General features: G+C 50.1%; 6 protein-coding genes across 13 annotated transcripts; 3 read left to right on the top strand and 3 right to left on the bottom strand.

The window, feature by feature from the left end:
• Window positions 1-5,354: 5,354 nt before the first annotated feature.
• Mrps10 (mitochondrial ribosomal protein S10) lies at window positions 5,355-15,817 on the top strand. Of its 2 annotated transcripts, none has more exons than XM_057794283.1 (7): window positions 5,355-5,416; window positions 8,414-8,478; window positions 8,559-8,628; window positions 11,712-11,848; window positions 12,738-12,846; window positions 14,828-14,917; window positions 15,471-15,817. In XM_057794283.1, the coding sequence occupies exons 1-7, from the start codon at window positions 5,369-5,371 to the stop codon at window positions 15,552-15,554; spliced, it is 603 nt and encodes a 200-aa protein (XP_057650266.1). In that variant the 5' UTR covers window positions 5,355-5,368; the 3' UTR covers window positions 15,555-15,817. The 2 variants fall into 2 exon arrangements, with proteins under 2 accessions (XP_057650266.1, XP_057650265.1); XM_057794282.1 differs by having other exon boundaries at window positions 8,556-8,628.
• A 6,505-nt stretch (window positions 15,818-22,322) lies between these two features.
• On the top strand, window positions 22,323-30,196 carry Guca1b (guanylate cyclase activator 1B). The gene is made up of 4 exons (XM_057752076.1): window positions 22,323-22,529; window positions 27,247-27,396; window positions 28,975-29,095; window positions 30,069-30,196. The coding sequence occupies exons 1-4, from the start codon at window positions 22,323-22,325 to the stop codon at window positions 30,194-30,196; spliced, it is 606 nt and encodes a 201-aa protein (XP_057608059.1).
• Window positions 30,197-32,788: 2,592 nt separating this feature from the next.
• On the bottom strand, window positions 32,789-42,507 carry Guca1a (guanylate cyclase activator 1A). The gene is made up of 4 exons (XM_057752028.1): window positions 42,307-42,507; window positions 34,074-34,223; window positions 33,221-33,314; window positions 32,789-32,952 (listed from the first exon to the last, which is right to left on the bottom strand). The coding sequence occupies exons 1-4, from the start codon at window positions 42,505-42,507 to the stop codon at window positions 32,789-32,791; spliced, it is 609 nt and encodes a 202-aa protein (XP_057608011.1).
• A 9,472-nt stretch (window positions 42,508-51,979) lies between these two features.
• On the bottom strand, window positions 51,980-117,555 carry Cimip3 (ciliary microtubule inner protein 3). Its single transcript, XM_057794517.1, has 4 exons — window positions 117,522-117,555; window positions 74,385-74,572; window positions 72,481-72,568; window positions 51,980-52,312 (listed from the first exon to the last, which is right to left on the bottom strand). The coding sequence occupies exons 1-4, from the start codon at window positions 117,552-117,554 to the stop codon at window positions 51,980-51,982; spliced, it is 642 nt and encodes a 213-aa protein (XP_057650500.1). The 5' UTR covers window position 117,555.
• On the top strand, window positions 74,328-105,211 carry C19H6orf132 (chromosome 19 C6orf132 homolog). The gene is made up of 5 exons (XM_057794508.1): window positions 74,328-74,727; window positions 84,725-84,831; window positions 99,501-99,576; window positions 101,007-104,094; window positions 104,533-105,211. The coding sequence occupies exons 1-5, from the start codon at window positions 74,583-74,585 to the stop codon at window positions 104,636-104,638; spliced, it is 3,522 nt and encodes a 1,173-aa protein (XP_057650491.1). The 5' UTR covers window positions 74,328-74,582; the 3' UTR covers window positions 104,639-105,211.
• On the bottom strand, window positions 117,523-139,964 carry Taf8 (TATA-box binding protein associated factor 8). 7 transcript variants are annotated; one of them, XM_057794509.1, is made up of 9 exons: window positions 139,921-139,964; window positions 138,570-138,726; window positions 137,237-137,335; window positions 136,870-136,932; window positions 135,064-135,188; window positions 130,283-130,430; window positions 129,454-129,596; window positions 125,818-125,957; window positions 117,564-117,648 (listed from the first exon to the last, which is right to left on the bottom strand). In XM_057794509.1, exons 1-9 carry the CDS (start codon window positions 139,957-139,959, stop codon window positions 117,564-117,566), a joined length of 999 nt encoding a protein of 332 aa, XP_057650492.1. In that variant the 5' UTR covers window positions 139,960-139,964. The 7 variants fall into 7 exon arrangements, with proteins under 7 accessions (XP_057650499.1, XP_057650492.1, XP_057650493.1 ...); XM_057794510.1 differs by having other exon boundaries at window positions 125,818-125,915; XM_057794511.1 differs by having other exon boundaries at window positions 125,818-125,912.
• Between the last annotated feature and the right edge of the window lie 334 nt (window positions 139,965-140,298).

Here is a 140,298-nt window from a genome sequence, read left to right as displayed (position 1 = left end):
GGGAATGTGGGCATAGTTTTCTAGGCTACTTCCTGCTGATTGGAGGCACTGATAATCTTATAGGGACCGAAGGAAAATTATGGATTACAGAGTATTCTGTGAGGCTGGATCATCTCAGTCAGCAGTCTTGAAGCTGTTGTGGATGTAGAACTCAGAGGAAACTGCCACAAATGTACTCTGAAATATTGGGTCATCTGTTTCCATTGGAGATTTTTTCAGGGGGCCTTCCTTGATTAAACCTTATTTTTCTTAACCAAGATTGAACCCACAGCCTCTTCCTCTGGAAAGAAAATAAAACCTCTTCTCCAAAGTAACATATCTTTTGACTTAAATTTTGAAGTCAAGGCATTTTCAAAATATATAGGTTGGATTAATCCAGCAGCATTAATAAACAAATGTCTTTTAGCAGCTGTTGCTCCTTCCTCAGCAGCCAAACAATTCAAAGACAACACAATAACATACAGTATCCAGATTCTGTGCGTATTTTCCATCTTTACATGGAAGCTAAGCTGGGGCAGATGGGAGCTGGAAGCGTTAGTTTTCTCCCAAAACCAGGTAGTTAGGTTTGAGTTCCTGTTCCTAGAGCTGGAATTCCAATCCCAGCCCTAGCCTGGGCTGGTAGCTAAAAAGCCTCAGGCAAATATGTCTTTTTCATAAATTCATGCCACAAAAGGTTGGATGTCAAATGAAGCATGATTTATAAAAAACTCAGGGTCAGTAACTGGGGTTCAAACTGAAGATCTGAAAAGCAAAACAGCCAGCCACTGGCTCTTACCTTGACCTCAGTCTGAAATGGCGATCCTGTCTCTCAGAATTTCAGAATGAGACTGTGTTGACAGATGTTTCCTCCATTTTATAATCCTCTCTAGGGCTGGGATTAAAGGCATGCACCACCCAGTTTCTATGGCAACCAGTGTGGCTACTTGGATTAATGGTGCATGTCATTATGGCTATTGGGATTAAAGGTATGTGTTACCATCACCTGGTCTGTAAGGCTGACCAGTGGGACTGTTTTACTCTCAGATCTTCAGGTAGTCTTTATTTATTAAAATGCATTTGAAATGCCACTCTATTCTAGATACTTGTATAATATATGAATGCTAAGATGGCCGTGCCAATTCCTTCACTCACAAGAACTGAATTCTGAACAAAAGCAGATGAGGGGCTGGTCCACTTAGCCATTGGAAGAGCGAAGTTTAGACATTATTAACACCAGGAACTGCCCACATACACCTCCGGAGTAATTTCTAGCCAGCACTCTGCAGTCGCCTGTAAGAAAGAGCACCCATTCTTTTCAGAATGAAAGCTGAATTCTGAATTCTACAAGGTCCATCTTCCCCAGGCACAGACAGTCAGCTGAGACATACATTCTAGGAAACCAAAAGGGTTTATAACCAAATATAAAGACATTTTAAGAAAATGAACAACAAATCCATAAGGGAAGCAGACATGATCTGTGGATCACAGATATTTCTACATAAAAGAACTGTAAAAGAATGTTCTGGGAAAATAAAATTAATAATTCTAAACAACAGCAACAAAAGTCATAGAAGGGTAGATTGCTTCTTTTATACAAGAGAGGCAAAGATGGGTATGGATATGCTTGCCTGTGATCCCAGTGCCTGAAAGATGGAAGTACTAGGGTCAGGAGTTCAAGACCAACGTTGGTTACATAGCAAGTTCTAAGCCAACCCGGGCTACACAAGCCTCTATCTAGAAAGAGATGGTAAGATGACTCAGCAGACAGAAAGAGGCTGGGCCTAGTGACCTGAACTGGTTCCCTGAATCCCACAGAGTGGGAGGAGAGAACTTTTCAGAGTTTAACTTCTGAGAGTTATACTCTAACCTCCAATACACACACATAGTGTATACATACATACATACATACATACATACATACATACATGCATGCATGCATGCATGCATAAAGGAAGAGAACGAATCGTTTGAAGAGAACTTTCTTCAAAAACAGAACAATTGGTACAGTCAAAGTATGATTTAACTAGATTTGCTTGTGCCCTTGCAGGAACTCTCTAGAACTGCTCCTTTCGGCTGGGTCAGATGTTTAAAAGTTGCAGCTGTAGGGAAGGAGCTGTGATAACTGCCTGGCTTCAGAATGCTGCTGGTGCCCACGCAGCATGCTCCAAGGGTCCTGTTTATACCCGAAAGTTCTAGGCTCTCCTGTTGCCTGTGGCTTAAGGAAACCAATGAGCAGAGACAAGAATTGAATCTTTCAAACTGCACTTCGTTCAGAAAGCTGTCGAGCGGAAGAGACTGTGGACTAACAGCCTAAAAACTGACCTTAAGTCTCATCTCTTACCAGCAGATCATACAGGGGGACACAGGCAGTCTGTCATTCAGAGGTCAGTCTGTCCCCTCTGGGTTTCTGAAATTTGAGGTGTCCACGCCTGTCGTTATCATTCTGTGTGCTCCTCTCTCATTCCATGGATCTTTGGTCACAAACACTGCTTGAAACCCTGAATGTAAAGGCCACCAAGATGACCCAACAGGTAAAGGTCTTGCTGCCAAGCCTGGAGACCTGAGTTCAACTCCACAGGACTCACATGGTGGAAGGAGAAAATCACTTTCCAAAAGTTTTCTGTTCTCTAACTTACACAAACACACACAAAAATTAATAAATGACATGTTGGGGGGCCATGAATCTACTTAGTGTCTGTCAGTATCAACCCTCTTCAGGGACATCTGGGCAGGGAGAAAGAGTTAGCTCAGAAGAAGCAAATCATGATCCGCGTGTGTGTTAATAGTGTGTGTGGCCAGGCAGTGGTGGCGCACGCCTTTAATCCCAGCACTTGGGAGGCAGAGGCAGGCGGATCTCTGTGAGTTCGAGACCAGCCTGGTCTACAAGAGCTAGTTCCAGGACAGGCTCCAAAACCACAGAGAAACCCTGTCTCGAAAAACCAAAAAAAAAAAAAATAGTGTGTGTGTGCTAACTTCCTTTTGCAACATGCAATACAAGTGTGTGCCTTACACAGAATGTGAAAGTGACTGACCCTATCATGCCAGCTCTACTGCTGGCAAAGCCTGGCTTGTTCCTTTATAGTGTGTGCTGGATAGTTTTGTATCACCTAGACACAAGCTAAAGTCATCTGAGAAGAGGGACCCTCAATTAAGAAAATGTCTCCCTAATTTTGGGCTGTAGGCAATTTCTTAATCAGTGACTTATGTGAGAGGACCCAGCTCATTGTGGGTGGGACTACCTTGGGCTGGTGGTCCTGGGTGCTATAAGAAAGCAGGCTGAACAAGCCAAGAGGAGCAGGCCAGTAAGCAACACCCCTTCATGGTTGTACTGCTGCATCAGCTCCGACCTCCACGATCCCGGCCAGCTTAAGTTCCTGGCCTGACCTCCTTTGATGATGGACTGTGATATGGAAGGGTAAGTCAAATAAACCCTTTCATACTCACTCACCTTTCTTTGGTCATGGTGTTTTGTCACAGCAACAGAAACCCTAATTTAGACATGGTGACTCCCACCTTGTTCCGGCTAATTATGCAACATTCACACTTGCCCTGGAGGCATCACACTGAAATGTAGTTTATGACACATGCATGACTTAGGGAAGGACACTAAGGGGAACACAGTCAACCCCACATCTGAGCATAGATGCGGACAAATCTGGTGAGCCAAAGACAGCTTGCAATGGCCACATGCAAAGGACTGAGCTGAATCTCAGCTGAGAGAACCTAGCAAGAGAAAGGCTGGGTAGGGTCTTCTGGGAACTGCAGGACACCCAGTCCTAAGGAGAGAAAGGCTGGGTCCTCTGAGAAGAGGAGGACACCCAGTCCTAAGGCTGAGTAGAACACACCTCTCTGGTTCCAATTAGCAGATCATGACACCAAGTCAATAAACACAACTCCCTTTTCTTTGTGAAGTGGGGGTGTAGGGAATGGTGGGTACCTTTAGTCCTCCCCTCCATCATAGACAGAACCAGCTCACCACACAGGGTAGAGCAGGCCTTGAGCTAGGACTGTGAAGGTGGGGATGGGTCAGCTTATCATCTGACCTTGACCAATCAACTCATCTCTGAGCCTCAGTTTCCCCACCTAAACATTAAGCTACAATTATTTTCGTGGGGATGAGATTAGGTAGCCTAGGTCAAAGTCATTTCCAAGCTGCTGTGTCAACCATCATTCAGGGTGCAGCTCAGTCACCTAGCTGAGAGCACCCAGAAGGACAAGAGACCCACTGGAGAGCCCTCAGGAAGTTAGGTCCACAGGGAGAGGAAGGCTGGGACACTGTCAGAACAGACCACGGGCTGACAGGGACCACCCTGAAAGTCACAATTTCCAGAGAGTCAAATTCTGAGGAGGCCTCTGTGTTGCCTACCCAGGGAGCATAGCCAAGTCCAGCCAGGTGCTAATGAAGATTCTGTTTTCATACAGAGGCACAGGAATGCCTCCACACAGAGGCCAGCCTGGGGAGACGAAAGTGGGTCATACTCTTTGATCTTTCATTGGCTTGTGCCATCTGGACCAAGTCATTCTACTTAGTTCTCTGGTCTGCCAAGTAAGGCAACCAATACCTACTTGTGGGAGACACAACTTTACATTTGCACGGATCTTTATTGAGATGCTATGTGTCCTTCTCTTTAAGTCAATCCTTACTCATCTCACCAACCACCTCTTAAGACCCAGGGCATAGAAGGGATCTTAAGTGACAAATGATGGTGTTTATTATGTGGCAGGTGTTGTACGAAATACTATACCAGTATCTTATTTAATTCTCTACTACAAGTATAATTTATCTTCTCATCTCTACTTGGCAAATGAGAAAATGGGTTCAGAGCAGGGAAGAAATTTGATCAGGTCACACAGCTAAATAGAAACCAAAGCGGCTAACTGTAGAGCTTTTTGATCTGTTGAACTGCAGGTGAAGGCATTTTGAAAAACAAAGCTTAGAAATTTCCATTTACAATCAAAGCATTCCAGTTGGTGTGAAGAAACTTTAAGAATAAAATGGCCTTTGCAATAAGGTAAAGTGTTAGAATTTGGACTCAGTACTAGCAGTAAACTTCTTTCCAAGCTGGTGTTTCGTTGTGTTTGTCTCTAACCAAACTGAACGGCCCAAGACAAACAGGATTTTAGGATAAGGAAAATTTAGATAGAACTTGGTAACTAGATTGGGGCTGAAGCCAGTTTATTCAAACCACAAAAGCGACGCACCCATCCAAAAAAGTAAATAAATAATAAAGTCGAAATTAAAAAAAAAAAAAAAGTCAAATAGCCACATCTCTATGACTGTTTCAGTGCCGGAACACGAGGATACACTCTCTGTCTCTCTTCATTGAACTCTATGGTCCGAGGACAACGTTGTGACCCCGGAAGCGGTCCTGGGAGGTCAGGGCCCAAGATGGCGGCGCGCGCGGCGTGCGTGGCTATGTGCAGGCGCCTGCAGCAGGTAAAGGGTGGGCGGGGGACAATGGCGGGCCCAAGGCGCAGTCGCTGGGTCTCGCCGCCACCCGCTGCCCGGCCGGCTCGGAGTCTCCTCCGGAGCTGTTACCCTGGGTGGTTGTTCTCGGGATGCAACAAATTGCTGAGACGGAAGGAGAACTGTAGGTCGCTAGAGCGGGAACGCTGAGAAGCCCTCCTTCCGTGTCAGGAAGGGAAATGGAAACACCCTGAGCCCCGAGGAGACAGAACCAGCCTGGGATGAGGGAGCTGAGCGGGGGCCGGGGCGCAGCGGCCGCGGCATCGAGCCGTGTCCTCCCGCCGGGGGCTGGGGGGGGGATGGACGCGAGGGGCCCCGAGGGCGGGCTGTGGTCGGAGCGCCCTCAAGAGGCTCTGTGAAGAAGGAAATCCTGCCAGAGGCAGGCTACGTGCTGAGACCCTGTGGCAAAATAATCAAAAACAAACGAACAAAAAAACCTTAGCTAGGGTTTCTCGGGAACTTTGGCCTCGCAGCCTTTGTGAGTCTCCCCAGTGGCCCATTCAGTAGTTTCAGAAATTAAGCTGAGAACTGGACTTGGAAAACAAGAGGAAGATTGCCACCAGCCTGGCCTGCGTAATGGGACTTTGTCTCCAAAAATAAAGAAACAAGGCCAGCACTTGGAAGGCAGAGGCAGGCAGAACTCTCTGAGGTCAAGGCCAGCCTGTTCTACAGTTCGAGTTCCAGGACAGCCAGGGCTACACAGAGAAAGCCTGTTTCGAACACCCCCTCCCCAAAATAAACAAACAAATGAAAAAGGGTGAGACTGAGATGGCTCAGTTGCTGGAGCGCTGGACTAAAATGCCTACAGGTGGCACATAAACCGGAAGTGGTGGCCCACGCCTGCACTACCAGCAATCGAAAGGTTGAGGTTGATCAGAAGTTCACAATCATCTCAGCTGCATACAGAGTTAAAAACTAGACTGGGCTTCATGAGCTTGTGTCTCAAAAAAAGAAAAAAAAAATCTATGATAGAAATTGAACCCAGGGCCTTGTCCACGCCACACAAAGGTTCTGCCACTGAACTGCATTCTTAGCCTTCAGGGACACTCAGGTTCTCTGCAAGAACTGCGGAGCCATCTCTCCAGCCTTGGAGTTGCCACAGGGTAAATAGTTAGCACTCTAGAAAGACGGTTTCCCAAAGCAGATTTAAGGAAGAGTAATATTTTAGTATCTGACCTCAGAAGAGGCAGCTTTATCCTCAGTCTTTAATATAGAGCACAACTCGTGCAGCCATGAGAGATGAAAGTAGAAAAGCCCCGAGTCGGGTTAGTGCTATGAGGACAGCTTGGGTTTCAGGCCTCCTGCCAGCAAAGGATTCATACGAGGTCCCAGCCACACTTTCATAACCACCAGTCTTGGGAAAAGTCTGTGGGGCTGGAGAGGTGGGCCAGTGGCTACGAGTGCTCACTGCACGGCTGTGAGAGCTGGGCTTCAGCCCCAGGAGGTCCCAGGAGGGCCCCTGAAGCTTTCTGGCCTCCAGACAAGCCAAGAAAACTCAAGTTTGGTCCTGGGAGAGAGAAATAGGGGGAGACGGATAGAGGCTGATGCCCAACAGCTTCCTCCAGCCCCCACACACTGCACCTGCATACACATGTGCATGCATGCAGACACACAGACAGATGTAAACAGCCTTTCCAGAAAAATAGGATGCTGGAGACTGAACTCTTTGCACTGATAAGAAAAGCTCTTTCCGGCCAGATCTGCACACACCATGCCCTCAGAGATTACAGCTAGGTGCAAAGCTCATAACCAGTACTTGGAGGTGAAAGCAGATGTATTGAGCCTTTAAAATCTACCCAGTTAGAGGCCAGGTTGTGCTGCGTGCAACCCTGTCTCAGAAACAAACAAGTAATTCAGAGGAAGAATGCGACTGGGAGGTTTTAGGATCTCCGATGCAGGAGCTTACCGTATGAGCGTAGTGAGGAACGGCACGCTCGCTCCTGCCTTGTGCCTGGTTCTCTTCCTGGCTTCTCGGGCAAGGAGGTGGGAAGCTGTGTCTCACAGCGTAAGTCAAGACACGAAAGCGCGGGCTGCTTTTGGTTCTGGTTTGTTTGTTTTGAGATAGGGTCTCTCTTTGTAGTCCTGGCTATCCTGGAACTTGCTGTGTAGACCAGGCTAGCCCACACTCACAGATCTGCCTGCTTTTGCCTCCCAAGTGCTGTGACTAAAGGAGTTCGTTCATTCCCCACTACGCCAAGTGCAGGCTGTTTTAAATGCACCCTTAGTTGGTTGATTAAGGTTTGCTGTGCTTCCTGTTGTCTTCATCTTTGTTGTATTTTTGAAGGTTTTGTTTTGCTGCTCTCTAGGGTTGCACTGTTCAGTCTTGAGAGTTTAAAGGATTACCTAGCGGATGAGAAACAGTGCAGTTTGCCTCCTAAAACAGCCCACCAGGGGGCGCTCACTGAAAAGGTTTGGGCAGTGCTGAGTAAGGGTCACTTGGCCTGTTGTAATGATGGGTATAGGCGTGGTGTGTGCTGTGTTTCTCTACAGGCAAGGCGCTTTAGTCAAGCGAAGATTATTCTAGCTGTTAACAGATTAAATTATACAGACATGTTGTTTTAAAGAGATTTTTGTTGTTCTCTTTATTTCTGAGACAGTTGCTCTGTAGATCAGGCTGTCCTTGAACTCGTGGATCTTCCTGCACCACCTCCAGTCAAAGACACACACCACCATGCCTAGCTAAGTTGTGTTTTTTTTTTTTTAATTCATTTGTCTGTGTGTTTAGTTATGTGTGCACCGCATGCTTGTGGTTGCCCATGGAGGCCAATGGGCACCAGATGCCCTGGAACTGAACCAGGGTCCTAAGAGCAATAAGAACATTGCTTTTGAAGAAATCTAATTTGGCCGTTTTCATGCCCAGTCTCTTCCTCTGAAAAATCGAGATCCTACCTTCTGACCCAGAGTGGAAACCACCAGTTCTCTGGGAACTGACTTTGTTTCTGACACCTGCCCCTCCGTTCTTCTTAGGAACTTGGAAATTTGTCTGTGAATGGTCCCAAGAGCAGCACAGCCCAAGCTGGTGGCCTCCTGCTGTAAGTATGCCACCAAGTGTGCTTAATTGTACTACAAGATGGGCTCCGTGCTAATTGAGCCTCTCTTCCCCACACAGCAGCACCAGTATGAAGTGGGCACCATGGTCAAACCTGCACATGGATGTTCCAAAGGATTTGACCAAACCTACGGTAAGTACCCCATTAGGCAGGGTGTGGCAGCACAGGCCTCTGGCCCTGGCACTCAGGAACTAGAGGTAAGCTATCCTCAGTCACACAGCATGGTCAAGGTCTAGCTGGGCTACATGCACACATCTTAGAAACCAGCAACAGCAAAGGAATTGCATTAACAATTTCATTTTTTTCCTGCTTATTTCATTCCGGCCTATTCCCAAACACCTGCACTTCTTTATCCTAGAATACTGGCAAATGCGCACTGCGGACTGTCTGATGTCCTTGGGAGCGCCTGTGCTATTTTTCATGCTATCAAAGTAAGTCCGAAAGGGATGTATTTATCCCAGAGCACGCTCTTGCTCTTAGCTCAGCATAATTCAGGAGTGCGATAATTTTGACTATTGAGCCTGGCGTGCACAGTGCTCTGTTGACATTGGCACAGCTATGTGACCTTATAGGGTTTAAGACTAGACGCTGTCTAGCCCAGGCTAACCTTGAACTCCTAATCCTCCTGCCTGCTGTTAAGTGACCAGTTACAGCTGTGGCGCTACTCCTAACTCTTTACCTAGGATTTTTCTTTTTTTGTCTTTGTTATTTTTTTCAAGGCAAGGTTTTTCTGTGTAGCCCTGGCTGTCCTGGAACTCACTGTAGAGACCAGCCTGGCCTTGAACTCAGAGAGCTCCAGCCTGCCTCTGCCTCCCGAGTGCTGGAATTAAAGGTGTGCACCACCACAGCCCAGCTGGATTTTTTTCTAAAGTTCTAAAAATTCCAGTCCTTGCATTTCTACCTCCAAAAAAACAGTCTCTCTTTAGTTTGGTGTGCATCCATATGTGTATTTCACTTAGGCACATAGAGTCATGCCATCCATAGTGTGCAATTGCTCCTTTTTCTTTATTCACTTCATAAATAGTAGAAATATTGGGTCTGGAGAGACAACTCAGCAGTGAAGAGCGCCGACTGCTCTTCCAGAGGCCCGGGATTCAATCCCCAGCACCCACATGGTGGTGTAGGCAGAAGTTTCTATCCCGCCTGCCAATTCCCAAATACCCAACATGGAGACTCAATATTAGTTACAAATGTTTGGCTCATTATTTCTGTTCATCTATATGCTACCCTGAGTTCATGGCTTTTGCCTCTATCCCATTTTGTTTGACTCATTTTCCATCTAGCTGGCGACTCCTCTGGCTCTGCCCTTCTCAACATCCTTCCTTTGGTCGTCCCATCTGTTCTTCCTGCCTGGCTATCAGCCAGTCAGATTTTTACTAAACCAATTTGAGTGACAAATCTTTACAGTGTACAAAAGGATTATTCCACAGTATGGCAGCTCACAACTGTCTGTAACTCCAGTTCCAGGGGATCTGGCATCCTCACACAGACATATATGCAAGCAAAACCCCAATATACATAAAAAAGGAAATAAATCTTTGAAAGAAAGTGTTCTAAATGCTGACCTCCAGCTCAGGTGCTACAGGCCATGCCTGTATGTACGAGGTGGCAGAGGACTGGAGCACTGTTCACCATGCAGCATGAGAACCCAAGTTCAGATCCCCGGCATACACTTAGAAAGCTGGGGGCGCAGCACATGCTGGGATCCCAGTGCTGAGGGAACTAGACAAGGAGTCCCCTGGGGCTGGCTGGCCTGCTAGTCTAGCCCAGTCAGAGCTCCAGGGTCAGTGAGAGGCCCTGTTTCAGAATACATGGTCCAGCCAATGAGATGACTCAGTGAGTAAGGTAATTACCACCAAGCCTGACTTCCGTGTGTCTGCCATGGCATACCACAGACAAGTCAGTGCACTTAGAACATTTTCTTATATTACATTAAAGACCGGGAAGGTGGCCCAGTGGGTAGGGGCACTTGCCATCAGCCTGACCGAGTCCATTTCCCAGAACCAACATAGTAGGAGCAGAAACGTGATCTTTAGACAACCTCCACATGCATGCCGTGGTGCTGGAGTGTGCGCACAGATCACACACACAAACATACTCTCTTTACTACTTGTCCTGACCGCTTGAGGACCTCTGAGAAATCAGACCTCGTAATGTTAGATGTCTCAACTGTTCCCAGCTAAATCGACAGTGACCTCAGAAACATCTCCAGAGGTCTTTTGAGATTTGTTGCAAATTCACAATGGCTTTAAAAGCCGGTTCTTGCCTAGAACTCTCCACTGCCACAAAAATTTAAATAATACATAAACCCTACAGGAATCAAACACCGCCTCTTAGGACTGTAGACCCTCCTCTACATCCCCAATTTTTGTTAAGGTTAGTTAATTCTGTTTTTCCAGCCATCTTCTTTGGAATAACTGAGAATAGATGTCTGCCTTCCTGTTTATTAAGTAGCTCTCTTTTCGGGGTGAAGTAACTTAACCCTGACTCACTGGGTTAGTAACACCATTTACCAGTTTAGTGACTGAAGGAAATGAAGATAATTCACCTCTTGGAAGAAGTCAGAAATGTCAAGCCCATTATTTCTAAGGTCTTTAGGTATTAGTGGGAAGGTCCAGCCAGTGTCATAACATTTTAATTAGTCATGAGTAATTTCTGTGTGAAGGCAGGCCAGCTGCACATAAATAACCCTAATGAAAAAGGATGACTAGAACCAGCTGTATAGCAGCCACAGAGTTTAGCAGTTGTGGAGCAGTGTGTAAGGATTTGCAAGCACTTTAATGTGTGCCTTTGTAGCCCTTCCCTGCAGAAATGCCTGAGCTCTAGCACAGGTGTGAATGCCCTACTTTAAACACGAGGACTCGGAGCACAGGTGTCAGTGCCCCACCTTACACACGAGGACTTGGACGAGCTGGGAAATCAAAACTCTCTCACTGTCCTGCTGCCAGTGGACAACTCTCCAGTCCTGCTCGCAGACCCTGAGTCCTTTCTCACAAGAAATCCGGGGCTCTCTTCAGTGGATTTTGACAGATTTGGAAGGTCATTTTGCAGATCTGTGTGACATTGGAAATAGCTAAACTAGTAGTTTTAAAACATTACTTGTCGTTTTTCTCATTTATTAGCAACCTCTGAAGTCGTTCAACCAATATTACGTTAAATTTGCTGTTAATGAATATCACAAGAACCAAAACCAGAACCTCTCCTTTTTATTTTAGATAACCGTTTCTGATGAGCCAGACACATTGTACAAACGCCTGTCCATTTTAGTGAAAGCCCATGACAAGGCTGTGTTAGACAGTTACGAGTATTTTGCCGTGCTCGCTGCTAAGGAACTCGGCATTTCCATTAACGTGTGAGTATGAGCTTTCCCAACCTGACTTGTCTGCTGTTGTGTGATTAGCCAGGGACCTAACCGTGATCCCAGTAGGTCTGAGCTTGTAAAATAGGATCAGTTTGTGGGTGAAGTTGAAGCCTCTCCTGTGTCACCCTGAGAAGCAGTGTCGCTTTGTTTCTGCTGGAATTGTTAAGTACTAGAATGAGTGAGCGGGAGAATTAAAGAAACAGTTTCTAGAAATTGCACTGATGTGAGCAAACCCAGGAAGTCTTCTGTGTGGGATCTTGAGGAGAGGGAGGCTCTGAGGCAGTGAGGCTTAGACTCTTTGGCTGACCCTCCTTTATGTGCAGCCACCCTGAGCAACACCACTTCCCTGGGAGCGCCAAGGAAGGTGAGCGTCAGAGGCCTCAAGTCTCTGCAGGGCAAATTGGAACTGCCTCTTGGTACCTGCTCCTTCTGGTGTTGAACATGGCTCATCTGAGGCTTTGCCAGCCTATCCTTGTAGCAAAAGCAGAACAGTAAATTGTTTCCCAGAGCAGAGTGTTGTGTGATCGTCTGTGTGTCATAAATGATCCTAACACAGCAGACATCACAGTTGTGTCCAGCACCTGTTGCCACTCTTCAAACCTGGCATGCTTGGTACATGAGGGAGGGACTTAGGAGCCACCGGATGGCATGGGGAGTGCGTATGTGCTCATTCTTGCGTGGCACTGCTTGATTGGGGTGGGGACGGTTCCTCCTGTTATCTGCAGTATTTGTTCTGGCCTGAGATGTGTGAAAACAGCTGTTACAGATGAGGCTTGACAGGTGAAGTCAGTAAGTGGCAGTTAGTGCCTGTAACCGCGCGAGTCTGAGCTGCGGGCTGAGAATGTGCTTTGATAGCAGTGACTCATGAGCTTCGTTTCAGACATGAGCCACCGAGGAAGATAGAGCGGCTCACTCTCCTCAAGTCAGTGCACATCTTCAAGAAGCACAGAGTCCAGTATGAGATGCGGACGCTCTACAGATGCTTAGAGGTGGGTTTCCTTCAGCCACACTCGAAACTTTTTGTTAGCTTCCTTTCAGCCATGAAAGCTGTCCTAAGAGAGAAACAGACTTCAGGCCATTCTTTAGAGTGGTGTGGACTTCGAAAAGAAGAGCAGGGCTGGTGACGGCTCAGCATGTAACGACAATAAAACAGCACTGAAATAATTTTGCTTACATTTCAAAAGTTACTGTCTTACACAGTTCACCCAAACAAACACAGTGGCTCACACCTATAATCCCAGCACTTAGGAGGTGGAGGCAGGAGGATCAGGAATTCAGGGTCATCCTTGGGTGTGCAGTGCATTCAGTAGTAGTCCGGGCTACAGGAGACCATTTCAAACAGCAAAAGCATAATAGAAGTAGATGCTATACAGCCCTAGCCAGCTGTGGTAGAGTGCACCTGCAGTCCAGCACGCTTGGAGGCTACACTGCTGCATATAGTGACCCTGTCTCAAAAAGCAAAACAAAGAACTGGAGAGATGGCTCAGTGGTTAGAGGACCTGAGTCCAATTCCCAGCATCCACACTGTGGCTCTCAACCATCATCTGTAACTCCAGTGTCCTCTCTGGCTTCCGAGAACACCAGCAGGTTTGCATGGTACACAGACATACATGCAGGCAAAATATCCATATGTATACCATATTTTATTTATTTATTTATGAATTTATTTATTTATTTATGAATTTATTTGGTTTTTCAAGACAGGGTTTCTCTGTAGCTTTGGAGTCTGTCCTGGAACTAGCTCTTGTAGACCAGGCTGGCCTCGAACTCACAGAGATCCACCTGCCTCTGCCTCCCGAGTGCTGGGATTAAAGGTGTACGCCACCACCGCCTGGCTACATACCACATTTTAAAGGAGAGCAGACAGTAGCTCTTCCCACAGGCTGACTGGGTCTCTCTGGCTATGATCCTCAACAGGGGCTTTTCGAACATCGGCTGTTCTTTGTTCGTGCATCTACAGGTCAGCGTTGTCACCTTTCACGTGTACACTCGAGTCAGACTGACAGCGCTGAACTTCAGGTCTTGGCGCCTGACTCGTCCTTTATAAAATGGGAATAATAATGGGGCCTGTTTGATAAGATTGGTGGGACATGCAATGAGGCTTTTGTAGCTCGCTTGGAGTATTTCCCTCGTGGTAGCTGGCAGCAGCCCCTCAGACAAGCATGCGTGTGGAGAACTGTGCAGACGTAGGACACGGGGCTGAACCTGACGCCTTCATCAAGTGCAGTCAATGGAACTCTACTTTTTTTTTTTTTTTTTTTAACATTTATGTTTTTGTTCTGGATGGTGGTGGTACACGCCTTTAATTGCAGCACTGGTGAGGCAAGGCATGTGGATCTCTGAGTTCAAGGCCAGTCTGGTCTGTGAGTTCCAGGACAGCCAAGTCTACACAGAGAAACCCTGTCTTGAAAAATAAAAAACAACAAAAACATTTATTTTTGGGGATAGGGGCAAATGTTACTACCCATGTGTGGTGGTCAGAGGACAGCTTGTGGCCAGTTCTCTCCTTTGACCACGTGAGTGCCAGGGATATACTCAGGTTATCAGGTGTAGAGGGCAGTGCTGGTACCCACTGAGCCATCTTGTTGGCCCCTACATGGTTTTCAAAAGGCTTCTTTAGCTTTATTACTGCTTTGTGTGTGAGTGTCTGCCTGTGTCTGTGTGTCGTGTGTGCCTACAGCCGGCAGAGGCGGAGCTGGAGCCCCTGGGGCTGGAGTTACAGATGGTTGTGAAGGCTGTGAGTCCTGCAAGAGCAGCCAGGGCTCGTAACCACTGAGCCAGCCCTCCAGCCCTCCAGCCCTCCAGCCCTCCAGCCCTCCAGCCCTCCGATAGTCTAAAACTGACATTCGTGTGAGGTTTAGAACAGGCTTCATCCCTGAAGGGAACATTGGTGGGAGGGGCAATGGGACAAGACCCACAAAGATCTGTGATCTGGCATTGTAGCAGGACATCTTCATTTTTCCATTTTAGTTAAAACACTTGACCGGATGCACAGCCAATGTCTACTTGGAGTATATCCAGCGAAATTTACCCGAAGGGGTTGCCATGGAAGTAACAAAGGTAAGGCTTAAATTCCTTCCTCAAGAGGGCAGGCTGGGTTGCTTTGCTGTCTAGCCTTTTCTTAGCTGTGGGGGTGAGGGCCTGTGGCACACTGGGCACAGCGTTAGGCCCACCCCACCACTACCCAAGTCCTCAATGAGCCACCTTGGAAGTCTCCCTAATAGTTGCTTAGACTTGGGGACCACAGGACAGCCCCCCTCGGAGGTCACTTAGGATCAGACAGCTCCTGCACACACCTTATGCTCCCTTCTCTCCTTGAAGGCAGGGAGATCAGCAAGAAGCAAGGAAACGTGACAGGTCAGGAGAGCGGGTCCATCTCACACTCCGCACTGCATCCAGTTTGACTTGTTTCTGGGTTTTTTTGTTGTTGTTGTTTTTTTTTTTTTGATTTTTCGAGACAGGGTTTCTCCGTAGCTTTTTTTGGTTCCTGTCCTGGAACTAGCTCTTGTAGACCAGGCTGGCCTCGAACTCACAGAGATCCACTTGCCTCTGCCTCCCGAGTGCTGGGATTAAAGGCGTGCGCCACCACCGCCCGGCTTGTTTCTGGTTTTAGACACAGATACAGGAGCTGCCAGAACACATCAAGGAGCCAATGTGGGAAACACTCACCGAGGAGAAAGAAGAAAGGACGTCATAGCCTCGGAGATGCCACTGCCTGGATCTGAACTGAGAAGGCCTGCTGTGGCTTACAGGGAGACTGCTCCAGCTGAGGGCAAGCCAAGCCCGCCTGACCTTGCTGATGAGTCCTTACGCCCTGAGCAGCTGCATGGAGCCCGCGTGGCAGCTTGGTCTCAGAAGAACCACTGTAGCTGTCCTTTTCTCCCTGCCATTGCTTGTGTTCTGATTTGAACAAACGTTAGCAGACCTCTCTATAACCTAAAATAAAAAATGTAAATTTAAACACCAGCGTAGCTGCCACTGACTAATTGTGCTGATTTTATTTTGTTTTTATTTATTCATTTATTTGTTTTTATTTCTCAAACTCAACAGAGATCCTCCTGCCTCTGCCTCCTAAACGCTGGGATTAGAGGCGTGCGCCACCATGCCTGGTGAGTTTGTCCTGATTTTAAGTGTTTACTTGTTCATTCTACAGAAAATGAGTGATACATTTTCACAGTTTTATTTTGAAGTTCCCAAAACGACCTATGGTTAATTGACAGCTGAGGGGTTAGCAGTTTTCCTCTGTGGTCCAGCATGCGCTGCCCGGAGGTAACTGTCAGTCAGTGACCTGACGACACACGGGAGTCTTGTGACCCAGGGACGTCAGAGCCGCTGCATGCGGCCACTGTGGAGTTTGTGTTTTCCCCTGCGGTTCGTCCACCCAGCTCCCCTGCAGCTTTGCCCTGAGGACTGGAGGATACCAAGGACTAAGTCCAACCAGGGGCTTGCAAGTACTGCTGGGCACAAGTAAGCATTCTTCGGTTTCTTGCAGATCCGCATTCTTGTTTGGTAGGCGTCCCTGCCTCATTTGAAGATACCTACTTATTTGTGAGATTCAGTTGCTTGTAAAGCCCAGAGTGAGGCAAGACTACACTGGGCTGAAACGTGCTTTTTGGCTTGGTAAAAAGAGTGGTTGGGATGGCAGCCCCAAGAGAACACTTTCAAAGCACAAGGAGGCCCGTGTCTTGTGTGATTTCCCTCACTCCTCTGTTCCCTTACACTGAATCTCCTGACCTAATATCAGGTGTCAGTGCTCTGAATGCATACTGCTCATGTGCTAGACTCCATCACTGCCATCACCACTGAAAGAATTACAGCCTGTGCTCTGCGACCTTCTGCTCGCTCAAGGGTCGGCTGTCGCTCACACGGTAAGCCTGGAGTGTTCTTATCCCAGGATAAGCCTCGGTATGGTAGCTGCTCAGGCAGGCGCTCTGATGGTCTGGGAGAGCAGCGGGCTGCACACTTTAAGAGAGGAAGTAAAAAGAAATCCAGATCCACATGTAAGATTCTGGGGCTTTCGAGGACTGCTCCTGAGGAGCCACCATGGGCAGACCTTCATCTCAAGCTGTTTTCAGATGATACACAAACCAAGTTTAGTCAGACACAGTCAGACCTTGAACTGGCAAGATGTGAACTGGGTAAGACCGCTTCAGAGCCACTCCTGGAACCCACGCAGGAGAGAGCTGCCCGGAAGTTGTTCTCTGACCTGTGCATATGCAAACACACTAAGTAAAAAAGAAACCTTAAAATCTCACTCTGAAGATAGAGCTGACAGCAATCCCCCAGAACCCACATCAAAAACTGGGCACTGTGGTGCAGTCCTGTAATCGCAGCACGGAGGAAAAGGAACAGGAGGGTCTCTAGGACTTGCTGTAAGCCAGTCTAGCCGAACTGGCAAATTCCAGGCTGTGAGAGTCTGTCTCGAAAACTAAGGTAGAGAGGCCGGAGAGATGGCCCAGTGGTTAAGTGCTTACCATGTAAACATGAGAACACACATAAGCCAGGCTGGCATGGTGACCTACCTGCAGTTCAGCTTCAGAAGGGCACCAGATCCCCCTACAAGCTGCCTGACGAGAAAAGCCGAGTCAGCCCTGAGAGACCATCCCCAGTGGCAGACCAACTGAGGATGATTTCCCATGTAAGCCTCTGGCCTCCACATACATGCACACACACTCATGCACATGTTCTCACATACATATAAACGTGCACATGAAATGGGAGAAACATGGAGAGCAACTGAGGAAGAGAAGAAAGGAAAGAGGCTATGGGCATAGACATGTATGTGAGCAGTAAAGGCACTTGCCACTTCGCCTGACAACTGGAGTTCGGCTCCTGGAACTGGCATGGTGAAAGGAGAGAACCAACTCCAGAAAGTTGTTCTCTGACCTCCACACGTGCAGTTGTACACACACACACACACACACACACACACTAAACAGCTCCAGCCGCATAGCACGACCTTGTCTTAAAAATAAAGTCAGAAAACCCTACCCTGCTGGGCCCGAAGATGGTCCAGTAGCTGAAGATGCTTGCAGCCAAGCGCAGTAGCCTGCACTTGATCCCTGTGCCCCCATGGCAAAAAGAAAGAATCAGCTCCCCAGATTCCTTCTACCCTCCACACAGATGCAAAGACATGCATGTTAATGCACATTTCACTTGTAAAGCCTAATTTTCTTTTTGACAATGAAGAACTCAAATGTCTGCTGATTCCAGCATAGTCAAAGCCCATTTCCAGTTCCCTTCCACAGTTCCTTTTCCGCACTGAGAGGCTGACTGGGGGGTGGGGCTAAGGAATAAAGTAAACAAAAGGAGCAGATACACCATGGTTCTGTAGGCCCACTACTGGCACAGGCCAAGAGTGGGGACAGCACAGTATTTGGGCCTCAGCAAGGTGGGCTCTGCTGTGTGGGAAGGACAGCAGCAGCATGGAAACTGATAGCAGGGCTCCTGTCGGGCGTGGGGCTGGGGCAGGGTGGAGGGTGTCGGTGGACTCTGTCTCTGACTGCCTGCAGTCCCCAGGGTTCCCTGCAAATGCCCTGCCCCCAGCTTAACCCTGCCCTCTTAAATCCTTACTATTGTTACTCCCTTCAAAGCTACCCTTCCCTGCTACGGATTCTTAATCCTCCTTAAAGTGATATATTTGTACCTCAATAGGTCAGCGGTATTTATAGGGCAGGTCATGGGCAGTTGGCCCACGTGAAAACCCAACCAATTTGAGGTCCCTCAGCCAGAGACTACATCAAGTCGTGTTTCATGCGTAGAACTTATTTTTCTTCTCCCTTCCCACTAGATACTGGGATTGAACCCAGGACGTCATACATGCTAAGCAAGAGCTTACTGCTTTTACTACTCTCTCTCTCTCTCTCTCTCTCTCTCTCTCTCTCTCTTTCTATTTTTCTCTTTCTCTCTCTCTCTCTCTCTCTCTCTCTCTCTCTCTCTCTCTCTCTCTCTCTCTCACACACACACACACACACACACACACGGTGTCTCACTAAGGCCTTGAGCGTATACTTTTCTGTGCCCGCATCCTAAGTGGCTGGGATTATAGGTCTCTGTGCCAACAGGCCCACATACAATTTGTTTCTCCTTGTAATTAATTTTTGAAGGTTTATCTTTTATGTGTATAAGTGTTTGCCTATACACACACACTCACACATACACAGGCATGCAAGGAGGCCAGATCCTGGAGCTGGAATCATAGGTGGACATGAGTCACCATGTGGGTGCCCAGAAACTAAAGCAGGGTCTAAGCCATCTCTCCAACCCCTGTTGATTTCTTTTTCCTTTGAGACAAAGCCTTCCTATGTAGCCCAGGCTGGCCTGGAACTCCCAGCCCTCCTGCCTAAGCCTCCAAAGGGCTGGACTCACAGCTGAGCCCACCCACTGCCATCTCCCAGAGCAGTGCTGCCTAAAGAATGCGTCACACCCGCGGATCCCTTGCTCTAATCCCCCAACAATTTCCCGCCCACACCAGGGCACTTGGCGCACTCCAGCGCTGTCCTCTTCCTCAGTTTCCTCCACAGACACCAAACGCAGGCGGGAGCTAGGCTCTCTGAGGATGAGTGAGGGCATAAGGGCAGGGTGACTACAGACAGACACCTTGAGGGAGTGTGACTTCATCAGGAAATGCATAGGGTGACAGGATGCAGGCAGCATCGGGACCTGCCCCTCTTCTCCAGCAGGTCTCAGCCTTCTAGGCGCAGGCCAGAGCTTAGTACCTAGGGAGTGACAGCTTCAGTGGGGTACTGACTGGGCAGGATGAGAGTCACATGGGGAGGTCAAAGTTCGGGGGTGGGGGGGCTGCGGGAGTGCTGAGCTGTGTCAGGAAAGGGCTGGGTCATCCAGCTGGTGAGTTACTGGGGGGACAAATGAGCTGGAAGAACTGAGAACCAGCAAGGGAGCTGAGCTGAGCTTCAAAGACAGCAGAGAAACTCGTGGGAGCCAGGCCCAGAGCTTTTAGACTCCAATGTGTTTGGGAGCCCTGCAGGGCTTTCTGGAACAGTGCTGTGCCCCACCCCAAGGTCCCTGAGTCAGCTCGCTAGGAGTGGACACCTGGGAAACTCTGTGCACAGCAAATTCCCAGAGGCTGCCGCTTTTGGCCCACAGGTAAATGAGGAGGTGATTTTTACAATTAAGGGGTGGAGGGCAGGAAGATGGCTCAGTAGGCGAGAGGGCTAGCTGCTGGTGCTCCGAGTGCAGTCCCCGGAACCCACAGCAAAAGCTGCACTCACACTGCGAGATGGGAGGTGAAGACGGGGATCATTTGGAAATTCACGGGAGACGGAAGCAGAGCAAGAGAGACCCTGACTCATCAAGGTAGAAGGAGAGAACAGACTCCCGGAAATGCCTTCTGACCTCACTCACAGTGTGGCACACGTGTGCCTGTCCTCACACAGACGCAAGATAAGTTAATTAGCTAAATAAACAATAACAAAACACAACTAAGGGGGCCAAGGACCTGTGAGCTAGTGTGGGTGGATGGTCAGTCCTCACTTGGCTGTTGAAATCATGGACATGCTGCCTGGGGACAAGCAGTGACATTACTTACTGTTCAGGGACAGTAACAAGGAGTAAAACTAAAGCAGAGCGGGCCAGACATTTAAAATACTGATTTTTATTTATACTCGTCCGCGTGTGCACCATGTGAGTGCAGGTGCCTGCAGAGGCCAGAAGAGGGCATCGGATCTCTAGAACAGGCAGCTGTGGAGGATCAGTGTGGGTAGTGGGAGCCAAACCCAGTCTATCTGGGAGAGCAGAAAGGACTCGCACCGCTACCCATCCTTTCCAGCCCTGGGACAGACAGTCTGAGAGAGAAAAGGGGCCATTGAAGGCAGCAGTGGGGTCTGAGGAGAAAGCTAGCCTTAGACCCACAGGAATGTGGGATGTGGGAGAAAGTGTCACTAGTCCGAGAAAGGACAACATGGAAGTAGTTCCCACACAGGGACTGAACGGTGAGATTTGAAGAAACTGGGGTGTCAGGTGACAAAGATCGCTGAGAGATGAGGTCAGGCCTGCGCACATCCTCAGCAACTCCAAAATAAGCCCATGGAAGGTGGGATTACAATGCTTCTCCCAGCCATCATCCAAGCCCTGCTTTAAAGATAGCTTGTGGTGGGCTGGAGGGAGGGCTCAGTGTTTGCAGAGGACCTGAGTTCAGACGCTGGGTGGCTCACAACTGCCGGAACTCCAGCTCCAGGGGATTTGACGGCCTGCACCCACACAAGCACAGCCCCCATCTCTCTCTCTCTCTCTCTCTCTCTCTCTCTCTCTCTCTCTCTCTCTCTCTCTCACACACACACACACACACACACACACACACAATTTTAAAATAAAAAAATAAATCTTTTTAAAAATAAAGAAGCACACGGGTTAGCGAGACGGCTCAGCAATCAAAACACTTGCTGCTCTTGCAGAGGACCCAGATTCGGTTCCCAGCATCCAACATGGTGGCTCACACTGAACGTAACTCCAGATCTAAGGGAACCGACACCTTCTTCTGGTCTCTATGAAACATGGCTTGCCTGTGAAACACATACATGCATGTATACAAACGAACACTTTGTTCACATAAAATAAAGATGAAATCTAGCCAAGAGTGGCTGTCTATACCTTTAATCCCAGCACTGGAGGCAGAGGCAGGCGGGTCACTGTGAGCTCAAGGACATCCTGGTTCACACAGTGAGTTCCAGGACAGCCAGAGCTGCTGTGTGAGAACCTGTCTCAAAAAATAAATAAAAACAGAATCTAAAAGATAGCTTGCTGCGGAGGGGGGGGGGGGCATCTGTCTTCCTGTGTCAATAGGGCAGCCCAGAGTGGCTTTGAACTCAAGATCCCCTTGCCGCTCCTTGCCGGGATTATAGTCGTGCACAATGAATATGTAATTGATTCTGTGTGTAGTGAATATATATAGTTGGTCGACACAATGAATATGTAACCGCTTCCAAAGCAGGTTCATGTGGTCTCTAATACAAACTACTTCAACATAAGATGCTTGAAGACACAGACTCCCAGGTCCTGCCTGTTGTTAGTGCTTGGAAGAGGATGGGGGGGGGGGTCGCTTCAGGGCTTGAGTGCTGGCTGGGGAGAAGCATTTGTCCTTTAAGCTGGAAAATGAAAAACCCAAGATTCAGGCGTGGTCTGTGAGAGAGCCACAGACATTAATGGGACCAAGAAAACCCCAGGGTTCTTATAGACTGCTGTCTCTCACTGGACCTGTGGAGGGGCAAGGCACAGGAGGCTTAGCCACATGGAGGTCAGGCACTCCGGGAATCTTCTAATGGTCTTACACAGCTAAGCGGACCTGGGCTGCGCCCCTTCTGGAGGTCCCTTCACTACCAATCAGCTTCAGTTTCCCCGAGACATGAAAGGGCTGGGCTAACCAACGCAACGGAGGCAGAGGGCCGGAGCCTGAGGTCAGCCGAGGCCTTGGAGGAGGCACCGGGCCTTTTGAGTTCGCAAAGCCGAAATGGGTCAGCAGTTCAGCTGGGAGCAGGCGGAGGCTGATGGGGAGATGGACGTGGCGGAGCTGCAGGAGTGGTACAAGAAGTTTGTGGTCGAGTGTCCCAGTGGTACACTCTTCATGCACGAGTTCAAGCGCTTCTTCAAGGTCACGGGCAATGAGGAGGCCAGCCAGTATGTGGAGGGCATGTTCCGAGCCTTCGACAAGAATGGGGTAAGGAGCCCTGCAGGGGGACCTGTGACCTTCCCACCCTCGAGCCCCTCACACTCTCCCGCTTTCCTGTCCATGCCCCTTGCCTTTCTGCCTCACCATTTCCCCAGATCCTCTCTCTCTCCCAGTGACCAGAGGCAAAGGTCACTGGCACATAGCCTGGGCCTTCTCTGTGCATTTTGGGCAGAAGAACTACAACAGAACACGGTTTTTCAAACCCCATAGGGCCCCTGTTGCTCTGAACACAAGGGACTGAGATGTCCCAAGGCCATCCTAGCAAAGATGAGTGCACCCCTTGCTAGAGTCCTCCAGACGGAGGCTGCCCAGTTCTTCCCTGTTGTGATGCTGGAAGGGAGCTTCACACTGACTGGGAGGTGGGTGAATGGTTGCAAAAGCCCCTTCTAACTGTGTGTGCCTGTGTGTATGTGTGTGCCTGTGTGCACATGTGTGCCTGTGTGCACATGTGTGTGCCTGTGTGTACGTGTGTGCCTGTGTGCACATATGTGTGCATTGTGTGCCTTGTGCACATGTGTGCCTGTGTGCACGTGTGTGCCTGTGTGTACATGTGTGTGCCTGTGTGCACGTGTGTGTGCATGTGTGCATTGTGTGCCTGTGTGTATGTGTGTGCCTGTGTGCACGTGTGTGCGCACATGTGCATGTGTGTGTGCCTGTGTGCACGTGTGCCTGTGTGCACGTGTGTGTGCACGTGTGTGCCTGTGTGTACATGTGCCTGTGTGTGCACGTGTATGTGCCTGTGTGTACATGTGTGTGTGCCTGTGTGCACGTGTGTGTGCATGTGGTTTGCGCGCGCACATCCATGAGGCCAGAAGGGAGCGTCAGATACCTTAGAGCTAGAGCCGCCAGTGTTTGTGAGCTGCCCAATGAGAATACTGGTATCCAAAAACACCATTCCTCTGGTAGACCAGTAAGTGCTCTTAACTGCTGAGCCTTCTCTCCCCTTTTCAACACTTTAATTCATGGGGGATTACATGAATCAAATCCCAGGGTTTCCTTAAGCCCTTCAATGGCACCAGCAGCTAAAAGGCACTAAATTATATAATGCAACATGGTAATCAGACTTTAAAATTTTTTTTAAGATTTATTTATTTATTATATATACAATAGTCTGCCCGCATGTATCCCTGCTGGCCAGAAGAGGGCACCAGATCTCATTACAGATGGTTATGAGCCACCATGTGGTTGCTGGGAATTGAACTCAGAACCTCTGGGAGAGCAGCCAGTGTTCTTATCCTCTGAGCTATCTCGCCAGCGCCCCAGGCTTTAAAATTTATGTGTGTGTGTGTGTGTGTGTGTGTGCGTGCATGTTCATGTGTACATTTGGAGGCCAGAGATGGATCTCAGGTGCCATTCCCTAGGAAGCATCCATCTTGTTTTTGTGAAACCATCTCTCATTGGCCTGGAGCTTACCAACTAGAATAAACTGGTTATTCAGGAAGCCCATAAATCCTCCTGAACTCACTCTTTCAGCACAGGGACACAGCAAGTAGACGCCAATGTACTCTGGGTTTTAAATTGTGTGTGGGTTTGTACACATAAGTGCAGTTCCCATAGTGACCAGAAGAGGGCAGAAGATCCCCTAGAACTAGAGTTCAAAGTGGTGGGGCTGAGAGCAGAACTCTGGTCCTCAGCAAGGCAAGTACCTGCCTTTGACTGCTGAGCCACCTCTCCAGTCCCCATGCCCGGCCTTCTGTGTAAGCGCTAGGGAAGGAACTTGGGGCTTCCTGCTGGCACAGCCTACGCTTTATGGACTGAACCATCTCCCAGGTCCAATCTTAATTTAATTCAATGCTATGTCCTTCTAGAAGCCCAGACCCATGTTCTTAGTGTCTCTTTATCCTCCCAAGTGTCTTTCTCTTTCTTAGCCCTAGTACATAAAATCTGCATTAAATTCTCTTAGACTCTAGCACTAGAGTCTAAGACACGGCTCAGTGTTGCTGCTCTTTTTTTTAAAAAAAAATATTTATTTATTATGTATACAATATTCTGTCTGTGTGTATGCCTACAAGCCAGAAGGGGGCACCAGACCCCATTACAGATGGTTGTGAGCCACCATGTGGTTGCCGGGAATTGAACTCAGGACCTTTGAAATAAGCAGGCAATCCTCTTAACCACTGAGCCATCTCTCCAGCCGTGGACTGGCTGCTCTTGCAGAGAACTCAGGTTCAATTCCCAGCACCCACATGGCTGCTCACACCTGTCTGTAACTCCAGTTCCAGGGGGTCCAGAGTCCACTTCTGGCCTCCACAGATATCAGGCACACATGCGATACACATGTGTACAGGTAAAACACTTATAAACATAAAAAGAAAATAAAGGAGGGCTGGAGAGATTGCTCGGGTTAGGAGCACTGGCTGTTTTTCTAGAGGACCCAGGTTCAATTCCCAGCACCCACATGACAGCTCACAACTGTCTGTAACTCAGCAGGTGATATCTATGAGTTTGAGACCAACCTGGCCTACAAGGTGAGTTTCAGGATAGGCTCCAAAGCTACAAAGAAACCCTGTCTTAAAAAACAAACAAGCAAACAAACAAAATTGTCTGTAGCTCCAGGTCCAGGGGGATCTGACGTACATTCAGGCGAAATACCAGTGTACCTAAAGTAAAAATAAGTAAACTATTTTTAAAAAGAAAGAAAGAACTAACTGAGAAAAAAGACTGTTTTTAAGACCATCTGGCTCAGTGCCCTGAGGTCCTTCTTGTTGTGTTGTGTTATGTTGTTTTGATTTTTGGTTTTTGTTTGAGACAAGGTTTCACTATCTAGTCCTGCATGTCCTGGAACTGTCCATGTAGACCAGGCTGGCCTCAAACTCACGGAGCTCCTCAGCCTCCTGGGTGCTGGGATTAAAGGAGTGTGTCGCCATGCCCAGGCCCCTGCAGTCTGTAGTATGGAATAAAGACTATTTTAAGTCCTGAATTGAGGGGATACCCAGGTAATCTGAAGAAAGGGTCGTGCAGAAGAACTTGTGCCAAGCTGGCTCGATGGGATGCCACATGAGGACCAAGGCCACTCTTAGTCCCAGTCAGAGGGTGGTGGACTCAGCAGTTTCAGAGCAATGGAGCCTCTTCTGCTGAGATCAGTCATGAAACACCACAGGGCCCAGAGCCAACTTCAGACCCCACAGGTCCACCTCCTCCTCGCCTCCTCAAGGCTGTAGGAGCCTCACCAGGGAGGGCTGTGGCTTTTTATCTAAATTAAATTAAATGATGAAAAAACTGGGGTGAGGGCTGGTGCATTGGTGGCGGGGGGGTGGGGGGGAGCGGTGCTGCATCCAGCTCTGGGAGCTGATGCATTGGTGGCGGAGATGGTGGTGTGGGCAGCCGTCCAGTCCTGGAAAACATCCCAGTGTGAGGTCAACGCTGACTCCGCAGACAGACCCCGTTGCAAACAAACACATCCAACCCAAGAAAGTGAGCCTATTTGCCCAAGGTCAAGTGTTAACTCCTAGTCCAGTGTTCCTACTTAGAGGGCTGGAAGTTTTTTTGTTATTTCTAGATTTATTTTATTTTTTATATGTGAGAGTTTTGCCTGCATGTTTGCCGATTAGTGCAGTGTGTGTCTGGTGCCCAGGGAGGTCAGAGGGTACCTGATTCCCTAGAACCAGAGTCGTAGATGGTTGTGAGTTGCCCTGTGCGTGCTGGGAATTGAACCTAGGTTCACTGCAAGAACAAGTGCTCTTAACCATTGAGTCATCTCTCCAGCTCATTTGAGACGGTCTCACTAGGTAGCCCAGTCTGGCCTAAAAGTCGAGATCCCCCTGCCTCAGCCTCCTATCTCTGCCCTCCTCTCCTCTCCTGAGAGTAGCCTGGGGGTTGAAGTTTTAGAAAAGGACATGAGGGCTGGAGAGATGGCTCCAAGTTCAGTAGACCCAGGCTTGATCACCAGCATCCACATAGTGTGGCTCACACCATCCGTTAGTCCAGTGCCACGCTATACAATGCCCCTCTTCTGACCTCCAGGGGCACCAGGCACACATGCGGTATACATATATACATGCAGGCAAAACATTCAAACACGTAAAACAAATAAATAAATCTACCAAAAAAAAAAAAAAAAAAAAGTAAGGGACAGCTGAAGCCACCTCTTGTTAGTCCGGATTCGCTTTGTTTGCTTGCAGACCTTTCAAGGCCATATTGCCTGGACAGGCCTGCCACACAGGCACCAGTCTGAACTTCCTGTGTGGCCGCTGCCGGGCCAGTGCACAGTGCAACGGAGCCAGGGAGAGCCAGAGCAGCTACTCCCCCGGGTGCCTCCAGCCTGTGCCGAGTATATGGGTGTTTTCATCCATCTCCCGCTACAGGGGATAATTGTTGTTGATCTATGCACAGATGAGATTAGCCCCAGCCAGAGGTGCCCCAGAAATGGTCCCAGAGTTTCTATGACCTCACAAGGGAGGAGGCTGTACCAGGAAGGAGCTGTGCCAGAATATGCCTCACACAGCACAGAGGTCGTCATGGAAATAGAAAATTCTGGACAGATGATGAGGAACATTTCGCTAGACCTGGTAGCATGGGGCTGCCATCCCAGCTACACGAAAGGGTGAGGCAGAGAATGACAGGATCCGGGGTGAGGAACAGTGTGCACCATGACACAGAGCCCTGTTGGAGTCCAGGGACAGAGTCAATGGGACTCATACCTGCTCCCTGGGGTGGGGGGGGGAGCTGGGATCTGCAGCCTCAACACTATCCACACTCAACGCAGGATAACACCATTGACTTCCTGGAGTACGTGGCAGCCCTGAACCTCGTGCTGAGGGGAACCCTGGAGCACAAGCTCAAGTGGACCTTCAAGATCTATGACAAGGACCGCAATGGCTGCATCGACCGCCTAGAGCTTCTGGACATTGTGGAGGTCAGTATCTGCCCATGAGAGCGCCCCACCCTCTTCTCACTTCTGGGCCTGGTGTCTGGGGAACCATCTGGCACTGAGTTGGGGTAGAAGAGATGAAACCATTCACAATGTGTTATCTAGGGTCCTTGAACCCCTGGGATCTCACGGTGGAGTAAGAGGACAGGTGTGGAAGGTGTCCCCTGACCGCCACTCGCTCGCCGTGGTGCACACATGCTCACCCTCTGACACACACGCTACTCACACATACACAATAACGGTGATGGTAATAATAACAAATTTCAATTTGAGAAAAGAAAACAAGAAATGCCAATGACTTAAGAAGCCACCTACAGAAATTAAAAAGAGCAAATTAAACCCAAAAATTTAAAAAGAAGAAATGAATCAGGTAGAAAGCTAAGTTCATGCTGCAGTCTTAGCACGCAGGAGACCTAAGCATGAAGGTCGAAGTTCAAGGTCAAAGCCCTGTACGGGGGAATTCCAAGCCAGCTTCGGCTAGAGTAAGACCCTGTCATAAAAGGAGAGAAAACAAGTGCATGAGAGAACAATTAGGAGTCAGAATCCTCACCACGGTGACAGCATTTGAGGGAGGAATTTAAAGCAGGAAGGGCCGGATTGGGTCACGATCCGGAAGTCTCACTCCTCCGGCCTCTTGTCCGTCAGCACGGACACAACGCCATGGTGAGCATGCGGTGAGGAGACTGCTCACACCACGGCAGCCAGGACGCAGCCAGGCAGCCAGGACACAGCCAGGCCGAGGGGCACCAGGCAGACCCCCTTCTAGACACGGGTCGTGCAAGCTCCCATGATCCTCCTCTCACAGCTCTCAGGTTTTGTGTCCATCCACAGGCTAAGCCGTTCATTCTGTCAGAGCCCTTTTGATCTGCGTGGCTCTAGGAAACACCTCCCTTACATGAAGGTATGCTTAACAAACCTTCTAGGCGTCTCTCAACCCAATCAAGTTGACAGTTCCAATCAACTAACATAAAAAAATCAAGTCAATAAAAATCAGAATTGTTTCTTTTTGTGGAGTAGGGAGAATGTGCGATTTAATCTTTTTATTTTACTATTTATGTGTATGGATGATTTTCCTGCATGTACAGTGGTGTCCTACTTGTGAATTGTGCCCTCTGGAGCCAGAGGAGGTGTCAGGTCTAAACTGGAGTGATGGGTTGTTAGCCATCACGTGGGTACTGACAATCAGGCCCAGTCCTCTGGAAGAGCAGCCGTGTTCTTAATCACCGAGCCATCGTGGAGCCCCTCCACGTTTTCTGTGTTTATTCGTTTGTTTGTTTGTTCATTCTAAAGCTCTTGGGTTCCACTAAGTGGGCTTGCCAGTGAGCTCCCCAAATCTATCCTTAATCCCAAAACTGCTGAAGTGCCCAATAGACTTGTCCACTGGAGGTGCTTTCTCGGTTGAGGTTCCCTCTCCCCAGATGGCTCTAGCTAGTGTCAAATGAACAGAGAGTAGCCAGGATATCTGGGTTAGGTGACACAAGAGGCCAGCAATAGGGAGGCGGCACTAACGGACACAGGTCCCTGAGGCTCTGTCAGAGGAGCCTAGCTCTTTCTCTCTGGCAGGCGATTTACAAGCTGAAGAAGGCCTGCCGAGTGGAGCTGGACCCGGAGCAGCAGGGCCAGCTGCTCACGCCGGAGGAGGTCGTGGACAGGATCTTCCTCCTGGTGGATGAGAATGGAGACGGTGAGAGAGAGCTGGGGGAAGGTTGACAAGGGGCACCCAAAACCACCTGAGCACACATTCGTGGGGTACAGCTCTTCTGAGGGTGGCTGATAGAGGCTGAGCCTGAAAATAACAGTAATTATTTTAATTTTGCTTTATGTGCACAAGTGTTTTGCCTGCATGTATGTCTGTGCAGCATGTGTGTGCAACGACCCCCTGAAACTGGAGTTACAGACAACTGTGAGCCACCATGTGACTGCTAGGAATTGAACTTGGGTCCTCTGTAAGAGCAGCCACTGCTCCTAACCATGGAGCCGTTACTCCAGACCTAAATACATTTTTTGAAGATAAAAAGATACCAGAGAAATGGTTCTGTCGATAAAGGCACTTGTCACCAAACCTGTTGACCTGAATTAAATCCCTGTTGAAGGAGAGAACCAACCACTGCAGGCTGTCCCCTAACCTTCCCATTCATACTGTAGTGAGCATGTGTGCCCCGCCCAATCCCTAAATAATAGTGATGATGATGATGATGATGATGATGATGATGATGATGATAATGACGATGATGGTGTGAGGGAGGCAGAGGCAGGAGGCTGTGAATTCAAGGCTAGGCTGGGCTCCGTAGTGAATTCCAAGTCAACCAGGGCTACACAGTGAGACCCTGTCTCAAAAAAGAAAAAAAAAGAAAGAAAAAAAAAAGGGAAGAAAGTATGGTTGGTGCCTGAGGAATGACACCAGAAATTGGCTTCCATATGCATGCATGCTTGAGTTTGAACACATACATGCACACATGTGCATGCGCGTGCACACACGCATGCACACACACACACAACTTATGAGTTGCAAGAGACTCCTCTAGACGCAGAATTGACAAGCCACAGGCTTCGAATTCGAGGCATAGGTCTAGTTTGTAGGGAGGAGAAGGTAGGAGGCCTTCCCAGCCCAGGCCTGGCTTCCCTCTCCTTGTGACCGTGTCTCCCACCTCGCTCAGGCCAGCTGTCTCTGACCGAGTTCGTCGAAGGCGCCCGTCGCGACAAGTGGGTAATGAAGATGCTGCAGATGGATGTCAACCCTGGTGGCTGGATCACTCAGCAAAGGCGGAGAAGTGCCATGTTCTGAGTGCCTGGGGACCCTTCCAAACCTCCGGGGTCCCCCAGGTTTTCAAAGTATCAGGAGGCCTTTGGGCTAGTTGGCTCAGGCCCACTGTTGCTTGATGTGGACTTCCTGATACCCGACCCGATGTGGGAGAGCAAGGGGATGAGCCCTGGCTGCTGGGCTGGAGAAGCTGGGGTTCAGTCCATTCTCAAGATTTTCTAGTGTTTTAGGGGAACTCGGTTACACTGCTCCTCAGCTGCTCCTGGGAGAGCTGGACCTTAGCTGGGAGACGTGGGGCTCCCTCTAATCTTTAGGTGTTCCTAGCGGAAACAGGGCGGCTGGAGGGAAGGTAGGGTGGGGAGGCAAAGACTTAGGTAGGGAGCAGTTAGAAGAGAGTTAGGATGGGGAAGGATCGTGACTGCCCCACTACCTGAGCAGCCTCCTCCCCAGGATGTCCTCCCCAGGGCTGACAAGGGCAGAGGGTAGCAGACAGTTACCTCTGTGATCCTCTGGCTCTTGGAGGCCTGCTGAGCTTAACAGAGGGTTTTCAGATGGGTGCTACTCCCCAGTTCCTCCTCCTCACCCCATCTCCAGCGGGAGCCTGCCACCATTTCTAGCCATAAGCCCACATGCCTCCTTAAGGATGGAGACACCTTCTCTGGGGAGAACCAGGCACCTATGCATTGGGGCTCCAGGCGGGACTTTACCTCCAACTGCTGTTGGACCCCTAACCTCCTGCAGGCTAACGAGGCAGTTCCTAGATTATCATATAGACGTCAAACCCAATATAGAAGCTAGATTTCCTGGGACCTTCATGGTTAGCTCTCCTGCCTTCCTCTGCCCTTCACATTAGTGCAACTGGGGAAGGCACCTTGGAGGACAGGAAGTGGAACCGGGGTCACTCTCAGACAGTGACCCCCTGGCAAGCCTGGTGGATTATTGGCTTTACCCTGAGTAGATGTGCTTTTATGTTAAAATAAACTAACTTATTGACCTTGAGGGAAGTTTCTTTGCCTATTTGAGAAAGGCTCCACACTGTAGCTCAGGCTAGCCTGGAGCTCACTCTATAGCCCAGGCTAGCCAGAACTACTGCCTCCAGCTCCAGAGTCCTAAGATTACAAGTGTGAGCCAATAAGCCCAAGTTTTTGTTGTTGTTTTGTTCCTTGGGGAGGGATTATTTGTTTTCCTTTTGGGGGCAGTTGAGATAGTTTCGGAAGCCCATGTTAGCTTGAAACCCATGTCAATCCCCCTGCCTCAGTCCCTTGGGTACTGGTATCACTGGTGTGCACCATAGTGCCCAGCTTGAACTTCAGGTGATTTTTTTTTGTTTTGTTTATTCTTATTTCTATTTTATGTGCACGGGTGCTTTGCCTGCATATGTCTGTGCACCATGTGTGTGCATTGTCCACAGAGGCCAGAGAGGGTATCCAATCCCCGGGACTGGAGTTACAGATATGTGTGAGCTGCCATGTGGGTGCTAGGTCCTCGGCTAGAGCAACTAGCTCTTGCTGCTGAGCCCCTTGGGGGTTTCCTATTTCTAGGATGTTGCTATAAAGGTTCCTTTAGAAATCACTTAGATGAAAACAGTCCATGGAAAACGTGAACAGCATCCCAGGTAGGAAAAGAGATTTGTTTCCCCAAATCATGGAGGTGAATGAGGCATGGCTGGAGGATGCCTCGTCTAACACTGGCAGACAGTAGATGCTCAATAATGTTCGTTCATGCGTGCACCCACCCACTGTGACAGTGGAACTGATCTATTGGGAGCTCTCCAAGGCCAGCTGGGCTGGGACTGAATAAGCATGGGTTGAAACTGGACTCTCTGAACATGGCGGACAATGAAGGCTGATGAGAAGCCAAGGACAATGGCACTAGGTTTCGATCCTAATACATGAACTGGCTTTGTGGGAGCGTAGCCTGTTTGGATGCTCACCTTCCTGGACCTAGATAGAAGTGGGAGGACCTTGGTCTTCCTGTAGAGCAGGGAATTTGGACTGCTCTTCAGTATCGAGAGGGAGGGGGAGTGGACTAGGGGGAGGAGAAGTGGAGTGGGGATAGGGGGAGGGGAGCGGGGGGGGCAATATGTGGGAGGAGGGGGAGGGAAATGGGAAACGGGGAGCAGTTGAAAATTTTAATTAAAAAAGAATTAAAAAAATACTTTGGACTGAAAAAAAAATAATGTTCGTTCATCACTTGAAGCCACACAAACAGGCTTCAGGATCAGGGCAAGGTGTGACTGTCTGAAGCTACAACAGCAGATGCCAGGATTCCATCAGAGTCCAGGAACTCCCTCAGAGCTCCCGCACCCAAAAGGAAGTGGCCTGGGAAATACAGCGGGGAAGCTGGGCAAGATGATATGACGGGTCCAGAGAGGGGCATCCGATCGGAGAGATACCACCAGAAAGTACCAAGCAGGAAGGAGGGACCAAGGCCCATTCTCTGTGTGGGGCTCTTGTCTCCACGCTACTGCTCCCCCTGCTGGCACTATGCACCCAAAGAAAGAAGCGGAGCCTCTGAGTTCAGAAGATTTTATGTAATGCTAAGACAAGAACAAAACAATCACATCAGGCACCACACCGGGTCAACCCTCAGCATACAGAAGCCACAGAGTAAGGCTCAGCCTGCAGCCTCCGCTACGGGGTCGCCAGCGTCTTCCTCCTCCTGTTCACCATTCTGGAGTCTGCGCACAATGCCGGTCAAGTCCAGGCTTCGGGTCAGCGTGTCCAGGAGCATCTGGTCCTTCTGGACGCCTTCCATGAACTCCTCCAGAGACAGTTCCCCTGGGATGGAGAGAAAGGGATTCGCAGGATGAGGTCTCAGTAGTAAAGGGCTCTGAGCTAGATGCTTGCCAAGAGCAGGGACAGAGCCAGCTTTGGGGCATTGGTCTAAAACCCAAGATCTAGTGCAGGGATCCCTAAAATCCAGTTTGGAGCCACAGCAGAGGTGGGTAGAGGAGGTGACCAGCAGAAGGTCCCCTTTCCTTCTCCTCTCTTGCCCCTGTCCTGGGATGCCGCCAACCCCCCGGGAACCCCTCCTCGGCCCCCTCACCATCCCCGTTGATGTCGATCTTGGCAAACACGGTATCTGTGAACTCCTCGGCGCTCATGGATGAATCGCTCCAGGGATTAATGGTTCGGATGGCCTGGGAGGAGAGACAGAAGTGAGGGGATCCGTCTCCGTGGTGGGGGCGGCAGCAGAGTGAATTTGTCAGAACTCAAGAGTGGTTCGGGTGGAGATGGTGGTACTAGGGCCTCAGGTGCTTGGGAGACCGAGGCAGAATTGCCTCAAATTCGAGATCGATAAGGCCAAGCAGTTGTAAACCAGTCTGCACTGCAATGTAAGATCCTGTCATTCAAAGCAAGGGCTAGGAGATGCCGGGGTGGCATGGCACATGACTTTAATTTCTGTACTGGGGAGGCAGAGGCAGAGGCAGGCAGACCTCCGTGAGTTCCAGGCCTTCCTGGTCTACAGAGTGAGACTCCGTCTCAAAAAACAAACGCTGAGGTGGTGGTAAAAGTGGGCTTGCTGCCCAGGTAAAAAGCCAGGTGTGGTCACCCTGGGGCTGGGGGCAGGGGTGGGGCAAGAGGCCTGCTGGGGCTTGCTGGTCACCAACCTAGCTCCAGTGAGAGACCCTGTCTCAAGAAGACAGAAAGACAGAGCAAGACACTTGACACCCTGCTCTGACGTCACACATACACACCCACACACGTAAAGAGTGGAGGTTTAGCAATGCCTTCGTGCCAGTGAGGAAACTGAGGTCCAGATCATGCAGCTGGTGAGAAAGCTCTCATGCCTCGGTTCCAAATCCCATCTCATTTCTATCCTGGCGCTCTCAGCCCGGGCACCCTCCCTTGGCTACCCACGGCACACCACTGGCCCAGCCCTCTGCACCTGGAGTTACCCGGATGATGGTGAGCAGCTCATCCCTGTCTATGCATCCGTTGCCGTCGACGTCGTAGAGCTTGAAATACCAGCGTAACTTCTGTTCCACCTTGCCCTTGAGGACCAGGCTGAGGGCGGCCACGTACTCCATGAAGTCAATGTAGCCATCCTGCGGGAGGGGAGAGGGGCAAGGTGGGGTAAGCACTCCAAGTCTCCGCCCACCCTACTCAAAGCCCCTCCAACTTCCATCAGAACCCCGCCCCAAGGCCTATGCCCACCTCACACCCTACCTCCTCACACCCCCACCCCACCCCGCATCCTAAAGCCTTCAGATGCTAAGCAGAAGGGAGCAGAAGCCAGCTTGTTGTACCACCAATATCTGTCCTTCTGGAGACTTCAGCATTGCCTGCCTCTCATCTTTCTCAGAGGCTGTCAATCAAACCTGTCAGATCCACCCCTCTGCTTCCCTTTGATTCCCTAACATGGACCCTCCTCACAGCCTAAGCAGGTGGGAGAAGGGAGAGCAGGAGCCAGGGCTGGAAACGTGATTCATTCTGGAGAGCTCTTGAGTTGCTGGCTTGGCTCTTTCGTCTTGGCTTCAAGCTCCACTGAGCCCGGTTGTGTGCTGAGAAAAACTGGGAGAACTCGGGGCTCAGTGAAACAGTTGCCCTGTCCTGCAGGAGTGTGGTGTTGGAGGCGCGGGCTTGCATCCTGCCTCTTGGCCACCTCAGAGTTTTAGGATGTGGGACAAAAGACTTCTATGGCTCTCAGCTTCCTCTGTAGAAGAGAGGCAGTGGCTCCCACTGCCAGGATTGCTTTGGATGAAACCAGCTCCTGTAGCTTGAGCAGCAGGCAAGCAGAGCACAGGAAGTCAGCATAGGCTGTTTGTTGTTGCCTTTCTTTTTCTTTTTTGGTTTTATTTTGAGGCAGGGTTTCTCTGTGTAACTCTGGCCGTCCTGGAACTCCCTTTGTAAACCAGGCTGACCTCGAACTCAGAGATTCATCTGCCTCTGCCTCCAAAGTGCTGATTCAGATGACCTTCCCACCAGCAGCTCTGCCTACCATAAGCTCCTTCATTTACAGCACCTCAGGCATGTAGCTACCACTCAGCTACATCCCCAGCTCAAGGAGCACAAGACCTGTTTGTAGGACAATCCTCCAGGGCCCCTGCCGCTCTGCTCCTGTCCTTTGCTCAACCCCAGCATGTCAAGGAGGGGCGAGAATGGCAGCGCCTGCTCCTCCACTTACAGCCATAACTCGGAAATCGAGAGACCAAAGCAGGCAGATTGGAGCTGTAAATGAAGGAGCTTATGGTAGGCAGAGCTGCCGGTGGGAAGGTCATCTGAATCAGTAATGATATCGCTGTCATCGGATGCATGCAAGGGGAGCTAGCAGGGATACAGCACAGTTGAGACAAGACAGTCTCTGAGATTCCCTGGTCTGTTTGGCCTTTGGCCTTAAGCAAGACCTTGACCACCCTGAGCAACACAAGGATCAGTCTCATAGTGAACATTTGCATGGTATTGTCTTGTGTTCAAAGGCTTTCACAAAAGCCTTAGCTCAACATCTTTGCCCAACATACCTCCTAGGGTGGCCATCGGGGTGGAACAAGACCCCTATGCAACAGCGCTTGAAGAGGGAAAATTACTTGATGTATAACAATAAATAAGCAGGGTCTTATGCAGCCCAGGCTGGTCTAGAACCCAGGATCTTCCTGCCTTGCTTCCTGGATGCTGGGATAGAGTGCGTGCCTCCAGTCCTGAGACCTTGATTTTTTCCCTTTTTGTCTTCTTATGTTGATGAACATTTTTACAAGCACCTTCTATGACTGTTACAAAGAAACAACGGAAAAACCAAAAAGGCCAAAGTCACCTCTTGGGAATACATGACCTTGGACAAGTCGCAGGGCCTCACTGAGTTCTCATTTCCTCAAGGGAGATGGGAAAGGCAATAGGGATTTTCAAGACTGTGGCGTGGGCAGGGCGGTATACACTTGTAATCCCAATAACGCATGAGGCTGAGGCAGGAGGATTGTTTCAAGTTTCAAGTCCGACTGGGCTATATAGTGAGTATCAGACCATAGACACACATCTCAAAAAGAATAATAATTTAAGTAAAAGACTGTGAAATGGATTCCTCCTCAGTTACAGGACAGCTGTGGTGTGTGCATGTGTGTGCATGCGTGCGTGTGTGTTTGTGCCTGCACTTTCAGAGGTCAGAGGTTGATGTGGGGTGTCCTCTGTTGCTCTCTATATCACTTTATGAGAGAGGGTCTCTCATGGGAGCTGGAACTCATCGGTCAGCTAAACTGCTGGCAAGGAGCTCCAGGAACCCACCTATCTCTGACTCCTTCCCCAGGCTGAAGTTACAGTTGTGCATCCAGTTTTTCACGTGGGGGCTGGGGATAAATCCAGACCCTCACACTTGCATGGCGAGCATTTTACTGGCTGGGTTGCTTCCCTAGCCCTTAGTCCTTTCCTCCCAGCACTTCCCATGGACTTCCTGTGCTGAGAATCTCGATTCGCTCATCTCATTCTACAGCCACTCCTGGGAGTTGCCCATTTCTGTCCCCGCTCAAGCTGAAGTTGAAAGAGATGAAGCCACACAATTGAATGACAAGGTTTGGTCATTTAGAAGACCTTGAAACAGGGTCTTCTAAACTTTACACCAACGCGTAGGCACAGCCCGAAAGGACGACCCGGACCTGTGTATGGTGCAATGACTCTACAGAGCCGTGCCCTGGAGAGACAGGCGGGGGCAGGGCACAGGCTTCTCCTTTGCCTCCCTGGTACCCAGAGGTCTTCCCACTGGAATAACTAACATTTGAAAGGGTCAGGTGAGCCAGTGTTTCGGCCCTGGAGTCAAACAGCAGCCACAGTCATCTCGGTGCAGCCACGACAAGTGTTTGATAGTACTGAGGCTAGAAACCCAAGACTCTAAAAAACAAAAAACAACAACAAAAACCAGTCTCTAAGCCTGGCTGGTCCCCATGTAGCCAGATAACTTTGACCTCCTGCTTCCACCTCTTGGGTACAAAGCTGACAGGTGGGCTCCATCACAGCCAGTCTATGTGGTGAACTGAGTCCCACACCTTGAGCAAGCTGCACAAACAGTCTACCAGCCAAGATGCATCCACAGAACTCAGGGCCTTGGGCACACTAGGCAAGCATTCCACCACTGAGCGATGGCCCAGTCCTGTAATTCTTAATGAGTCTAGTATGCTCTAATAAAACTTTATCTACAAAGCTAGGCTCTGAGATAATGAAGCACGGTGGCTCACACCTGTAACACCAGCACCCAGGCGCAGATAGAAGGGTCAGACACAGTTCAAGGCCAGCCTTTAACTACACAGTGAGACTCTGGCATGTAAACAAAAGCCAGGGCTGGGGGCTCAGCTCGGTTGGCAGAGTGCTGGCTGAGCATGCTTCAGGTTTTGGGGTTGATTCCCAAACCAGGTGTATAAACCAGGTACAGGGGCACACAAAGGGGGGATCACAAGTTCAAAGTCAGCTGGGCAGTGGTGGTGCATGTCTCTTAACCCAACACGCAGGAGGCAGAGGCAGGTGGATCTCTGTAAGTTCGAGGCCACCCTGGTCTACAGAGAGAGTTTCAGGACAGCTAGGACTGTTACTGTTTCAGAAAACAAAAACAACAAAAAAAGTTTAAAGTTATTCTCAGCCATGGTAGTCACTTTGGGGCTAGCCTAGACTATGAGACCCTGTCCTTGGCTGTCATTTGAACAGCTCTGCTTATCCTCTCTCTACTTTGAAAGTAAGTGGTCAGGAATGTGTCCCATCTCCAAGGCCAGGCTATTAAAGTGCCCGGTGCTGATGCCAATGGTCAAGGTCAAGAAAGTGTGGCCCACAGAGTGTGGGAAGGCACATTGGCTATTATCCAGATTCTCTGTGTGCATGTGCGCGTGTGTGCGTGTGTGTGTGTGCGCGCGTGTGTGCGTGTGTGTGTGTGTGTGTGTGATAGAGTCTTATTAGACAGCCCAGGCTAGCCTCAGACTTGTGGTGATTCTCCTGCCTCAGCCAGATCAGTGTCGAAATTGCAAGCATGCACTAACATGCCTGACTGTACTCTTCATTATAATAATTCCTTAATTAAATTAATGTTTATTATAAAATCCCTATTGCCTGGGGAATGGTGGCGCACGCCTTTAATCCCAGCACTTGGGAGGCAGAGGTAGGTGGATCTCTGTGAGTTCAAGGCCAGCCTGGTCTACAAGAGCAAGTACCAGGACAGGCTCCAAAGCTACAGAGAAACCGTGTTTCGAAAACTAAAATAAATAAATAAAATCCATATTGGCCCAGAAAGCTCAGGATTCTCTTGTATTCACTTCCTCACATAACTAACCCTTATGCAGCACCTACCATGTTCCAGGCACCTACCTAGAGCTGGAGCCACAGCAATAAACAAGGTCAGTCCCTGTCCCCTCAAAACTCACCCCAGCAAGAAGAGTCCGACCAGGGGGGCTCAGAGTTAGTTAACATTTGGCACCAGAAAACAAGAAATCAGCTGGGCAGTGGTGGTGTACACCTTTAAGCCCAGCACTCGGGAGGCAGAGGCAGGTGGATCTCTGTGAGATCAAGGCCAGCCTGGTCTATGAGAGCTAGTTCTAGGACAGGCTCCAAAGCTATAGAGAAACCTTGTCTCGAAAAACCAAAAAAAAGAAAGAAAGAAAGAAAGAAAGGAAGGAAGGAAGGAAGGAAGGAAGGAAGGAAGGAAGGAAGGAAGGAAAAGAAGAAATCAAATGAATGAATTTTTAAATTTAAAAATATGAATTAATAAATTAATAAAAATATTTTTTATACATGTGGGTAATTGCCTACATGTATATCTTGCCCAAGAAGGCCAGAAGAGCGAGTTGGATCTCCTGGAACAGGAGGTCATTAGCACCATTTGGGTGCTGGGAATCGAACCCAAGTCCTTGGCAAGAGCTCGTTACCGCTGAGCCAACTCTCCAGCCCAAAACTAAAACCTAAAAATGAAAGCTGCTCTGATTGGAAAGCCATGGCCAGGAAAGGCAGAAATGGCAGACCCAATTTTCTTAATAAAGTTTAAACCAGGAAACCAGGGTGTGGGTTGGTGAGTCTTGGTTTGGAGGTGGGAGCCAGCAGGCTGTAGACCAGTGGTTCTCAACCTGTGGTTCTCCACCCCTAAAAAAAACCTGTCTTGAAAATAGTTACATTTTGACTCATAACAGTAACAAAATTGTGGTTGGGGTCAGCACATGAGGAGCTGTATTAAAGGGTCTCAGCATTAGGGAGGTGGGAACCACTGCTCTAGAGGACAAGGACAAGGGACGCAGCAGCACAAAGCCCCAGGGGACCATGTGTATGGTCATGAGCAGCCAGGTTGGGTAGAGACGAGAAATTGACTTTTCTGTTGTTTGGGGGATCTGGGGGGGGGGGCGGGAATAGTGTCTCATGCTTCCCAGGTGGACTGGTAACTGTGTAGCTGAGGATGTTCAGGGGTTTTGGGGGGCCGGGATGGGGTCTCATGCATCCCAATGGACTGCTAACTAACTGTGCAGCTGAGGATGTTCAGGGGTTTGGGCGGCGGGGATGGGGTCTCATGCATCCCAATGGACTGCTAACTAACTGTGCAGCTGAGGATGTTCAGGGGTTTGGGGGGCGGGGATGGGGGTCTCATGCATCCCAATGGACTGCTAACTAACTGTGCAGCTGAGGATGTTCAGGGGTTTGGGGGGCGGGGATGGGGGTCTCATGCATCCCAATGGACTGCTAACTAACTGTGCAGCTGAGGATGTTCAGGGGTTTGGGCGGCGGGGATGGGGTCTCATGCATCCCAATGGACTGCTAACTAACTGTGCAGCTGAGGATGTTCAGGGGTTTGGGGGGCGGGGATGGGGTCTCATGAATCCCAATGGACTGCTAACTAACTGTGCAGCTGAGGATGTTCAGGGGTTTGGGGGACGGGGATAGGGTCTCATCCATCCCAATGGACTGCTAACTAACTGTGCAGCTGAGGATGTTCAGGGGTTTGGGGGGCGGGGACGGGGTCTCATGCATCCCAATGGACTGCTAACTAACTGTGCAGCTGAGGATGTTCAGGGGTTTGGGGGGCGGGGATGGGGTCTCATGCATCCCAATGGACTGCTAACTAACTGTACAGCTGAGAATGATCGTGGGCATTTTCTTGCCTCTACTTCCCACGTGCTGGGATTCAGCATGAACCCTGAGCCCAGCTCCCAACTTTGAGGGATTGAGTCCCAGATAACATGTGACAGAAACTAAAGAGACGGCACACATTTGACAAGGGTTAGGTGAATGTAGGGGACTTGGGTGGTGTGTGACTTGACTCTTCCTACAGATGTGTCTTGACCCAAAGGGCTTCCTTAGCAGGTGGAGAGAGGATGTCTCAGTGTGTTTAAAGATCAGGTCCTGGGCCCCTCCCAACCTGGCCAGGAGGGACCACTGCTTCCCCTGGAACTCGGGGTGTCCACCCTGCTGACCCCTTCCCCTCAGCACCCTATCTCAGGCTCTGTGGTTCACCTCCCCCATCGGAAGAGCCCTCGGTCACCGGGACTCTGCCCTTGAGTTGGTCCTTACTCATAATCCGATCCAGCCTCTTAACTCACCTATTAGTGAGTTTTAAATAATCGCAGGAGGATCTTGGTGTCCCCTAGAAGCCATGACCACAGTGGGCGTGTGACTCCACATAGCTGAGAGACCCCCTGTCCTGTGAGAGGCCATGGTAACCAACAGAGCACCAGGTGGGGAAGCAGGTCTGTGGGTTTGGGGTCCTCCATCTTTATACCTGTTGTGCAGAACTGGAAGCTAGACAGATGAGCTCCAACAAATCTATCTCTGCCTCTCTCTCAATCCTGTCTCTCTCTCTTTGCCTTCCCCACATCCCAGACAGGGTCCCACTATGTAGTCGTGACTGGTATCACAGAGGCCAGCACGCCTCTGCCTCCTGAGTGCTGGGATTAACAATGTGCACCAGCACACCCAGCTCCAAAGAAAACTTAACCAACTGTGCCCATCCTGGAAACAGATCCAGGTGGATGAGCTGGACCTAGGTTCAATCACAGCTCAAGGCTGTCCTTCCCTGTCCCTCTGGCATCTCCAGAAGTCTCACTCAGTGCATCTGGGTAGTTACCAGGGAAACACGCAACTTGCTCTCCACCTGCACCTCAGGCCGCCACGGGGAAAGGTGAACCAAGGTCACTGGGAGTTGGGAGTTAGATATTTGGGTCCCAGTCTGTACCCAGTCCTAATACTCAGAATATCATGGAGACTCAGGTATGGTGTGCCTGCCCAGCCCAGTCCAGCCCAGCCCAGCCCAGTTTAGCCTTGGCTGCAGCTCAGTGTCCTGCTCTCTCCTCTCTTCTCCTCCTCCCTCCTCTCCCCTCCCCTCCCCTCCCCTCCCCTCTCCTCTCCTCTCCTCTCCTATCCTCTCCTCTCCTCTCTTCTCTTCTCCTCTCCTCTCCTCTTCTCTCCTCTTCCTTCCCCTCCTCTCCCTTCCCCTCCTCTCCCTTCCCCTCCTCTCTCTTCTCTTCTCTTCTCTCCTCTCCTCTCCTCCTCCTCCTCCTCCTCCTCCTCCTCCTCCTCCTCCTCCTCCTCCTTCTCTCTCTCTCTCTCTCTCTCTCTCTCTCTCTCTCTCTCTCTCTCTCTCTCTTTCTCTCTCTCTCTCCACCCCCTTCTGACTTCATCCCTCACATCCAAGGAGCTGGAGGTCTCTGCATAAGCATCACACTCACCCAGAACCAGCACCTTGGGGATCTCAGTGGGGCAGGCAGCTCGGGATGAGCTCACGCTTGTCTTGGAAGTCACTGAGGTAAATAGCAAGAGGACAGAGAACAGCCGTGCACTCCTCCTCTACCTCTGCTTTCCCCTGTGAAGGGGTCTTGTTATTGTTGCACCCGCAAGGCCTAAAGTGGAGACACTTAACATCTGCTGAATCAAACCTCTAATGTCGAGATCCACCTTCTAAACAAACAAGATGCCGGGAAAACCAACTGGCCGAAGCTCCCTGGTAGCTAACGCTGCGCACAGCAACATACACTTGTAATTTTAGCAAGCTGGAAGCCGAGGCAGGAGGATCATTGTGGGTTGAAGGCTGGCCTTGGCTCTACAGTAAGACTCAGCCTCACAAACGGTGAAAACCTGAAGTAACTGTTAGGATGGATGCTTCTTTTCTCCCGTTCGCTCGCCCTCGCCCCCAGCTGTTCCCACTTCTGGAGGCCTCCCCGAAGAGTCACACCCTCATCCTCTACCCACCTTGTTGAAGTCAAAGGTCTCGAACATCTGTTCCACATACTGGCTGGCTGAGGGGCTCAGGTTCTTGAGGCCAAAGAACTGGCGGAATTCGTAGAGGGTGAGCTGGCCGGAGGGGCACTCTGTCATGAACTTCTTGTACCACTGATGGCATTCGGTGCTGCTCAGCTCCTCCACTGACTTACCCTCCACGACATTGCCCATGGTCCGGGCCCACAAGACACTGCCCTAGATGGACAGGTGGGTCCTTTTCCTAACTCCCCCTGCACAAGGGTGGCTTGGCTTTCTGAAGCCTGCCCTCTCTTCTCACCAGCCTAAGCAAAGGCAACCCGGTGAGTCAGACAGTGTAGACAACTGTAAAGGGAGGTGAGCAGGCTGTAACTCACATCCAGACTAGGGGATACCAGGACTGGTATTAAAGCCAAATCCTTACACCAGCTGGAAGGGCGAGGAACAGAAATAGAATCAGCTTAGAGACCGTGGTGCCAAGATTACAGCCTTGAGCTGCAGAAGAGAGGATTTCTACCCAGTGTGCAGCCTTTCATCCCTCAACGGGATCCGGTGGGTGGCTGGCCAGCAGCTGCTCTGATCCCATGACCTCCATGCCCTGCATTCTCAATGCTTTGGCTCTTGCTTTCAGACACGGGAGTGACATACGTAAGACAGACCTGGTTTCTCTCCAGACAGAGGCCACATTGGCCCAGACAGGGCTGCTGTGTACAGCTGTCCAGGTGTACAATATACTCAGACGTCAATCACATGAGAATGCTGTGTGGATTCAGAGTTTAGGGGCCTCTAAGACATGTCTGCAGGAGCTAGAAGGAACCCCTAATCATGCGCACGCAAATCTTCATGGACATTTCCTCTGGGTTGAAGCATTCCCTCCTGGAAAGGGCAGAGGACCATGAAACTCTCAAGAGAAAGCCAAAGGCTCCTTCCCAGCGGGCACATGATCAGCAAGCAATTACTGAAGGTGAGAAGACCCACGCACCTGCCTCCCTCCAGGGGCTCAAAGGGTGAAGCTTCTGTGAGCACCATCACCCACTGATAGGGCTTTCAGTGACAAAGCCGCTCACGTGTCACCCAGACTCCTGTGGCGTCAGGACAGACCCGGCCCACCCTCTGAAAATAGTTTATAATGGAAAGCCCTTGAGTATCTTAACAATTTGGTTTTGGTTTTTTTTGTTTATTGGTTTTTTGGGTTTTCGAGACAGGGTTTCTCTGTAGCTTTGGAGCCTGTCCTGGAACTAGCTCTTGTAGACCAGGCTGGTCTCGAACTCACAGAGATCCGCCTGCCTCTGCCTCCTGAGTGCTGGGATTAAAGGCGTGCGCCACCACCGCCTGGCTTATCTTAACAATTTGTAACAGCATCTATGACACCAGCAACTGAAGAGTTTGAACGGTGGCACTCAACATGGGGGGGAAAATGTCACCACCCAGGGGTGATATGGTTGATGGCTGAAAATCTCAGTGCCATGGTTAGGCTATGTCCCTAGGAGCTGACGAGACATCTCTGGGCCCCAAATACATAGAGGCCCACCAGAGCCGTGGGTGTCATTCCCAGCCCTCAGTGTCAGATCCCTACTGTGGAAGACGCGCTTTGGTGGTAGGGCACCGAGGAGTCAAGCTGGGAAGCTGGGCCTGAGCTGGAGGCTTCCTCTCTGTGGCTTCTATAGTCCCAGAGGGATTCCTCAGTTCCTGAGGGAGAACTGTCCCTAGTCATCCTGCATGATACACTATGGTTAGAACGTGAACTGTCCCCCACAGGCTCATGTGTCCTCAGCTGGTGACATGTTTGGGAAGATTGTGTGTCCTTGAGGAGATTAAGGCTTACTGGAAGGAGAGAGTCACCAGGGTGGGCCTTGAGGTCTTATGGCCTGGTCCTACTTCCTGTGCTAACCGGACATTTGGACCATTTCCTTATAGTCACAGGCGAGTGACAGGCACAACAGTGTGAAGACCAGCTGTGTCTCGGCCGTTCTGTGTATTTATCAGTGGGACACACACACACACTATCACACACACACACCATACATACACCACACACACACCACATACACTGCACACACACAGAACACACTACACACATACTACCCATATACACAAGTAAAAATGTAATAAAATATTTGAAAATATATAAAAACCATCTGCTCTTGACAGTGATTTGTAATGAATGGTGTTGTTCACATCGCCCAAAGGATAGTCATCTTTTGGAGAAGAACCAGTTAGGTCTGAATTACGTCTGTTCTCCCGGCAGGATGGGTTTAAGGTACATAAAGGGGGATTCCCCAGTTTTGGTTGAGTTCTGTAGACCTCTAATAGAGGGATCGCCCCCAGATCTCTGCAGAATTCATTCTGCACCACTGACATTTGCCTACGTGCTGCATGAATTCTTCACTGCAGAATAGATTCCACAATGCAGCAGCTGAAGCCCACACACATCCGTTATTCGTTATCCTGTGCTTCTGCAAGACACGCTGCGGTCAGGGAGTCACGGGCCATGCTGTCTTCTGAGTGCTCAACTGAAGAAGGGCCTTCCCACTCATGGGAGCTGGGCAGAATTCCTATCCTCACTGCTGTATGACGGGTGCTTTTGTCCTTTGCTGGATGAGGACAGTTGCAGGCCTTGGGCCATGGTTTCTATACGCTGCCCACAGCTCCTGTTCCAGAGTCTTCCATAGTGTGCCTCTTATTCCATCAAGCCAGAAAGGGGAGTCTCCTCCAGTCAGCTAACTGGGAGTCTTACACAACATAGCCTCTCAAGTCAGAGACACCCCATAACCTCTGCCACATTCTGTGGTGTCTGCAGAAGCAAGTTCCAGGTCTCATCACAGGGGGAAGACTGTACACAGACAGGCCACTGGGAGGAAACTACCAGGGATACTCTGGAACCTGTGGTATAACATTTGCTGTTAGACAGTAACAGAGATACACATTCAATTCCTTCTGGGACTGCAAGTAGCTGTCTGATGTGGGATGTCTTTCTGTATTCTGTGAGTATGTTTCATTATCATTGGCTAATAAAGAAGCTAATTGCCGGGTGGTGGTGGCACACGCCTTTAATCCCAGCACTCGGGAGGCAGAGGCAGGCGGATCTCTGTGAGTTCAAGACCAGCCTGGTCTACAAGAGCTAGTTCCAGGACAGGCTCCAAAACCACAGAGAAACCCTGTCTCGAAAAACCAAAAAAAATAAAAATAAAAATAAAAATAAAGAAGCTGGTTTGGTCAATAGCCAGGCAGAATAGAGCCAGGCAGGAAATCCCGAGATACAGAAAGAAGAGTAAAGTCAGATGAGACACCAGCAGTCACCAGAGAAATAAGATGTGAGGTAACAAGCCACAAGCCTCATGGTAAAATATAGAATAAGAGAAATGAGTTAAGTTGTAAGAGCTAGTTAATAATAAGCCTGAGCTAATAGGCCAAAGAGTTTGTAATTAATATTAAGCCTCAGAGTGGTTATTTGGGAACTGGTGGGCTGGAGAGAAACCTCCAGTTATAAATGGTGTACCAACATGAGGCTCTTAAATTTACATAGAGCCTGAGAATACTTAAAAAGAGAGAGAGAGGTTCTGAATTCACAACGCACAGAAATGTAGCTGCACTGGGCTTCCTAGTCTCACAGTCTTGTGCTAGCCGCAGCATGCAGAGACGTGTCTCCCAACAGCTGCCTGCAAGATGGAACTGTCCACCAGCCTCCATGAGCTAAGTGGCATAGCAGGTTTAGGCAATCTCATACCCGCCTCAGTACAGAGAGGCTAATCAGCCATATGTTGTGTGGTGGATTTAGCTTATACTCATACAAACAAAAAAAAAAAATTGTGGGCCGGCTACATGCTACCTGATGGGGTGTGTGTGTGTGTGTGTGTGTGTGTAAGCGTGACGCTCATTGCTACCTCTGCCATGTTGATAAGCTAAGTTGGGCAGAACCAACAGCCAAAGTAGCCGCTCTGGTCCTAGCCACGCCCACTTAGCAATTTAAAGCAATGAACCAAAAAGGATTACAATAAAGACAAATTCAGACATAAAGAAAGCTCTACACGGGTCACAGTGAGTTTTTTAAAAGAAAAGAAGTATAGGTAGTTATAGAAAGAAATATTTTTTAAAAATAAAGTATTTAAAGAGACAGTAAAAGTAATATAAAAATATGCCGGGCGGTGGTGGCACACGCCTTTAATCCCAGCACTCGGGAGGCAGAGGCAGGGGATCTCTGTGAGTTTGAGACCAGCCTGGTCTACAAGAGCTAGTTCCGGGACAGGTTCCAAAGCTACAGAGAAACCCTGTCTTGAAAAAAAAAAGTAATATAAAAATATAAGCCACATAAAGATGGAAAACACAGAGGGTCTGGATTACATATATTATTATGTCTTCTTTACATTTTTTGACTGTTAATGAGCTAATTGCTGATAAACATTTGATTGTGGGAGCTACAAAGTTAAACTTATTTTAAAGGTATCTTGACTTCAAATTTTAAGTTTAAGGATATGTTGCTTTGGAAAAGAGGTTCTGCTTTTGTTTCCACAGAAGATGAGAACCTGTGAATTCCTTCCAGGTTAATATGGTTGGATCTAACCATATCCCATGAAAGGTCTCCGATGGGAATGATGGCCCAGGTGATCCAACATCCACAACAGCTTCAAGGCTGCTGACTGAGATGGACCAATCACACAAGATACCCCAGTCAGGACTTGGCTATTAGCTCAAATTTTCTTGGGACCCTAAAGAGACTTCATCCCACAGACAGCAGGAAACAGTTAGAATAAAACAGTGTCCACATTCCCAAGAGTTGGGGGCTATGGAGGGTCTTTGGTTATTTGGTAGGTTATGGATGTTTGTTATATCTAGGGGAATATAGAATAAAAAGACAATTATTAATCTCAAAATACGTTTGCATTGATTTTGGTTTATTGATACAAATTTAAGGTCAATTTTGTTATACAATATGTATATTTCTATTCTTGCTTAAGGTAATATGTTTATGCAGCTCATTTAAAAATGTAATGTACAGTTAAGAAATACAAATTAATAGCCATCTATAATAGTCAAACTTAAAGTCATGTTAGGTTTCTAGATATACAAATATATAGTTCAGATGGATAAGTAATTTTCACTTCAAAGACCTACAGAATATGATATTTAAAATGTTTTAAGTCTGTGAGTTTGAGGTCAGCCTGGTCTACAAGAGCTAGTTCCAGGATAGGCTCCAAAGCTACAGAGAAACCCTGTCTCAAAAAAAAAAAAAAAACTTTTAAGAACGTGGACTTTTCTTGACAGTGAGACACATCTGCGCCTGGCAGCACCAATTATTTCAGGAAGATGTTGAGCATCAAAAAAGCTCCTTATGGAGTTTGCTTTCAATGTGACAAGGCTAGCCATTTGGGCAAAAAATTGTTCTTGCCTGGTTTGCTTGACTGTATGCAATATAAACCAGACATGCAGGACCTACTGGAAAGTGACTGCTAAACTTGCCAAAACGAGATGAGACAGCTCTTCAGGGTTCCTGCTTCATAGAAAAGTCTGCCAGACATTCTGCAGGCCACAGAAGAAAACGACTGACGAACTGCCAGTATAGGTGGGACAGTTTCAAATTTCCTGAGTCACTGAGAAGTCTGCCAGACATTCTAGGCCTGTAGGCTGAAGATGGGTGCCCCAATGTTACAAACTTTGGGTGACTATCTAGGCATTTCTAGAGTTTTGGAAGTTGCTTGCAATGTACTTCCTGTCTACTTATGTAATATATCTTTCTGGGTCTTTGATGGAGTTGAAGACTAGATAGTTATAACTATAGTTTTCCTTAGTTATGATAAAAGATAAATTAGATATAAAACTTTAGACTCACAAAGATAGGATAGATAATAGAGTATTTTCTTTAACTTTGCCAAATACAAATAGACTAAATATTGTAACTATAATTCTTGCCTGGTAACTGTTTTGTTATTTTACTATGTTAAAGATAAAACCTTCCTTTTTTAATTATACAGAAAAGGGGAAATGATGTGGGATGTCTCTCTGTATGCTGTGAGTATGTCTTATTACCATTGGTTAATAAAGAAGCTGATTTGACCAATAGCCAGGCAGAATAGAGTTAGGCGGGAAATCCAAACAGAGATATAGGAAGAAGAAAGGCGGAGTCAGAGGAGATACCAGAAGTCTTCAGGGAAGCAAGATGTGAGGTAACAAGCCACAAGCCTTGTGGTAAAATAAAGAATAATAGAAATGGGTTCATTTAAGTAGTAAGAGCTAGTTAATAATAAGCCTGAGCTAATAGGCCAAACAGTTTGTAATTAATATTAAGCCTCAGAGTGGTTATTCCGAAACTGGTGGGTAGGAGAGAAACCTCCAGTTACAGCTGTCTGATCAGGTTGTCTTTATTAACCTGGAAGTTTCCAGAAGACAGACATTTGCATTCATTCTGCCTTCACCACCTAGCACCTCCTTTGCTGTACACTCCCATGCTGGTTCTCTCTTTCATCACGCCCATGTGCCCCAAGCCTCAGGCACTGATCCCCAAAGACTAAACCTTCAGGGCTGGCTCTCTCTGTCCTCTTACTCACAGATCGCCCACTGAGAGCACTGGAGGAGACTGGGGGGCCCAGGAGAGATGGACTGGGTACCACTGCCCACTCCTGTTGCTCCTGGGTAACAGTGTGGAGGGATGGACTTTCTGCTGAGCTCAGCCTCTGTTCTTGAGTTCCTGTGGCACAGTTTCCTCCCTTCACTCAGCAGATTGCTGTGTCCCTCTGCTGCTGCTGGGGGCATCACCACTCCACAACCGTGCCCATTGCCCTGTGCTCAGACCTGTCATTCAAGGGTCCTCAGTGGGTTTTCTGTTTGTTTGGTTTGGCTTTTTTGTTTTTGTTTTTACATGTACCGGTGTTTTGCCTGCATGCATGTCTGTGTACTGTTTGTGTGCTGCATCTACAGAGGCCAGAAGAGGGTGTTGCATTCTTTGAAACCGAAGTTCCAGACTGTTGTTAGTAGGGTTCTCTGAAAGGGCAGTCAGTAGTCTCAACCCTGAGCCATCTCTCTCGACCTGTCGATTTTGATTTGTTTAACTGGAATTAATCCTAGGATCTCACAAGTGCTAGGCAAGCTCTCAACCACTGAGAGGCCTCCCCAGGATCTTTTTACTTTTTATTTGAGACAAGGTCTAAAATGTCCAGGTTGGTCTTCAGCTTGGTTCTCCAGCATCTGCCTTGTGCATAGGTGGGATTACAGGCCTGCACCGCCGGACCAGGATCCAGATTAACATTTGAGAGGATATTGAGCTCAAATAGATTGTAAATCAAATTCATTGCAACAAGTGTGCAGATGTGTGATTGCAAAAAGGGTTGAAGTGTGAACGAATGCAAGTGTGGCTGCAGAAAGGGGTGTTGGTGCGAAGAACGCAGGCATGCACGATTACAGAAATGGAAGTGTGGGGCACGTGTGTAACTTCAGAAAGGCATGGAGAGAATCAGGATGGATCATCTATAAGGACACCATGCTGGTATGCATACTTTTACAGCTGAATGGGCCAAGAGGTGTAGGCAGAAGGAAGGCCAAAGTTGGGTTGGAGGAGACAGGAGGGTTCCTCCAGGGTACTGGATGAACTCACTCTGACCCGAGTGACACGGCAGAATCCTGAGCAAACTGCTAATCCTGTCAATCACCTGCCCGCTCCCGCTAGGACCACGGCAGCTTCTTTAAAGGGCGCCCCTGGCTACTATGCTGCCAAAATGCGGCTCCAGGGGGCACAGAGGCTCTGGCTTGGGAATTAAACTCCCACTGAGGGAGTTTGGGAAGGCATAGATGATTCTAGCTGTATCCCTGCCTCTCAAAGAAAACCCAGTTCTCACTGTTGTGGGAATACTAATTTTTTGAATAAATAAACGATTAAGATCTCTAATTATACAAAGACTGAACACAGCATTTATCTCTGCTGCATCTACAAACTTCACAAAAACTGCAATAAATGATTTTTTTTTAAATACAAGTCCCAAGAGATTAAGGCAGACAGCAGACAAATGAGCATGGGGGTTAGGTGCCTGCAATCCCAGCACTCAGGAGAAGCCGAGGCACGAGGAAGGCAAGTCCCAGCCCAGTACAGGCCACAGCAAGATCCAGGCAGCTGGGGCTACAAGATGGGACCCCACCTCAAACAAATATGACAGACAGAAAGTTCGGGGGAGCTGGAAAAATGGTGGTTTATTAGAGTGGAGAATGTTGGAACCTCCATTTACTCAATGAGGAAAAGACTGCTGGCCTAGCACAGGGGTGTACAAACTCCAACTTAATCTGCCAGAGAGGTCTAGGAGTCGATCTTGGGATGTGCAACGTGAGAGTCATAATAAGATTGGACGAAAGTCGATGCAAAGGAAATGAACTGCTCAGATGCTCTGTGGGTGTCTGTGGATGTGGATGTGTGTCTGTTTCTGTGCGTGATTACACATGTGTGTGAGAGAGTACGTGTGTGTGTGTGTGTGTGTAAGTATTTGGTTGGTTTGGTTTTGTTATCTTTATGCTTTTTTGGTTTTTGCTTTTTTTTTTTTTTTTTGAGATACGGTCTTCCACTACAGGCTTAGTGGCCTCTGCCTTCACCCATTCCTCCATGACCATTGGCCCATAAGACTTGCAAGTCTTAGCTGAACGGTAGTGGCACACCTCATTAATCCTGACACTTGGGAGGCAGAGGCAGGTGGATCTCTGAGTTCAAGGCCAGCCTGGTTTACAGACTGAGTTCTAGGACACCCCTCCCCACCAAAACAAAAACCTTGCAAGTCTTATACTTAGCTGTTCTGAACCATATGAGAGAATAGAAATGGGGGATTCAACCCCCAGCAAAAGCCATGAGTCAGAAGCCCAGGATGGAGGTACATTTCTGTAATTCCAGCACTTGGGACAGGAAGACTGTGAGTTCAAGGTCAGCCTAAGCTACTGGTGAGGTCAAGGCCAGCCTGCTCTACACAATGAAGTCAAGGCCAGCCTGCTCTACACAGTGAAGTCAAGGCCAGCCTGCTCTACACAGTGAGGTTAAGGCCAGCCTGCTCTACACAGCAAAGCTCTTAGTTCAAAAAGCCAGAAACAAGGAGTCTGGCACAGTGATAGGCACGCCTTTAATCCCAGCATTTAGGAGACAGAAGAAGGCGCATCTCTGTGAGTCTGAGGCCAGCCTGGTCTACAGAGTGAGTTCCAGGACAGCCAGGGCTACACAAAGAAACCCTGTCTTAAAGATAATCCAGAAACAATTAGCAATGTGGCTAAGTTTGCAGCGTCCTTGTCGAGCACTGCGTGACCCTGAGTAAACATGGGGTAAGATGACCGCATGAGAAAGCAGGGTGCATACAGCCAGTTTTTGGAGGCATCGCAAGTGTGACCCACAGGAATGCTGGGGAGAAGCGACTGACAGTTGGGCCTGGGAGAATACTCCTGGGGTGTGGAGAGGACTGAGAGTAAAACCTTCCAATTCTCCAGCCCCCCCACCCCCCGGAATACACTCACCATTAACAACCCTATCCATTGAGGCCAGGAAAAGGAAGGACAAAGTTTATTGTTGTTGAGAAGCCTCCTCTGCTGTCAACGGCGGTGTTACCTGGCTAGCCCAGGTAAGCCCTGCTCCTCCAGAAACGAATGGCCTTCCCTCTGGGACCCAGGAGCACGGAGATGAAGGTGCAGGGTGGGGACTTCAGATGTCATGGACCTAGGTGTGCCACAAGATCAGATTTGCTGGAGGAATGTCAAAACGTTTGCGGGTGTGGTCAGTCTCCCTGCGGTACAGGTAGCCACAGGTGGGCTTCTGCAAGGTGTAGAAGGGGTTCAGAGAATTGGAATACTGGGAGGTGTAGAAATTGAACCTGCATTTATCTGGGTTCTGCCCCCGAGGATCCACCACTACAGGTACAAAGGCTGCCGCCAGAGATTGCTCCCGGTCTCGTTTCCACGTCTGTGACAAGGGCGGTGATGACGCCTTCTTCACCTTTTTGTCTGATGGCATCTTTTGTCCATGGCTGGGGATTGAGGATTTTTGTGAGTCCTGAGGAGAGAGAATGAAGGAGAAAGTTGGCAGACCTGAAAAGTGGGGACTCGGACTTTAAATTGCTAAAGCCAGGACAAGAAGGAGAATGGGCCCTTTGCAGAGATCCCAGAGGCACCCTGGAACACAGTTCTGCTGGCCAAGTACCAGAACCTCTAGAGCAGGGGAAAGTCCTCAAGTCCCCTCACCTGGTCCTTGCTCCTGTGGACGTCTGCCTAACTGTCAGAGACACCTGCCAGGTCAGAAGACTGGGAACCCAGATGCTGGCTTCAGTGCCTCTCCCTCCTACAGTCAATCGTCACTCCTCCCCACGGCCTCTGGAGATGTGCTCCCCGGCTCCTGATACTATCAACCTTCATCCTCATCCTCCTGAGGGCTCAGCCCAGCATCCACTTCAGTCATTCTCCCTTCAACCTCTTGTCTTCTCGAGTCTCTCCAGAGTTCACTTTCTGTATTAACAGCCACATAACCCAGCTCTTCTCATCAAAGCATCTTTTGTGTCTACTCCCTGGAAAACAAATCCCAAACCTTCAAGCCTGGAATGCAAGACGTTCAACAGAGATGTGGCACCAGCTCTCTAGCCTTCCCGTCCCTCCACCCACCTGCGTTCTGCCACATTGGGATACCTGTCACCCAGATCACACCTGTGCTTCCAAATCATTAAGGGGTTCCATCAGAGCAGAGCAGCAAAGCTCGCTTGCTTACTGTCGGTAGGAAGATCCCTTACCCGTGACATAGAAGTCTCGAAAATCCTGTTTCTTTGCTCCAGACCAAAGCATTTAAAGTGTGCTTGGTAAACGTAGGTTCACCTTAACTGAATTCTATATAGGGCAGTCCACCTTCCAAGCCGCTGGCCCAGTTCTGTTTTAGAATCTCTCATTATTACCAAGGGTGTGTCGTTCCTACCTACGCCCACCTCTCCCTCATCTTGCCCACCCCAATCTAGGAGTCCCCCATTGCCATGTTGATCACACTGCACTGACATTTCTTTTCTTTTCTTTTCTTTTTAATATTTATTTATTTACTTTGTATTCTGTCTACATGTATGCCTGCAGGCCAGAAGAGGGTGGTTGCTGGGAATTGAACTCAGGACCTTTGGAAGAGCAGGCAATGCTCTTAACCCCTGAGCCATCTCTCCAGCCCCTGCACTGATATTTCTTTATCCCTGTTATCACCCTTCTCGACTCTCCTATGATGGAACTGCCTTGCTCCTTGAAACCCCACGACATCTCCCAGGAAACAGGTGTCCATTTTATTTATTTATGTGTTTGATTATTGATTTGGTTTTGGGTTTGCTTTTTGAATTGTGTTCTCATGTAGCCTAGACTGGCCTCAAACTCAATGGGGTGGCCTAAGGGTGGCCTTGAATTCCTGATCCTCCTATCTCTACCTCCCAAGTTCCTTTTTTCTTACAGATTTTCAGAGTCATGGCAGTCCAGTCCAAAGCCTGGGCTGCTTGCAGGTGACCACCCACGAGGGTGCATCAGGGCACTTGGATTCTGTCTCTGGGGCTTCAACTATCAACCATTTCTCTCTGCCCAGCCTTGGGGCTCAGAAAAGAAGCCCTGACGATGGAGTTAGGAAAGGTGGAGCCCCCTACAGAAGTCCATGCTCAAATCAGGAGGGAACGCTTTGCATCTGATTTACAAACTGTTCCCAGGCCCCGTCCTCATTTTTGAAATTCTTCTCATCTTCCCGTTGCAGGTAGCTCTTTTGACTGCCTTCCTCTCCAGGGAATGCTGTCCCACACCTGCCACAGCTCCCACCCCATCCTATGCCACCTCCAAAGCTGAGCACCACACTGGACCTTGGACAGACCCCCATTACCTCACTTAGCCTTGGCTCCCATAGTCATCTAAGAAGGTTTTTTTTGTTTTTTTTTTTGTTTGTTTTGTTTTTGTTTTGTTTTTTTTTTTCACGTTCTTAACTTTGACCAAAGAGAGAATCTCTCTGGGCCCCACCATCTATTGTGGACTATGTTGGGAACTGCATGCTGGCAATTCGATCAGAGGCACAAAGAGCCTTAATATCAGCAGAACTGAAAAGTACCCAGGTATGACTATGGATGAGGGCTGGCCATCCCGCCATGAGAAGGCAACCCCCCATCCACCACTGAGTAAGGCACTGAATAACCACCTATGTAAACCAGTCTCCCAACACGATGAAATTTGGACGTGAGTCCTGTCTTCTCCTTGAGCTAGCTACTTAAATAAGATCACCTCCTGTCCCTCAGCACCTTGCCTCATGACATAGCTCTCCTATTCTGTAGTGAGCAGCTAGACCTGGACCTGCTCACACTCCCAAGATGCTGTCCTTTTCTAGAATGGACTAAGGAAGATACACACAATTCTAAAAAGTTGTAAGTTGGGCCTGAAGAGATGGCTTCGTGGTTAAGAGCACTTGCTGCTCTTCCAGAGGATACAACTTCTGTTCCCGACAGCTCACAGCCATCTAACTGCAACTCCAGAGGATTCTGTGATACCCTTTTCTGGCCTCCATAGGTACCTTCATGCACATGTTAACACACACACATGCACACTACACATAATAAAAATCAATATTCGGCAACAAAAAGAAGTTGTAAACTTGCACAATGTGCATTGCATTGGTGATCTTAGCACTTGGGAGATGCAGACAAGAAGAAGAGATGCCCAAGCCATCCTTCCCTCAAGAAGTAAAACCAAGAGAAGTCATCTCTGGAAGCACCATGACCTCTTCCTTCAGTTTGTAACCTGGGACTTAGCATCTTCACCTTCCGGCCCCTGGACTAGAGTTCAGGAGACCGGCACCAGGGATGGTAGCAGAAAGTGCTTCAGAATGGTGTGAGGACTGACCAAGACCCCAGAGCAGGAAGGATAATGCACTTTGCTGACAGAATCAAGTGTCTACCGTAGTGGAGTGAGCATGGCCCCCACAGGCTCTTATATTTGAATACTTGGTCCCCAGTTGATAGAACTATTTGGTAAGAATCAGAAAGTGTGGCTCTGTTGGAGGAGGTGTGTCACTGGGGGCCTTGATGTTTCAAAAGCCCACAGCATCCCAGTTGGCTATTGTCTTAACAAAGCTCCCAGCTCCTGCTCCAGTGTCATGCCCGCTGGCCTACTGCCATGCTCCCCACCATGATTGCTATGGACTCTACCCCTCTGAAACGGCAAGCCCAATAAACTCTTTCCTCTCTAAGTTTCCTTGGTCCTGGTGTCTCCTCACAGCAGTAGAATAGTCACTTAGACACCTACCAAGTACCAAGCAAGCACTTGTCACTCAAGTGACACTCACTTCTGTCAAAGCTCCAAACAGACAAGTGAGATGTTAACCCCATTTTTCGGATGTTGAAACAGAGGCTCATGGGTACTAAGCTATCATCAGTTGAAGCTCATGCAGTTTGTCACACAGTTTGTGACAAGGCATCACAACTGATGTACACAACCAGAATTTCAACACAGACTCCACTATTTCCCTCAGCCCAGGGCCTGGACCCACCTGCTCTGGGCCACCTGTTCTGGGCCCACCTGCTCTGAGTTCACCTGCTCTGGGCCCACCTGCTCTGAGTTTACCCTCTCTGGACCCACCTGCTCTGAGTTCATCTGCTCTGGACCCACCTGCTCTGAGTTCACCTGTTCTGGGCCCACCTGCTCTGGACCCACCTGCTCTGAGTTCACCTGTTCTGGGCCCACCTGCTCTGGATGAGTTCACTTGGTGGGGCCCACCTGCTCTGGGCCCACCTGCTCTAGACCCACTTGCTCTGGACCCACCTGCTCTGGGCCCACCTGCTCTGAGTCACCTGTTCTGGACCCACCTGCTCTGGACCTACCTGCTCTGGGTCCACCTGCTCTAGACCCACCTGCTCTGGGTCCCCATCTACTCTGGGCCCTTCCCTAGATACTGCTACCACATGCAAGGACCTTGAGTCTTGACACAGCCAGAGACCGGCTCTCACAGAAGCTGGGGCAGAAGGACAGTTCAGGATAGAGGAAAAAGAAGAGAGTAAAGACAAAGAGAAAAAAGAAAAGGGAGGAGGTTGCTAGAGAGATGGCTCATCAAAAATGTTACATTCCGGTCATCAGACATTACGAGTGTCTAATGTTCTTCCAAAGGACCCCAGTTTGGTCCCCAGCACCCATGCTGCATGGCTCACAACTGCTTCAGGGATCCAACACTCTCCTCTGGACTCCGTGACGCCTGTTTACATGTGGCATACACACAGACACGTAAGTAAAATAATAAAAGGAAATCAAGAGAGAGAACACAAAGAAAAGCAGGAGGAGGAGGAAGGAGGAAGAGAGAGCTCTGGCCTGGCTTTGCCCTGCCCCTCCCAGGGGCCAAGTCAGGCAGGCTCTGAGTGACTAACTCAGCGGTTGCTGGAGGGAGGCTGGGGCCTGGCTGCATAGTTTCCACGTTAGCACCTGGTTTCATTTAACTAGCTCTTCCCATCATGCCCTTCTTACCTTGGGGGTGGGTGTGGTTAGAGAGAGATCCCACGGTGTTCAGGACAGCCCCACGCCCCACCAAGAATTCCCGCTGCTCAGGCTCAGCAATGCCAAGGCTGAGGAGGCCTGATTCAGAGCCTTGAGGGTGACTCTGCAAGGGTGACATTTATCCTTCCCATTCTACAGAGTCAAGGACCTGGAAGGGCAAGGAGGGGAGGACCACGGCTCCTCCTTTCCCGTGGAACCCTCTTCCATTCCCAAGTTAGAGTCCAAAGCCGGGGTCCTGACAGAACGCTCCTTCCCTCCACGCCCAAGCAGCCCCAGAAGAGGTCTTTGAGATTCTCTTGTCAGCTTGTGTTTATCCCTCCTGTCGGGATTTAGAATGGGCTGGGGCTGGATTGAGAAGGTCCCCTGGGGCTGAGAGATGTTCCCTCCAGTGGATAAAGCACTTGGGCAAGCACAGGTACCTGACTTCAGATCCCAGGGAAGAGCCAGGGCTGCCACACACACTCCTGTAACCCCAGCATTGAGGAAGACAGAGTTAGGAGACACTGACCACTCCCAGTCTAGCTCCAGGCTCAGTGGGAACAAGGTGGAGTGTGCTAGAGAAGGACACTACACGTTCCTTTAGCCTCTGTGTACACACGGGCACGCATATGCATGCACACACATGCACATAGGACATACACACATAAATTAAAGAAGAAAAAAGAAGACATGACTTTCTGAGCAGGGCAAACCCTCACATGGTATCAACGCAGGTCTTCCAGGAAGGCACTCTGCCCTTGTAAGTCCTCAGGCCCACGGGTTACACGGACTGGTCTGGCCCAAGACTCCATATCATAGCTTGCAAAGCCAATTTCACCCACACGAGTCAAGAACCTTTTAAAAATCCGCATTGCCGATGGCTTTTTCTAGGTGTGTGCTCCAACCGCTGGAATACACCCTCAGCCCTGGCCCAGGCTGAGATTCAGCCATTAGTCTATCACTTTCTGGTAGCCTGCCTGGTGCCCCATGAAATGCAAATGGCGCCGGGGTGAGGCAACTGGGAGTCTCCCCAGGACACCTGGTGCTGTGGAATGTGTCCCGGGCTCTGCAGTTTAAAGGCTAAGCTCAAAAAAAAAAATAATAATAATAATAATAAAATAAATAAAATAAAATAAAATTAAAGGCTAAGCTCTGACCCTGGCATGGTCCTTAACAGGTCAGGCAATTTTGAGCTTCTGCAAAAGGGGCATAATCCGGCCATCAGCCTCACCAGTTTGTCATGGAATGAGTTCAAATGGTAGCCCCACCTCACCGACTGAGAATAATCTCTGAGTATATTATTACACTCTGTGCTTGTTTCCCCCACGTGTAAAATAAGAAGAAACTCTAGGGACCAGAGAGACGGGTGGCTCAGTAGATGAAGGCGCTTGTGGTTAAGCCTGACAACCTGAAATTAATCTTCGGTATCCACATGGTAGAAAGAGAAGCAACTTCTGCAAATTGTGTCTGACTTCCCTACGTGTACTGTGGCATGCACACAGAGAGAGACACACACACAGACACCCAAAAAGCATTGATACACACACAGACATACCACACTCAGACACACCATACACAGACACACAGAGAGGTACAGACAGACACATACACAGAGAGAGGCACAGACACAGAGGCACACACACACACACACACACAGACCTATAAAGAGGCACACACACACAGGCACACACAGAGGCACTGTAGACACACCATACTTAGATACACACACAGACACACAAAGAGGCACAGACACACCATACTCAGATGCGCGCACACACACACAGAGACACATCACACTCAGACACACACCCACACACCCCACACTCAGACACACACATACAGAGCGACACACCACACTCAGATGTGCACTCACACACACACACCCGTACCTAGATTTAAGCACTAATTTAGCAGATTTGTCTAGGAGAATGCTAACTGAAAAGTCTGGAAGGCATCCTGCAGAAGCCAAGTGTAAAGGAATCAGAGGAATTGGTTGGCAGCCTCCCCCTCTGCCCCCAGGAAGGGAACAAGTCAGGCAGGGGTCCTGTAAGCCAAGCCCCAGGCTTCACGTGATCTTGAACTGCCCAGCCCCAGCCCCTGACATCATCTTACTTTCAGCATCCTTGTCCACGGCCTTCCTTGATGGTGAAATAGGGCCTTGTGGTGGTGGGGGCTCCAGAGGCACCCAGGGAGACTCTTGGGAGGGCACTGAGGGTGTCACCGTCAGGGGCACTTGTGTGGGGCCTGGGGCATTGTGATGCTCCTTACAGCATAAACTCCCCTGTCTTCCCAGGAGGCCTTGTGGCCTTGACACTCTCCGCTCTTGCTTGTACCCCTTAGAGCCCTCACAGAATGGACAGTGGGGTCCCCAGTGTGTCTCAGATCCCCAGTGTGTCATAAAAAGCCATTGGCAGGGCTGGAGAGATGGCTCAGAGGTTAAGAGCATTGCTTGCTCTTCCAAAGGTCCTGAGTTCAATTCCCAGCAACCACATGGTGGCTCACAACCATCTGTAATGGGGGTCTGGCGCCCTCTTCTGGCCTGCAGGCATACACACAGATAGAATAATGTATACATAATAAATAAATAAATATTAAAAAAAAAGCCATTGGCAGCTAGGCGGTGGTGGCGCATGCCTTTCATGCCAGCACTCAGGAGGCAGAGGCAGGTGGATCTCTGTGAGTTCAAGGCCAGCCTGGTCTACAAGAGCTAGTTCCAGGACAGCTAAGGCTGTTACACAGAGAAACCCTGTCTCAGGGGGAAAAAAAAGTCACTGGTAGAGAGGAAATAGACCCTCTCTCTCTCTCTCTCTTTCTTTTGGTTGGTTGTTGTTGTTTTTTTTTTTTTTGGTTTTTTTTTTTTTTTGGTTTTTTTTGAGACAGGGTTTCTCTGTGGTTTTGGAGCCTGTCCTGGAACTAGCTCTTGTAAACCAGGCTGGTCTCGAACTCACAGAGATCCGCCTGCCTCTGCCTCCCGAGTGCTGGGATTAAAGGCGTGCGCCACCACCGCCCGGCGGTTAGTTGTTGTTTTAAAGATTAATTAACTCATTTTATGTGTATGAGTATCTTGCCTCTGTATATGTGTGTGTGTGTGTGTGTGTGTGTGTGTGTGTGTACCACATGCATGCCTGGTACCCAAGGAGGCCAGAAGAGGGCAGCATGTCCCGGAACAAGCACCACTTGGGTGCTGGGAACTGAACACTGTCAACAAGTGCTCTAACCACTGAGCCATCTCTCCAGTCCTGAATGCTGTGGTTCAGTGATGGCTCCCATCTAGGCCAGGCTGCCTTCATAAATTCTTACAATATAGCAGATGAATTTGTTTCTAAACCCTTGGTCCCTGCCTTCTGAGAGCATCTCTCTTCTCCCTTATCTCTCCACACACCTTCTAATTACAGAAATGGAAGACAAAGGGTCTGCAGAAAAATGATGGGGACAGGGGATGAAGTGTTGCCAGGTAGCAGGGAAATGGACCAGGCCTCCTGATCTGAGCCATCTCTGCCCCTCATCTCCTCCTATTTCCTTTACTCTCCATTCCACAGCCACCTTCTTAAGCCCATCCGTTCTGTCCCCAGAAACCTCATATAGATGATGCTCTCCTCTTATACTGCTTTGAATCCGAGTCAGGAGGGGAAGGAGTAGAATGGATTGTTGGATAGACAGCTGGCTTGCTGACTAGGAAGTGGATGGAAGGATGGATGGATGGATGGATGGATGGATGGATGGACGGATGGGTGGACAGCTGGCTTACTGACTAGGAAGTGGATAGATAGACGGATGGAGGCAGGAAGGGAGGGATGAATGGATGGATGGATGATGGATGAATGGATAGATGAATGGATGGATAGACAGGCACTTGGCTTGCTGACTAGGAAGTAGATGAATGGATGGATGGATGGACGGACGGACGGACGGATGGATGGATGGAATGACAGGCACTTCGCTTAATGACTAGGAAGTGGATGGATGGACGGATGGATGTATGTTTGGATGGATGGACAGGCACTTGGCTTACTGACTAGGAAGTGGATGGATGGACGGACGGACGGACGGACGGATGAAATGACAGGCACTTGGCTTAATGACTAGGAAGTGGATGGATGGATGGATGGATGGATGGACAGGCACTTGGCTTAATGACTAGGAAGTGGATGGATGGACGGACGGACGGACGGACGGATGGAATGACAGGCACTTGGCTTAATGACTAGGAAGTGGATAGATGAATGGACGGATGGATGGATAGATGGAAAGGCACTTGGCTTGCTGACTAGGAAGTGGATGGATGGACGGACAGATGGACGGATAGATAGATGGATGGATAGATGAATGGATGGATGGATGGATGGATGGATGGATGGATGGATGGATGGACAGGCCCTTGGCTTGCTGACCAGGAAGAGAGTTGGTGGGTGGAGGAACAAATGGATAGATGGACAGTTGACTTGTTGGTCAGAAAGTGGTGAGTAGCTGTGTGAATGGGATGATGAAGAGATGGACAGTAAATAAGTAGATAGACCAACAGCTGGATGGCTAGCCTAGAAGCAGGTGGATGGTCATATAGATAGATGGGCAGACAGACAGCTAGCTGACTAAGAAGTCAGACTGAGAGACAGATTGACGGATGGTTGGGTGGGAAGGCAGACAGCTGGCTGTCCAGGAAGCTAACAAGTAGACAGGCGGTTGTAGCACAGAGAACAGATTGTAGCCCAGGAATTAGGGTTCTTGAGCCTAAATCTGAGCCCCGCCTTTTATGTGTGTAACTCAGGCCACACCAACTGACCCTTTTTGCTTCTTTCCCCTCCCTACTGTAAGATGGATGAACTGAGTCTCCTACTATTAGTCTGGGACAGAGTAGGTAGGACAATGACCAAGCACAAAATAATCACTGCACAGATACGACAATCACTGTGTGGGCAGCTAATTGGGCAGACAGGTGAGTGGTTGAATGGTCTGCCCTGATCTCATCTTCAAAAACAAAGCCGGGGGCCTAGGCCAGCTCAGCAGTTAAGAGCACTGGCTGCCCTTCCCAAGGACCAGGATTCGGTTCCTAGCACCCACATGGCAGCTTGGATCCCGTTGTTAACTCAGGTGATGAACACTCCCTTTGGGCCTCCCACGGACTAGGTGCACAGACACACATGCAGGCCAAACACCCACAAACAAACAAAAAAGACGAAATACGCAAATAAATAAACTTTTTTAAAAAAAGTTCCTGGGCTGGAGAGATGGCTCAGTGGTTAAGAGCACTGTTTGCTCTTCCAAAGGTCCTGAGTTCAATTCCCAGCAACCACATGGTGGCTCACAACCATCTGTAAGGAGGTCTGGTGCCCTCTTATGGCCTGCAGACATGCACACAGACAGAATATTGTATACATAATAAATAAATATTTAAAAAAAAAAGTTCCTATACATTAGGGTCCCATGCACCACACCTGGCTGACACCTCCTGAAGTTTGTCAGAAACCACACATGCAGGAACGACCTGACTTCTCTTTAGGATCAGTAAGCCCCAAGAGGAGGAAGGCAGCCCTGCCTGGAGCCATCTTGCTGGCTGCTGCCTTGTTTGCCTTCCTCCTGGCACAGCCACTGCTGACCATAGGTGACAGAGTGGACTTTGGGGCCCACAGGCAAACTGGAAGTGGAGGTGATGATAGTTTGTAGGCTCATACCCTGATAATAACAACCCCTAATTCCCAAGGAGGCTGGGAGGGGCTGAGCACTGGAAGACAAGGCCCAGAAATCAAAACACTAAGGTCTTGGTCAGAAAGAAGGAAGGTGGGGGTGATGGTGTTGGGCAGGGTGGCCAGGCTCTCTGGCCAAGTGAGAAGGCCTGACTTTAGTCCTGGGCTGGAAGATGCTTTCAAGGGAGCGCGCAAGGCAGGAGAAGGTTTGGGAAAGCTGGAAGGGGCAATACTTAGAATACCAAGTGGGTGAAGGCTGGTAACCCGGAGTCCTGGGTGATCAGAGACAGGTCCTGACAACTCTGAGCCCCAGCTCCCTTTTTGTCCCAAATGAAACACTTCATTGTGATAGCTCACTTACAGTGTCAGAGGTTCAGTCCGTGATCATCGTGGTGGGGAGCATGGCAGCGTGCAAGCAGACATGCGCTGGAGCTATCTGAGAGTTCTACACATTGCAGGCAATAGAAAGTCGACTGTCTAAAAATCTGAGCTCCCACAGTGATGCATTTACTCCAACAAGACCACACCCACTTCAACAAAGCCACTTTCTATGAGATTATGGGGACCATTACATTTAAACTCCCACAGCGGGACATCCCATCACATATCGGGGCTCTTAGGTGGGGACCCTAATGACTTCCGGTAGGCTCTGCCAATAGTGTCCTTAGCCCAGACTGGGCCACTTTGCTGTGAAAATGTGGGGGTAACAACTAGGGACATCTCCCTAGGAAAGCCTAGCCAGGCAGGTCTGGATGCAGATTTTATGATGGGTTTAGATGTGATGGGCGAGTGGTAGAGCACATGCCTAGTACACACAAGGCCTGAGGTCCCATCCCAAACATCAGCTCCATAGGTGGGCATGGTGGCACAGGCTTGCCACCTGGATGGATGGATGGACAGACGGACAGACTGACGGACGATCACCTCTGGGTTCACCCTTCTGGGATTGAATCCCAGCTCTGACATTTCTCAGCTGTGTGACTTGCACAGATGACCTCACCTCTCTGTGCCAACTCCTAATCTAAGTGGAAGGGATAATAGACTTGCTCTTGATGGCTCCTGGGAAGGACCATGAGCTTAGAGAATGCCAATTAACTTGTCACTATTTCTTTTTTTTTTTTTTTTTTTTTTTTTTTTTTTGGTTTTTCGAGACAGGGTTTCTCTGTAGCCCTGGAGCCTGTCCTGGAACTCCCTTTGTAGACCAGGCTGGCCTCGAACTCACAGAGATCCACATGCCTCTGCCTCCCAAGTGCTGGGATTAAAGGCGTGCGCCACCACTGCCCGGCCATTTGTCACTGTTTCTAAACTGTATACAATGCTGAATCAGTCCCGCCTCCCAGAAGCCCTGCTTCTGAACTATGACCTCATTTTGTTCATCCTAGAAGATCCCGGAAGGCAAGGGCTGTGGTACATCCTCCACAGCGCTCAGTGGGGGTTTGGAAAGCTAAGCGGAGCCAGTGGGACTCTGGGCTGACCCAGAGCACAGGAAGAGGCACCATGCACCCCATCCCTCGCCTCCCACAGCCTCCTGCCTCCCCGCTGTGAGGTGTAGGTGGCTGACAGTGCCTGCTGCCTTTTTCTAGTAGACCTGGTTCTGGGGCCTCTTCCCTTCCCTTCCTACCTGCTCTTCGGCTTGTGCAAACAACTTAATCTCTCTGGTCGTCAACTGTTTTTCATTTGATATGCCTGAAGTTCAGAGGGCAGAGTTCTTCATATGTTTGGCTTTGTAGCATATGATCACTCCAAGGCCACACTGTATTAATTTTTTGCCTTTATCTCGCTTCTTCAATGGCATCCCTGGCCCAGCCAGTCAGCCAGAGGCAGCCATTAATGAATATCTTCTTGCTCATGTGTTCTCGCAAAACCTACACTGTTGTTTGGTGTGCAGGTAGTTTTCATTTACATAAGTGGTATTGTGTGCTTTAGATCTCAGTCTGTTGTTGGTTTTAGAGCTCTAATTTCTTTTGAAGATTTTATCTGTCCCTGCTGTTTTGAAGCTCTGATCCAGGTGTTGGGCAAGCGTCTAGCCATGCATTTCTGACCTCTTCCACGTCCTCTGCTTCTGGGGATGGACCCCATATGCCTGCTCTCCACACTGCACAGAGGGCAGCTTGTGGGGGCTGCTTCTCTCCTTCCCCAGGTTGGTACCAGGGACCAAATTCAAGGCATCATGTTTGGCTGCAAGTGTCTTTAGCAGCTGAGCTGTCTTGTGGTGCCCTCTATTTATTTCTGAGGCAGGATCTTGATATGTTGCCAAGGCTGGCCTGGAGTGCCTGTACTCCAGCAATCCTCCTGTCTCAGTTACAGAGTAACTAGGTCTACAGACTTCATCAGCAATCAAAGCTTGATCCTCAACATGTTCAACTGCTGAGATACATCCACACCCTCTTAAAATTTTTTTTTGAGATAGTCACATTAGAGCTGAGGGTAGCCCTGAACTCCCCATATTTCGAAGGATGACCTTGAACTCCATTTCCTTTCCTCTGCCTCCCAAGCACTGGGACTGTGAGCAGGCGCCACCACTCCCAGCCTAACTTCCTGTTTTGTGATAGGGCCCCACTAAGTTGTGCTGTGGGATACCTGTACACTGTGTGAAGGTGTATTGCTGTGATGGGTGTAATGAAAACCTGAACAGCCAATAGCTAGGCAGAAGAGTATAGGCGGGACTTCCGAGCAGAGAGAAGTCTGGGAAGAAGAGAGGTGCCTGCTACTCGGGAAGCAGCATGAACAGCATGAACAGTATGGAGAGATGAGGTAATGAGTCATGGGACAAAACATAGATTAAAATAAGTTATAAGAGCTAATGGAGGGGCTGGAGAGATGGCTCAGTGGTTAAGAGCACTTGCTGCTCTTCCAGAGGACCGGGGTTGGTTCAATCCTCAGCACCCACATGGCAGCTCACAACTATCTGAAGATCCAGTTGAAGGGGATGGGACACCTTCACAGCAATGCACATAAAATAAAGTTAAATGAACCATTAAAATATTTAAAAAAAAAAAAAAAAAAGAGCTGCCGGGCGGTGGTGGCGCACGCCTTTAATCCCAGCACTTGGGAGGCAGAGGCAGGCGGATCTCTGTGAGTTCGAGACCAGCCTGGTCTACAAGAGCTAGTTCCAGGACAGGCTCCAAAACCACAGAGAAACCCTGTCTCAAAAAACCAAAAAAAAAAAAAAAAAAAAAAAAAAAAAAAAAAAAGCTAATGGAGCCCGGCAGTGGTGGCGCATTGTCTTTTTTTTTTTTTTTTTTTTTTTGGATTTTTCGAGACAGGGTTTCTCCATAGCTTTTGGTTCCTGTCCTGGAACTAGCTCTTGTAGACCAGCCTGATCTACAAAGTGAGTTGCAGGACAGCCAGAACTAAAGAGTAAAACCCTGTCTCAAAAAACAAAAACAAACAAACAAACAAGATGAGCTAGTGGAACAAGCCTAAGCTAAGGCTGAGATTCCATCTGCAGCTGGCTGGTGGGACAGAGAAAGGCTTACACCAAGTTGCTCATCGTGACCTTGAACTCAGTCTGTAGCTTGAGCAACCTTTGATTTCTGACCCTCCTGCCTCAATCTCTTGAGTATTCTGCAATTACAGGCCTGCACTACCAGGCACGGTTCTATTTTCTGAAGTGCACACAGGCACGCATGCACACACGGACACACATTCTTTCTGATTATGGGAATGTCTCCCTAGCTTTCAAGGTGACCTTGTGGGGACCTGCTCCAGCCTGCTTGCTGGCCTTGCTGGAATTTTCCTTCTTAGCTACTTCATTGAATCTACACAGTTCCCTTGCTGGTTCTTTTCTCTCATTTTATTTACCTCTGAGTCCAAAGTTAGTTTAGAGGACAGGGCAGGGGCACCTGGGCTCCCTTAACCCACCTGCTCCCTGAGTTTTGTGACACTCTGAATACTTGCACCTTGCTTTCCACAGGAAGCAAAGAAGGTTAGGAGAGGTGACTGTGTGGCCAGGGCCACAGCCCTGAGACATAACAGAGCCATGATTCAAACCTAGTCTGTACCCCAAAGTCTTCCCTTGGAGTTACAATCCCACCAACACAGCTCACGGGAAAAAGAAAATCGAGGAGCTAGAGCTTTGGTCCATCAGTCAGAAGTGCTTGCTGCTCTTCCAGAGAGACCAAGTTGGATTCCCAGCAGCTACACTGAGCAGATCACAACACCTGTGACTACAGCTCCGGGGAGTAGGGGGAGGTTTGACCTCTTTGGGCACCTGCATGTACATGGTACACTCACAAAATAAAATACAACAGCACCCATCTCTAATGCCCGCATTGGAGGGACAGTGGCAGGTGGATCTATGAGTTTAAAGGCCAGCATGGAGGTTGCTCTACACTGAAGCTCCAGGCAGTCCGGGTTGCATTGTGAGACCCTGTCTCAAATACATATGTGTGTATGTGTGCATGTGTAAGTAGATACATAGGAAAGTGAATGTCTCCCCAGCACCAAACACAAACCAGGGCGCACACCAGACACTCACAGCAGCTAAGCAAGTGTTCCTGTCAGCGATCACTTCTCCAGAGGGAAGATGAAGTAGATTCAAGTCCCCCCTCCCCGTACTCCTCCCCCACAGGGCTCCATGAACTGATCTGAGATAAGATGTTCTCTGCCTGGGAATAAGATGCTGGGCTGCGGTCAGGCTCATCTGGGTGCCGGGTGCTGGCAGTTCTGGAGAGTGCCGCAGAGACCAGGGGCAGGATGGAGGTGTGCTCCCCCATTCAGAGAGACGACAGGCTTTCCAAAGATGGGATGGGGTTTCCGGATAGACTGGAACTTCCTGGGCCAACCCCCCGCCCCCCACGTTCCAGAGCTGGCCACTGTCCAGGTTGCTGAGTAATGACTGAGCAGAGGGATTCATTACAGAATGGGTTTTCTTCTGTGTTGAGGGGTGCCTGGAGGAACAGGTGTAGGCAGAGAATTAGGCTCCAAGGATAACGTAGAATTTCCAGCCTCTCGAGGGCTGGAACACAAGCATCTGCCGCCATGCCTGTTGTATATGATGCTGGGATTAAACCCAGGGCTGCACACACCAGGCCAATGCTCTGCCTCCCAGGCCACATCCTCAGCCCCACGCCAGGCCCTGACTCTGCAGAGGAAAACTGTTTCCAAAGCCTCTGGGTAACAAAGTAAAACCAGAAGTTGGGGACAGGTTCTCCACATTGAACCTAGATCTTCCATAGACCGCCCCAGGCCAAAAGGTGTGAAGGGAGCTGGGTGCCTAGAATACACTGACACCCAGACCTCAGCCTCAACCATCTCTGTTCCTCAGAGATGGTAGCAGCAGGGCCTCAATGTCCTCTACCCCCAGCCAAGACACACCCATGCGCAAAGGGACCAGCCCTGGGAGAAATACACAAACATTTACAGGTGTCCTGTGTGTGCCTGGCACTGGCTATATGCCTTCCACCTATGGTCTCCCTAACAACCTCACTGTTGCTCCTGCCCTCTCTCTTGTCCACAGCTGAAGAAACTGGCTCAGCATATTTGCCTTCACATACCAATCATGCCCAAGCCCATTGTCTTTTAAGTTGTTCCACAGACTAGCAATTATACCCCTCTGTTTGCAGTGTGAGCTCACAGGGCCCGCCCTCACCCTCTCCGGCTGACCAGCTGATTGACTAATCAGCTAAGTGCCTTCCTTCAGCCCTTCCACCCCTCCTTTTCCCGGCACCGTTCCTGGAGCTGTAAGGATAGATGTCCTTAACACGGAGCTGGTCAAGACTGAGGTGGCACTGGTGGCATTGGTGGCAGAGCACTTGCAAGCACGCACGAGGGCCTGGGCTGGATCCCTTGCACCGTCAGAGCAAACAGACCCTCTGTGTCCAGTCTCCCTTACATGCTCAGGATCCTGTGAGGCATTCTGGTAGCCACTAGTTCCCAGCGACAGACTCTCAAACCTTGATGGTCATCCTGTTTCACAGAAGAATCAGCCAAGCGGAGAGAGGTTGCTCACATGTTCAGTAAGACCCCTCTGGGTAACGTCAGAGAAGATGGCTCAGCAGATAGTCACTTGCTGCCGAGCCTTCCAGCCTGAATCGCATCCCCGGGACCGGCATGGTAGAAGGGAAGAGCCACTGCCTGCAAGTTGTCCTCTGACTGCAAACATGCTCTGTGGCATGCTCGTGCCGTGGCTACCACCCCTCCCCCAAATACATAAAACGTAACTTTTTTTTTAAAGATTTATTTATTATGTATACAACATTCTGCCTCAATGTATGCTGACACACCAGAAGAGGGCGCCAGATCTCATTACAGATGGTTGTGACCCACCATGTGGTTGCTGGGAATTGAACTCACAACATGTGGAAGAACAGCCGGTCGCTTAACCTCTGAGCCATCTCTCCAGCCCCATAAAATGTAATTTTAAAATAAATAAATAGGACCGGAGAGTTGGCTCAGCAGTTAAGAGCACTTGCTGCTCTTCCAGAGGACCTGGGTTTGGTTCCCAGCACCCACGTGGTGACTCACAACCATCCTCCTCTGACCTCTGAGGGGACCAGGCACACATAGTGCACACACACAACACACAGACAAAAAATATATATATACACATAAATAAATAAATCTAAATATGTAGAAATAAATAGAATTTAAAAATGGGCCGTGGTGGCTCACACCTTTAATCCCAGCACTCGGGAAGCAGGGGCAAGCAGATCTCTGAGTTTGAGGCCAGCCTGGTCTACAAAGTGAGTTCCAGGATAACCAGAGCTGTTACACAGAGAGACCCTGTCTTGAAAACCCAAACAAAATAAAATAATACAGCAAGGGATTCAAAGACTAGCCATTCGTGGATTTAACCAGGTCCTTCTAGACCAAGCTCTCTACTTGCTTCTGTTTGTTTGTTTGTTAATTTACCAAAGCTGGGTTTCTGTAGCCCAGGCTAGCCTTAAACTTGCTATCTGGCCAAGGGTGACTTTGAACACATGATCCCCCTTCCTCCATCTCTCAAGTGCTTTGTGAGATGAACAGTGTGCAACATCACAGTGGCTTTGTTTTAACTTTAGTCAAAGTATGTAGCGAGCCCGGAACTCACTATGAAGACCAGGATGGCTTGGCGCTCACAGAAGAGCCTCATGATTTTGCCTCTGCCTCCTGAGTGCTAGGATTAAAGGTGTGTGCCACCCTGTCCAACTGCTTCTAACTTTAAAATAGGAAATGCATTTGCATGATTTGAACTTTCTGGAAGGTATCCCTCCCATGTGCCTCCTCCCTCAGTAAACACTTTTACTAGGTTGTAATTTATGTTTCCAAAGTTTCTCTCTGCCAACAAAAGCAAATAAGACCGTACTTATCTGCCCCCTCCCCTTTCACAAATTGCAGGACAGTGATACACAGGCTGCTTAAGAGTCTGTCATCGCGTCGGCCGGCGATGCCTGGGGAGAGTCGGCAGCCTCACTCATCTCTCTTCTGTTCTTACTGTGCTGGCCCTGCTGTCTTGAACTCCTGGGATCAAGTGTTCCTCTCTCCTTAGCCTCCTGAGTGACTGGGACTACAGGATGCATCACCATCTGCAGAGAGTGACATTATGATCCCAACATGTTGATATGCCATAATGTATTCAGCCAGCTGCCTTCCAGTGGACTTTTGAATGTTTCTCATTATTCCAGGTGTCTTTCTTATTTAAATTTTTAAAAATATTTTCTATTTATTTTTGGAAATTTTATACATGTATACAATGTATTTTAATCATATCCACCTCCTTTTTCATCTTAATATGTGTGCAGTGTTTGTGTGCATACATGTGTGCATGCGTATGTGTGTGTGCATGCACATGTGCATACTGTGGTGTGTGCATGTGCACACGCATGCTTGGGGCATGCCTCGTAGAGTTCAGAGGCTAACTTTAAATGTCTTCCTCAATCATCCTCCACTTTATTTTTTGAGACAGGGTCTCTCACCGCACCTGGAACTTGCTATTTCAGCTAGACTGGTTGGCTAGCCAGCTTGTGGGACCCACTTGCCTCTGCCCTGCCCACCCCTCAGCACCGGGATCACAGCTGCACACCACCATGCCTGACTTCGATGTAGGTGATCTGAACTCAGGTCACATGCTTGCACAGAAACACTTTACCCGCCACATCTGCAGGCCCGCAGCTGGTTTCCCAGCTCTCTATGCTCCAGACAGTCTTGTTATAGCACTCCATACCCACCCCACTCCACCTCTCTAAACCCCCGCAGATGCTCCTCCTTAGAACCCCAGCCCATTGTCTTCAGTCTTTCCTCCTCCTCCTCCTCCTCCTCCTCCTCCTCCTCCTCCTCCTCCTCCTCATTTATGTCACCATGGTTAGTCTCACTTCAGTCCTGCCTGCTTCCCCAACAGCAACTGAGACTCAGACACCAAGTCTTGGATTCATCTGGCTCCTTCACGGTGCAGAGCTGGCACACAATGGTTTTCAAGAACATTGAGTATGCAGTGGACGTCCGGTTGGAGTATGGTTGGAGCTGTGGATGGTGACTCTGCCAGGCCATGTGCAGGTCTAAGGGCCCAGGAGCTACCCAGAGCAACGGAGGCCTCATGTCTCATAGGTCTCCAAGAACAAAGCCTGTGTCCTGTGCCTAAGGTCTAGAGCATTTGGGCCGGCCATGATGATGCCCACAATGCAATGGGGATCCTTGTGGGGTTGGGGAATCCTTGTTCCTTTCCGCTTGGACAGTAGGGGAACTATGATGTAAAGACAAAAGGTAAAGGGATGGGATGATGGGGGCCTTCAGGATGGCTCAGTAGGTGGAGGTGCCTGCTGCCAAGCCCCCTGGACCTACAGGCTGGAGCAAGACAAGGACTTCCGCAAGCTGTCCTCTGAGCTCCACAGGCGCACTGTGCCACAGTCAAGCACACCCAGCACACAAATAAATAAGGCTGCCTCTTGCTCTTCCAGTGGAACCATATTGGTTCTCAGTACCCACGTCTGGTGGTTCCAAACTGCCTGTCCGTCTAGCAGCTCAGGAGATACAACACCCTCTTCTGGCCTCTGTGGGCATTCCCACACAGGTTGTACACAGAAACAAATAAATATTAAATGATAAATAATAATAATAGATATTTTGACTGAAAAGAGGTAAGGGATTATGGGTCACGCAGCTTTGTGCACTGTCCCAGCCGGACCCTTTCCTGTCTCTGTGACATCCGTGTCTTCCTGCACAGACCGACTCTGTTCTCCATTTTTAGAAGCCTTCCTGGACTAAGCAGCTCCTGTTGACCTCTGCTCCTGTGAACTGCTCCGTGCGTTAGCCAGAGCCACTGCAGAGCTGTACTTAGTCATCCTGAGCCTGCCACCTCCAGTCACAGAAGTCTGTCTTCCCGGTGAGATCTCCAGATCCGGGTGGGATAGCGTCAGACACGGCCTTCCTCTCACATAGCCGCTTAACCTACTCCCTACGTGACCACTGAGAGAGCTTCCGTGAGTCCTGTGTCCTGTGCCTCAGAACTGCTGTGGTTGGAGGGGACAGTGTTGACCACAGGTGGCTCTCTAACCACAGAAACATTTGGAGAAAACAGTTTTTAAAAATTGTTTTTCTGTTTTTTATTCTCTTCTTGTTTGTTTTGAGACAGGACTTTGGGTAGTCCAGGCTGACCTTGAATTTGCAGTGAAGCCAACTCCTGATCCTCCTGCCTCTGCCTCTTGATGCTAGGATTCCAGGTGCACCACCACACAAGATTTGTGTGGTTCAGGAGAACTGGACGGTCATGCGCCGTTGGCAAGCAGTCTGCAAACTCAGTTCCCATGGAGCTGTTTTTAACATGACCCTCACCCCAGTTGAGACTGTAGCTCCGTGTAGAGCCTCTCCTAGCACAGCTAGCACGTGTGAAGTCCCCAGTTCTACTCCCAATACTATCAAAAAAATTAAGTCCAGGCCGGGTGGTGGTGGCGCACGCCTTTAATCCCAGCACTCGGGAGACTGAGGCAGGCGGATGTCTGTGAATGTGAGGCCAGCCTGGTCTACAGAGTGAGTTCCAGGACAGGCTCCAAAGCCACAGAGAAACCCTGTCTTGAAAAAAAAAATTAAGTCTGTTCCATCTCCCCTTCCAGTTTACCTGGAAAACGACGTCTGCACAGTGGCAAGCCCTGAAGGCATGGCTCTTCTTGTCTCTTGAAGCTGAAGGGGACTTCTCAGAAATGTCACTATCATGGAAAGCAAACAAACAGGGAGAGAATGTTAAACTGGAGATTGAAATGGCGGGATGAGAAATGGCCACATATGGCTCTCAACTGCACTGTGGGAAAAAGCTGAAAACTAAACGCATCTGAGGGAGGACAGTTTTAATATAGAGTGGCCAGGGGGTGATAGCGTGCTAACGTCTCTGTGTGTGCGTGTGTGTGTGCACGTGTGTGTGGAATGTATTCGTGCACATGTGTGCACTTGTGTGGGTACATATAGACACCGGACATTAATGCCACACGTCTTCCACCATCACAGTTGACCTTATCAGTTTGTTTGTTTTTTAACTTTTAAAGTTACATTTATTAAGCCGGGCGGTGGTGGCGCACGCCTTTAATCCCAGCACTCGAGAGGCAGAGGCAGGCGGATCTCTGTGAGTTCGAGACCAGCCTGATCTACAAGTCTACAAGAGCTAGTTTCAGGACAGGCTCCAAAACTGCAAAGAAACCCTGTCTTGGAAAAACCAAATAATAATAATAATAATAATAATAATAATAATAATAAATAATAATAATAATAATACAGGAAAAGAGAATCAAGAATCTGATGTCTACAAAATGCCAAAATTTCCAATGCTATGTTCAGGCATAGTCATTGCACTGAGGATCTGACAACAGTGAGGTGACCCGCACAAGATCAGGCCAATGAGGCCAGCCAACATTCCAGCAGACAAAATAAAGAACTAGACCCAACTGGTTAAAAAAAAAAAAAAAAAGCAAAAAGCCCGAAGGGGCGAAAGGATGGGCTGGGGCTGTTGGGAGAGTGGAAGGGGAAGAGCTTGTATGGATATATGTGCTCAAGATGCATTGTTTATATGTATAGAATTGTCAAAGATTAAATAGAAGATGATTTCATTAAAAATATATTAAGCCCAGCTTGGTGGCCCAAACCTTTAATTCCAGCACTTGGGAGGCAGAGGCAGAAATATCTGTCAGTTCGATGCCAGCCTGGCCTACATATAAAATTTCAGGACAGCAGGGCTAATAATAGAGAGACTCTGCCCACTATATATAAGATATTAATATGTATTAAAATCTCCTCGCCGGGCAGTAGTGGGGCACGCCTTTAATCCCAGCACTCTGGAGGCCGAGGCTGGTGGATCTCTGTGAGTTCAAGGCCAGCCTGCTCTACAGAGCTAGTGCTCCAAAGCTACACAGTGACAGGCTCCAAAGCTACACAGGGGAAATCCTATCTCGAAAAATAAAAAAATAAAATTAAAAAAAAAAAGATTTCCTTATCTTTGGAGCCCTACCCGTGAAGATAATTTCTTCCTGTGTTCTCAAGAGTGGTACAGAAATTTCTGCATGATAGCTGGCCTGTAACTGCCTGACTCCTCCTGTCTCTGTCTCCCAAGTGCTTTTTCTTGCTAACTTCACTTTGTGGAGCCCCAATTGCTACCTTTTTGCTATTTTACAGGCATCGCTTATATTCATCAAAGTCTCCTGCCCACATGTCAGAGGGTCCACAGGATGCTTGGTCAGGGAGGTTCCTTTTCCGGGACCTTTTCTAAACTACCCACCCAGATCTGCTCAGGAACGTCCCACAGAAGTAAGGAACTCGCCTCAGGCCTTTCCTGGCCCAGGGAAAAGGGGGTGGACTGGGCGGGCCCGTGGGGAACCCGGGGCAGGGGGCGGCTCTTCTCCCAGGCAGGGCGTGGGCCGGGCGAGGCCCTCAGCGCAGCGCACCGTGCCAACAATGGGCTGTTGTAGAAGGAGGCAGGAATGTGGCCCGAGGAGTTGGGCGGCGGGGCGGAGCCGGGTCCCAGCGGCAGCCTCTTACCTGTCCAGGTAGCTCGCATTTCCAGGCGAGCGGCGGCGGCGCCCGCACCACCTGTCGCGGGGTGCGCGGGCGGGGAGCGCGGCTGGGGACCATGGCCTGGTAGTGTCCCCTGGGGAGACTCTGCGGAGTTCAGTCAGGGGCAGGACGGGGCGAGGGAGGGAAGGTCCTTCCCTCGGGGACAGAGAGGCCTGCGGCAGCATGAAAAAGAACCAGACGATGCAGGGCACCTTCAGCAAACTCTTTGGGAAGAAGCATGCCAACCCTGCCACCACGTCCCTCTACGCCACCAACCCACCCTGGATTTTCACCCAGGAGGCCCAGGAAGAGGGACCCAGGGACTTTGGTGAGTGCACCCCGGGGGGGAAAAACAGGGAGAAATCCCGACGGCGCCTCTTCCCTCTCGACTCTGGCGTCACTTGGGCGCTGGGAAGGCGGGCAGGGGCAGGGACACGTTGGAACCTGCGGGCGGGCCAAGGAGATGCAGGGAAGGGGGAGGAGGCGTCGCAGCCCGAGTCTGAGAGGGACCCTTTAAAGCGAGGCCGGCGAACCCTGCCGCCCTCACCTGCTATCCCGGCTCCTTCGCAACCTATGGTGGGGTTTCCGTTTGTGTGGCTGTCTTTGCTGTGTCTCCCACCCCACCGCATATCCGCATTCTCTCTGAGTCAGAAGTGATCCTGAGATCTAGGCATCTCTCCCTCACCCTTTCTGCTTCCTCTGCCCCGCAGAGAGCCTGCCTCAGGTGCCCTGTATTTCGCTCTGTTTGAGTAAGAAAAGAGAGCGACACCGCAGCCACTGCTAACAGGTTGCCAGCCGTTCGCAACACTGAATTAGTTTTGTTTTGGTTTTTTCTTCCCCTTTGGGGCTGGGGGTGGGGACAGTGTCACAGGCTCTTGCCAGGTCCATTTGGGTCTGGGTTGTCTATGGTCTCTGATTAAGGAGTCAGAGGTGGGAGAGTGGAGAGCAGGGAGCCCTAGAGTTGAGGGTTTACAAACTTCTGGAAACAAACTGGCCCTGTCCCAGGTCTGGCTATGGGTCACCTTATCTCTTCCTCGATCTACGGTTTGTATGGTCTTGACTGAGAAGAACCCAGGGAAATGGGAGACAGGTATTCATGTCTTGTTTCTGAGCCATGATTCTGGGGTCTGATGAGGGAGACTCAAGAGTATCACCCCTTACCGGGTGGTGTGGCGCATGCCTTTAATTCCAGAGGCAGGCGAATCTCTGTGAGTTCGAGGCCAGCCTGGTCTACAAAAGCTAGTTCCAAGCCGGGCGGTGGTGGCGCACGCCTTTAATCCCAGCACTCGGGAGGCAGAGGCAGGCGGATCTCTGTGAGTTCGAGACCAGCCTGGTCTACAAGAGCTAGTTCCAGGACAGGCTCCAAAACCATAGAAAAACCCTGTCTCGAAAAACCAAAAAAAAAAAAAAAGCTAGTTCCAGGACAGCTAGGACTGTTACACAGAGAAACCCTGTCTCAACCCCCCCACACACAAAAAAAGTATCATCCCTTGATTTGCCTGCCTTCTTACCTCACGGTCACTGCACTGGGCTACAGAGGATGTTGCAACCTCCATTGTTTTGTTTGACACCCATATTACTACGTTGGGGGCCAGAACAACAACAAGACGTCACCTCTCTCCGACCCAAAGACCTCTCACCACAGGTGGACAAAATTAGCAGTATGCCTCATGTCCTTTGTGGGCCTCGCATGAGGAAGAGAGGAGAGATGCCTGTAAGGAGACCTAGCTTCAGAGTGGAGAGGGAGTGGTGTTCCTGGCAGACCCCAGGCTACAGCAAAGGAAAAGAGAGCAGGGCAAAGTGGGGGTGTGTCTTAGGAACCTGGAGACACCCGTGGAGGCAGGCATACTCCAGGAACACTCTGTGAGGCCCCAACACCCACCCTTTCCTAGATGCAAGCTCCCGAAATGTTTGGTGTTGACTGAGGTTTTGTCTAGTGTCGGGTACTAATATTGGCTGTCCAGATGAGGACACCAAGGACCGGGGGGTACAGAACATGTTGAGGATCACAAGATTGAAATGGTAGCGCTGCTGCTGTCCCCGAGGGGACAGACACTTTTCAGTAGACTGCAAACTTACAGAGCAGTCACAGCCAAGCAAGTCTGACAATTTCTAGTACCCCAGGGTCTTGCTGGTGAGAGCCAACATCTGGACCCAGGCAGACTTCACTCTGGAAGAGGGGTGTGGGGTGAACTGAACCAGCTCCCTGACTTCCTCTCTAAAGAGAATCTCTGAACAGCCTTCCCACTCTCCCTATTTCCCCGATGACCAGACTGTTGCTAGGCATCTGTCCTGGAGAGAAGAGGGACAGGGTACCCTGTCAGCTCTTACCAGTCTAGGCAGGGCAGGAGTCTAGGGGACAGCTCCTCCCTGTCCCAGGGGCAGGGCCGGGCCTTCAGCTGACTCAGCTAGGCTGCGTGTGCACTGGGCTGGGGTTTTGGGGGGCGGACAGTACCAACCCAGCAGGCTGGCTCTCCTGCGTTCTGGAGTGTTCCCCGCTGGGGATTCTGGGATGGCAGTGAATTTGTCAGCCTTACCTGTCTGTCAGTGATAGTGCTAGCTAGCTCCCTGGGCCTCAGTGGTTTCTGTTCAGTGTCTAGGGTATGAAGACTACTTAGATCAGTGGTTCTCAGTCTTCTTAATGCTCCTAATGCTGCGACCCTTTAATACAGTTTCTCCTGTTGTGGTAATTCCCCCAACCATTAAATTATTTTCTTGCTACTTTGTAACTGTAATTTTGTTACTGTAGTGAATTGTAATGCAGATATTTGATATACAGTCCCTAGAAGAGTGACTGGCTGCCTGAAGTCATGTATATGGCAACCTTTGCAAACACAAGAGGAAGGCAGCTTGTGGTGGTGCACACCTTTAATCCCAACACTCGGGGAGGCAGAGGCAAGGGGATCTCTGTGAGTTCGAGGCCAGCCTGGTCTACAAAGCCAGTTCCAGGATGGCCAGAGCTGTCCCACAGAGAAACCCTGTTTCAAAAAACAAACAAAAAAGGAAACTGTTTCCGTGGGGCTATAAGTAGCTGCAAGAGATGTTAAACTCTAAAGTAGCTGCTGCCCAGCCTTTCCAGAAAGTTCTCCAGGGGTTCCTAAAGCACAGTTTGTTATACTCGGGTCATTGCAGCTTTTTGTTGATTTTATTGAAATGTGGCCTGCTATGTTGCTCAGAGTGGCCCTGAACTCCTGGACCCCATCGATCTTCCCGCCTCAGCCTCCTAGCTGGGACCACAAGTGTATCACTGCCTGGCTGACTCCCACTCTGAACTTTGCCTGTCCCTGCCTACTTCATTTCCGTGTCCTCAGGTGGCTGTACTCCAAAGAAATAGACCTGAAGAGGCCACCCCGAGGTCTCAAAGGGGTGGGGCATTCCAGGTCTAAGGGCCCCTGAGACCGGCACCTGCCGGGTTTTCAGTGCTGGGAGACGGGTGGAAATCAGAAACCCATGTCTAAGTATGTGAAGGCATTGAGCCTGCCTGGCATTGACTACCGCCACGTCCCAGCTTCCAATCTGTTTGCACAAGGGCAGGCTGGGTTCGGATAAAATGCAAACAGGAGCAGGGGGTGATGGGTACATTTTTCTAGCCCCTGTATCTGGTGATTTCAGCTCTACTGAATGCAATCACAGTCCTAATTAAGCCTTCGCCTCCCGAACAAGAGCTTCAAAGGCTGAGCCATTGTCTTTTAAGTACTTGAGAAAACAGATTGGAATCTCCACAGATCTTTGTAGACTCCTTTGATAAGAGACTGGGCCACAAAAGTAGCTGCTGGAGCAGCCTGTGACCAAGCTTGCTGTTGCTCCACTTCTTGGGGCCTCTTAGCTCAACTCACCTGAGGTTCCTTCCCCACTGCCGAACCGACCCATCCCAGCAACAGGAAGCAGGGGATTCTCCCGCCCGCCCCGCTTCTGCCAAAGGAGAACCAGGCCAGGCACTCATCCCTCAGACCTCATGTGGTGCAGATTCCTCGGACCCAGGAGCTGGGCTAGCATTCCCTACGAGCCTCCTTCCCAGGTGGTTCTTTGTACCAGATGCTTGGGGGAATTCTTGGGCTTTCCTTCCCCTGCTGGAGCTGAGCTATTGGCTTTCTCCCAAAGACCCCTGCAGGGCATACAGCAAGCTGGAAATCAGTGTGTGGTGAACTGTGGCTGACGCCTTATCAGCATTCCCTGTGACGGAAGCAGGTTCTTGCGACCTTCCTGAGACTCTCTCCCCAGGCTCCACACACTTTGCATACCAGGCCAGGCTAGAAGGTAGAAAGTCACAACCCTCCTGGAGCTGAGCGCCCACATCTAGCCAAGGCCAGGCTGTCACCGGCTTGTAGGAAACTGACTTGTGATTTGCTGGGGTGTGAAGGAGGCTTGTTTACGCTCCTGTCACCTAGAGTAAACACGGCCTGGAGGTCACTGTTAGAGACAGACTGTGGCTTCCTGGTTTAGCACGTGCTTGCACATACACCCACCTGACACACCCCATACACCACACACACACACACACACACACACACACACACACGCACACGCACGCACACATGCACACACTCTCTCACCCTCCCTGTAGCCCCATTACGTAAGTACCTCTTTTGGCTGTAGCTAACTCCAGAAAGCGGCCCCTCCTTGACAGCTACAGCCCATAAGTTAATAATGATCATAGCATAATTTTCTTTCTTCTGAGGTATCAGCCACAGGACCCCAAGCCTGACTCATGTTAGGCAAGTGCTCAGCCGTGAAATACACCCCTAACCTGAGTAATAGCTTCATTGTCAGTTCCCATGGCCTGAGCTTGTAAAATCCATCCATTCTGTGTCTTCCTGGAATCAAGACTCAAGGGGCAGCAGAGCACACCCGATCCCACAGGCCCTAGTCAAGATCAACTCCTGATTGGACAAGTTTAGAATGGGAAGAGGTTCAGAGTTTCTAGCAAGTTCCTGGTGAGGTCACCCGGCTGCTGTTGCCTGAGACAGCCGTCCTTAGGGAGACAAGGCCTACCTTTGCTGAACCGCGTCCTCTTAAGTCCTACACTAGACTGCTGTCCTTTGGGCTGCTCTCCGTTTTTGCGAGTCCCCTGCCTTACCTCCCTTCAGCGTCCCCTCTGCCCTTGGACAAAGGCCTCTCTCTGGTGCTTAGGTCAGGCCTGCTAGGGCTTGCTGGAACAAACTGGCCTTTTCAGGTTCCTGTCATGTGAACCTGCTAATTAGCCAGGAAGGGCCTCATTAATGTCATTTGTGGGCTACATTCACATGGCCACCCCTTGTTGCTGATCCTCCAGTGGTGGGAGACTAGAAGTCCCAGCCTTCCCACCCTACTCTACGGGCCCCCACTGTGTGTCTGCTGTGTGGTATGTTTGGTGGTTCCAGGTTACTCTGGGTCAAAGCCACAAGTCCCCTAAGCTATGACTCCATTCTTCCTAAGCCCCTGAAAGCCATTAGAACAGGTCGCCAGGGGTGCTCTAGCCCTTTTCTTACCCCTGATGGCTTCACTGCCATGAGGTTGGAACGCTCCCTACAATGTAGGAGTCATTATTCCCACTTTACAGGTGGGGAAACTGAGCCTGAGAAGGTTCATAGGTATTGTTTAGAGGAGCTGGCTGTGAACCTGGGTATACCTCCTAGGTCCTGTGTCTCCTCGTGGATTGCACTGACTACAGGAGACTCTGCACTCTTCCCCCGCTGTGTGTGGCCAGAGGGAGCAGATTCTAGAGGCTGGCCCTTGAGTATTGGCCCCGCTTGTTCAGCAGGTGTGGTACTGTGAGCATATAACCTCCAGCTTCAGGTTCCTCCTCAAAACTGAGACTCTCAAGTATTTTCCCAGGCTGGCAGGATGACTCAGTGCGGGAGGCAGATCTCTGAGTGTGAGGCCAGCCTGGTCTAAAGAGTGAGTTCCGGGGCAGCCAGGGTTCCACAGGGAACCCCTCTCTCACAGAAGATGACCGGGCAGGGAAAGGCGCTGCTGTATTGCATTCAGTCCCTAGAACCCATGTGAAGGAAGGTCTCCACATGCACCCTGGCTCACATATGCATAAGAACATGCACCCAAGAACAGGCTGTGGCTGGTATGTAAAATAAATAAAAAATATTAGTTAGGAAAAGAAAAACAACATGCACGCACTAACACTTTTTAAAATGTTTTTTTTTAGAAAGAGTATTTTCCCCACAGGATACACGACAGAGAGGGTAGGCGCAAGGTTGGAATGTGGTTCCCTGTGGCTCCAGGTTTAGCTCAGTGGTCACCAGAGTGGTTTCCTGGCAGACACAAGGCTCAGGTTCAGTTACCTGTAGTGCAAGATAAAAAATGGTGCCTATACTAGGCAGGGTAGCTCAGGCAGGTGAGTTCTGGGCCAGCCTGAGCTAGAGGAAGACCTCACCTACAGAAAAGAAGTGCCCAGCACTCAGGAGGCAGAGGCAGGCGGATCTCTGTGAGTTCGAGGCTGGCCTGGTCTACAGAGTGAGTTCCAGGACAGGGGGGGAAAAAGTGCCTCAATCATAGTATATGCTTAATATATATTAGGTATCCGTAACTTAATATATGTTAGGCATTTATTTATTTATTAGTTAATTTTCTTGCTTCTTTGGGCAGATCTAGGATTCAGAGAACATGAACTAAGTCACTGTCCCAGAATATCTCTGCCTCAGTGACCGTGGAGATCCCTCACCAGATTTGGGCCTGGGAACAAAAAGCACATTTCACTAAAAGGCTTTCAACCTGAACTCTGTGGGAGCAGACTTCCAGAAGGTCCCATGGGCTCCTCCTCTTGGGGAGAAGGGTAGGAAGAAGGACTCAGAGTCCGCACGCAGCTTGTGGTGAGTCCTCAGCTTCCCCAAGGCATCCCCTAGGTCAAACACAGACTCAAAGCTATATGCCAGCCCCACCCCAGGCCAGAGAACCAGACAGGCCTGTTATGGAGGCATTGAGCTCCAGGCCATGGCAGATACCACATTGCTTGTGCTGGAGGCTTGTCTGGGATCCTGTGAACCCTGACACCACTGGGCCCTTGTGGCCTTGGTCCAGTCCCTTCCATTATGGGCCTCGGTCTTCCTGTGTGCCAAGAAGGCAGCCCCAAGCATCAGAACTCACAATGAAGCCTGGCAAGAAAGCAAGAGGCCACCTCCCTCCCGGTGACTCTTACCCTTGGGCACAGGGGATCTGACCCGATTCAGGCTCAAAGCCTTAAACTCTTAGCAGGAGAAAGGGGGTGGGAATTAGTGATGGTGATGGCGGCGGTGATGCCAATGTGTGCTCATGATTCCTTTGACTTTTAAACATTACATTTGTGTAATTTCCAGTGATGTGCGTGTGTTTCTGTGTCAAAGGACAGTTGCGGGTGTCAGTTCTCTCCTTCCACAATGTGGGCACCAGTGACAATGCCAGGCCATCCGGCTTCTCAGCGAGTGCCTTTACTTGCTGGACTGTCTTCCCAGTGCTTGGTTTGTCTGTGGTTCAGTTAAGACTCACCTTGCTCACAAGGCTCTCTTTCAGGACACTCCTGAAGGTCCTCTCCCCTTTCCTCTGGAAGCCTCTCACTCTGAGTGCAGGTCCTTGCCCTTCTGACCCACCCCCCCCAGTCCGCCCTGCATCCCCACGCTCGGCACTGTCAGAACCTCTAGGCACACAGCCCCTTCCAGTGGGCCTACAGTCAAGAAGACACACCTGGCTTTCTGACTGGGGCTATGTGTGTGTTAAGGGCCCTATCCACCCGCCTTCCAGCCACCTTCACCCCTTCTTTTCCTCTCCTCCCTCCTTGTCTCACTGGCCTGAAGAGGGGGCTGCTTCTCAGGAAGGCCCATTCCAGGGTTCCCGACACTGTAATCCACAGAGTTCGGCTACTTTAAGAGGAAATCCCATGAGGGTGGACCCCTGGAATTCTATCTGGTTCTAGTCCTTGACCTTGAGCCTTGAGGGAAAAATTTGGCTTATGGTGGCCATAGTGTCCTTCTCTGATGCTGTCCCTCACTTAGCAGGGCCTGGGACAGGCCTGCCAGTCTAGCCACTGTCCCTTTCCTATTAGCTTTGCCCTTTCCTCTTTTAAAAAGACTTTGCTGAGCATGGTGGCACACGTTTTAATCCCAGCACTCGGGAGGCAGACAGGGGCAGGTGAGTCTCTTTGAGTTCCAGGTCAGAGATATTTAAGGAGTCTCTTCCTTTCTCTTTGTCACACTGTGTGTGTGTGTGTGTGTGTGCGTGCACACACACCTATGCATATATATATATGTATATATATGTATGTATGTATGTATGTATGTATATATGTATATATGTATGGGTCCTGGGGAATCAAACTCAGATCGTGAGCCTTAGCAGTAAGTACTTTTAACCACTAAGCCATCTCACCAGCCCAGAATTTTGTTTTGTTTTCGGGACAAGGTCTCAGTGTAGCTCAGACTAACCTGGAAGTCACTGTGTGGTCTATGCTTGCTTGAAGCTCAGAGCATCCCTCTTTTCTCAGTCTCTCAAGCACCAGCATTTGAGACTGCAAGATGGTAAGGACAGAATGCCCGCCCTCTTGGGTACAAGTGGGGTCAGGTTTAGAACCAGCTGCTCTGGCCAGCTTTTTCAGCAGTCTGCTTCTTCTCTGCTGCACCCTGGCCATTGTCTGTGTCCAGTCTTCAGACCAGAGCCTGGCAACCCAGACTGGGGGCTGGGGGACCATGTTCCTTGACAAAGCTCCAAGCAGCACTGGAAACTGTCCCACGGCAATGCTACGCATTGAGGTGGTCTGGTTTGGGGCACTTTTAGGGAGGTGGGACCTCTAGGGTGTGCTCTACCCCTCCCACTGCTGCATACCTTGTCACATCTAAAACCGAGATTCTTCTGGGGGGCTCTGGACATGGGCAGAGGGAGAGAGGCATCAAGATCCTCCCTGCTAGCCCAGTCTCTCGCTTAAAATTACATTTTTAAAAATATTTATGTGGGATGTGGGGTATGTGTGTGGTATATGTGTGTATATGGTACTTGTGTGTGCATGCGCGTGTGTGTGGTGTGTGAGTGTGTGCACGTGTGGTGCATGTGCATGCACATGTATGTGGTATGTGTGTGCATGGAGATCAGAGGAGAGTTTGAGTCAGTCCTTCCCCTCCACCATGTGGGTCCTGGAGACTGAACTCAGGCTAACAGGCTTAGGAAGCAATGCCCTCACCAGCCTAGCTAGTCTCTTTTGAATAAATTATTGAGTTTTCTTGTAATTTCCTCCTAAAATGTGTGAGGAGGAAAGGAATCTCTGTTTCCATGTAACAGGATTCTGGTTAAGGGATTTGTTACTTTGGACAGGGTATCACTATGTAGACTTTGCTGTTCCGGAACTCTGCCTGCTTCTGCCTCCTGAATGCTGGGATTAAAGGCACCATGATACCAGGCTTTGCCTAATTGAGATTCTGACCTTTTTCCTCTCTGAATGGAGAGGAGAGGCCTCTCGTTTCCTCCAGTCTGTTAAACAGGACAGTGCCTTTTGTCTTATGACGCATAAAGCAGGAGGCCCGTAGCTGTGACGGTATGAGCCTGGGAGGAAATGGGGAATCCTTATCAATGATGTCAAAGGTCACGAGAGAGCCGGCTGAGAACAGGAACACTTCTTTCCACAGGTCAGCCCAGAGCAGGGTCTGGAGGGACAGGAGGGCCATTGTGTGTCATCCTCCCTTGGGGGAGGAGCTACAGTTGTTCAGTTCCTCTCTGCACTGGCCACATCTATACCTCAGAGCTGTTATAAGGTTGGCACCATAATTTCCATTGTACAGATGGGAAAACTGAGGCCCGGGGAGGTTAAACAACATGTACAGCCAGTGGCAGAGCTGGGTTGTTTCTTAACCCTTGAAGCAAGATGGGCACAGACACACGTTGATGGTGGTTTGGGAGCACTTGACCTACAGGGGTGTGAGGGGGTACTGGCCACAGGGGGAGCAGGTAGGGGGGTCCTCTGACCTGCTTGTTCTGGATTAGAAATGCAAACAGTTGAGAGAAGCAACCTTGTTTTCTTCTGTGCCAGATGAGCTCAGGCGTCGGCCTAGCTCTCAGGGCAGGCGCTGTGTGGACATGGAGGGTTACGAGGGCACACGGCAGGCACTGTGTGGACGTGGAGGGTTACGAGGGCGCACAGCAGGCATCGTGTGGACATGGACGTGGAGGGTTAGGAGGGCGCACGGCAGGGTGTTGGGAGAATGGTGGCTGCTGGGGGCGGAACGTCCCGAGAGCACAGCCCAAGTCCCTTCCACAGTGTGATCTTAGAATTGCCACTAGCACACCTTCCTCTGTGGGACCTCGCTGTGTCAGAGGGGCGTTCCTGAGTCACCTCCTTGGATCCCCAGCTCACTGTCCCCCTCTCTGTCCTTTAGATGGGATCTATTATGAAAACAGTCGGTTCAACACTGTGAGTGAATCCGGAACAGCTACGCTGAAAGCCCGGCCGAGAGTCCGGCCCCTGCTGACCTTCCTTCCCCTGGTAAGTGCTCAGTGCCTAGGCCTGAGCTCCGAGTCTGCTCAGGGCGGGCACCTTACCCGCCACAGACATCAGCCTGGGATTAGGAGAGGCACCCAGTGGTGGGCACCAGCTCCATGCACAGCAGGTGTTAGTTTTACTGATAGCCGGTGGTTTCCTACCAGGCTCTGGGTGCAAGGATGACGTAGCTGGCACTGCTGCTCTCTGTGCCCACTGTAAGGATGCAGCCAGGCAGAGGCAGCCAGTGTGTTCACTGTGGATAGTCAAGAAGGGCTTCCTGGAAGAGATGGCAACTGAACTTCCTCATTGGACACACAGTAGTGACACATGGGAGAAGGGCATCTGAGACGTGTGTGTGTGCGTGTGTGTGTGTGTGTGTGTGTGTGTGTATGAAACTACAGGAAACAAAAAACTCTTATCTTCTGTTCCAAGACAGGATCTTGCTAGCCCTGGCTATCCAGAAACTTGCTATTTGAATCTTTAATGATTTTCCTGCCTCTCCTCCCAAGTACTAGAATTATAATTTTGCCCAGCAAAACAAACACCTTATACACACACACATATATAATATGTATATATATGTATTGTATATGTATGTATGCATTTTTATTTGTATGGATGTTTGACCCTTAAGTCTATATGTATTGTATGTATATGTATATATGTGCATGTATGTATTTTATCTGTATGGGTATTTGTTCTTATGTATGTTTGCACACCAGAAGCAGAAGAGGGAATCAGAACCCCTAGAAGTAGAATTATAAGCACTTGTGAGCAGCCATGTGGATGCTGGCAGTGGAACCTAGGTCCTGTGTAAGAACAGTGAGCCATCTCTTCAGACCCAAGAACTGCTCGGGAGTTCTGGAAGATGGTTAGGCAAAGGTGTTTGCCACCAAACCTGGTGACTTCAGCTTAAGGTCGGTTCCCCAGAACCCACACAGTAAAAGGAAAGCGCCAGTTGCTGCAAGCTGCCCCCTGACCTCCACGCTCCAGGCGAGTGCCTGTTAAAAAAGGACCGCTGGGTAAATGGTTCTGTTTAGTACCAGGACAGTTGCTGCGTTCTCTACGGCTGTGCAATCAAAATTAAATGCAAGTCGATGCGTGATTTTAAAATTTCTAGGTTCTCTATTCAAAGTAAAAAGTGAATGGTCCAGCCGGAAGGTGGTGGCGCACGCCTTTAATCCCAGCACTTGGGAGGCAGAGGCAGGCGGATCTCTGTGAGTTCGAGACCAGCCTGGTCTACAAGAGCTAGTTCCAGGACAGGCTCCAAAGCCACAGAGAAACCCTGTCTCGAAAAACCAAAAAAAAAAAAAAAAAAAAAAAAGTGAATGGTCCATGTGGTGGCTTAAGCCTGTAATCCGAGCACTTGCTGGAGCAGGAGAATCAGGCATTCTAGGACAGCCTGGGCTACAGGGGACCTTTTCTCAAAGGGCCCAGAAAACAAAACAAACAAAAACTAAAAAGAAATAAATGACCCTGAGCTCACTTCCCAGCACTACAGAAACACAGCTGAACATGGAAGCCCCTCAGCTCCAGCATTTGGGGTATGGGACCAGGTCATCCTTGGCCACATAGCAAGTAAAGGCAAACCTGGGCTACTTGAGGCCGTCTCAAATAACCGTGCCTTTCAGATCACTTATTTTCTGTTTAAAAGTGATCTCGGAGGCTGGGGTTGTAGTTCAGTTGACAAAGTGCTTATATGATCCTCAAGATTCAGTCCTCAGCATTATAAAAAAACAAAAGCAAACCAACAAAACAGGACAGTTTGAGCCTTCCTGTGATTGCTGTACTTGGGAAGTAGAGGCAGGACAATCAGAAGTTCTAGGTCATTTTTAACTACATGATGAGTTTGAGGCTAGCCTGGGCTACATGACACCTTGTCATGTCAACAACAAAAGCAGCGCACAGACAGAGAATTTCCACTTCCAACATAAAGACTGAAAACAAAACAACCCCCTCCAAAACCAACAATCAGAGCTAGTTCCAGGCTATGCAAAGAAACCCTGTCTCCAAAAACAAATAAACAAAAAGGCACACGGTGATGGCACACACCTTTAATTCTAGCATGCAGGAGGCAGAGGCAGGTGAATCTCAGTGAGTTCGAGGCCAGCCTGGTCTACAGAGTGAGTTCCGGGACAGGCTCCAAAGCTACACAGAGAAAGCCTGTCTCAAAAAACAAAAAAGAAAGAGAAACCAAAGGGGGAAAAAAAATTAAAAAACCACCCTAAATCCTGACCATGCTGTTTCCCGAGATGCGTGTAAGGCTGCGGCAGCCACGATGATATCGCCGTCCTGTTTCTAGATGTGAGTTCGTTCTGTCCTCTCATCGACCCATGGCACGTACTGGGGATGGTGGGTGGGACACGCCTGTCCCTGGACTGGTCGTTAGATCGTGACTGGCTCCTGTTGTCCTGACCCCTCCCTGACCCATGACTACAGGGTCTGTGAGGCCCCCTCCACTCTCCTACATCTCTCCCTCCTGCCCACTCTGGGCCTTTTGTGCCGTTACTTCCCTCCCCAACACCTCCATCTCGGCAGCCCCTAGGGAAGCTGGTGGAAGATTGCGGCAGGTCCCACTGGGAGGGTTGCTCAGGCCTGGAGTACTGGGGCCTCCTGGGGACTTGCCCGGGGAGCATTCTTTCTGGAACCATCAGGAAGGCCCCACTATGGAGAATGGGAGAGAAAACACTTGTCAAACCAACAACTAAAGCCCAATTAGGTCCATGGGATCGTCCTTTATAGACCAGGAACTGAACCCACATTCCTTCAGTGCCGGTTAAGTGAGGAACGGCAGGTGGGGCTGCTATCTGTCCCACCCACTCTGTGATCATCATTACAGAGGTCAGACACGCAAACAGAGGGCCCCCCCTCCAAACCCTCATTTTACAGCCACAGAGCTATAGCCCTGAGACAGGAAATGGCTTGCTTATGGTCCTGTAGACCCAAGCCCTCTACAGCCAGATGCCCTTCAGACTGCCCTGACCCTGACCGTCCCTCCATGCCCCACCTGGCAGCCTTGGCACAAACCACTCGCATCTCCCTGGCTTGGCCCTCTCCATCCCTGCCCTGCCGCCTCTTGGTTCTAAGACCCTTGGAGCCTCAAAGGGTCTAAAGTGGTCTTTGCTGAGGACCTGTAGGCCCCACTGAAGCCGTCTCTGGTGTGCTTTCAATTCAGACCCCTTGGCCTAATTGCAGCTCAGATCCTGCTTCAGGTTACGGGTCTGGAGTAGCTTAGGGCCTCGTCCACCAGCTGCTCCCGGAGGAGGGCAGCTGAGCAGCTCATGTTCTCCACTCTAATCTCAGACCTCTTCCATAGCGCTGGGCTTTCTTCCAGTGCCCCAGGTGTGTGTGGGCTCACACACGTGTGCGCACACACCAGCCCCCAGCCCCATGTCAGTGTGGGAGGGGCCCTGGGCCAGTGCCTGAGCTTTGCCCCTTTTGCCTGACATTGTATTAAACCTCTGAGGTCCTTAGCCCTTCCCTACCCTCCCACCTGCAAAAATCACCACCCAGGCCAGGAGGCAGGGAAGGGGAGTCACAATGCATCGTCACTTGAGAAAAGGGTTGAGAAAAGGGTGACAGGCACAGCAAGGGTCTTTGAGCTCCGCCTGGGCCATCTTCTGAATGGCCCCTTTCTTTTTTTTTTTTTTTTTTTTTTTTTTGGCTTTTCGAGACAGGGTCTCTCTGTAGCTTTGTTGCCTGTCCTGGAACTAGCTCTTGTAGACCAGGCTGGCCTCGAACTCCCAGAAATCTGCCTGCCTCTGCCTCCCGAGTGCTGGGATTAAAGGCGTGCGCCACCACTGCCCGGCTTGAGTACCTTTCAAGAGCCAGCCAGGGACACGTTCAAAAAGAGATGCCCTCTGATGTCCTTACTCTAAGAAATACTTTCTCAAGTGTCCACAACCAAAGGCCAATCATGAAACAGACCCTTGGGCTCCTTGGTGACCAGGCTGGGCCCTGGAATTGGTCATCGGGTACCTGTCCCCAGTCCCAACCCTGCCTTGGGTTATGGAGTGACAGAGAGGCCAGGCCTCTGACTCCTTGCCCTTTGGTGGGTTTTCTGGGAATGGTCCTCTAGGCGTCCCCAACTGTGACTTGTACTAAGTAACTCTATAATGCACAGGAGGGGGCATGGTAAACTCTGACACCAGCTTGGGTTGCTTCCTAGAGATCAACCTTCCTGGAGTTTGCTGTCTGCCCACCAGGTTCACTCACCTCACTGTTCTGGGGGCTTTGAGGACCTGGCTAGAGCTACCAGACAGCAGAAGCGGGTGGACCTCGGCTGTCATCAAGATGAGAACATGTTGCCAGCATGGTGGTGCAGGCCTGAGCTCCTAGGAGCCGCAGCAAGGAGACCTGAAAGTTAGAGATCAGTCTGGGCTACAGGTAGCCGGATCTCATTTCACAATATAGATACACAAGTGCTGGGGCGTGGCTCAGTCACAGAGCTCTTGTTGAGGGTGTGCTGTACGCTGGGTTCACTCCTGGTATGGGGTGGGGAATGAGAACACAGAGATCTGGGCCCGTGAGAGAATTCGGTGGATAAAGACTATCCGCTCGTGCTGCCAAGCCTGCTGCATGGCCTGAGCGAATCCCTGGAGCCCGCATGCTGTCATCCTCTGACCTCTGAGTCATCTGTGCGCATGGCGCCCGCACACAAAATAAATAAATGAAATATCAGTGATGATAACAATAATAAAAAGAATGCTGGACCCAAGGAAGGGAAGGCCTGCCCTGGACAAGAACAGAGGCCAGGCTTGTGGCCTGCGCCTGTAATCCCAGTTTGTGAGGCAGAAGTGGGAGGCTCTATGAGTTCCAGGACAGCCAGGGATCCACAGAGACCCAGCCTCAAACAGACCTGGGTCTTCGGGGCTTTGTCACAGCCTCTGGGAGAACAATGTCTTCCCTGTGTCCTAGGGGAGATGGAGCCCTGAGCTCAAGGCAGAGCTGCCCTATACTTCTGAGCACTAACCCTGAGCAGTGGCTGAAGGAAAGACTGTACTTTCCTCTGGGGTGACCTCTTCTCCCCCTCACTCTGATCCGGTCACCCCTAGGCTGATGCTAATGAGAAATTAGAAATCAAATGCCCATGTGGTAAATACGGACTAACTGGCTAGACAGGTCTGGGGGTGCCCAAGGCGGCGAGAGCTCCCTGGGTTGCCCTACCCTCTGAGTCACACTGGCCTGGCCTTGCCAAGGGGAGGCATCCCTGAGCTGCAGGAGAGACCTGTCTTCTTCAGGCCCCCTCCCTCTAGTCCTTGGTTACCTGGGAACTCAAAGAAACAGCTGAAGGAACTCCAGCCCTCCCATGGAGCCTGCCCAGCCATTTGGGGAGCTTATCCCTAAATCAAGGCCCAGACAAGGCAGTGTGGGGTGTGACTGATTCATGTAGGTGATATTGAACGGAAAGGTTATGGGGTAAGGGGTGTCAGAGGCCTGCAGTGAGAGTAAAGGTGGAGTGTTTGCCCCTTCCCCACCCACCTGACCCCATGACTCACAAGAGCCCCAACGCAAAACCCATCGCCACTCTTACCTTTAAACAGTGGCCTCTTGGCTAGCTCCAGGGCTCCTGCACACGCACCACGGTCGCTGCCTCAGGACGCTGCCTCAGGACAGCGGACCAGGAAGAGAAGTTAAAAGTGGACGGAGTGGGGGTGGGATTTAAACAGACAACTCTGGAATCGGGCCTGGATCACGACAGTGCGGACGTCAAGGACTTGTTCCTTTGGCCCTACTTACTCCTCACCCCGGAGGGGAGGGCGAGAGCCGAAGCCAAGCAGCTCTGACACCAAGAGGCAAAGAAGCAAGAGGATGTGGGGAGCCATTTTTCGACAAGGACTCACACACCCATGCTAGCCTTGAGTTTATTACACTACCAGTGATTATCCTGAACTTTTAATAGTAATTTGAATTTCTTTGCTTGTTTAAACAGGCTCTTACTAGTAGCTTTGTGTAGACCAGACAGGCCTCAAACTCAGAGATCCTCCTGTCTCTGCCTCCTAGTGCTGAAATTAAAAGGGTTAGCCATTAACTTACATTTTTAAAATGACATTTATTTATTATTTAGTGTATATGTGTACTCTCATGCCTTAGTGTGTGTGTGTGTGTAAATCAAAGGTGTGTGTGAGTCTGTTCTCACTTCTGCCGTTGGTAATTCCCTTAGCTCTCAGGGGACCTGGGGACTGGACTTGGGTCATCAGACTCTGTGGCCAGTTCTTTCCTACTGAATCATCTTGTGAGCACAACTGTGAACTCCTGATCCCCCTGTATCTCTTCTGGAATGCTGGAATTACAGGCATGCACCACCATGTCTGATCTGCTCGGTGCTGGGAATCAAACCCAGGGCTTTCGAGGGCTTTCGGCTTGCTAAGTAAGCACGCCCTCTCTCAGCTGAGCTCACTTCTAAAGTCGCCACTGAATCTGATTCCAGAGACGCTAAGTGTAAGGGAGAGAGCACAGCTGTTCCCGGGTCTGTGCTATCCTGGGTCTGTGCCGCGTCCTGTCTGAGCCTCCAGCACTGTCCTTGGCCAACACCCCACAAGGCCCCCTGCAAGGCAGTAACAGGCACTGCTCTTCACTCAGCCGAGAACCCTGGCTGCCTGGAAAGTTTTCTTGGTAATTTCCACCCAGGGGCCTTGGGAGAGGACTATAGCATGTCTGGGTCACAGCTGGGGCAGGGGCTTCTTCCTCCCCACCCTCCCCATCCATCTCCGCAGCTGGGCACTGACAGGTCTCGGGAGGAGGCTGGTGAGGAAGCTTTTCAGGCTCTCCAATACCAAGGTTAGTGGTGCATTTGCCTGCTGACCCAGCCTCTAAGGATCTACCCTTGGCTGGACTCTTAGGAATCCCAGGCATGAAGATGTGCATTGCGGGGCAAGAGAAGGTCAGTGGGATGGGACAGAGCCCTCAAAGTCCTGCCTCCTTGACTTCTCTCTGGCAGCAGGGGTGAGCAGCAGACTCTACTCAAGGGAGGAGAGGGGTGTGCTTCCTCTACTTCCTTCCTTTCCTTCCTCTTCTCTTCCACCCTAAAATGATAGCAAAAGGGCAGGAGAGGATCCCTGGTGACTTGTCCCTGACCACAGGGAAACGCCCATTTCCTCAATGCACCACACAGAGGAGTCACAGGCTCTGCCCTGTGCAGAGTATCTGAATGTCTAGGCTCTTACTAACCACAGAGGGTTCTGATTGATGGTGTTATTGATTAATGTTTTTGAGGTTTAATTATTTTTATTTTGTGGTATGAATGTTTTGCCTGTATATATTTCTGTGTGTGTGTGTGTGTGTGTGTGTGTGTGTGTGTGTGTGTGTGTTGCCCACAGAGGCCAGAAGAAGGCATTGGATCCTCTGGAACTGTAGTAACAGAGTTGTGAGGTGCCTCCTGTGTGTAGGTGCTGGGAATCGAACCAGGTCCTCAGGAAGAACAGTCTGTGCTCTTAACTGTGAAGCGTCTCTCCTGCCTTCCGCTGAGTTTTGATTAGACACTGGAGAGGAGCCTAGACGCAGTAACCTTTCTCTGGCCTGCTTTTCGGGGCCTATGGGCACGTCTCAGCCTCTGTAGTCCAGCAAACCTAAGGGGTCACTCCACTTTACAGAGTGCAGGTGAGGAGTCCTGGAGGGGGAGGGGGCACTCACTGAGCACTGTCAGTGACAGCTACGGTCCCTGCCTTTGGGATACTTTATTTGGGCTGTTTTATAGTTTGTTCTTTTGAAACAGAACTTTACATAGCCCAGGCTGGCTTTGAACTCGCTGCTCCTCCTGCCTCTGCCTCTGCCTCCCGAGTGCTGAGAGTATAGGGGTTTGGTACTACTCCCAGCTCATTTTGTTTTTGTGTGTTTTATTTGAGACAGGGTCTCCATATGTTGCCCAAGCTAGCTAGCCTCAAACAGGTAGCAGTCCCCCTGCCTCTGCCGTCCAAATGTGGACATTACAGGCACGTGCCATGAGACTGAAAGACAGTGTGAGCTTCAGTTAGCTCAGTCCTGCTCTACCGGCCAGGCTGCCCGGGAACTTAGCCTGCTCTTAGCCCCACCCCCCAGCTAGCTGTGTGGATTGAGTATGAGCAAACACCTACAGCCACAATAACGTTTAGGAATCCTAACAGCACTGGGTGTTTTTTAATTATGAATGAAAAACAATCACTTCTTAAGAAGGAGACCGAAGGACTGCAAGATGGCTCCGTGGGAAAAGGCACTCACCACCAGGTCTGACGACCTCACTTTGATCCCTGAGACCCGTGTGGTAGAGACAAAGAAGTGACCCCACAGGTTGTCCCCCGACTCCACAAGCTCACTGTGGTATGTCCATCCCCACACACATATATACACACAAACATAATTAATAAATAAATGAAATTTAAGAAAGGAAGGTTCAAGTGTGGTGGCGCACGCCTTTAATTCCAGCACTCAGAAGGCAGAGGCAGGTGGATCTCTGAGTTCAAGGCCAGCCTGGTCTACAGAGTGAGTTCCAGGACAGCCAGGGCTACAGAATAAGACCCTGTCCAAAAAAAAAAAAAAAAAAAAAAGGAAGGAAGGAAGGTAGCTAGACACAGTGACTTAATGTATATAATCTGGCATACGGGAACAGAGGCAGAAGGATCAGGAGTTCGAGGGCGACCTTGGCCTATATGAAACCCTGTGTTTTGAAGCGGAGGAAAACAGCGCACATCTTCTCCGAGCGGTGCCTATCTCCATCAGGCCCTCTGCTGGCCCTGCAGTGCCACTGGCTCACTGGCCTTGTCCTCCTGAGCTGAGGCTCCGCCATGGACCTCTGTGAAAAGCAGACGGCCCACGACTGTAGCTTCTGGGTGTCGTCTCGTTGGGGAGACAGGAAGTGCCAAAGCCCAGTTTCATGCCTTTCCTGACTGTCAGAGCCAGGCTGGACTCTGCCCCAGGCCCTGCGTGAGGGCACCTGCCATAGCAGGAGAGGGTGTGGCTCATCTGAGCACACCGCATGCTGCCTCCAGGCTAGTCCACTCCGTGGAGAGGTGGACGGCCACCGCTTACGAGCAGTGCATTGAGGCACAGGCTGACCCCCACACACAGCATCTTGGATACAGTCTGCTATTTTACCAGAGCTAGAGGCCAAGGATAGGGTGGTGCTGAGGAGAGCAGGGCAACACAGATATCACACACACATACCACATACAGTCACACAACACCCCTCACATACACACCACACATACACATCACATACACACACACACCACATACACACCACATATACACCACATACACACCACACAACACCATACACATACCACACATACACACCACACATACACACTACATATACCACATACACACCACATACACACACACCATACACATACCACACATACACACCACACATACACACTACATATACCACATACACACCACATACACACACACACCATACACATAACACACATACACACCACACACACCCCATACACATACACACACACCACATTCACACACATCACATACACACCACACATACACATACACAACACCTCACATACACACCACACATACACCACACACACACACATCACAACTGTTGGCCTGTGGTTCCTGAGAACTGCTTTCCAGGCTTTCTCCTCTACCGCACTTCCCTGACAAGTCTCTGGAGTCAGACAACCCCCTGAGGCCAGGGAAATAGGATGAGCTAACAACACCCTGTTCCTTATGAGGGGGCCTGGTGTGCCCATGTCTGTAGTCATACAGCCTGGGTGAGGAGTCACAGCAGAGACACCTTATGAGCCAGCGTCCCAGAACATCGAGGTCAGAGGACAGTTTTGGGGGTCATCTTTTCCCTCCACCTCGCTTGAGGCAAGGTGTCTCGTGTTGGGGCGCTGTGGTGTACTCCAGGGTAGCACCCGAGACCTTCTCTCAGTCCTCCTGTCTCTCGGGTGCTGACATCACAGTGCTTGCCACTGCCTCCAGCTTCTGTGGGTTTGGGGGCTCTTGCTTGGGGTGTCCGGTTTGCACGGCAAGAGGTTTACCTTCGAGCATCTCCCTAGCCCTCTTCCTTCCCTGTAAATTTCTGTTTATTACTGTGTGTGTGTGTATCTACATATATGTCACACATACACATATATGATGCATGTCTACATAGTCACAGGTCAGGGGACAACGTCATGGACTTCTCTTCTTCCACCTTTGTGGGTTCTAGGAATTAAACTCAGTTTGTAGGCTTTCATTGCTGGGGAGCAAGCACATTGTTGTCTGAGCCATCTTGTTGACCCAGAGGACGGGTATAACTCTGCTTTTATTTTTCTGAGACAGGGCCTCATATAACCCAGGTTACTGCTAACCGTGATCCTCCTGCCTCTACTTCCCAAGCGCTAGAATTACAGGTGTGCACCACGACGTCCAGCTATTTTCATGTGTGAGGTAATCTTTTAAAATGTTCGTGTGAGGGGGAAGGGGCACGTAGGCGTGCGATTACACACATGGAGGCTGGAGGACAACCTCGGGGGCAGGTCTGCAGAGTGTTGATGTAACAGGGCACCTTGGCAAAGCAGCTTAGGTGAGGGAGCGTTCATTGGGTTACGGTTCCCGGTTACAGTCCACCGTGCGGATGCCACAGCCGCAGGAGCTCCCGAGGGTGGTTCATGGCAGGCACATCCGCAGCCCAGAGCAGAGAGGACATCTGCAGCCCCACTGCCCATGTAGCCCTCCCACTCCTGTAAGTCCAGGGCTCCACCGGGGAATGGTGCTGCCACTGTCACATCCATTATCCACAGATATCTCACAGGCCAGCCTGCTCTAACCAGGTGATCTGGGTTGTGTCTAGTAGACAGGTAAGCTAACCGTCACATCTTCCAAGTCTTCCATCTTTTGATTGAGAGAGTCTCTCACTGGCCTGGAACTCCACCAAGTATGCCAGACTACTTGACCCTGAGTCACACCCCTCCACACCCGCCTCATTCTCTCTCTCTCTCTCTCTCTCTCTCTCTCTCTCTCTCTCTCTCTCTCTCTCTCACTGCATTTGGTCAGGCGGTGGTGGTGGCACAGGCCTTTAATCCCAGCACTCAGGAGGCAGAGGGATTTCTGAATTCAAGGCCAGACTAGTCTAAGAGTAAGTTCCAGGATAGCCAGGGCTACACAGAGAAACGCCGTCTCAGAAAAAGAAAACAAAAGTGTATTTTGTTTCCTTATGAGTCTCTTAAGGGCTGAGAAATCGCGTCCTTTTACCCCAAGTCCTCCTGGCGTATTGTCCAAGGAGACAGTGTCTGGCAACACCCCGCAAGGTAGTGTTGGTGACTGTGCTGTTATCTGGTAAACTGTTTACAGCCAGTAACTATCAACTATCCCGTATGCTCTTCGTGACACGTCCCTTCCCTACTCCAGGACCACACGTGGGCTGCAAATGCACCTCCAAGCCCTTCTCTGTTTTATCTGTGTGTGCGTGCCTGCGTGTGTGTGTGTGTGTGTGTGCGTGCGCGCGCGCCAAAGCATTATATATAGAGGTCAGAGAACACCTGGGGTGTTGCTCCTCCCCTTCTATCCTGTTTGAGACAGGGTCTCTTGTTGCTCTTGTGCCGGCTTAGCTGGCCTGCATACCTCCATTTCCAGGGGTTTCCTCCATCTGCCTTTCATCTCACCAATGGAGTGCCGGCATTACATGTCCGCACTCACCACTGCTTCCAGCTTTATGTGGGTTCTAGAGTATTAGAACTCAGGCCTCATGCTCACACAGCAAGCACTTGCCCGCAGACCCACCTCCCCATCCCCAAACCCTCTTCGTGAGGCTTTGCCTCAGTTCCCAGACTCTAGAGAGGACGGTGAGAATTGGGCAGCCCCGAGGGATACTATGCACGCCTCCACTGTCCACACAGAGCTGGTCCCCATCCAGGTCTCTCTGTAGGCTGCAGCCGGCTGGGTCCCATAAGCAAAAGAGGAAACTGTTTTTCTGAGGCTGAGATTCAAATGAGCTTGAATTTGCCTCCTCTTGAGAGTGTTGGAAGCAGCTGCTAAGAACTGAAACCATGAGATATGAGAGGGGAAAATGGGCTTTGCGGATCTGGGGACTGCTTGGTTTGCATGTGTGTGCGTGCGCGCGCATGCGCGCGTGCGCGCGCACACACACACACAGAGAACACATACATATACTCAGGCGCATGCACACAAAGTAAGAATTCTGGGGGGCTGGAGAGATGGCTCAGAGGGTAAGAGCACTGGTTGCTCTTCCAGAGGTCCCGAGTTCAATTCCCAGCAACCACATGGTGGCTCACAACCATCTGTAATGAGATCTGGTGCCTTCCTTGCCAGCAGTACATTGTATGCTTAATAAATAAATCTTTAAAAAAAAAAAAAAAGAATTCTGGAGAAAGCAAACAAGAGGCACGTGCCTTATGCAGTGGAGATGGAGGAGAGGGAGGTGCTTCTCTTATGGAGGGCAGACAGCCCTGCTTTGGTGGTTTAGGACCGCAGCAGGTCAGCAGTAGGACCTGGCGCAGGCAGCGGGTGGCCCCTTCCTTCCATCCTATGCCATGAGCCCAGTGCTTTCTGGACATTGATTGCTTCATTGATTCTTCATGGCCTCCTTGGATGGGCACATGGGTACATTCTGGTTTTAGAACTTTCACAGGCAGAGATAGCAGACACAGTCCTGTGGCTGGGTAGCAGGATTGGTTTCTCTAGGCCTCATGCTCCAAAGCCAGTGCTCACAACTCTTGCCCGTTTACAACAGACAGAGCAGCTAGTCCTTAGAGGAGCGGCTCTGGAGGGGCAGGATGCCCAGCATGGGCTCCACAGACCCGGGTGTGGTAGTGCCGGCATGGGCTCCACAGACCCGGGTGTGGTAGTGCCGGCATGGGCTCCACAGACCTGGGTGTGGTAGTGCCGGCATGGGCTCCACAGACCCGGGTGTGGTAGTGCCGGCATGGACTCCACGGGCCCAGGTGTGGTAGTGCCCACATGGGCTCCACAGACCCGGGCGTGGTAGTGCCGGCATGGGCTCCACAGGCCCGGGTGTGGTAGTGCCCACATGGGCTCCACGGGCTCGGGTGTGGTAGTGCCCGCATGGGTTCCACGGGCCCAGGTGCATGCTTTCAGTTATTTCTTCAGTGTTTCTGAGTGTCATGTCCTCATGTAGTAAATACAGGGGGCATCTTCTCATCGAGTGGTGGCTGAGATGGTGTGTTCACAGGAGCATTCTTACTAGAGAGGAGGGGCGCTGGGGGTGTGGCTCAGTTGGTAGCAGGCTTATTTAGGATGTACAAAGCCCTAGATTTGATTCTCAGCACCACAACGAGCCAGGAGTGCTGGTGACAACTGGAATCCCAGCATCGGGAAGGTGGAGGCAGGGAAATCAGAAATTCAAGGTCATCTTTGCTCAGAAAAGGAGGGTTGTGGGAGAGATGGGGCCAGGCAGTTCCAGCCCCAGGAGGAACACAGACTGCAGTCAGGAGGGGGAATGGGAAGGAAGGAGGTGGTGTGGGAAAGGAGGGCGGACTTATGGCCCAGACCAGGCCCCAGACCCATCAAAAGCACCACGCTGTGCTGTGCCCCGGTCTTCAGAGCAGCAGGTGCTGGGCTTTGTTGATCTATGGAAATGTGTGTTTGGGGAGAGCCACAGCTGTGTAAACACGTCTGCTCTGTTACGCCCGCACTGCCTGGAAGCCCTGCTTCACCACTTACTTATTTTTCTGTAAATTCCTGATGATAGCTCAGAGTAAACACGAGGTCAGGATGTGGTGTTAGCCTCTGGTCACTGGGTAGCCAGAAGGAGTCACTGCAGGGTTCTTAGGTTTGGGGACAGGAGCTGGTTCTCTCCGACCATTCTGGGTCCCCGGAGACCGAGCTCAGCTGACAGGGTCTTGCTATAGCCAGGAGCTACTCTGTCGACCTGGATGACCTTGAGCTGGAAATAAAGGCCCGTGCCACGCCTGGCTCCTTGGCTAGCTATTAGTTGGGATTTTCATTCACGTGTAGTTGATCCTCATCGTCGCTGATGCTGCATCTGCAAATCTGGTCTGTAACTACACAACTAACACTTACGCTCTGTTGTGATTGTTCTCATACGTGCACAGAGGAATGGACAGTTTGACTGGCAGCCCCTAAGCATTCATTTCTAGCTGACAGACAACCGGATACTTGGCTTTTTTTTTTTTTTTTTTTTTGACGGTCTCATGTCTCTCAAGCTGGCCTCAAACTCACTATATAACTGAGACTGTCCTTGAACTACCTCCCTGTGTACTGAGATGACAGGCATGCCCGCCACACCTGGTTTTTGCAGTGCCAGGGCTCGAACTCAGGGCTTGGTGTGTTCTAGGCAAACACTCTACCCATTGAAGTATATCCCCGGACCAGACCCATCTTTTAAAATTCACAATTATTCCAGGACAGGCTCCAAAACCACAGAGAAACCCTGTCTCGAAAAACCAAATAAATAAATAAATAAATAAAATAAAATAAAATTCACACTTAGGGCTGGAGAGATGATTCATCAGTTAAGAGCACTTGCTGCTCTTGCAGGGGACCCAGGTTCAGTCCCAGCACCCACATGGTCATTCCCAACTGTGTATGACTCTAGCCTGGCCTCTTCTCCTGTGGACACTGCATACTCTAAGATGAGTGAGCCCACTCTGTTTCCATCCACTTACTCGCAGCGGGGATCGGAGATCTGGCTGGTCTTCCATCTCTCTCTCCATGCTCCCTGACCTCTCTTGGGTCTCTTTCAGAATGCCCAGGAGAACCATGGGCTGGCTGTGCCCACCCCTTCTGTCCCAGAAGACTTTGCGGACAAAGAAGTGGGAGGTAAGAGAACTCTGATCTCGTGGTTTCTTCATCTTTCTTCCTCCACCTGCTCCATCTCCCCAGCTGGAGGCAAAGTCAGAGCCCCCGGCCTCTTAGCCACTGGCTGAGGTGGGTGGTGGGTGATCTTCACAGTGGAGCCGGGAGGTGTAGAGAACCAAGGTTGGCTAAGGCTCATTGGAGGATGTGGGGAAGGGGCCAGACCAGGTCACAACAGGACAGAAGGCAGCAGCAAGACCTCTGAGGTCAGACACGGATGGATGTAAGCCACTTAGTGTTAAGGTACCCATTCACACCTGGCCAGTGACATCCCACATCACTCAAAGCAAAGGGACTGCTGAGATCTCACACGTTGCTTCCCTGCCCCTCCTCCCACCTCTGCAGTGTGGGGTTTCCTTAATCAGCCTAGGCAGTTTTCACCCCAGGGTCTGCATCTCAGCCCCCTCCTGCCATCTCTCTCCTCCAGGATCACCTTCTCAGTGGGGCCTTCCTAATAAGATGGCACCCCTCGGTACCCCTTCCCTCCTGATTTTATTACTACCTTCACTGTGATAATGATTTACTAATGTATGGTGTTGGTTGTCTGTCTGGTTGACCCCTTAATGAATAAACTTCAGGGGTTGAGCGTATAGCAAGGAAGCGTGGGTAGAGGCCAGAGGGCAACACCACCTAGCATGAACAGGGCCCTGGGTTTGATCCCTGGAACAAACAAGAATAAACTCTAGTGAGTAGCATCTGTCTTGTTTATTGCTGTCGGGACCCCAGGCGCTCCAGGTCTAGGGGAGCCTTCCCAGGAGCCCTTCTCCAAGCTTGCGGCTCTCTCCTATTTTGAGGTGGGGAAAGGGAAAATATTTGTGGTGGAAGGAGGCTGGGGCCCAGGAGGAGAGGAATGTGGCTGCCGTGCAGGTGTCTGTCTCTGCAGCCACATTGCCCAGGGTACCTTCCCTCCTTTGCACCATCACAGGCCAGAGCCTGCTGCAGAGGTCCTAGACCATGTGACAAATGGAGCGGGAGTCACCCTTTACAGTAAGAAGGGGACCGCTCTTAGGACAGCTCAGGACACAGGTGGCATTGCTGCTTCCTCAATCAGGTTTAGGATGAAAGGGTTGAAGAACTGGTGTTTTTTTTTTTTTTTTTTTTTTTTTTTTTTGACCAACCCTGTGCACAGAGATTGGCTTTGGGTTGGAAAGATGGCTCAGCAGGTGACCAACCAGATCTGAGGCAAGTTTAGTCTCCAGAACTCACATGGTAGGAGGAGAGAACTTACTCCCATAGCTGTCCTCAGACCGCCTCAGCCACGCCATGGTAACCCCCCACCGCACCCCCCCACCCACACACACACTAAAGAAAGAGACGGAGAAAAGGAAAGCCTTGTTAAGAGAGGGAGGGGGACGGAGGCGGTTCCACTCCAATCTCTGCCTTCCTTCTCCCAGGTACCAGCTCACTAGTCAATGGCAGCCTCCGACTCTACAGCTCCGTGGGCGACCTGAGGCCCGCACACTATGAACTGGACTCTTCCATCCCGCCACCTCCCCCAGGCCCAGCCCCAGGGCCACCCCAGGAAACTTCACAGCCTCCGGGGGAGTCCCCTCCACCACCACCTCCTGCTGTCCCTCCCCCTCCTCCTCCCCTGCTGGTGGAACCCCCGCCCCCACCCCCACCCAGCACAGCCCCACCTCCGCCCCCGGTATTGGACACCTTATCTCCCTCCTCTGCCCTCTCCCCGCCATCAACACCTACCCCTCCAGACTTCATCCCCCCTGCCCCGCCATCAGCTTTTCTAAACCCCCCTCCACCTTCTTTGCCAGTCCCAGGACCCCCAACTCCAGTCTCTCCTCACACAACTGGAACGCGTCTCTTCCCCACTGGGGGGATTATCAAGTGGAAATCCGAAGTAGCACTCAATGGCAGGCAACCAGAAGACCCCAGAACCAGCCCCCCCAAGAGCCCTGCTGCACTAAAGGGGCCTAGCCCCGAATCCCACCTCACCTTCCCCAGGTCTTTCAAGGTGCCTCCCCCAACTCCAGTCAGGACCTCATCTATCCCGGTTCAGGAAGTGCCAGGGGCTTCCCCTGAGGAGGAAGCCAGTCTGAAGGCCTCTACCCACCTCCTGCCACCCTCCAGTTTCAGTGTCCGCCCTGCGTCTCAGGTTTACCCTGACAGGGCCCCAGAGCCAGAGCACACGCCAGAGCCCAGGCTTGAGACACCAGGCAACCCAAGGCTCGGGCAGCCTGAACCCCAGACAAACGGACAAGCTGGAGTTCCACCCCCAGCTCCTCCCTTGCCTCCACCTGCTCCCCCACTCCCTCCACCAGCACCCTCCCTGCCCCCAGCTGCTCCTCCTTTGCCCCCTACTGAGCAGGCGGTCCCTCCATCTTCTGGATTTATGAAGACCCCAAAATCCAGCTCACCTACTCTCAACCCCAAACCCAACCCCCCCACTCCGGAGGACACAGCCTCGTCAGAACCCGTTGACTGGAGGGACCCCCGGCAGATGGAGAAGCTTCGAAGTGAGCTGGCAGCCTATCTCTGTGGGACCAGGAAAGAGGATCGGTCACTCAGCCACAGGCCAGTCCCTAAGGTGGCCTTGAAGGACAACGAGAGCAAGAAGGACCCTAGCCTAGCAGAGGAGGCTCCTCCAAGCCTGCCTGAGAAGACAGACCCCTGTGGTCCCGAGAAGAGTAACTCCAGCAACAGCCTGCCAGACAGAGAAGCCACCAGCAGCCTGACCCTACCCCCTGTGGACTACATCCCCCAGGATACTCCAGCCCCCAGTGTCAGGCAGATCCGCAATGAGCTAGAGGCTCGGTTTTCCTCCTCAGCGGAGAAAGAAGCCAAGCCTAGCATAGCATCCCTGCCTCCCAAACCCCGGCTGGAAGGGGGAAGAATTTTTGAAAACGGGACTGATCATGGCAGATTCCATAAGCCTGTCACCAAGAATCCACCCCAGCAGTCTGCCACCGCTCTGCCGGCCACACCACCCCAGTCCAAGATTACACCTGGACCAGCAACACCACCCAAGGCCACACCTGGGCCAGCCACACCACCCCAGTCCAAGACCACACCTGGGCCAGGCTTACCACTCAAGCCTACACCTGAGCAGGCCACCTCGCCCAAGGACACACCTGGGCAGGCCACCTCGCCCAAGGACACACCTGGGCTGTCCATCCCTTCATGTCAGCAGGTGGCGGAGAAAGACCTTGTCCCAGTGAGACACAGAGAAAAGCCAGAACCTCAAGCAAATGCAGCGGCCACCCAGCTGTCCACAAACGGAGCCCGCTCCCCTCCAGCCCTCCCACCGAAGATGTCCACTGGAGGAGAGGAGGTACCGTTTCTGTACAGATTCCACCGCAGCCAGAACAGCCACAGCCGAGGGGTTGCTGTGGTGATTCCCACTCGGGCCAAAGGGGAGGCCACAGACTCAGGGGGACTGGTGGACGAAAAGGAACCCGAAAATCATCCAGCCAAACCTCTTGCCCCAGTCCAGCCTGCTGACCAACTTCTCAGACACCCGGTGACTGGGGAGGTGGTGGAGCGGGGCTCCCCAATGGCCCTGCTCCTCGCAGCCAGGCAGAGGGCACAGAAGAGCAGGCCAGGGGGTACTGCAGGGACTGCGATGGGACCGGGAAGGTCCTCTCTGCCAGGAAGTCTCCGTGACCATGGCAACCAAACGGAGGCCAGCTCTGATACCATCTTTTACAGAGGTAGTCGGCCCAACTCCTTCCTTGTGGTCCCTAAGGTACCCAGTGAGACAGAGGGCTCCCACCTAACCTCAGCACGGCCCGCTGGAGCCAGTCAGTGGAAGCCCCAGCAGGGACGAGACACACAGGGCCCAGAGCCAACTCATAGGCATGGGTGGACCAAGGCCGAGTCCCACGCCGCTGTGACCCGGGAAAGACACGCTCCCTCAAGCTTATCCCAGGGCCGCGCCCTTCCCAAATCCTTCTCTTCTCCTCCCTCTCCTTCCTACAAGAAGGAAGAGGAAGAAGAGTTCAGCTTTGATATCATTCCGCCACCGCCAGAGTTTAGCAATGACCCTGAACCCCATGCTGGGCTGCAGCATCAGGACCATCGCGGGTCCCCACCCAGGAACAACTACTCAGACTTGGGGCAGCCCCTGGACTTGGGGTCCGGGGCCAATCCAGCTCGCGGCTTCTCGCGCTTTGCCGGCACTCAATACTCAGGGCTCGGGGGCCTGGATCGCTTCTCCGGCAGCGGACGCTCGCTCATCAAGAAGCGCCTGTACGTCGGGGAGTCCCACCGCAACCCCGGGACGCCCCGCGGCGCCACTGGCCGCAGCATGAGCTCCCCTAACTGCTTCGGACCGCAGCCGGGAGGTCCTGAGATGCGACGGGTCAACTCGGCGGGCCGCGCGGCCCCCGGAGGCCTGAACGCACGGAGGCTGTCGCTGGAGGGCGCCCGAGGCGCAGCCGAGGTCAAGTACAAGACGCCCAGCGGAGGCGGTGGTGGTAGTGGCGGCAAAGCTGGGGACTATGGCTTCATCCCTGCCAAAGGCAGCAGGTGAGCTGGGGAAGGATCTCCGTGGGTTTGCGACCAGGAATGCGTGAACAGAGGTAATGCCAAGGCCACGGCCATAGCTTGCAACTAAGAGAGAAGGGAGAAAGGCTCAGATACATGGAGAGGGTGCTGTTGGTTGGCCCCTTGCTTCCCAATACATCTCTTCACTCCCCTCTCGCCCTCTGGAGGTTCAGGGCTTCAAATCAGTGTAGAAGAAAGGGAGACCTAGTGGACTCAGGAGGAAAGATGGATCCGGATGCAGGCAGGGAGTAAAGGAGTCTGAGTAAGCAGAGGGTACCAGGGGTGTTCTGCGGATGCGCTTGGTCCCACCCTGGAGTTCAGAAGTTCATCACATCACAGTTTAAAATGTTCCGTTCTTGGGGAGGTGGGTAGAGGGGGTCCATGCGAACCTTCACCACTCCCTCTTTACACTCCCTCCAGGTCTCCCCACTATGGAAGCCCCATCAATACGTTCACGGTGAGGCCAGGGACACGCCATCCCATCTCCTATGCCTACTCTGGAACCCATCGGAAAGCCGCCTCCTGAGCTGTGGTTCACTCGGCGACTTCTAAGGGGTTGGATTGGGGCAGCTGTTGTGTGGGGGGTGGGAGGTCACTCTGGGTATTATAGGTCCCAGCTCAGACACCACTAAGAGCCTTTGTTCTCGAAGACAGAACAGACAGACAGGCGGTGTGTGAGTGGCAGAAGTCTATGGAAGATGGAAACATGTCTGTCTCGAAAGCACCAAGGGACGGCTTGGCTATGTACTATTGGCAGATGGGGGTGGGAGGGGGAAGGAGGAACTTTCTGGGCCTGCGCCTTGTCTCTGCTATCTGGTACTGTCTGCTTTACCAAGGTTTGTTGAAACCAGTTTACACGCAGGTTCTAAAAGAAGGGTTGGGCCCCAAGTCTGAATTGAAACCCATGGGGGTGACATTTGTATGTCAGAGCCTCACACTGTGCCTATTCCCCCGAACATGTAGTAGCTGGTCTCCTCTGCACTTGGAGATGCGATCAAGACTGCTTGCACGGTACAGAAGCCTTATGCACTGGTTAGGTCGAGGGTGGGTTCCTTGCTCCTTGGCCATGGCACTTACCCATGAGAAGGCCTTGAGAGAGCTTGGGATGGGAGACGGGGGGGTAGACTTGCTTTTCCATCCAGGCTCAAGAAGTCTTGATGGGGGGGTAGACCCAAGGGCCACAAGGTCCAGAAGTGTGCTGCCAACATGGAGACAGGCCTTGGACAATCAAGAGTAGTGTGCTAAGGCCAGTTCAGAGCAAGAGCAACCTGTCAGGATAGTCAACATCTGTCCTCTGCCTGGGCAGTGAATTGGGATATTCTAGCATATGTCTTGGGTTATGTCAAATACATGAGGAACAATAGTTCTTCAGGTGGGGACTGGCTGGATTCCTGTGACCAGGTCAAGGCAGGTAAGAAAGGAAGGGCAGAGGAATAGCCCACCTCACAAGAACAGGAGAAAGACAAGAGGAAGCCCCCTGTGGGGGGAGCAGCCCCCTGTGGGGGGAGCAGCCCCCTGTGGGGGGAGCAGCCCCCTGTGGGAGGAGCTCTTGGACCTTTGTGATCTGTGGCACTAGCTGAAGTACTAGGTAGATGGCACCCAGCTGGTTCAAGCAGGGTGAGGGACTCCCTGTGTTCACGAAGCCAAGCTCATCAACACAGCGCTGGCCTCTGACTGCTTCCCTAAGCAGTGCTATAGAGTGTCCTGGGGTGGGTGAGGGAGGGCTTGGTCTCACTTGGCATGGGAAATGAACAGCCAGTTTGGACTGGCCCCTGCTCTGCAGCTGGTGATTGGTGACTTATCATGGGGCATCATGGGGCTCTGGAGAACTCAGCTGGATGGCGCCAAGTACAGGGCTCCGGGCCCAGGGGAAAAGCCAGATAAGCTGTCCTTAACAAGTTTTATTTTCTGAGTCTGTTTCTTCTTCTCAAGCCGCCATGAGGAATGGAGGCAGCCACGGTTCAGATCCTGGGCCAGGCCAGTCTAAAACCTGGCACTGTGGTACAAACCTCCGATTCCAGCACTGAGGAAGTGCAGGCAGGAGAAAGACAGTTTAAGGCCAGCTGGGCTACATGAGATCTCACCTCTAAAACAAAAAACACAAGGATTTGTGAACGGAAGTAAAAATACAGTTTAGAAGAGGTGAGACAGCTGGGCAGTGGGAGGCACTTGGGAGGCAGAGGCGGGTGGATCTCTGAGTTACAGGACAGCTAGGACTGTTGTTACATAGAGAAACCCTGCCTCGAAAGACCTAAATAAATAAATAAATAAATAAATAAATAAATAAATAAAGTGTCTGCCTTGCCAGTGTAAGGACCTGAGTTCGGTCCTAGGTGGAGGGGACGGCTCAGCCCATGAAGGCCTTGCTTAAACCTGGTCCCCAGAGCCCACACAAACCACTGTGCTTGCTGCCTGCTTGTAGTTCTGACACCGAGACGGGGTCTCTGGACTCTAGGCAGACAGCCTAGGCCTGATGTTTCAGCCCCAGGTCAATGAGAACCTGTCTCGAGGTGGACAACCTTCCCAAGGACTACACCAGAGGCTGCCCCACAGATGTCACACACATACAGACAAAGGAACACACAAAAACATCGAGTTTTTTTTTTTAAGGATTAGTGAGATGCCTCGGTGGGTGAAGCAAGTTGCTCACTGGTCTGAAAACCTGAGTATGATCCCTGGGAGCCTCGTGGTAGAAGGTGAGAACTGACCTGGCAAGTTGTCTGTGACTCGACATGTTCCTCCCTGCTCACGAGCACAAAATAAAACACAAACAAAAGGTTGGCTGGGGTGGGGTAGGCACGAGTCTTTGATCCCAGCACCTGGGAGGCAGAGGCAGGAAGATCTCTATTCAAGACCAACAAAGGCTACACAGTGAGACTCTATCTCAGAAAAAAAAATGTGTGTGTGTATACATATGTGTGTGTGTATACATAGATGTGTGTGTATACACGTATGTGTGTGTATACATATAGGCCTGGAGATGTGGTTTTAGTGGTAGAGTGCATTGGTTTCTATCTCTAGCAAGTCAGGAAATTGAGATAGGAGGATCACTATGAGTCCAAGGTCATCCTGGGATACATAAAGCCCACGTCATATAAAAAGGCATTTAGGGATATAGCTTCATGTAGTGTTGTCAGAGTACATAAAACACTGGGGTCCATCCAAACTATAGCGCTCTTATATCACCATTGGTCCATGTAGTGCTGTCAGAGTACATAAAACACTGGGGTCCATCCAAACTGTAGTGCTCTTATATCACCATTGGCTGAAAACCCCTGATGTGGCAGCCATAGCCACCAACACTTACATAACCCTGACGGTTGGGAAAGTCCGCTCATTCTCTGATTGCTCACGACGGTCCTAGCATCCACGGGTGTGTAAGCCATGTTTGCATTTCATTGATGAGGAAACCAGGCCTCCAACGCAGGAATCAAGTTGCTCCAAATAGCCAGCCTGACTCACTCTGTCTTTCATCACAGCTGCCTTCCTTCCAGCCTCTTTCCCTCTGGCTCAGCCTTTCCTCTGTACGTACAGCTCCCCACTCTACATCCTCCATTCACCCAACACCGTAGGGCAGGGGAGGAGAGCCGGGAAAGCCACTCTGCAATTGTGGGCGGCTGAGGTTGACGCTTGTGTGCCTGGGTCTGCTTGGCCACACCTTAGCGGCAGAAGCCTCTCTGTGTGACCCAGCCTGGTCTAAAGCAGCTAGGGCAGGTTTTAAGGATGCCTGTATTTGGCCCAGGCCTGCCATCCCTTAGGGTCAAGCTTAGCTTTCTCTGAGACAGACTCAAGAGAGCAAGCCTCCCTTAGTGGAGGATAGAGACTCCACATCTGGTTCTCCCCACCAACCCGCCGTGCTTTTTTTTTTTCCCCAGACAGGGTTTCTTGTAGCCCAGGCTAGACATGAACTTGCTACATTGCAAAGGCCAGCCTTGAACTCCCTATCTTCCTGCCTCCACCTCCCGCTGCTTGGTGCCAAATGCCCAGCTGTTTCATTTATTGTCTATATTCTGCAGTGCTGGGGACTAAAGCCAGTGGGACAGAGATCTTTTTGGACCCAAAAAGTGAGGGTTGCGCTGCCAAGTGGTCCTGTCCTGACCTGCCAGCTCCACCCACCTACCCTTGCAACTATGCCCCCTTTCATCTCTACAGCTCAAAGGCAGGGCTGGTGCCCGTCATTAGTCAGCTGCCTGGATGGGTGGCCACTGAGACCCGGGCCTCATCCTGTACCTCCTTCCAGGTGCAGTAGACTTGCTTTGGGACCTCTTTGGTTGCTCTTAGCCAGGAAGGTGAGAGAAGAGTGTGGGGCAGGGACCCGTGGTAGCCTTGGGAGGGGAACTGTGCAGGAGAAGGGCGCGCCTGTCACATTCAAACACCTGACAAAGACACTTGTCATGACCGGCGCAAGCATTCTGCTGTTGTACATTGGTGACATCTCTTGGACATTTAAGGCTGCTTCTGACAGTCGCTTTCACCCGATTTCCCCGGGGCAGAAGGCAGGAGAGTGCAGCCCCCTGCAGTTTGCACTGGTGTCCTCCCTGCACCCTGTGAGTGCGTACATGCAGCTGGCATCCGCCAGCAGGTGGCGCTGTGCTCACAAGCTGCCTGTTGACCTGGTTTGCCCTGGGTATGCGATGCAGTAGGGGACTTGTGAAAATAAGCTTCTGGGGCTAATTTCTAACAGGTTCCCAGGTATGCATCTGAGAGGCACACACCTCAGCCCTCTCAGAGGAAAATACAGTTCCCACAGTGCAAATGACCTTCCCAGGCCACACAGCTGGAGAGGTGGGAACTCCCTCCTTTCTGCCCTCTGTAACCGTGGCAGCATGGTGGATGTGGGTGTGCCTGTACCTGTCCAGATTCTTGTTCCAAGAAGGAAGAGGGAGCTGGGCAGTAGTGGCACACGCCTTTAGTCCCAGCACTTGGAAGGCAGGCAGATCTCTGTGAGTTCGAGCCAGCTTGGTTCCAGGGACAGGCTCCAAAGCTACAGAGAAACCCTGTCTCAAAAAAAAAAAAAAAAAAAAAAAAAAAAAAAAAAAAAAAAAAAAAAAGAAAGAAAGAAAGAAAGAAAAGAAAAAAGATTGAAAGGAAGAGGGTAAAGGGAAAGATAATTTAGGAACAGCCAGGAGCAGGGCCACTGTTAGACCAAGAGCAATTCCCTGGAATCCACACTGTTCGGAGGCATTTCGATTCCACATCTAGTCTCACATGGGCATCAGCTCGCTCTGTACTGTCCCTTTGGCACGTCCCCCGCCCCCAACACACACACATTGTGTATCAGGGATGGAAGCCAGGGCCATGTGTGTTTGGTGCAGGCAAGTGCTCTACCCCAGAACTACATTCCCAGCCAGAAGTCCTCATACTCCCGATGCTAGAAGGGCCCCACTGATCTCTTTTTAGTCTCCCCAAGGAACTGTCCTTAGAGCACTGTCGCCCAAGGCCATGCCCCTCCCACACTTGCTGACAGTCCTTTGCTCAGTCAGAGCAGTCCTGGAGGGTCACAGCAGCTGGGGGGGGGACGTTCATTTAGAGCACAGGCAGTCCCTCTGCCCTCCCTTTCCCCTCCCTTGACAACCCTAGGGCACTTCCACAAGACTACACAGCAGCCTCAGCCTCCAGAGGGCTGCTCTCACAGGCGCTGGTTCAGATCCAGGCACTGGTATAAGTGCCTCGCCCATGTTTTTACATGGGGTGCTCCTGACAACCTCAGGACACAAGCACCTTCATCATGAAACGGTGAAGAAATGTGTCCCTAGGTCACAGAGCTGTGGGGCAGAACCAGGATTCCTGTGTAAACAGTCAAGCTCCGGGCTTTGCAGGTTTTGAAACCCTCTCCTGGAACATTCAGAGAAACTACACAGCTTTTGGCAGTGAAGATGTATTCTAGCCTGGGGAGCCTCTGCTGCTCACACGACTTTTCTAGCACTTTCTTCTTGGCACCTGGACGCACACACAGTCCTAGTGTTAGATTTAAGTTGAATGCCCTTGTCTTGGGGGTTTGGTCCCCAACAGGACAGTGGCACTGTCTGGAGACAGTTTCACTGATGATTGTGAAGAAGCCCACCAGCCATCAGTAGGGAAGGCCAGGAATGCCAGGAAGCCAAGGTCCCAGGGCCGGTCCCCAGAATAGAGCCCCAGGTGTCAGTGCACTGAGGATTAGGAACCCTCTGCTCCTGGCTAGAGAGATGGTTCAGAGGGTAAAGCTGCTTGCCACCAAACCTGATGACTTAAGCTTCATCCTTGGCACACACATGGTGGATGGAGAACAGAGTCCTTCAGGCTGTCTCCTGACTCTACAGGTGTTGTGGTGCATGCAACACACACACACGAAGAAATTTTACCAGCATGTTCTACATAGCAAGAGTTATAGGCCAGCCAGAGCTATACAATGAGACCTTGTCTCGCAGCCCGGCCCACTGTGGTCCTACCCTGATGGAGTGCCAGTGTGAGAAGCACACTTTGGTGCTCAGGGATGCCTGATGGGGACCGAGACAAACAAGTCGCTTCTTTCACCATCCTGAAGATTACCTTTTACTGCAGCTGGGCTCAGGGGGCACACAGCTTTAGGCGGCCAGCATGGCGGAGCTCTAAAACCTGCTTTCCTTGGCCACGGGTCCTCCCTTCTTCCCAGCTCCTCTGTAACTATACACACCCAAGAGAGAAGGGTCAGGGGCTCTCTCCAGGCCAAGGCCATCTCTGTGTGACAAGGACTCCAAGGAGCAAGAACACTATGACCAAAAGCAACTTGGAGAGAATGGCTTTATTTGATTGAAAATTCTAGGAGAATCCATAATGACAGGTTCAGGGGAGGCAGGGCAGCAGGTGGCAAGAAACTGAGAGACCACATCACATCCATACCAGAGACAGCGAACTAGAATCGGGCTGATACCATAAGCTCCCAAGCCTACTCCAGGGACACACTTTCTCCAGCAAGGCTGCACCTCCGCATGGTTCCGTACCGTCCCCCCAAACACTCTTCTCAACTGGGGACCTGTGGGAAACGTGGCTCATTCAAACCGTTACACAAGATACCCTGCTCTTCTCTTGCCTAAGGGCTTTTTGTTTTTGTTTTTTTGAGACAGGGTTTCTCTGTAACTTTGGAGCCTGTCCTGGAACTAGTCTTGTAGATGAGGCTGGCCTCAAACTCACAGAGATCCACCTGCCTCTGCCTCCTGAGTGCTGGGATTTAAAGGTGTGTGTCACCATTGCCCAGCTTTCCTAGCCTAGATTTTGACAGTAGCTTTGTTGTGTGGGGGGAGGTTATTTTGAGACAGGATTTCATGTAACCAAGGCTAGCCCAGAACTATCTATGTAGCTGAAGATGATCTTGATTTTCTGCCTCCATCTCTCAAGTGCTGGGATTAGACATTTGTGATACCACACACCTGGCTTAGTCAGTGCTGGGGATGGAACCCAGGCCCTTGTTCATGCTAAGGAAGTGCTTTACCAACAGAATTATATCCTCAACCCCCCACTTTTTAATTTTTTTTAAAAAAGATATATTTTATGTTTGAGTATTTTGCCTGCATGTATGTGTGCCGTGTGCATGCAGTGCCTGAGCTGACCAGAAGAGGGCATCTGATCTCCTGGAACAAGAATTAGGAATGGTTTTGGGCCACCAAGCAAACTTGATCCTCTGGAAGAACAGCCAGTGAGTCATCTCTCCAGTTGTGGCCCTAGTTTCTTTTCTTGAGGCTGGACTTTGCTATATAGCCCAGGAAATTGTTGGTGTGTTTTAAGACATGGTCTCACAAAACTCTATCTCCCTCATGCGGGAACTAATGGTGTGCGGCGGCAAGCCTGGAAGATCTTGCACTACAGGCAATTCTCCTGTCGTAGCTTCCAGAGTGCTGGGGTTGTAGGTGTGTATCACTGCACTTAGCTTCCCCAGGAAACATTATCCCATGTTAATGCAGCACAGCTGCTAATGTCTGCGGCCCCCGGAACACCACATCTTACCAGGTAAAAACCATACACAGTCAATAATCCCCGTTACCACAATGATCGTATGTCTAGGGGGTTAATGTGCTGAGAAAACAGTGCCTGAGCCCAGGCTGTGGTCACAGAGAACCTCAGCATCTCAGCCCTTCGAGTAACCTAGGCGGTTTCTCTCCTGCGGTCCCCACAAAACTAAGCCGTGGATAACAGAAGGGGCCTTGCAGCTCCCATTCACACCCTGATAACTCCAGAGCTCTTCCCAGAGCACCAGGATTTCCACATGGCCGCCTGGCGTCATCTCACGTCTGACAACTGCACAGCTGAACTGAGTCCCATCTGGCTAACCCTGCTTCTGCCTCGGGGTCCCAGCCATGAGAAGACACTAACCTTCCTTCATGCTCTGCTCTCACCACCCCATCTATTCTTTCCCTCGGCAGCTAGCGCTCCGACACAGCTGCATGTGTTTGTTTAACCCCAGCCAGCCCGACTCCCACACTGAAGGGCTCGTGTCCATGCTCCGGCTCTGCTGTGTGTCTCTGTGCTTGGTTTGCCTTACCTGTTCTGCCAGAGGCTTCTGCTACAGAACTCTGGCTGGCCTAGACTCACTATGCATCCCAGGGTTCTCAAACTTGGCAGACTGAAAAACCCTTTAACCTTGGCTTCTTGGGTGTTGGAATTAAAGGTCTTAAGAGAGACAATTAAAATTCTTAGCCGGGCAGTGACGGTGCGCACCTTTAATCCCAGCACTCGGGAGGCAGAGGCAGGCGGATCTCTGTGAGTCTGAGACCAACCTGGTCTACAAGAGCTAGTTCCAGGACAGGCTCCAGAGCTACAGTAAAACCCTGTCTCAAAAAACTGAAAAATTAAAATAAAAAAATTAAAATTCTCTGTCTCAAGGGAACAGGGAGGAAAGCCTTTAGGCCATTCCATGACCATCCTCCTCTGACCTCTCAGGAATGGAACCCACACCAGCACACACATGTGCATACTCACATTCACAAAAAAATACTATATGTGTATATATAATATATACATATATATTATATATACATGTAGTATATATACATACTATATAGAGACATACATACATACACACAGAGAGAAAGAAACAGGATTTATCTCTGAGGCTTTACCTTTCTTGGACATTTTGCTTCTTACTTCCTAGTTCATTTACACAAATCCAACTAGGAAACTTGCCCACAATGTGTTTTCTAGTCAGTGGGCACGGTGTTGCACACCTGTGACCCCAGCACTGGGGAGCTGGAGGCAGGAAGAGCTCAAGGCCAGTTTGGCTGCAGTTGTCTGGGGACAGCTGAGGTTCTTCTTCTAGCCTCTACCTTCTAAGCACTGGGCTGTCAGAGACAGGTCACCAGTCCCGCTCTCAAGGCTATCTAGTTGTCCAAGGCCAACCTGGATGCCTTGAGACCTTGTCTTGGAGAACAAAAGCCAACACCCCGTGAGGGGGAGTTGGAAGGAGTGGAAGCCTCATTTTGTTCTTACCGTCCTCAAACTGTCTAAAGAACACAGCCCACAGAGTAATAAAAACACTACTGATAGAAGCCCCACAAGGGGCTGCAGAGAAGACTCCCTGGCTAAGAGCACTGGCTGCTCCTGTAGAGGACCCAGCACCCACCGGCAGCTCATAACAGTATTCCAGCTCCAGGGGCTCTGACGCCCTCTTCTGGATTCTGTGAGTGCTTCACACAAAGCACAGGCGTGTGCAGGCAAGCCGTCTGTACACATAAAATATTAATAAATAAATCTTTTTAAAATTAAATAGGGGCTGGAGAAATGGCTCAGTGGTTAAGAGCACTGGGTGCTCCTCTATGGGACCTGGGTTCCGTTCCCAGCATCCATATGGCAGCTCACAGCTGTCTAGAACTCCAGTTCAGGGCTCCATGGCCCCAGGCACACATGTGGTGCACATATATGTATGCGGGCAAAATATACATACACATAAAATAAATCTTTTTAAAATTAAGATAGATGTGTCTGGCCCGAGGAAGGGAACGAATGAAAGTCACTTTGCTTGATCTCTTTGGCCATCAGGGAGGAGGCACATACTGTCCAGCCCAGGGAGCAGGGGGCACAGCCTGAGGAGCTGAGGGGAGCTCAGTCATGAGAACTCAGTTTCACACATGCACACACCAGGGTAAATCCTGGCCAGAATGAGCAGCTGCTGCCAGGCAGTCCCGGGAAGGTGAGAACCCCAGGCTCAGATAATATCCTGGCTCACTCCTCAGCAGGGCTGACTACTAGGGATGCCATCCAAACATCGCTCTGTGGGAAAGCTCCTGCCATTAGCTTAATAAGCACAAAATGAAACGCTTCTCAAATACTGTTTTTCGCTTATCAGATTGGCAGGAGATTAAAACACATGGTTCTGGCTACAGTGTGGGAAAAGCGGGCTCTGTTTTCTCCTAGAGGGAGGCTAATGCACTACAATGCTAGCAAGGGCATTTTTGGCAGAGGCCGCTACCTCAAGCAGCTCAGGTTGCGGGAACACAGCTCGTCCACTGAGACTTAGGGACCTGGAAAACTGAATTCTTACAGGTTCTGAGGCTTGGAAGCCCGACATCCAGGCAGACTGGTGTCCAGTGAGGGCTTGCTCTCTGGTTCACAGCGGGTGCCTGCTCTGTCTTCACGCTGCAGAAGGGACTGGACAGGTTCCACTTTCTGATTTTGAGAGTGCATGAGGTAGAACCAGGGACTTGCACATGCCAGGTAAGTACGTGCTCTACCACGGAGCTGCAGCCCTGCCCCATCAGGGGCCTCTACTGTAACACTCCTAATCTCATGAAGGAAGGCTGGGATCTGGTGACCTCATCGCCTCTCTAAAGTGTTACAATACCACCCTCTTGGCAATGGGTTAGGATCGACACAAGCATTCACCCTCTGAAAACCAGCACTGGGGCTGAGAGATACCTCAGCAGTTAGGACTACTTTCTGCTCAGTCCTGAGGATGGGAGTCCAGATCCCAGCACCCACAACCAAGCAGTTCACAAATGCCTGAACTCCAGCTCCAAGGGCTCTGACGCCCACTTCTGGCCTCAACAGGCATGTGCATGGCATGCACGCAGGCACACATACTCACACAGATACACACACATATAAATGATGATGACTATAAAAGTCATGCTCCATATATTCTGGGAAGCCGGGTGCAGATATACTAGTAAACTGACATCATGCCATCATGGCATCGCTTACTGAACACATCCCCAATGTAAACAACAGCTAAGACACTCTGCAGCCACTAAAGCCAATGAGGATGCTCTCTGTAGCAGGAATGATCTCTAAAAAATACTAGTGGGGGGTGCAGAAGTGAGGAATAAGTTGGGCGGTGGTGGTGCACGCCTTTAATCCCAGCACTCGGAAGGCAGAAGCAGGCGGATGTCTGTGAGTTCGAGGCCAGCCTGGTCTACAGAGTGAGTTCCAGGACTAAGTAGTCTCAAAACAAAACAAAACAAAACAAAACAAAAACAAACAAAACAAGAATAAAGACAAAACAAAGAACATCTTGGGCCAGGTGCAGGCCACCATCTGCAACCTTCAAACTTAGGAGGTGATGCCAGAGGGTTCTCAGTTCAAAGGCATACTCCTCACCTCCAACTGAGGACAGAAAAAACAAAAACAAAGTATATCCTGGTTTCTGATCAAAATGCAAACCCCTAGTGAGGCCCCCCAAAGCTCAGGTCTGTGTCCAGCCTTGTCTCCACATTCAGTCCTTGCCACTCACTCACGTTGTTTGCGCCTCTCTGCCTAGAAGATCCGTCCTTCCCTCCTCCCTTCCTTCCTTCTTCCTCCCTCCCTCTCTCCTTCCTTCTTTTTTCTTTTCCCCTTCCTTCCTTCCTTTCGTCCCTCCCCCCTTTCCTCCTTCCTTCTTTCTTCATTTTCCCTTTCTTCCTTCTTTCCTTCCTCCTTCCTTCCCTCCCTCCTTCCTTCTTTCCTTCCTCCCTCCCTCCCTTCCTTCCTTTGACTTGGTCAACCTGAAGTCCCACTCAACTGTCACCAGCCCCAGGCAGAAAGGGACTGTGCACCCTCCTCTGAGATGCCAGGCACAGATGCCACCACACGCTGCGGTTATTAGGTCCCCATGTAGCATAAGCATACACTTATTTATGACAATCACAAACAGGGAACACGACTCCACTCAAATGGAACCACAGTAAGACGACTTTTACTATCAGACCAGTAAATTTCCACAAGTCTCAAGACAATGGCAAGGTAAGGAAGCAGGCACTCAGTGGGAGTGTGCATTGACACAGAATCAGACAACAGGTGGCTTGTTTCGCGAGCACATGCAGCAAGTGACGGACACAGCTATTCACTGAATGGACACATGACAAATCAGGAGGGGCTGGAGAGATGGCTCAACAGTTAGGAGCACTTGTGCTCTTACAGAGGACCCAGATTCCAGGACATGGCTCAGAGGTTAAGAGCACTGGTTGCTCTTCACAGAGGTTGTGAGCAGTTCCCAGTAACAGAGGACTCAGATTCAATTCCCAGCACCCCACATGGTGTTGTTTCCCAACCATCTATAACTCCAATTCTAGGGAATCTGACGCCCTCTTCTGACCTCTATGGGTATGCACACACACCCATACACACATATAAGCAAAATACTCGTAAATAAAATGAAATAGATGAATATTTAAAATTTAAAAAAGAGCATGTATTGCTTGCTCTTCCAGAGGATCCAAATTTGGTTCCCAGCATCTGTGTGAGACAGTTTACAAACTGCCTATATCTCTAGCTCCAGGGGATCTGGCACCCATCTCTGACTGCCGTGGGTACCCATCTCACAAGCACAGACCCCTCCACCCAACACATACACACACTTAAAAACAAATCTTTTTATTTATTTTGAGACTGGGTCTCTTTACAGAGCCCTGACTATTCTGGAACTCTCTATGTAGACCAGGCTATCCTCAAGCTCACAGAGATCCACCTGCCTCTGTCTCCCAAGTGCTGGGATTAAAGACATGTACCATCATGACTGGCTTTAAAAAAAAAAAAAACAAAAAAAAAAACAGAAGGCGCAAAGGACCTGTCTGTCACCTGAGCTCTGAAAGAGGAGTGAAGAAAGAGGCCTGTGTCACAGCACTGCGTTTTCATGAACCAGAAAGAGATTCTTTATTACTGACACGGAAGACACACTAACTACTAGGAGAAAGCGTGGCGTTTACACATGCTATAAAAGGGAACGATATACATATGTGTTTGATGCATACAAGAATATATAAAGCCATAGCGACTCATCAGTAAGCCCCACGGTTGAGACTCTAGGATGTGGGAGGAGGAAGATATTTGTTATGTGTATTACTAAATATATCTATTTCTGTCTTTTAAATTTTTTACTATATACATATATTATCTAGTCACAATTAAATTACTTATAACAAAGAAAAAACAATAAGGTAAACAAAGTGTAGATGCCCATAAGCCATTAGCACCAAGAGAGGAAATACCTTGAACTTGTTCCCAGGGCCAGAAGAGTCCATGACAAAACTTCACCTATAGCCTGGTTCTGCCACAATTGCAGCTAGGCCATCGAAGATGATGTTCAGAGAGTTAAGCACTTGCTTCAGGGTGAGCCTGAGAGAGACAAGAACAATGACAAGCCTGTCACCAGGAAAATTCAGAGGTAGCAATAAATGACAAGGCTCGGGCTCTTGTTCCTACTAAGACACCTAGAAGACTCTGAGGCCCCTGGCATGCCCTGGACACAGCCCTGGGCTGGAGCTGTCACTCACAAGCCCAGCATGCACAAGACCCTCAGCCCTATCCCCAGTTCCAGAAAAGGAAGGAGGATTGCAGAAAGCCCATGGAGGCCCTGATGCCTGCGGATGAAGGCGTGTGGTGCTTCCAAGGGCATGGGAAGGCTCGCCAGCCCCAGCCACCCCTTTCCTGGGGTGGTCCTGATGTGGAGATGACAGAAATGCCCCAGCCCTCCTCCTTAGCCTGGTATGATCTGGTTTTATAAGGGCAAAGGCTCCTCAGAGATGTTACAAGAGGCCAAGTGGGACTGAGGCTCAGGCCTCTCAGGCTGGCTCCGTCCAGCTGTACCTCACCCGCCCTCCCCTGCTCTGCTTCCTCACCTCTCCCAATGTCCCACTGGCCAACCCCACCCCACTGGGATCTCAGCAGACCTCCATGCCTCAGGCCAGCCCTCCACTCACACCTTCTCTTGGTCAGAGAGGCAGAACAGGTTCCTGTGTTTATCCATCTCCCTGGCAACACGAGTCTCCACAGGACGGTGTCATCTAGGTATCCAGGTTAATGTTTCCTGCCTCTCCTTAGGTACAGGTACATTCTAGCTCTCTGGGGCTGGGACCAATCTACCCCCAGTTCCTGCATGACCCCCCTACCCTACCATGAATTATAACTGGCAAATGCCAAACTCTGTGGAACTGACTGAGAGAAATAGTGTTCCTCACATTCCCTCCTACCCGAATGCTCCCAGGCCTACCCATGATCCCCTGCCTACCCATCCCTCTGAACACACCCCAAACCCTTGTCAAGTGGTGCCACTCCCGACCCTCCCACCTTCCAGGTGCGCACACACTCCTGCCTCTGACCACAAGTGCGGCTGTGTGCGCTGCTCCCTTTCCATAGCAATAGCTGCATTTTGTGCTCTGTTCAACTAGAACATTCTTTTCAGGCCACCTTTTTAAAAAGTGCAACTCCTGAGCAACTCCTGCCACCCGATTTTGTGGTACGTGCTACTGTTATCTGTCCTGCCAAAAAGGCGGCCACTCATGACCTGTGTCACCAGGTCTCTAGTCCTCTGTCAAGAGATTCTGAAGGACGTGGGTGGCGGGCAGGACAGCTCCTTTGACTGGTCCCTGCTTGGCTTCTGTGCGGGCTCTGCGCACACTGCCTGCTCCCCATGTTATTAGCCCAGACTCTGCACACTACCCGCTGTGGCTCTCACTTGTCCCCGTCCTCCATGTATCCATCACTATGCTTTCCTGCCCAGGTTCACCACCCGACACTCCGTGTGTGTGTGTGTGTGTGTGTGTGTGTGTGTGTGTGTGTGTATGTGTGTGTGTGTGTGTGAGCTGTCCATCCCCAGGCACATTGTAAGTTCGGGGAAGGCAGAGGCCTGGGTCCACGCTACGCTGTTTGCCATATGGTCACTCACAGACGCCCAGTGGCTGTTTGCCAAATGGGAGACTGGAGATGGGAAGAGTAAAATGGGGGAGAAGCTGAAGGGCTGGAAGGAGAGGCAAACGTCAGGAGTGAACTGCAGACCCAGAAGCTGGGTAAAGGCCTTCTCCTTGCAGGGCAGGAAGCCCGTCTGGCACCCCTTCACAACTTAAAATGGGCTTAGTCTCGGTTTGTGTATCTTGTTTTGTGTATCTACCATTGTGAATGAATTCCCTGGAGGCGGGAGCTATGTCTGTCTTGTACACCACCGTACCCTCAGAGCTGGCACAGTGCCACCTGGCATGCACAGGAGTTCCAGATCATGTTTGCTAATAAATGAAAGGATGCTGAGTGACCCAGAAGAATACAGAACTGACAGGGCACCTGATTGGCACTTGGGCCAGTTTGGACTCAGGATAGAAGTCTCTGGGAGGATCTGCAGTCTTACTACAGGGGCACAAATGGGGTACGAATGCTGGGAAGAGCAGGGAGCCCCAAATATTTGGGGGAGGCAGCATCACTGGCGAGGAAGGCAGCTTGGTGACCCTCCAAATGTCAATGAACAGTCAGGGAATGGTGGCGCACATCTTTAATCCCAGCACTCAGGAGGCAGAGGCAGGCGGATCTCTGGGAGTTCGAGACCAGGGAGTTCAAGACCAGCCTGGTCCACAAGAGCTAGTTCTAGGACAGGGACAGGCTCCAAAGCTACAGAGAAACCCTGTCTCAAAAAAAAAAAAAAAAGATGTCAATGAACAAGCCCCTGGCCTGGCCCCCTACCCAGAGGACTTGGAAGCAAGTCCATGCTGCCAAGCCTGCACCCTGCCCCAAAGTCAGCAAGAGTGGTGTGTCTGGGTAGAGTGGTGAGGTTAAGTCAAGATAAATCTAATCATGTATTATGCCCAGCATCCGGAAGGCAGAGGCAGAAGGATCTCGAGTCTGAGGTTGGCCTGGTCTACATAGAGTTCCAGGACAGCAGACAGGACTACATGGAGCCCAGAGATGTGGATTTGTTCCCTCTTGACCAAAGGTCAGAGAGTTCAGGCCTATTCCTTCTCCTTCAAGGTTATTGAGGGGCGGTTTGACCCAGGGTGTGGCTACTAACAGGATGTTTTGACCTAGGGTGTGGTTACTTGATGCTCTGGATACTGAAAAGGTGAAGACTTTGTTTGCTCCTTGCTTCTTGGTAAAGAAGTCTTTTGTCCTCCCCCTCCTCTTTGGATTGGGGTCTAGAAAGCCTATGAGAGATAAACACAGGTGGATTCAGTACTCACTGGGTTGCCCTCCTGACTCTGTCCTGTGTCTTTGTTTCCTTCTGCCTAACATCTCTAATCCACATGCCCCTGCCCTGGAACAACGTACGAAACTGTCGAAGCTGGACCCCAACAGACCCTATTTAAAAAAAAAAAAATAGTATAGCCAGATGGCTGGGTACAGAGAACACTCCCAGCTGGGAGGTAATGGTTGGAGGTAGAGGAGCAGAGAACCACGTCCTGAGGTCAGAGGTGGTACTTCCAGGACACTTCCTGGCTGGACAAGTTCAGGGGAAAAGCCATCAAAGGAAAGGAAGACCAAGCTGTGGGCGTCGATAGAAAAGCCACTTACTGGCCTAACAACAGAGGTTGTGGACTGACCCGGGAGCCTGAAGGGCAGGGCAGGTGTTCACCACTGTGCAGTAGCTTGCTGTCTGTCCCAACAAGACTTTCCTGAGCACTCCCTGAAGCTTCGTTAGTGACAGGTTCCATTGCCCACAAGCCCATCAGTTCCTTCCAAGGTGAAAAGCCCCTCGATTCTTACCTAGGCCAGAGCCACTCAGCTAAAGCTACACGCCCTCACTCCCTTCGCAACTAGGCAACCCCATGTTTGGGGTGGCGCAGCTTCTGGGTCTCACTCAGAAGAAAAACCAAGGTTCCCCAGCCTCTTCACTCCCTGTTCCCAGGAACATGCACTCAAGAAATGGCTTCTACCTCCTATCCTGTGACTGCAACCAGAACCCCAGGTGACAAAGGAACCAGGAAGAGGGAAGCCACAATGTGCAGTCCAGTCACTGCTAGCTGCACTTTTCACGGGAAGCAGATGTTTCATTTCTGTGTGGAGGGTGTATCTGTGTGACACTTGTGTGTCTGTGTGGAGGGGCATACACACATGTGTATATTCATGTGTGAGTGCGTAGATGTGCATGTCATGTTTGAGGACAGGGTCTACATATTCCAGAATGTCCTGCCAGGCTGGGGCTGTGTCCAATTTCTCTTCCCACCAGTAAATCAATCGGTGTGTGGATGTGTGCTGGAACCACTGAGTACATGGTACCAGTGCATTAGAGGGACAGAATACCATCCACTGGGAGGCAAGAGCATCTAAGGGAAACATGGACTGTGGAGCAGAAGGCCTGAGCACCACTACAGGGACTGAGCAGGGCAGGTCCGTGTTCTCAGCTGCAGACCCTAAGAACATTTGTTTTAAGAACATATGTGAGGGCTGGAGAGAAGGCTCAGTGGTTAAGAACACTGACAGCTCTTCCAGGTCATGAATTCAATTCCCAGCAACTGTATAGTGGTTCTTAGCCATTTATAGTGGGGATTTGATGCCCTCTTCTGGCATGCAGGTGTACCTGCAGATGGAACATCATATACATAAAATAAATATCTTTAAAAAGAGTCTATATGAGGATTCATGAGTTAGTATGTGTGAACAGAACTGTGGCTAGCAAGAGCCTTAGCTTTTATTGAGATGGGAGTGTAGTTCAGTGAAAGGGCCTCAGGGTACCCCCCCCACACACACACACACACATACAAACATGAGAAAAACAGGTAACTAGAAGTGAATAACATCTCTTGACTTCAGGGCCAGCCTCGTTCACATGATAAGATCGAGCCCAACCAGGGCTACATAGTGAGACCCTGTCTCCAAAAGAAGGGGGTGGAAGGGCAGCTAGAGATGGCTCAGGGGCTAAGAATGTGACTGCTTTTCCCGAGAACACAGGCTCCCAGCACCCATATCTGGTAGCTCACAATCTTTTTTTGTTTTTTCAGATAGGGTTTCTTGAGACAGGGTTTCACTGTGTAACCCTGGCTGTCCTGGAATTTACTCTGTAGACCAGGCTAGCCTCAAGCACAGAGATCTGCCTGCACCACTGCCTGGCTCACAATTTCTTATAAATCTACCTCCTAGGAATCCAGTGCCCTCTTCTAGACTTCAAGGGAACCTACCCTTTGATTCTGGCATTCAGGAGGCAGACACAGGCAGATCTGAGTTTAAAGGAGTTCCAGGCCAATTAGGGATACACAGTGAGTCTCCTCCTTTCACACAGTGTGGAGAGAAACAGATAAATTGGAACTGACAAGATATTAGGTGTTGGAGTTTTGTGTTTGAAATTGTATAGGTGGGGCCTGAGGGCTGTGAGCACGGCTATCTCGGAAGCCTGTGCACAGCTGCTGATCACAGACTTATTTCATTCATTCTTTTTTTTTTCTTTTTCTTGCTTATTTTTGTTCTTTTTTTTTTTTTTTTTTTTTTTTTTTTTTTTGGTTTTTCGAGACAGGGTTTCTCTGTGGTTTTGGAGCCTGTCCTGGAACTAGCTCTTGTAGACCAGGCTGGTCTCGAACTCACAGAGATCCGCCTGCCTCTGCCTCCCGAGTGCTGGGATTAAAGGCGTGCGCCACCACCGCCCGGCTCTTATTTTTGTTCTTTAGAGACAAGGTTTCACTACGTAGCTCTGGCTGTTCTGGAACTCATTATGTAGACCAGGCTGGCCTTAAGCTCAGACACCTACCTGCTTCTGCCTCCGGAGCACTGGGATTAAAGGTGAGTACCACTGCACCAGGCTCACAGGCTTCTAAGGCCCTATGAAGACAGTTCACAGGCCCAGCAGCACAGCCACAACATGAGAAGCCACTGCACACAAAAGGAAACCAACTAAACTGGGCATGGTGGCACATGCCTTGACCCCAGCTTGTGGAGGCTGGGGATCTCTTTTGAGTTTGAGGCCAGCCTGGTCTACAGGGTGAGTTCCAGTCCAGGGCTACCAATGAGACTCTGTCTTAAAAACAAATACAAAAAATGAAAAAGAAAAACAGACTGTTGACACAACCACCTGAGACAAATGGGTCTCAGGACAGCGTAGAGTGAAGAAAGTCAACCAGCCTTCAAAGGTGACTTAATTTCACTGATCTGGATGGAGCGCCAATGGCAGAGTGGCGAGAGAAGGAGATGTGTGTAGTTATGAAGAGAAGCATGGGGAAGGTGGTTCACAAGCCTGCATGACAAAGTAAATACATTCACAAAATCTTTATTATGGGGGATGGAGAGATGGCTCAGTGGTTAAGAGCACTGGCTGCTCTTCCAGAGGCCCTAACTTCAATTCCCAGCACCCACATAGTGGTTCCCAACCACCTGTCATGAGATCTGGTGCCCTCTTCTGGCCTGCAGGCATACATGCAGGCATAACTCTGTATACATAATAAATTATATCTTTTATAAAAAAACAAAGTTTGTATTATGAATTTAATTAGACTTTTTATAAATCACTTTATTTTTCCCTCTAAGACGCTCCCAACTTATAAAAAATAGAAATCTATAGATATACATTGAGAATTATACACTTCAAAACACCACTACTCAGATCATCTCTGTTCTAAGAGCAATCACAGCGGTGCAGTTCCGCGGTCGAGGGCAGCGCCAGCCCCCTCAGCTCACACAACACGCTCCACAGGCTTGGCTTCAGACGGTGACATGGTGCTGAAGTACAGACACAGACACGCTGGCTAGAGCATCAGGAACAGCCAGGGGTGGTAGCTCCTGTTAGACCCTGGGACTGGATTACAACTGACTGGGCCAGGAGCTGCCAATTGCATCACAAGCTCTCAGAATCCACACAGCCCGGTCTTCTTATTCTGACCCGGAAGTTCTGAGTCACCATGAAAATACTCCTGTTTGGACCAGAGCCAAAAAGGCTCATTTTCTCACCACCTCTTGCTCTTTCTTCAATTCCAGACACAGAGCTTTTTGTTTGTTTTGTTCTGTTTTGTTTTTTCCTCCAGGCAAAGGGACCAAAGGTTCTAGAGAACAGCAAGGAAGGTTGATCCCCCCCTGCCAAGTTACTGGAAACCAGGCATGGTGGTTCATGTCATAATCACAGCACGTGGCAGGAGGATCATTGAGCCTGGCATACAGTGATTTCTAGGATAGCCTGGGCTACAAGAGTGAGCTCCTGTCTCAAAAAACACATGGCGCAGGGTAAGAGAGTGAGAAAGAAGAGGAGGAGAAGCAGCAGCCAAGGTGGAGTACAGAGAGAAAAATGACACGTGGGTTCAGCACTCCAATCCAAGGACGACTTATCCACTCTATGTCAATTCCCACGTGCCCCTGCCACTCTTCCTTGGATTTGGTTTTTCAGTCCCTCTTTTCAAAACAAGCCAAAGATCTCAACTTTCCCAGTATCTCCCTTGAGGTATCATGTTGCATGATTAGTGGCAAAGTGAAGGATGGTGTCTTCTCTCCAGGGAGTGGGAGTGGGCAGATTCAGACTTGCTTGACAGGCACATGGACTCAGCTGGACCCTCAACCCACTCCCTCCAGCGAGTGGGAATGTGGCTTTCCACCATCAGCTGGATTTCTCAGCTAAGCCTAGCCCTCAAAACAAGTCCCACCCCCAGCTGCTAAGCTCTCTCCCTGGTGCTTAAAATCCATGGCTCCTCTATCAAGTCCTGGGAGAACTAACTCTATCCTTCCCAAAAAGGTGCTCCGAGGCACACGTTCCAAGGGGGATGACTCCACTGTGGTCAGCTTTAATCGAATGCTGGTCAGAGATTCAAGGCTCTGATGGTCACTGTCATTATCTTTATTAGCCCATGTACTCCTAGCTCCTGCCAGCCCCAGAAGAGAGCTGCAGCATGGGTCTGTTTCCAACATGATGAGGGATACAAAGTCACTGTCTACCAGCTCAGCAGGGGTCTCGGGGCCCAGGTGTAGAGAGAAGTGAGAATGAGGTTCTGGGCTGTAAATCAATGCCATGATTCTTGTGGATCAACGAGGGGATCCAGGAGGTCTGGAAGATACTCTTGGTAGTCTTCCAGGCAGGGCACAGAGCAGTGGACCCTTTCCTTCCTAACAATTTCCCTGGCCCTCCAGGTTTCAAAGGAATCAAGTCCTGTGATGAATTAATGAAGTCACCAGCAGACTCCTGCCTGTTTGCAAACAGGGTTGCCTTCATAGAAGGCTACTGCTAAAAAGACACAGCCTGGGCAAGGCCAAAAGGGCGCCACCTTCTTCTTCCCTCTGATCTCAGGCCCCAGGAAAGCGGTGTCCTCTAACTTACAGGGCAGCTTCCTTCCCAGCTCACGAGAGGGACCTAGAGAGAAGAAGAACCAGAGAGCCTGCCCCGGGGCCCCTCTCACTCTCCCAGGGGAGTGCAGCTCTGGGCTCACAGGGTTGCCTTGGCACAGGCACTGAAGTGCAGCTGCTGCACGTGGGAGCTGAGGAGAGACGGGCAGGCAGAGGAAGATGACTCCCTCTTGCCCTAGGAGTGCTCACCAAGCTCATGCCCGCTGGTGAGCCTATTCCTACCAAGGAGCAGACAAGCAGACTGGAGCAGGCTCTGGACCCCAGCCTCCAACTCACTTCTTCCTGCGGATCTTGGGCTTCTTCACAGGGCGCAGATACGGGTTATCGATGATGCTCTCCTCCCCGTTCCGGCTGCCAGACAAGGAGGAGTTCTGCTGCAGGACAGAAGCGTTTTCCTTCTCAGCTCCGGGGCCATCCTTTGAGCAAAAGCCGAAATAGAGCAGAGCACCAGTGGCATGAGGAGAGAGGCTGTGCCCATAGCAAGAGCGGCTTTGGTGTCATGAGAAGAGAGGCTGTGCCCATACCAAGAGCTAGCTTTGGTGTCTACCAAGAAAGGAGAAGCCGGAGCCACTGACTTTCCAGGGTGGCCATCTCTGCCCCAGGCTCAATGGGACCTGGGCAGTGTCTGGCTCTACAGGGAGCTGACAAAGTGGGGTACTCCAGGTCCTGACTCTTCAGAAGGTGGGGATGAGATAATGGAGGCCTGGGAGTGAGGGTTAGAATTTACATGCTGCAGGGAGGAAGCCTAAGCCGATGGGGTAACAGAAGGAAAGCCGTCGGTACCTTGGAGTAAGAGACACAGAGCCAAAACAAACCAGGGCACAGGAGAGCTCTCCTAGGCCCAAAATAACATAAGTCCCAACACATTTCTCCGAAATCTCTCATTTCTGGCACTTGGAACAAAGGACCAATGACTGTATTCCAGCATATTCCAGAAGTGAAGGCAAAGCGGAGCCTGCAGACCCCACAAGTTCACACTGTCACTGTCAACCAGGCTCTTACAGTGTCCTGGATGTACGGGTAATCGACTCTCCTTTCCTTATTAATACTTGTGCTCTCCTTATTTTCCATACTCTTTGCCTTTAATTTATTTTTGTACTTCTTTAAAGTGAGCAGTGGCAGCAGGGTCAGGACATGAAATTTCACACCAAAAATCTGACGTGGCCATGCAGGCCTAGCAACCAGGAGCTGAACCAGCATGGCCCCCAGTGACACGCCAAGGGTTCCCTGGAAGAACTGAGAGCCTCAGACCCCAACTAGCAGTGGCTGCTGTCACTGTGATACTGTGAACAGAGGATTCCTCTCGGGAGAGTTGGCCTCGGGCTTACTGGCCTGAAGGCTCTGGATGGCTTCTAGAGGTTTTGCTACATATCCATACCACCCCATTAACTCTGTTCTCCCCGAAAAGCCATTTTCCTGTACAACACATGTGCTTGATTCCTCCCACACTCACACTAAACCCAACGAGTGGACCTACAGCCATCAGAGAGTCCCTCCTCAAAACAGCTGCCACCAGACCAGCTGCGCTCATGGGGACCAGTGCGGGAAGTCTGTGTGGACACCCAGCCCCTGGCCTGTCTCAATTCTTTTTGTTGTGCGTTGTTTTTCAAGACAGGGTTTCTCTGTGTAACATCCCTGGCTGTCCTGGAACTCATTCTATAAACCAGGCTGGCCTTGAACTCACAGAGATCCTCCTGCCTCAGCCTCCCTGAATGCTGGAACTGAAGGCATTGCCTCAGTTCTTAAGGGTATAACGGAGTATCACCTATCACTCCCTCCATCGACCACTGCTCCACATCCAAACAACACTCAGAGGCCACTTAGACTGTGCCTTACACATGTCCTCAGGTAACAGTGAGGGTGACGCGAAGGGCTGAAGGGTTGGCTCCAGCTCCCACAAAGGCAGGATGCTGGACACTGTGGAAATGCTATACTCTGGTCCCTTTAGGTAGCTTTGAGACAGGAAGTAAAGCATCCAATTGACTTAACTACTTGTAGAAAAAGTGAGGGGTTTGCACGAGTTCCTTGGGCACTTGGGCAAGGCTGGCACACACCGCCCCTACCTGTCTCACGGCTGTCCATTCCACTTCCAAGCCAACAGCTCCAAGTCCGACTCCAACCACGTCCTCTCTCACCGCCAGTTCCCTATTCAGACTCCCAGCTGCTTGCTTGACAGCGCCATAGATGCATCCCACGGGCACCTCACATTCAATGTGCCTCAGCTTCCTCGGGTACCCTACCCCTAGTCCTCCCATTGTGGTGGCGTTACCATCCTTCAGGGGCTTGCGCAGTGAGTTCTGCAATCCCACCTGCTTCTTTTCTATCACTCAATTTTCATCTGTCAGAACATCCTCTTGGCATCAATCAATGCAACCAGACCATTTCCACTTTCCCTGCCGCGTGTACCCGAGGAGAAGGACCCCCATCTCTCCCTGGCCTACATCACTGTGGCAGCTTCTAACAGAGCAGCACTCCCTCAGGCTTGCTTGCACCACAGCCACTGGTGATGCATGCAGAAGTTCAGAAATGTCTCTCCTTGGCTCCACGCCCGCCTGCAACTTATCTCACCCAGCTCTGGAGACAGTTGGTACCCAGCTCTGGAGACAGTTGGTACCCAGCTCTGGAGAGAGTTGGTACCCAGCTCTGGAAACAGTTGGTCCCATTAGACTGGCCCTTCCTCTCCCTTCCCTGTCCTGGCTCTCCATCTCAAATGCTGGTGTTTCTCAGGTCCTCTGCACCAGCCGTTACTTCTACGAGGACCCTCTCGCCCAGAGAGTGGCATAGTTCACCTCTCCTCTCCCCCTCATGTCCCTCACTTGGTGGTCCACCTTGAGCATGCTACTCCTGAGAAGCAAAGCCTCCATCTCACCAGGTACTGTTCTGTCCATGGCACTTTCATCTTGAATACTCTGAGTGATGACTTCACACATCAGGTTTAATTCCTTCTCCCACTGCACATACTGGCTCTAAAAGCAGAGATTTTATCTATGGGGTCACTGCTTTCCTCTCCACAGCCAGAATAGTGTCTGACAATGGTCACTGCAAAATGGGTGCTCACTGAGTGGATGACTGGCGCGGTTTCTCATCCAGGAGTAAAAAAAAAACTTCTGGTTGCACCAGAGCACTAGTTCAGATGTAGGAGAGAACAAAAAACAATTAACCACTCTAAAACTAATGGTTCCTTTATGTTTAAGGACCTGGAGAAAGAGGCCAGGGTTAAAGTGCCCCATAGCAAGAGTCCCTGAGAGACACACTGTCATCAGGAGATGAGAGGACAGTTTAAAACTGGACACTGAGTGAAGCGTGATTGTGTGTCCTGCTGCAATCCCAGGACCTTGCAGGAGGCAGGATTGGGATTCTTAACACATGATTACATTTTATAGGCCACCAGAATATAACAAGTCCAAATAACTGTCTTTTTAAAAAAATATTCTTTGTATAGAAGAGTGTGTGGCTGTATGGCTGTACAGTCTGAAACTGAGAGGGGTACGAGTTAGCTTGCTCTATTAGCTTGCTCCACCTCAGGCTGCCCTTTCAGATGCTAAGCTCGGTGCCTGGAAACTCAACCCAGAGCCACAATCAGGCATTGGTCTCTTCAGGTCGTGACTCAAATGTCACCTTCTAATTCTTCTACCCCTTCCACAGCTGTCCTGAACCTTTAGCTCCGAGGGCGGGGCTTTGTTGGTCTTGCCTTCTATGAGTTTCCGAGCACTTGAACAGGATCTGGACCTGCAGTGCTCGTCAGCATTCACTACACGGGCGACTCCCAGGATGTCCCTCAGACAGAGACGGTCACACAGGCCCATCATGCAAGCTTCTAACAGACGGCCAGAGACCTGGGATAGACCTGGGGGCCTAGTATAGGACAGACTGTTTCGGGGTACTGTGAGGCAGGCAGAAGGGTGAACCCACCGTGCTGATATGAAGAGCGATGTTCTCTGTGTCTGTCTGCTCATCCTGTTCCGAGGAGTCTGTCTCTTCCATCTGCTGGATCTCCAGCTCAGAGGGAAGCAAGGCTGTGAGGTAGGGGATGGTGAAAGGTCTGGCAGCAATCACTGGGGATTGGAAGAGAGAGACAGGACTCTGTCGAGCAGCCAGAGGGAGCCAGGTATGAATGCTGCCCTGCTGCCTGGTGGCCATGACCTCGAGCTAGTTAATTCCCCTTTCCCACAAGCCTCTACGTTCTGCAAAGACAAAGCTAAGGACTGCTAACTCACAGGTCTGGATGGGCTGCCTGAGGGGATGTGTGGGAAAAGGTTAGCACCTGGTGGCCTCCAGCCACAGTGACTGCAGAGCCAGGCACACAGCAGGCACCGAGTGGAAGCTTCCCAAATGACTAGACCAAGCTCCCCATTCACCTCTGCATAACCCGAGGTCCCCTATGGAGATGACTGACTTGGTCAACAAAGCCTAAATGAGATGTAACCCAAGAAAGGAAGCTGAGAGGCAACTGGCTGCAGATGCCAGTGTCCCTGCTACCAGCTGGTCTATCACTTCTACGGGAGACTCAGCTGCCCAGGGCTCAGCCACCAGTGAGGTAACCTAAACTCACTGCCTTGAGCAGCCAACAGTTCGGAATAGTATCTCGGGGCCTGGAGGAAGGATCCAGAGATCTGCAGAATAGACCGCACTAGAAAAAAACACGAAGGCTCACTCATCTCTCCCCACTACAGAGAAAAAGGAAAGAGGGTGTGATTATCTCAAACAACAAAACAGGGCTCCCACAAGAGGTGACTCTCACAGGGGAAAGTGCTGACGTCATCCTTGAAAAGACTCTGGGTCTCGCCCGTCTTGGCCATGAACCGTGTGAGGGCTCGCTCCACGTCTCGCCTCTGAGATGCAGCCTTCTCTCGCAGGACCTGGTAGTCAGACACCGGTTCACGGTATGTCTAGAACAACAGAGACACCAGGCTGAGCCTATGCTGCCTTCAATCTTCTCAGGCCCTGTCTTGCTGCAGCTGTGTCCTTCTGAGAACACGACCTGCTAACTAACACTGAGGGAAGCTATGTGAAGAGCGGCATGGGAAGAAAGCAGAGCGAGCATCTCAGCCAACAAAAGTGCAAATATTTACCACATAGTTCACCATGGCAGCCATCCGTAGGTGTAAGACAGAGATCCTCCAGGAAGACTAGGAGCCCCAAGGAGCCCTGGCAGGAACCTCTTTTCCCCCAGAGTAACTTGGCATCCTAGGGTATGAGGTGGCATTTGCACACTGTGCCAGCCTGTTGTTTTCAGCCCACCCTCTCGAAACTGACGCACTGGTCCAAAAGGTTCCTCGAGAACTACAGACTACTGGTGTGGTGGAACGTGCCTTAATCCAATCACCTGTGAGGCAGATCTCAGTGAGGTCAAGGCCAGCCTGGTCTAACAAAGGTGAGGGAGGGAGGAAGAGAGAGAGAGTGGGAGAGAAGGATGGAGGGAGGTAGAGGGAGAAAGAAGAGAGGAAAGGAGGGAGGGGTAGGAGGGAAATGAAGCAAAGGCTGAGGGGAGGGTGGCCTGCAGACAGTGGTGTTCATCACGTGCATAAAGGCGAAGCAACTCCCTGCACACCACACACACTGTGGGTGACTGCACACCCTCATGGAGAAATTAAATAAATGTCATTTTCTAAAAAGGAAAGAAAAACAGACTAAGGCTGTTACTGTAAATGCCACTGAGACAGCCGAGGACAGGCAACTCCTCCCAGTTGGTGCCTTTGTTGGCCATCTCTGGGGAAATGCTTGAGAACCCGTAAGAATGAGAGACTGTCAAATGTCCTAAACTATAATGTCGCGATGACATTTAACACTGACCAAAACAGCAAAGGCATGTTTTCATGACAGAAAGCCAGGCTTTTCCCTCTAAAGACTTCTCAAGGGCTGGAGAGTTGGCATAGAGGTTAAAAGCACTTTTGTTCTTGTAAAGGACCTGGGTTCAAGTCCCAGCCCCACAGGGAGGCTCACCACTTTCTCAGGCACCAGGCATGTATGTGATACACAGACATACACGCAGGCAAAAACCTCATATACACAAAATAAATCTAAAAATTAAATTAAAATAAGGTTTTTCAAAGATTCCCCCTGAATCTTTGGGGGGAGGTCCTTCTGTCTATGTGTTGCTTTTATTGGTTAATGAATAAAGAAACTGCTTTGGACCTGTAGCAGGACAGAACTTAGGTAGGAGGGGAAGATGGAACTGAATGCTGGGAGGAAGAAGGCAGAGTTGGAGAGATGCCATGGAGCTGCCAGAATCAGACATGCCGAATCATTGCCAGTAAGCCACTGCCATGTGGCGATATACAAATTAATAGAAATGAGTTAAATTAATATAAGAGTTAGCCAATAAGAAGCTAGAACTAATGGGCCAAGCAGTGTTTTAATTAATATAGTTTCTGTGTGGTTCTGGGCAGCTGGGACAAACAAGTGACCTCCTCCATCCCCCCACCCCCAGTCTTCTAGTACTAGAATTATAAGTATGTAACACCCCACCTGGCCTGAGCGGCTTGTTTTTAAGATGTATTTTATTGTGTATATGTTAGGGGGGGTTGCATTGCTTGTGCAGGTGCCCGAGGAGGTCCGAGGCATTGGACCCCCGGAGCTGGAGTTAGAGATGGCTGTGAGACACCCACTGCAGGTGCTAGGAGCCACACCTGGGTCCTCTGGAAGAGCAGTACGTGTTCTTACACTGAGCCGTCTCTCCAGCCTCCCACAGCGCGTTAAAAGGAGGCACTGGTGAACATGGTTACTGTTTCACAGTCCACTGGATTGTGTCATCTACAGTCTTCCTTATCACATATAGGAATGGGATTTCCTGACAAGTCTAAAATCATCCTAACATGAAAATCAGATTTTGAATATGCGCATTAAAAACAGAATCTGGGCATAATACATACCTGTAATGCCAGCACTGGGGAGACAACAGGCAGGATAATGACTACAAGTTCAAGGCCAGCCTCATCTACAGAATGAGTTTTAAGCCAGTCAGGGTTACAAAGTGACACCCTGACTCAAAGCAAAAAACAAGCAACCAAAATGTTGTAGTTATTTCAAGGAATCTGACACTCAATAAGTTGAAATTTTAATATATTAATTGATCTATCTATCATCTATCTATCTATTTTATTTTTTTTAAAGCTTTCTTTTGTTTATTATTTATTTATTATGTATACAACATTCTACCTCGATGTATGCCCGCATGCCAGAGGAGGGCACCAGATCTCAGTACAGATGGTTGTAAGCCACCATGTGGTTGCTGGGAATTGAACTCAGACCTCTGGAAGAGCAGTCAGTGTTCTTAACCTCTGAGCCATCTCTCCAGCCCCTCTATTTTGGTTCTTTTGAGGCAGGGTTTCTCTTTAGCTTTGGAGCCTGTCCTGGAACTCGCTCTAGAAACCAGGCTAGCCTGGAATTCACAGAGATCTTCCTGCCTCTGCCTTCCCAGTGCTGGGATTAAAAGCATACACCACTATCACCTGGCAAAATTAAAAATTTAATTTTTAAATAAAAAACTTTTTTATCTATTTTATGTCTGTGTACTGGGAGTACAACTTCTGTTTTTTATAATTTATTTATTTTTTAATTTTATGTTCATTGATGTTTTGCCTACATGTAGGTTTGTGTGAGGGTGCTGGGTCCCCTGGAACCAGAGTTATAGACAGCCATAAGCTGTCACGTGGGAGCTGGGAATTGAACCTGGGTCCTCTGGAAGAACCTCTGAGCCATCCCTCCAGCCCTAGGAGTACAACTTCTATAGGCTAGGCCAAGAGTTTTGCCACTGAGCTACTACCCTAGGCCCTAGCTTTGAAGATTTTATTTATTAATGTGTAGGTGAAGACGGGAGAAGAAGGAATAGAGAAGGGGCAAGGGGGGAAATGCTCACATCCATGCAAGTGCCTGTAGAGGCCAGAAGAAGATGGCAAATCCCCTGGAAGGCAACTGCCCAACATGGGTACTGGGAATTGAACTCCGTTCCTCTGAAAGAGCAGCAAGCACTCTTAAATACTGAGCCATCTCTCCAGCCGTGTTTTTTTTTTTTTTTTTTTTTGGTTTTTCGAGACAGGGTTTCTCTGTGGTTTTGGAGCCTGTCCTGGAACTAGCTCTTGTAGACCAGGCTGGTCTCGAACTCACAGAGATCCGCCTACCTCTGCCTCCCAACTGCTGGGATTAAAGGCGTGCGCCACCACCGCCCGGCCTCCAGCCGTGTTTTTGTTTGAGACAGGGATTCACTAGCCCTGGCTGTCCTGGGATACAATAGAGATCCTCCTGCCTCTGCCTCCCAAATGCTATGAGTTAAGGTCTGTGCCAGCACACCTACTCACAGGTTCTGGATGGAACTTTTTCAACAAGGAGAACCATTAAAGAATTTAAATTGGCCAGGTGGCTTTAATTCCAGCACTTGGGAGACAGAGGAAGGAGGATCTCTAGGAGTTCAGGGAATCAGAGTGAGTTCAGGGACAGTCAGGGCTGTTACACAGAAAAACCCTGCCCACCCCCCACCAAAAAAAAAGAATTAAAGTAAAATGACCTAAAGATTGAACCTCTGATTTAATATCCTACACCAACATTTCAGAAAGAAAAGCAGAGGCCACGCAAGGCTCCCACTCAAGAGGTCACAGTTTTTTTCTGGACTTTTTTTTTTCAACAAAAGGGTGAAGTTATTTTTTAATGTATGTTATTTGTAGCAGGCTAAGTGATAATATTCGTATGTACAGCATCTGATGCGGGTGTAATGAGATACACTTGTGGTCTCACCACTTCAAAGGGAGAGGAGAAGGTCCTGGAATTTGAAGTCATCTATAACTACGTCCTGAGTTGGAGGCCAACATGAGCCGCCTGAGACTCAATCTCAGAAACCAACACTGAAAGGAGCTCCTTACATTATTTTATCGTCAGGATGCACTATATAAAAGGGGTATGAGCACTAGGAACAGACTGTATTCCCATAAAAACGTTTAGATATAGTCAACTCCTAACTCCTGGCATCTCAGATGACCTTATTTGGCAACAAGTCACCAAAGATGTCATCAATTAGAACGAAGTCATGAAGGACAAACGTGTCCATCAGGGAGACAGACAGTGTGTTAAACAGAAAGCCAGCACCACGCAGAGACAGGCAGATAGGAGTGACACACCTATAAACCAAAAAACGCTGGAGAAAGGCTGGCCTGTCCTTGGCTAGGGCAAGGTGAACAGATTCCTACAGGTTTGAGAGGGAGCGTGGCCCTGATAACACCTTAATTTTGAACTTCTGACCCCTAGGCCTATGGAATAATATATTTTTATGACTCTACGTCATCTACGGTGTAGCACTTTGTCACAGCAGCCCCAGGACACTGGGAGACTGCAGTCCTGAGCAGCAGCAGCTCAGTCTGTAGCCCAGGCTGGCCTCACACTCGTGGCAACCCTTCTGCCGCAGGATTACAGGGCTGGGCCACCATGTCCATAACAAGGTTGCGTCTCTCTAGGCAAAGTCATGAGAACTGAATGGCACTGCCACCAGCTGCATTCACATCACTCACAGCCCCTGGCGGCTCCACCACTCACCGGAGTTTTGATGTAGGTGTGGGGATCTGGAAACTCAGGAAAATGACTGGGGATATGTGGTGGGTGGGGTCGGTTCTGCCCTGCAGTGAGGGCCTTGGGTGTCACTGGCTGATTGGTCACCGGAGCTGCAACAGAATCACAACTGGTTACTTCTTCATCCCCTGCATTCTACAGACAACAGTAAGCCCCTTGCATCAATAGAAGAGTGGCCATCACCAAAGCCACCACATAAAAGAACATGCTGAAGTTCATTAAGGGCATTAAAGAGGCTGCTGGCTATCTTTCCAGGGACCGCAAGGGTACTAGGAACAGTGTTCAGTGCAGCTTTTACTCGGCATGCAAGAGGCCCTGAGGTCCAATCCCCTGCACACACACACTGTTCAGAGACCCCAAATAACAAATACTAAGCTGGGAGAAGTGTGGGCTTAACAATTACAGGATGGGAAGGAAAATTGTGCTTTCCACTGCCTCTCTCCAATGCAGGTGGCAAGATGGTGACGAAACCAATCGCCAGAACCCACATGGTGGAGGGAGACAGCCTCACAAAGTTTCCTCTGATAGTCACATACACACACACAGTAAACAGATGCAGTATCTAAAAAGATGCCAATGAAAAAGAGTAACTTTAAAAGACAAATACAAGAAGCAGGTGGATCTCTGTGAGTTCGAGACTGGCCTGGTCTACAAGAGCTAGTTCCAGGACAGGCTCCAAAACCACAGAGAAACCTTGTCTCGAAAACCAAAAAAAAAAAAAAAAAAAAGACAAATACAGCAATTCACCCCAAGTCCTAAAGCCTAAAGCAGTTACTCCTTACTTAGCTTAAGGGACCTACTTATCTAAAGCAGAATTAACCTTCTCAACAGGGATACATTAGACATAGTTTAGACTTCTTTTGTTTGCTTGTTTTTTGAGCCAGTGTCCTGCCTGTGTAGCTCAGGCTAGCCTAGCCATCATTATGCATCCCCAGTGCACTAGAGCTCTAGAGTACCCTCACCCTCACGAGTAGCCAGCGTCCTGCCTGTGTAGCTCAGGCTAGCCTAGCCATCATTATGCATCCCCAGTGTACTAGAGCTCTAGAGTACCCTCACCCTCATGAGTAGTCACCAAAGAGCAGCAGTTCGGATGGTGCAAGCCACAAAGCTGCTTTTAAAACATGGAAGCAGGGCTGAAGAGATGGCTCAGCAGTTAAGAGCATTGCCTGCTCTTCCAAAGGTCCTGAGTTCAATTCCCAGCAACCACATGGTGGCTCACAACAATCTGTAATGGGGTCTGGTGCCCTCTTCCGGCCTTCAGGCATACACACATAAAGAATATTGTATACATAATAAATATTTACAAAAATAAATAAATAAAACATGAAAGCAATGACAGGCAAGTGGGTACAGCTGCACGCCAGTGGAACTTTATTCACAAAAGCAAGCAGTGGTTCCAGGACAGGCTCCAAAGCCACAGAGAAACCCTGTCTCAAAAAACCAAAAAAAAAAGCAAGCAGTGGGACCACATTTTGCCCACAGATCCTAGTTTGCCAACTCTGACCTGCAGAAGCAAGAACTTTAATAGTCGTATCGCGTCTGCTCTTCAGGGCTGCGGTACAACAGCAGGAGCTCAGAAATGGTTTAGCTGTGTGGGGAAGAAGCTTCACACTGTAATCCCACTGCCCAGATCAAATGAGGCTATGGGGAGTTAACCCCTCCCAAAGACTGGAAGGGAGCCTGCAACAAGAACAGCTGCCACTCTGAGGTCCTACTCTCCAGCTGAGTCACACCTGAGTACTCACTAAGTGCCTGGGTTCCAAAGCCACTTACGTGCAGTGATGACCATCCTCTGAGACCGTTTTGCATAAGCAGGAAGAGTGTCCACATTGAACCCTAGGGACAAGAAAGCCAATCACTGCCTAGGCCCGTGAATACAAAAGGGACGTTCACAGTGGGGAAAGGAGGCTTAAGCTCCCAACTTAGCCACTATTCTGCCCCTTAAAAGATGCTCCAGCAGAGTCCCCCAATAAGGACTTAGGGGTCTCCTCCTCTTAACTTCCTAAGCTAAAAGCAGATCAAGGGAAACAGGAGGGAATCCATGAACACTCAGCAGGCACCCCAACCACCAGGCTTTCCTCCCTCCCTAGTGGCCCCAACTCAGAGATGAGAAAGCAGGAGATGCTGAAGATGCGCTCACCCATTTCAACCAGTGTGACCACGATATCCGACAGTGTGGGCTGGGTCCTGGCTGTGTGCTCGCAGTAAGACTTGGCACTTCTCCCGATTTCTGAGATGTCTACAAGGGTCAAAGGCCACAGTTCCTCCCAAATTCAACATAGGGTTACCAGTGAGTCACAGTTCTACTCTACATATACACCCCACAAGCAAAGGCAGGGCTCAAACAGCACTGTGTACACTCACACACGGCAGCCCAATTCTCAACAGTCAGAAGGTGGAGAGGAGTCTCTCCACTGAGACTCCAGTGGATAAACCAACTGGGGCACACACATCACACGGAGCACTGACGTTTGTTCTGACAGGTTTCCATATGGCCTCAAATTCCATGGGGAGCAGAAACTAGACCTGGCCAGCTGTTCTGGCCTCTACCTCCCAAGGGTTAGGGTTATAGTGCGCCCACCCTATCCAGCTCTACAACGGAGTATGTGTTCATCCCTCAAAAAGAATGAAATTCTTCAAAAGGAATGAAATCTATAACATGGATAAACTTTGAAACACTATGTTAAATCACATAAGCCAGGCACAAAAATGACAAATATTTTCAGATTCCATTTATCTGAAGTAAAGAGAAAAAGCAAATAAAAAGCAAAATCAAAATGGCTCAATGGTTTACTGCCAATGACTAGAGTTCCATCCCTGGGTCTCAGAGGATGGAAGGAGCAAACTGATTCCCACAAGTTATCCTATGACCTCCATATCTGTGCTATGGCAAGCATACAGTCCCCACCATACACACAACTTATAAGAGTAATTTTAAAAGGATATGATACACACACACACACACACACGTGCTGGTTAGAAAGAAAATGGCTCCCAATGGAGTGTCACTATTAGGTGTGACTTTGTTGGGGTAGGGAAGTGTGTCATTATGGGGTGGGCTTTGAGGTCTCCTATGCCCAAGCTACTCCCAGTGTCACAGTCCATGTCCTGTGCCTGCATTATCAAGACGAAGCCAGCACCATCTTGTCTGCCTGCATGGCATCATGCTCCCAGCCACAACCATAATGAACTGAACCTCTGAAACTGTAAGTGACCCCAATTAAATGTTTTCCTTTATAAAAGTTGCCGTGGTACAGCACTGTGAGTGCGCACTTAATGTCAATGATTAAATGACAATGATTAAAATGACAATATCGCTACATCTCTTACCACACATACAAACATCAAAACAAACAGGTCCTATGCTAAAATGGACAATTTTTTTCTTCTGTCTGAAGGTAAGCCTCGGCCTTCCAGGAAAAGGGGGCAGTATCTAAGATAAGAGTTTCTGAAGCTGGGCTCTCGGTACTCACAGCTCTGCAGCATTTCTGTCAGTGTTTCCACAGATGCTTTCTCCGCGCTCTCAAATCCGGCCTCGGTCAGCAAGGAGCTCACAACCACTTGCAGAGTCCTCCTCCGGGCCAGATGGTAGTTATCCGCAGGGTTAGTGGACTGCTTACTTCCTGGTCTCTGGAAGCGGAAGCCCACAAAGAGGAGACTTTTTACCGCTAGGCCAGGATGAAAGCACAAAGTGCACACACCATCGATGGCAAACAGAAGTCTCACTGTGTAGTTCACTCGGGCTGGCCTATTGCTGGATGTGGAGCCCAGGACTATACTGCCATCCTCTAACTTCCGCCTCCTCGGCATACAAATTACAGGCATGCAGCAACTGTGGCCTGGCTAGCAAAGGTTCTTCTGCTAAATATTTATCAGTGTCAATACTTAGAATTACAGATCTCACCAAGTGAGTAATAACTGAGCATCCAAATCCAGAGGCTTCCAATAAGATAAACACTACTTGCTCAATAAAAAAAAAAAATTACACGTAGATATGTGTGGTGTGTGTGTGTTCATGTGAGTGCAAGTGTTTCCAGAAGCCTGGAGAGAGCGTCGGATTCCGTTATGCTGGAGTTACAGGTGGTTGCAAACCGACCCACCAAACTCGAGTGTTCTGGAAGATCACCTGCAGGTCTTAACCACTAAGCCATCTCTCCAGCCCCTTCACTTCTTTCTAGAGCAAATTATCAGAATATATACACAAGCCGGGTAGTGGTGGTGCACACCTTTAATGCCAGCACTCGGGAGGCAGAGGCAGGAGGCTCTGTGTGTCGGCCTAGTTTACATCTACACAGCGAGTTCCAGGTAGCCAGGGCTGTTCCACAGAGAAATCCTGTCTCAGGGGGAAAAAAAAGACCAAAAAAAAAAAAAAAGGAATATATACACGAATTATGAGACTGGACGAATAAATCTACTGTCTTTTGTTCCATCCACACCACTACATTAACACGGAAAATGAAAGCAGTAACACCGGACTCAGGGGAGGGCTAAAGTAACCTCAAAGAAAGGAGAGGAAGGTAAATACTTTGAAAAGGAACCCCCTTCCAACTTTGGCTGGCCAGTAAGAGGATGAAAACAGCTTCTTCAGACCAATCAGAAGGCGTTCCGGGTTCCCACCCTCACCAGGGAACGAGCCAATCACGTCTCAGGTGCACCAATTTAGGAGGCCGCCGCCAAGTCTCAAGCAGCGGGGGACGCATTTGGCCAGGAAGACTTTCCAACCATCGGATCTCAGAATGGCCCAAGAGACTGTGGCCCAAACCATGGAAAAGATCCAGAAGAGCCAAATCCTCTCGACTTTACGCCGCGCCTCCCCACCCTTACCGTTCCGGAGCCACCAGGCCCGGCCGCCGCGTCGGCCATCTTGCTCTCACGTAGTGCGCGTGAGCGCGAGGCACGATGGGACTTGTAGTTTGGGTGGGAAGGTGGCGAAGGGCGGGGCCACAGGTGCCCCGCCTCGCGGAAAAGCTCTAAGAAATGTAGGGGGCGGGAAGGGCTAGGTCGGACTACCCCAGCTCATGTGACTCTGTGTGAGCCAAGCTTTCCTGGACCTTTCAGCGCTATGGCAATGGCTCTGGAAAACACTCTGTGGGTTACACCGAGTTAAAAAGGAACCTTTTTTGGCTAGAAGCCAGCTATCTATAATCCTACCACTTTGAGACTGAGCCTGAGGATTGGAAGTTCCAGGCCAGTTTGGGACTA

This window comes from Chionomys nivalis, chromosome 19, assembly GCF_950005125.1.
Source record: "Chionomys nivalis chromosome 19, mChiNiv1.1, whole genome shotgun sequence".
Classification (NCBI taxonomy): Eukaryota; Metazoa; Chordata; class Mammalia; order Rodentia; family Cricetidae; genus Chionomys; species Chionomys nivalis.
The sequence above is the reverse complement of the archived record's forward strand: the minus strand, read 5'-3'. Positions and strand labels throughout refer to the sequence as shown.

Bases quoted from the DNA above. Each gene is read 5' to 3' on its own strand.
- Guca1a (XM_057752028.1), bottom strand. From the start codon at position 42,507: ATGGGCAATGTCGTGGAGGGTAAGTCAGTGGAGGAGCTGAGCAGCACC. The intron at 34,224-42,306 runs GTGGGTAGAGGA...CCCCTCCCGCAG, and splicing joins AGACCTTTGACTTCAACAAG to GATGGCTACATTGACTTCAT. The intron at 33,315-34,073 runs GTAACTCCAGGT...CTCTCCTCCCAG, and splicing joins AGCTGCTCACCATCATCCGG to GCCATCCGAACCATTAATCC.
- Taf8 (XM_057794509.1), bottom strand. From the start codon at position 139,959: ATGGCCGACGCGGCGGCCGGGCCTGGTGGCTCCGGAACG. The intron at 135,189-136,869 runs GTAAGTGGCTTT...ATTCTGTTGCAG, and splicing joins GAGGATGGTCATCACTGCAC to CTCCGGTGACCAATCAGCCA. The intron at 125,958-129,453 runs GTGGGTTCACCC...TTTTGCTCAAAG, and splicing joins TCGCTCTTCATATCAGCACG to GATGGCCCCGGAGCTGAGAA.
- Mrps10 (XM_057794282.1), top strand. From the start codon at position 5,369: ATGGCGGCGCGCGCGGCGTGCGTGGCTATGTGCAGGCGCCTGCAGCAG. The intron at 5,417-8,413 runs GTAAAGGGTGGG...CGTTCTTCTTAG, and splicing joins TGTGCAGGCGCCTGCAGCAG to GAACTTGGAAATTTGTCTGT. The intron at 8,479-8,555 runs GTAAGTATGCCA...TTCCCCACACAG, and splicing joins CAAGCTGGTGGCCTCCTGCT to CAGCACCAGTATGAAGTGGG.
- Guca1b (XM_057752076.1), top strand. From the start codon at position 22,323: ATGGGTCAGCAGTTCAGCTGGGAGCAGGCGGAGGCTGATGGGGAGATG. The intron at 27,397-28,974 runs GTCAGTATCTGC...TCTCTCTGGCAG, and splicing joins AGCTTCTGGACATTGTGGAG to GCGATTTACAAGCTGAAGAA. The intron at 29,096-30,068 runs GTGAGAGAGAGC...CACCTCGCTCAG, and splicing joins GGTGGATGAGAATGGAGACG to GCCAGCTGTCTCTGACCGAG.
- Cimip3 (XM_057794517.1), bottom strand. From the start codon at position 117,554: ATGGACTCTTCTGGCCCTGGGAACAAGTTCAAG. The intron at 72,569-74,384 runs GTAAGAGGCTGC...TTTCCATGATAG, and splicing joins AATGCGAGCTACCTGGACAG to TGACATTTCTGAGAAGTCCC. The intron at 52,313-72,480 runs GTAAACTGGAAG...CTCTCTCCTCAG, and splicing joins GTGCAGACGTCGTTTTCCAG to GACTCACAAAAATCCTCAAT.
- C19H6orf132 (XM_057794508.1), top strand. From the start codon at position 74,583: ATGAAAAAGAACCAGACGATGCAGGGCACCTTCAGCAAACTCTTTGGG. The intron at 99,577-101,006 runs GTAAGAGAACTC...TCCTTCTCCCAG, and splicing joins TGCGGACAAAGAAGTGGGAG to GTACCAGCTCACTAGTCAAT. The intron at 104,095-104,532 runs GTGAGCTGGGGA...CACTCCCTCCAG, and splicing joins ATCCCTGCCAAAGGCAGCAG to GTCTCCCCACTATGGAAGCC.